Source organism: Aethalodelphis obliquidens, unplaced genomic scaffold, assembly GCF_003676395.1.
Source record: "Aethalodelphis obliquidens isolate GAN/ISIS:26980383/991018 unplaced genomic scaffold, ASM367639v1 scaffold20, whole genome shotgun sequence".
Lineage (NCBI taxonomy): Eukaryota > Metazoa > Chordata > Mammalia > Artiodactyla > Delphinidae > Aethalodelphis > Aethalodelphis obliquidens.
Genome location: NW_020837964.1, coordinates 1,765,061 through 1,891,888, shown reverse-complemented (window position 1 = coordinate 1,891,888; position 126,828 = coordinate 1,765,061). Strand labels below are relative to the sequence as shown.

The 126,828-nt window shown below is 53.5% G+C and overlaps 3 protein-coding genes, 1 long non-coding RNA gene and 1 other non-coding gene across 24 annotated transcripts; 3 read left to right on the top strand and 2 right to left on the bottom strand.

Annotated features, from left to right (window-relative positions):
- The first annotated feature begins 23,015 nt into the window (after window positions 1-23,015).
- On the top strand, window positions 23,016-25,037 carry LOC113627362 (junctophilin-3-like). Its single transcript, XM_027119901.1, has 3 exons — window positions 23,016-23,390; window positions 24,513-24,883; window positions 24,999-25,037. Exons 1-3 carry the CDS (start codon window positions 23,231-23,233, stop codon window positions 25,035-25,037), a joined length of 570 nt encoding a protein of 189 aa, XP_026975702.1. The 5' UTR covers window positions 23,016-23,230.
- On the top strand, window positions 24,818-28,468 carry LOC113626975 (junctophilin-3-like). The gene is made up of 2 exons (XM_027119036.1): window positions 24,818-25,366; window positions 27,036-28,468. Exons 1-2 carry the CDS (start codon window positions 25,049-25,051, stop codon window positions 27,114-27,116), a joined length of 399 nt encoding a protein of 132 aa, XP_026974837.1. The 5' UTR covers window positions 24,818-25,048; the 3' UTR covers window positions 27,117-28,468.
- Window positions 26,973-33,736, bottom strand: LOC113626976 (uncharacterized). 7 transcript variants are annotated; one of them, XR_003435375.1, is made up of 4 exons: window positions 33,652-33,736; window positions 32,059-33,322; window positions 31,087-31,183; window positions 26,973-30,563 (listed from the first exon to the last, which is right to left on the bottom strand). It is a non-coding gene; the product is annotated as an uncharacterized LOC113626976 (long non-coding RNA). The 7 variants fall into 7 exon arrangements; XR_003435372.1 differs by having other exon boundaries at window positions 26,973-28,782; window positions 30,232-33,322; XR_003435373.1 differs by having other exon boundaries at window positions 31,087-33,322.
- A 1,772-nt stretch (window positions 33,737-35,508) lies between these two features.
- Window positions 35,509-100,257, bottom strand: KLHDC4 (kelch domain containing 4). 14 transcript variants are annotated; one of them, XM_027119024.1, is made up of 14 exons: window positions 100,146-100,257; window positions 94,094-94,136; window positions 87,266-87,357; window positions 87,044-87,091; window positions 84,519-84,597; window positions 83,846-83,944; window positions 78,261-78,397; window positions 53,907-53,999; window positions 42,700-42,859; window positions 40,169-40,244; window positions 38,097-38,305; window positions 37,182-37,587; window positions 36,425-36,538; window positions 35,509-36,079 (listed from the first exon to the last, which is right to left on the bottom strand). In XM_027119024.1, the coding sequence occupies exons 1-14, from the start codon at window positions 100,148-100,150 to the stop codon at window positions 36,015-36,017; spliced, it is 1,626 nt and encodes a 541-aa protein (XP_026974825.1). In that variant the 5' UTR covers window positions 100,151-100,257; the 3' UTR covers window positions 35,509-36,014. The 14 variants fall into 14 exon arrangements, with proteins under 14 accessions (XP_026974825.1, XP_026974826.1, XP_026974822.1 ...); XM_027119025.1 differs by lacking the exons at window positions 53,907-53,999; window positions 100,146-100,257 and adding an exon at window positions 94,469-94,981; XM_027119021.1 differs by lacking the exons at window positions 94,094-94,136; window positions 100,146-100,257 and adding an exon at window positions 91,134-92,900.
- A 7,872-nt stretch (window positions 100,258-108,129) lies between these two features.
- Window positions 108,130-108,293, top strand: LOC113627414 (U1 spliceosomal RNA). Its single transcript, XR_003435535.1, has one exon. It is a non-coding gene; the product is annotated as a U1 spliceosomal RNA (small nuclear RNA).
- The last annotated feature ends 18,535 nt before the right edge of the window (window positions 108,294-126,828 follow it).

Below are 126,828 nucleotides of genomic sequence, written 5' to 3'. Positions count from 1 at the left end.
CCTCCCCCTCCCCCAGCCCCTCCTCCTCCCTTTCCCCCAGCCCCTCCTCCTCCCCAAGCCCCTCCTCCCTGGGTCCCATCTGGTCCCAAAGGTGGCAGCCCCATCCAGCTCTCCAAGGTCTCTTCTCTTGACACCTCTTTCCCCACGCTGCAGCCACACTGGCCCCTGCAGCCAGACTCTCGGGTTCTGTGCGTCTATCTGCAGGGCCCCTGCCTGCTGTCCTTTACCTGAGCCCCAGCGCCCCTTCTCCAGAGCCTTCTGAACCCTCTCCAGGCCAAATGAGGTGCCCCCTCTCAGAGTCGCCACTGCCCGTCCGTCCTGGTGTGTGAATGGCCTTGGGTGGGGGTCAAGTCTTGGGGTCTTGGGTAGGACAGGGTCCCCCATACTTCACGCTATAGGGGGTCAGCCAGGCTGGCCTGGTGAGAGGTCACAGGTGTGCCGTGGCCCCTGTGGAGGAGAGGCCTTCCCGAGACCCCCAGGGGTGTGTGGGCGCCCAGGCCCCAGTCCTGCACTCACTGCTCTGAGACACGGGGCAAGCGCCCGCACATCTCTGAGCCTCGGTTCCCCGTCTGTGAAGTGAAGCTGCCGCAGGACCCATAGAGAGGCAGTGGTAGGGACCGAGGGGGCGGTGCCACATGGCTAGTCGAGCCCTCAGCTCCCAGGAGGCGGGGGCTGAGTTGTTAGTGTTTCCCGGGAGAGCTTTCTAGACCAGCGAGTTCCCTCCTAGAAGGGCTCTCCCTGGAGCCTGATTCGGGCGACTGAGCCTTTCCCCAGAGCAGACCTGGGTGCCTTCTCCGGTGGATGGAGGTCTTCAGGGTCTGTAGTTAAGGGGCCCCGGGAGTCGTTCCCAGGACTCTGCTCTGGAGGTGGCTGGATGACTGTCCACTCACCCGCCCCCGTGCTCCCTGCAGAACTGGCCCCTCGGCCCTGCACTTGTCCTCCTGTTTCCCTGCAGCCCTCAGTCTCCCTGGGTCCTGGAGGGGAGACCACCAGCTCCCAGGAGGGTCTCCATGCCCCCTGCAGTCACCTCTTCCTGGATACACCCATGATCACGTCAGGTCACCTCTCTGAGCCTCTCTGTCCTTGCCCACAAGATGGGACGGCGGGACCCCCCCATGGGGCGTCCTGGGCACTCAGTGGCGAGTGCTCATAAAGCTGGAGGGAGACATCTGGTCTGGAGTCGCCCGGCTGGGTGTCAGCTTTGGGGGAATCCCACGTCCTCCTTGGACAGACCCGATGGATCTCCTGGAACTCACCGTAGTTTTTCTGAGCTTAGTTTTCCCATCTGTCGAATGGGATAATAATAGTACCTGCCTTTCAGAGCTTAGAACAGTGCCGGGCACGGAGCGGACTGACAAAAATGCTGTCTCATCCCCCCGGCCCCCATCAGCACAACGGCTCAGAGTGCGGTGGGATGGCGACAGTTACATCTGCGTCGCGCTGGCTTCTAGAGGAGATGCGCGTTTCCCCATTTCCCCATGTGTGAACGTAGGCTTTTGGCCCCCGAGGCGGCGGAGCCCGGGCTTTGCTGCCAGGGGAGCCTCAGATGGTTCATCATGTGTGGAGGTTTCAGATGCCTAAATTCTGGTGGTTTTAGGCCTTGATCTGTCACGTGCTCATCAAAGAGCCGGCAGGACGTGTGACTGTCACAAACGTAACACAAATGACTTTACACCACAGAACAATCGGTTTCTTCGTAACATCACGTCTTTAATTTTGTGTGTTTAAAACCATCCTGAAACAGGCCGTGGGCTTCCCCTGCCCAGCGCTGGCCCAGAGGAGTTGCAGACAGCTACGCCGTGTCACTGGGAGGTGCCTGGCCTTGAGGTGCTCCGTCCACCTTCGAGGACCCCGGGGGCCAGTGGGTTTTGTTGGCAGTGGACTCTGCATCCCCGTGAAACAGAAACCATGGGAAGAGTTAGATTTTTGCCCCACTGCCTGATTTTGCCAGGCTCGCGTCTGATTTCTGGTACCGTCGGCTAACAGGCCTGGGTTAATTTTACGGCTGTTGGTGGTGGAATTGGGCGCTGGCGTCTTTGGGGGCTCCTGTGGGGTGGGTACAGCAGGAGGCTCAGGGGCCTCAGACCCTCCTTTGCCGACCCCCCAGCGGCCTCTCTGTGGTCCACCTGGGGCTGGCCCAGGGTGCGCCGAGCCCACTGAGGGTTGCGCCGTGCACAGCTGTCTCCGGGGTCAAGGTCGGCTAGTGGGTGAAGAGTATTTGTACATTCAGCCCTGCCCCCAGCGTTTGCAATGAAAACATGAATTTGCTTAACATGATTGATACAGTAGGGAACAGTCTGAACATAAGACAGATCACCTGTTTTCTCACAGTTTCATCCACTAGAAGCCCTGGTGAATGCGGACATCCCGCTGAACCGAGCCACGAGGGAATGCAAACACGTAGACACGCCAAGCCCACCGTGTCGGTGCCCCCGGCCCCGCCTCGGGCACGCCCATCCCACCCACGCCCCGTCCACACTCCCGCGTTTGTCGAGTGCAGAGGCCCTGTAGTGGGTATGTGTTGCCCACCGAAGGTGGGAGACGGTGCCGTGCGTACTGCTCCCATCTTCACGTGCTCCCTCAGCCGGTCTGGCAGAAGCCCCTCCTCCGTCCTCGCTCCGTGGCCCCGGCGTCTGGGTATAATTGCCTCGGTCTCACCGAGCCTGGCTGTGTCCCAGGGCCTCGTGTGGGTGACTCACCTACCCGGTAACCGTCCCACTTCACAGATGGGAGGATGGTGGGCGGTGCTCCGTGGCTGAAGCCGAGCCTGAGTCTCCTTCACCGTCTGTCCCCAGGTGTCTGGCTCGGTGCCTCCACCTGAAGACACAACGAGATGGACCAGCAGGTCCTTCCTGAGGGCCCCGGGTGGGGCTGGAGACAGGTCACTGGAGCCGCTGGTTCAGAGCTGCAGGTGCAGCAGGGTGAGACTGTCGCCTCTGGGGCCGCCTAGTGGACAGACGGCCGTCACTGAATAAGTGACCTCGGCGGAGGCTGGTGGCAGGCGGAGAGGGAACGCCAGACTCAAACCCCCTAAGCGAGGGCCGCCCGCCCTTGCTGTCCTCACGATGCCTTGGTGACAGGGGTATCATGGGCCGTGCTTCACACGTGGGGAGACTGAGGCCCCGGGGGCCCTGTGATTGGTCCAGGGTCCCACCTAGTAGGCAGCATAGCTCTGTGAGGCCCAGGTCATGGCAGGGTCAGCCTTGCCCCCTGCCCGGCTCGGATGTCTGTCCCCAAGCCTCCACTGCTCAGAATTTGAGCATCTCGTGAGCGGGAACCGTCCCATCTCTGCTCGCCTAGCTCCCTCCTGCAAACAGTCAGCATGCAGTGGTCGTTTCTTGCAAGATAAACCTGGGAGCTGTCACCCCAAGCTCATCCCTTTGACGTGTGGGTGCGTGAGGAACCGACAGGAAGTAACGGGCTCATTGCAAGTGGCTGGACTGGAACCTCCTTCCCTGGGGAGCGCTCAGGGACCCCCGCCCCGGACCCTGGGCCAGCGCTGCCTGGGACCTCCTGTCTCATCTTGGGAGCTGGTCCCGCAGGCCAGGGCCGGCAGGGGCTCTGGTGTCTCCCACTGGGGTCCGTGTGGAGACACCGTTCTTCCTGCAGGCTGTGGGAATGGTGTCCCGTGAGCCCGTGGTGTGGAGCCTTCACCACGCCTTCCCTTGTGGCTCTGAGGCCTGGACCCCGCCCACGGGCTGGTGGCGGCGGGGGCAGGAAGCTGGGGGCGGAGGGGAGGGGCGGGACTCGGGGCCCCCGCAGCTCGCTGACCTCTAAAACTGTCCCCTGCCCGAGTCCAGCTTGTGCCCATGTCCCGCCCAGCCCAGCTGGCACCTGCCCACCACGTCCACGTTCCTCCCTTTGATGAGGCCATTTAGACAAAGCGCCTCGTCTGTTCTCCAGAATGTTCCGTCCCCAGTTGGCACGTTGGTCATCATTGGCTCCGTCCTAGGCTTTGAAGTCGGATCTAACGGTTGACCCTGACCCCAGGCAGCCTGTGCAGCACCAGTGTCCCGACACCTGCTTGGAGAATCGGGTCCTAGTGCTTGGTGGTGACAGCTGAGGATCTAGGACAAGGTACCCCCATCTCAGAGCCTCGGAGATAAAGGGGTGAGACTTTGACCCACAAAGTTCCCCTAGATCAGTGTCATCACGCCTTTCCTGTAAAGAGCAAGTATCCTGTAAAGACAGCAAGTATCTTGGGCTCTGCCGGCCCTGTGGTCTCTGTCATAGAATCTTCTCTTTTTTGTAAAATCCTTAAAAATGCAAAACCCACTCTCAGCTCCAGGTGTCGGCCACATTTGGCGGTGGGCTGTAGGTGGCAGCCCCCTGCCCTAGGCCAGCCCCCTGCCTCTGTCTGTAGGCGGCGTGCTGGACTCCAGCTCGACAGGCACTGGGCCACAGGTGGGGTTTTCGGGCTCCATCCGTCCTGCTTTGGGGGTTTCTTTTCTTTGGCTGTGCATCAGCGAGCAGAGCATGCCGGCCCCCCGTTTCCTCCGACGTTGGTTCCTTGTCCTTCCTCCGTCTGCTCCGGGCCCCTCTGCCTTCAGCGGCACCTCCTCCAGGAAGTCCTCCTGATCTCCGTCCCAGCCTCAGCACATTTGCTGCCTGAACACTTGAGAGCTTGGCCTCCGGTGGAGCTGCCCTGGCACTTGCTCTGCAGTGTGGCGTTCTCCGGTGTGGAACTGACCTGGACTTGCGGCTCCACCGAGGCCCGTCTCTCATACAAGCACTTGAAGGCGGGTCCCACGCTCACACACGTTTCAGGAACACCCTTTCCGGTTCTTCTCAAATGGTGGGTGAGCACGGTTGAGCCTTAATCCCACTCGGATCCACAGAGGAGGCGATACCGTCTCCCGTCTGTCGTGCGAGGGTCGGGGGAGCTTGACTCCGTGCAGAGCGGCCCATCAGGCTGGCCCTGCCCGGTGTCCAGGGACAGTCAGAGGAGCGGATCAAGGCGAGTGAGGCTCCAGACAGGACGGGTCCCGGCCCCTCCCTCCCTGGCATGATGGCTGCTCAGTCTCTACAGAGGTCCTTGCGTGGCTGGCGCTGAGCCCCTCGTGCCCTCAACATTACTGACCAAGCACCTGGACTCCAGTACCGCCACCTGGCCCTCCTCCACGGGGAGCGCCGACTGGGACCGGGACCTCTTCGCCGCCAGCCGGCTCCTTGCACCCGCCCAGATCTGGCCTCCAGGGAGCTCCAAACACCTTACAAACATCTCATTAATCCTCTCTGAGGTCCCGTGAGGTTAAGCTCATGCAGCCCTGCCTTCGGAGAACTGAAGGAAATTAGTAAGGACATCTCTCCCAGCCTCTCCAGCTGGACGCAGGAGTGTTGAGACGCTGCTGGCCTCTGCCATCATGTGCCAGATGGGACAAGGGATATCTGTAGTCGGGGGAGGTCTGCTCTGGGCCCTCCCAGGAGTGCCATCGTCTGCAGCAGGGGGTGCGGGAAGCAGGAGGTGCAGGGGTGGAGTCGGCTGAAAGCCCCTGGTCTCCCCTCCGCACCTGCGGGAAACCTGGTCAGGTCAGTGGGTAGAGGATTCCTGATCCAGGAGGCCCCCCTGCAGAGTGGGGCTCAGCGCCCAGAGCGGGTGTCTCACCTCCCCAACACCTGACTCGGGAGAGGCTGAGAAAAGGAGAGACTGGTTACCTGAAGGCTAAAGCTTGCGCCCAGACTGGTGCCGTATCCGCGTGGGAAGGCGGGCACCTGAGCTGGACCGGCAGGATCTCTTCCTCCCGCCCAGCTGCTTGTGTGTCACCTGAGGCAGGTTGTTGAACCTCCCCTGTGTCTCGGCGTCCTCTTCTGTAAAGTGGGTCCTCCTAGCGCCAGGTGCTGGGATGGGGAAGTGCAGGGCGTCGGGCTGCTGGTACCAGTAGGCAGGATGTGCGGGAGCCAGCAGCCCGGGTGGAGGGGGAGCCCAGCTGGATCAGGCAGAGGGAGAGGAGCAGCAAGGGACGTGGCAACAGGAGCCGCTAGTCCAGGGCACGGCTCTGGGGCCTGGCCCTGCGGAGGCCTGCGTGTGCTCATCTCTGGATCAGGACCTTACGTGTAGGGCTCTGGGGCTCGGACAGGCTGGAGCCACGTGCCGGCGTCCCACAGCAAGGGTCCGGCTGCATGCGGAACCCAGCCCCGTGTCCGGGAGGCCATGGGAGTTGTTCCTTTAGCCCATCTCAGCCCTTCCGGGGTGGAGGTGTGGAGCCTTTCTGCAGCAGGTCAGGGATGGAGCGAGGCCCCTCCCACGGCCGGCAGCTGGTTCCCAGGAGCCCGAGGCCCGAGCGAGCTCGCTGTCACCCTGCAGGGGCAGAAGGGACAACAGGACAGGGTTGTGAGGAGGGGTTTGGACGGGCACGGGTGGGTGGCGGCTGCACCCACGGCTGCGCAGCTGCAGGGCGGCGGCCTCAGGGGGTCTGCCAGGAAGGTGGCACTGCCTCTGAGTGGCCTTTGTCTCCACTGCTCCTGTCACTGAGACCCTGGCAGAAGCGAGCCCGCGTGTAGCGTCCGCGGGGTGTCGGCAGTGCAGGGCCCTCCCCGCAGGCCTGGGGGCACGGAGCACGGCCCGTGCCGCTGTCCAAGACCCCCCAGGGCCCGGCCTGGCCTGATGTTGTTTATTCCATCAATCAGCGCCTGTTGCTTCTGCTGTGGGAACAGCCAGGTGCTGGGATCCGCGGGCGGACCCCGGGTGAGGGTCCGTCCCTCCCCCACGGCGCCCTCCCCCGGCCCCCCCCCCCCCCCCCCCCCCGCCCCCGACTCCTCCTGTGGCTTGCGCCGGTCTGTCCTCCTTTCCATCCGCTCATTCATCAGGCGAGTGTCTCCTGAGCAGCCTCTGCGCCCTGGGCACCGGGACGGTCGCAGCACATTCTCAAGGGACTGGGATGGGGTGGGGGCAGATGGGCGTTCCCGGAGAGCCCCAGAAATACACTGATTTGTCCATTCACCGGTTGCCTCTATGGGGCCCATCCTGCCCCCTGCCGCTGTCCTTGGTACTTGGGAGGAAGATGCTGCTTGGGGGCTTACGCTCTAAGGCGGGAACAGGAACTGGGATGACTGTCCCGGGGTTCTGAGCGTTGAGGGGGAAGGGCAGACTGAGGGCACAGGAAGGACTTCCCGGAGAAGTGACCTCGGTCAGAGATCCAGGGGCCAGCAGGAATGGGTCCTGGAGTCTAGGGGCAGCGTTGTCATCACCAGAAGGCACAGTGGGGGTGGGCAGGACGCTGGGTGGGCTGCGGCAAAGGGGTTGCCCTCGTCCCCTGCCCCAAGGGGCCCTGATACTCGGTGTCACCATCTTGAAATGCCTGACCCTTTGCATCTGTGTCGAGGGAGGTGCAGTGGGGCAGCGAGCAGGGCCTTGGCCTTGACCACAAGGGGTGGGTTTGCAGCCGCCGGCCCCTGACCTCTCCTGGCCCCCGCACGCCCCCCACCTGCAGCGTGGCCGGTCTCGTCAGTGAGGGCACCCTCGTCCCACCACTGCCCTCTGCTCCGTGGGGCCTGGTGCATCAGGCCGGGTGCACAGGGCTGTCCTGAGCCGGCCGGGTCACGGCAGTTTGGTGGGAGGTGGGGGGCAGGCCACCTCGAGGTTCCTGGAGAGCCTAGGAGGCCGGCAGTCCTGGGCCCAGTCCACACGTCGTGGACAGACTGGTGCCTTATTAAACTGAATACAGCTGAGTTATTTCAAAGTCCAGGTTTCAAGCAGGGCATTATGTAGGCAAACCAGAGGACAGGGACGCACTTCCAGCTGGCTTCTAAGTAACAGGGACTCGATGGGGAGGGGCCTTACATGCTGGAGAGAGACAGTGCCCACCCCTGCCCCGGCCCCTCCCGACACCCACCCTGTCTGGGCGCACAGACAACCCGGGGAAACGCGGTGCTGGGATCGGCCGTCTCCCACTCGCTCAGTGGGTATATAGGCTACTCGCGGGGCGGCAGCTCGCCTGCTATTCCTGGTGTGCGGGGGCTCGGGGTGTGGGGTGAGGGGGGGCGCTGGGTCTAAACATAGACCACAGCGGGGGGAGGCGGCGGGAGGGAGGGAGGAGTGATGTTGGAAAGTCAACCCTTTAAGAGACTTGGGTTTCTAATGAGCGGGAGCCTGTGGGTTGCCTTGGCAACTGGGGTGTGCCTCCCCCCACGCCCATGCCCACGCCCACCCCCCCGATCACAGGCCCTTCTCTGTGGGCTTGCCCGGCTCCGACTGTGGCTGGGCTTCTGGCTGGAGGTGGTCAACGCACCAGCCGTGCCCCCGGCAGGGCCCTGCCTGCAGAGGCCTCAGTGTTCTCACCTGCGAAATGGGGTGGGGGGTGGCTGTGGCGGCCTCAGAGTTTCTTTAGGAGCAGTGCTACAGATCAACAAGGAGACCCACTCCCAAAGTGCAAATTAAAACTACAAGGATATATATACATTTTTAAAATATTTTCTTCTTAATAAGTGTATTTATTTATTTGTTTATGGCTGCGTTGGGTCTTCGTTGCTGCACCCAGGCTTTCTCTAGTTGCGGCGAGCGGGGGCTACTCTTCGTTGCGGTGCGTGGGCTTCTCATTGCGGTGGCTTCTCTTGTTGCAGAGCGGGGGCTCTAGGCTTGCGGGCTTCAGTAGTTGTGGCTCGTGGGCTCAGTAGTTGTGGTGCGCGGGCTTAGGAGTTGTGGGTCACGGGCTCTAGAGCGCAGACTCAGTAGTTGTGGTGCACGGGCTTCGTTGCTCCGCGGCATGTGGGATCTTCCCGGACCAGGGCTCGAACCTGTGTCCCCTGCATTGGCAGGCGGATTCCTAACCACTACGCCACCAGGGAAGTCCCAAAACTACAAGGATATTTAACGAAAGAGAGAGAAAACTACACGGATATAATACTGTTTCACCTGTCAGCTTGGAAAGGAACAAAAAATGGATTCCCGCTGAATTGGAGATGTGGGGAAACGGGCACCCACAGTCCTGGAAACGTGTCCTGAAGATGGATTTGTGTGTGAGATACCAAATGCACTAGGATGTCATTGGACCTTGATTTGTAAAAGCAGAAAATGGAGAAAAACCTACATGTCTGTCAGCAGGGCAGGCTTAATGTGTTTTGGCACAAAATCCATTAAAAAGAACAAGAAAGGCCTGTTTGCTGGTGTGGAACAACCTCCAAGGTACAGTGTTAGGTGAAAACAACAGAGAAGGCAAGAGGTAGAGCCAACTGGGGTGAGCTGACAGCCGCGTCCAGACTCTCTAGCGTGTGAGTGTGTGAGGGCCAGTGTCGTACACGCAGTGCAGGTTCATGCCGGCATCGGAAACAGTATGGAAAACAGTGGGGAAGTCATAAGCAGAGGTGTTCAGGACATATTAAAGGCAAAAACGAGTCACAGGAAGAAGTATGTAGAGTATGACCCCGTTCGTACTTCAGAAATCAGATGAGCGTGCGTGTCAGTACAAGCCTGCCCGGCTACCCGAAAGCAGAGCGCTTCTGTGAAACTTCTCCTGCGCCGGAATGGCATAAGGTGGAGAAGCAATGACCTCAGGACACATCTGGCTGTCGGATGCCCAAGAAAGTCCAGACGCAGCACAGATGCTGACACACTTCACAGCTCTGGCGGCCTGATGCTGAGATGCTGAACGTGGTCCCCCGGGAAGGAGCTTGACAGGGGCCCTCTTGCTGCAAAACAAACACCGAACACTGTTTTCGATTTTCTCTTCTCATAAGCACGAAAATCTTCTTTCAGTTATGGGAAGCAGGGATGAGTGTAGGTCTTCTGTAAAAGCAAAGTGGCGTAAAGTGAACTTTTGAGAAGCAAGGGATTCCCGTATGTAGAAAAAGAGCTGGAAGGGCATCAACCAGAATTAAGAGTAGCTACTGTGGGGTGTTGAGTAGATGAGGGAAAGCTTGGAAGGGGAATTTACATTCATTCTCCACAGTTTTTATTTAAACCTTTTTTTTAAAAAAATTAATTAATTTATTTATTTTTGGCTGCGTTGGGTCTTCATTGCTGCGCACGGGCTTTCTCTAGTTGCAGCGAGCGGGGGCTACTCTTCGTTGCGGTGCGTGGGCTTCTCATTGTGGTGGCTTCTTGTCGCGGAGCATGGGCTCTAGGCATGCGGGCTCAGTAGTTGTGGCTCGTGGGCTCTAGAGCGCAGGCTCAGTAGTTGTGGCTCGCGGGCTCTAGAGTGCAGGCTCAGTAGTTGTGGCGCACAGGTTTAGTTGCTCCACGGCATGTGGGATCTTCCCGGAACAGGGCTCAAACCCATGTCCTCTGCATTCGAAGGCAGATTCTGAACCACTGGACCACCAGGGAAGTCCCCATCATATCTATTTTTAATGGTCTGTTTAGCTGGGTATATATCTCTCTCTTTCCTTCCTCCCTTCCTCTCTCTTTCTTAATGGCTGTGTTGGGTCTTCGTTGCTGCGCGCGGGCTTTCTCTAGTTGCAGCAAGCTGGGGCTACTCTTCATTGCGGTGCACGAGCTTCTCATTGCAGTGGCTTCTCTTGTTGGGAGCACAGGCTCTAGGCGCATGGGCTTCGGTAGTTGTGGCACATGGGCTCAGTAGTTGTGGTTCGTGGGCTCTAGAGTACAGGCTTAGTAGTTGTGGTGCACAGTCTTAGTTGCTCCGCGGCATGTGGGATCTTCCTGGAACAGGGCTCAAACCTGTGTCTCCTGCATTGGCAGGCAGATTCTCAACCACTGCGCCACTGGAGAAGCCCCTAAACCTTTTTTTTTTAAATTTATTTATTTTTGAACCTTTTTTTAAAGAACACACGTGTACACACACACAACACTCGTGTGTGTGTGTGTGTATATATATATATATATATATTTTTTTTAAAAGCCACACTAGCCGGAAAGTGGAAGGTTTCAAGCCCCCCTCTTCAGGGTCGTCCCCACCGCCGCCCCAGGGCCCCTGCACGCCGCTCCCCCCTGCCCTGGGCCTTGGCGCTCGCTGCCTCTTCACCCCAGGGCTCGTGGCGGGCCAGCCCCTCCTCTCCTCTCCTCTCGGGCCTCAGGGAGGCCTGTGTCCCCTCCAGAGCGTGGCCAGTGCTCGCTGCTCCGTGGTCAGGTCCAGACCGGCCTCCTCATCAGGACTTCCGCCCGGTTGGGGCAGGACCTGCCCCTGTGCGCTGGGTCCGTGGTGTCCCCACATGTCCAGCGCATGGTCACACCAGGTCAGGACACCAGGAGCAAGTGGACAGGTGAGCCCAACAGACCTGCTCTCCCAGCGGGTGTCGGTGGTGACTGAGCCCTGCTGCGGGAAGGCGTTTCCGTGTCTGGGTTGTTTTCTACCCTCCTCTCTGTCGTTTTCTGTTTTGTTCCAGGAGGGTGGTTTTCTAGACTTTTATGTATTTTCATGGCAAAGGGTTTCTTTTAACTCGGAAAAGAACAGCACGACAAAGGAAGTTCAGAGATGGCCAGGGCAGCGCGGAGAGCAGGGAGGGGGCTGCGGTGCTGGCCTGCCCCCAGGTCACCTGTCCCACCTTTCCCAGCACCACCCCTGCTGCACCCGATTCAAATGCAGCTGCCTCTCCCCTGCCAGCCCTTGGCCCTTAATTCCTCCCTGAGAGAAATACTTCCATCAGAACAGCAAGGAAACAGAAAGCAGGCTGGCAGCGGGCTGCTGGGGAACAGGGAGGGAGTGACGCGGATGGACATGAGGTGTCTTAAAGGTGACGAGAACGTAGAACGAGAGTCATGCAGCCACTGCCACAACCTAAATCTACTAAATGCCACCAGCTCCCTTAACCAGGAGGATGTGCTGGTGTGTGGCTTCTACCTCGGTGAGGCTGCTTGTTAGAAAGCCTCCTCTACAGGGCGTCCACTAATATGGAAAACTGGGCTGTGTGCCGTCTGTGCCTCATCTCAGGAATCTTTACCAAGATCCCACGAGGATCCTTGTACTGTAGCTTCTTCAGTTGAGGAGTCTAAGGCCCAAAGGGGCATGAGCTGCCCCAGACGGAGCAGCCAGTGATCAAGAGGCTGGACTCACCCCTTCACCCCCATCACCCTTCCTGGGCAGTGACACTGGTCCTGGGAAGCCCGGAAGGCTCCTGGGGGTGGGAGGGGCTCAGGACTGCTTCCTGAGCGTGATATTTGGCCTGGGATCAAAGGTCCCAAAGAAATGGAGCATTAATACCCCATAGTAGGTTAAATGGTGGACCCCAAAAGATCTGTCCAGCTGGAACCTCAGACTATGCTCTTATTTGGAGTAAGAGTCTTTGCAGATGTAATTAAAGCTCTTGACATGAGATCATCCTGGATCAGGGTGCTCTAAATGCAGTGATGAGTGTCCTTATAAGAGACAGAAGAGGAAGAGCGAAGAGACACAGGGAGAGGCCACAGGAAGACGGCGGCAGAGGCTGGCTGCAGCCCCACAAGGAACGCCAAGGACTGCCAGCCCCACCGGAGCTGGGAGGCAGGCCCGGGACAGAGTCTCCCCTGGGCCTTCGGGGCGGGGGGAGGGTTGGACTTCCCACCTCCAGAGCTGGGAGCGAATAAGTTTCTCTTTTAAGCCCCCAGTTTGCGGTCGTTCGTTGCGGCAGCCCCAGGACCCTTCTGCAGATCCGAGGCTGCTCCCGGGCGGGGTCTCGGTGTCGGGCACAGGTGCCTCCTGGCCGCAGATCGTGCCCCACGCCCCCGGCAGCCGGGGCCTTGCTCATCTCCAGCTGGTGGGCAGAGCACTGGAGGCTGCGCGTCCCTCTGTGACAGCCTTTGACCCCCGTCTGTTTCTGTGCTGTGAGTCAGCCTCGCTGGACCCGCCGGTACACTGGACACCATTTCCTTCTTTACTTTGAGTTTTTCTTCCTCTGTCTTTGAAGATGTTTTAGTAGGAAAAGAAAAGGGGGGAGGAGGTGGGGGAGGCCTGGCAGGAGGCTGGCTGTCGTGGTTTGATCCAGAATGTTCTCCGGCTCTCTGGGCTGCTCCAGTCTTTGATGTTCAAACTGGGTCTGACCAGATGAAATACCCTTTTCAGGGACTCAGGTGGGGTTCAGGCACTACAGACCCCTTCCCCCCGACCCCGAGTTTCCTGGCTCCGGTAGGAAACCCCATTGAAATGGTTGCAACAAGGGACTTGTTTTGTATTCTGCTGTTGTTTTTTGACTTTAATCATTTTGGAAGATGTTGCCAGTCGCCTGCCTTACTTGTGTGGATGGGCTGAGGCAGTGGACGGGCGCGCGGACAACAGATGTGTTTCCTCCCAGCCCTGGAGGCTGGATGGCTGACATCAAGGTGTCGCCAGGTTGGTTTCAGAGACTCTCTCACCCGGCACATAGACGGCTCTGTCCTCCCCGTGTCCTCACGTGGTCTCCCCGCTGTGTGTCTGTGTCCTGGTCTGTCTTCTTCCGAGGTCACTGGTCACAGTGGATCAGGGCCCACCCAATGACCTCATTTTAACTTGATTACCTCCATAAAGAGACTCTACTTCCAAATAAGGTCATGTTCGGGGGTACCGGGGTTAGAACTCCAACATGTGTATTTGGGGGAACCCAAATCAGCCTGTAACATACATGTATTTTTGGTGATGCTTAAAGATCTTCCCAGAATTGAGAAAGGAAAAAACCACACTTTTCAGGAGGGAGAAGAGTCCACCTGCCCTTGGGGGCCGGAAGCCCCGCGTTCCCTGGGGCGATGCTGGGTCTGTCCCTTCGTCCTTGGGCCTTGGTTCTCTCACCTGTGAATTGGACCATGTGGAGAGTTGACACACCCACCCCGGCTCTGGTGCTCACCGCAGCCCCCTCCGGTCCTGCGTCATCAACGTCCCCGTCGGTCAGCGGGCTCTGGTCGGCGCCTCTCCTGATGAAAAGGCCTCGATTCCACAGCTGCCCGTTTCCTGCCCCATCTCTGCTCTCCTCCGCGGCCCGAAGGTGTGGACAGGGAGAGATGACATGGCGGTGGGGCGGGGGGTGGGGGGGGACGACAGGAGGTCCTGAACAGGGAACCCAGGGAGCAGCTGACAGGGCCACACGAGGCCCTGGGAGGCAGCTCCTGTTCGGTGGTGTCAGGAGGCTGTGTCCTCTCCCCGGACCTGCCCCAAGAGCCCCGGGCTCTGCCACCACCTCCCAGGGCCCCGGGCAAGTCGCTCCACCCCTTGGGCCCCAAGTTGTCTTGTCTGCAAGATGGGGGCCTTGTCCACCTCGTGGGGCCCTGGGGCTGAAGGGAGGGTGCCCGTGAGGCCGATCTCCGGTGGCCACAGCGCGCGGTGGCTTGAAGTGGAGTCTTAGTTCCCTGATCGGGGACTGAACCCAGGCTACTGCGGTGAGAGCACCAAATCCTACTCGCTAGACGGCCAGGGGCTAGGGGCTGCAAGTGGGACACCGGTTCTTGTCTTCTTTGAAGAAAGAAGTCAGCAAACAGACAGAAAATTTGTGAAACAGAATGTTTATTAGAAGCAAAGTACACGCAGAAATACACAAGGGTGGGCTCGGAGAGAGAGCCGCGTGCTTTGGGGGCGGTGCACATCGCTCACGTGGGGGCAGCCTTCCGGGTTTTCTCTGGCCAATCATCTTGCTTTGTCTGGCTTTGTGTCCATATTTGGTCTGACCAAGGGCCCTGCCACGTGTGCACCCATGTTTTACCCACGACGGGTTCCAGCGTGAGGGTTTCTGGGAGGTTGGCAGGACGTGTTATGGTGGCACCCGCTCCCTCCTCTGACCCCTGAGGAATGTCTCCGCGCATGTGTAGTGTGGGAGGTCTCCTTGACCCTAAGCATGAGCCCAGCTCCTCCCTCCTGCATGCCTTGCCACTATCGTGCAGTGTCAACAGGAGACAGAGCCCAGCTGCTCACCTGGGGCCCAACTCTCTCCTGTCTCAAGGCGAGACAGCGCAGGGGTCCCACTCTGCCACTCCCGCCCACGTGAGGGGCTCGGGGCTGACCGGGTTGCCTACAGCCTTGTCATCTTGGGGGAGCTGCCGTGACCAGGACCGTGCTCTCACTCACTCACTCGGTGGTCTCACGCATTTCCGTTTATGCACCGTTTATTGGGACGCAGGCTCCTCGGCCCCATAGCGAGGATCTAACGATGTGAAAGCAAAGGGCTAACGCACGAGCCCTGCCTGTGAAAGGAAGGCTTGTGTGCTATTCCCGCCTCTGTTTCCCCTCAGTCCTGGCTCTGATCCCTCAGCTTCTCTTAAGGGAAGTACAGCTCTCGAGTCTGCCCTAGAGACGCCTGCCCTTCACAAGCCCCGTGCGGGGTCCGGGACAGTAACAGGTCTGGCGCTGGCTTCGAGGCAGCCTTGCAAACAAGTTAGAATGAAAGGACCCTTCAGCAGGGGTGGGCGGGGCGGGGCTGCCCCTCAGCCCAAACAGTGCCAGCCTCCATCCCCCCTCAAGTGGGCTGAACAGTACCCCCTAGAAGACACGTCCACCCGGAAACTGAGAGCAGCCCTCCTGGGAAGACGGTCTTTGCAGATGGAAGTGAATGAAGGATCTGGAGATGCAGTCGTCCTGGATGAGGGTGGCCCTGAGTCCAACAACTGGCGCCCTTACAGAGGTAGGGGACCACTGTACCAGAGAAGATGGCCACGTGAAGATGGGGTCTTAGAACAGTGTGGATCATCCTCAATTAAGCTGTTATAAAAACAGAGGGAACAGGGGGTGGTTGTGAGGTCCAGACACCATATCTCCAGCATGACCTGACAGGAAGACAGCATGAGCTCCGGAGGACAGGGCCGGTGTCCCCTTCGTCCAGGGGCTGTGGGGACGAGAGATGGACGTGGAGCCGGGTCACGGCCTTGGGCAGCAGGGGCAGGGCTGCGGGCTGTCGGGCAGACTGGGCCTCGTCCCTCCTTCCTTGGGGCCCCAAGAACCTCTGGGCCTGTCGAGGAGACCTGGGCGTGAAGCCCAGCCTGAGGGCCCCAGCTGGAACCACATGTGGGGTTCCTGGGGCTGCTGCGGGACCCTGCAGGGCCGTCGGGAGGCGGAACAGGGCAGGTGGGACCCCACAACACCTGCCTTCCGTTTGGAGCCTTTCCCCCTACATGTGTCCAAGGCACATCTGCACCTCTGAAGGACGGCCGTTCACGCGGCCAGAGAAATGTGTGAACCTGTCCCACCCTCAGCCCCAGCCCTGGCCCTACAGCGCCACCCAGGCAGGTGTGCAAAACCGCTGCTTCCCGAGCAGAGGAAACCTCCCCAGCTGTGCCTGTACCTCCCGCTCCCTGGGAGCCCCGTCCCTTCCCCGCAGCGCAAGCACTACCCCTTGCTGCCTGTGGTAGTGACCTGGGGCTGCTGCAACTAACAGCCGTAAGCCGGGGGCCCGCAGTCTGGAGGTTAGGAGTCTGAGGCCCGCGTGTGGGCGGGGCCGTGCTCCCTGCAGAGGCCCCGGGGGAGGGTCCCTCCTGCCTCTTCCAGCTCCTGGGCGCCCCGGCGTATCCCCCGCAATCTCTGCCTCTGCCTTCATATGGCCTCTTCCCCATGGAAGGACGTGTGTCGTTGGATTCAGGGCCACTCTTATCCAGCGTGACCCCATCTTAACTAACTGCATCTGCACAGACCCTATTTCCAGATGAGGCCACGTTCGCAGGCTCTGGGTGGGCGTGAGTTTGCTGGGAATGCTATTCACCCCAGTACAGGCCCTTCCCAGGCAGATGCTCACGACAGCCTGTGTCACTCACCCTCTGGATCGATCACTTCTTGTGGACTCGGGGCACCTTTTCGAGCTGGAAGAGAACTTGGATCCTCGATGGGGCCGAACCAGCGAAGGGACGTGGATGCTCAGACCCTGTGCCTCGGTTTCCTCACTTGTCAGCGAGAAGCGGTCCCCATGCCGACCTCAGGGTCATCATGGACGTGGAAACGAGCTGGACTGCTGGCCGCCAGCAGGTGTCACGACACAGCACGTGACAACTCCTAACCCCGGGCGTCCCCGCGTGCACACAGCAGGCACTCAGAAAGTGGTGAACTGAATCTGGACGTGAATGGGCGGGAAGGGGGCCTCTCTGCGGAGATCCCAGGGACTGTTTCAGCCCCTTGGTGACCAGCACTGGTGACAGCTGCCTGGAGGCTGCGTCCCCTGAAAACCGGGATGGGGTATCACAGACCCGGCTGGAGGCATGGGCTCAGGCTGGAGGAGAAACAAGGAACGGGGTGAGCGGAGAAAGTCAAGTGTGGATTGGGTCAGGGAAGGTGGCGGCCACGAGTGGGACGGCACGCCTCGACTGGGGCAGAGGAGAGCTGGAGGGCCCGGGGCGGCACTGGGGGCGGGCACACCTCGATCCGGGGGCAGGAGCGCGTTGAGTGGGTTCACCGCGTGTCGGCAGAGTGCAGAGGACTGGCTGCAGACGTGCAGTAGCTGCTGGGCGGGAGCGGTCAGGAAAGACCTAGGCTCCCACTTTCCTGCAGTGGTTCTCTGAGTGGGGCCCCCAGACCACCAGCAGCTTCACGCAGGGGTGCTAGGAATGCAGGTTCCCGGGCCCCGCCCCAGACCTGCCGAGTCAGACACTTGGAGGGGCCAGGCCATCTAGGGTTTTATCACACCCGTTGCCAAATAAGGTCACATTCCCAGGTTCCCAGATGGACAAAGTTTGGGAGGGACACAGGCAGGTCACCGCACAGCCCACCCGTCCGCCCATCTGACACGCCTGTGGCTTTGTCTCGTGCAGCCCTGTGGTTGGCTGTCCGTCCCCTGCGCCGTCTGTGGGAGATGGTGTCTCACGTTGGAGGGGGCCCTGCCCGCCTTGCCCCCTGGTCGGCAGGAACGCAGGGCCCTCCTCTCGGGGAGCCGGGGGTGCAGGCACTGCCGGGCACGCGGGTGGAGCTGCTGTCAGGAGGTGGGGGCCGGGGGCTCGCAGGCCGGCTCACAACGCTGGCCCGACCCTCCTCGGTGTCCCCGGAGGGACCGGTGCCCAGGGGAGCCGTCACCTGGCTGCTGGCCGAGTCCTGCGAGTCTCACTTCAGGGGAGCGTCCGCGAAGCCTCGGGAGGTTTCTTCTCTATTAAATGCAGTCGCCTTGATTTAATTTTATTTCAGGGTTGCTGCAGCATATTCTTTTTATATACGTGTGAACGTATATGTGTAAATATACGTATGATGTTGGGGAATTAACGTCCGTGTGTTTTTACTAAGCAAAGCTGCGGGAACCAGATCGTGGCCCCTTCGATCCCTCTGGCTGTGTGTGTGTGTGTGTGTGCGCGTGTGTGCGCGTGTGTGTATGAGGGGGCGTCCCGAGCAGGCGGGCGCAGTGGGCCCTCGTCTCCGGGAGCCGAAAGTCGACCAAATGGGGACCAGATCTGGGGGTTGGGGCTCGGCCATACCCACCACGCTGGCTTTGAGGACCGGGCCCAAGTCAGGCGTCCACGCAGCCATCTGAGGGCGGCGACCCGGCTCTCACTGTCCAGCAGGGCCTCCCTAGGAGCAGACCAGCCCCGTCCAGGGCAGTCAGCTGGGCAGGAGGCGCCTTTGTTTTTACTTCCGAGGGTTCGGGACAACCAGGGAAGCACGTGCTGTGAAAGCTGGGCCTCTGTCGGCCTTTTGGACGAACCCCTCCCTGGAGAGACTGCTGTGTCTGAGCCACGTGTCCATCAGGGCCAGAGGGGACGGCACACGTGTTTACATGCGTGCCATTGGGACGTGTGTGCAGAAATGCGCTGGAACGATGCCTGTTAGCCTGACCTTTGAAGGGATTTAAGCCGGGTTCTTCGAGATGGGCGCTTATTTAGGGAATGTTCATGTCATTCCTCTGAGCGAGGAGCCATCAAACCCACTACTTCAAAACACACAGACCCTCGCTCACGTCCCCGTCCCCGTCACTCCGTCCAGCGCGCTGCACTTGGCCAGTCGCTCTGAAGGCTCTGACTACCCGCCGGCCCCCCAGCGTCCCTGCAGTCCGGCCCCGCCTCTGCCGGTCGCGTTCCTGCCACCCCATCCCTCTGGGGGGGTCGGTCCTTCCTACCTCTTGGTCCAGAGCCCCATCTGGGCTCCACAACCATCAGCACTTGCGCTTTCGGAACAGTAACAGGTGTGGGGACCTGCTGTTAGCAGGCACCAGGGAACGCTCCCGGGGGTGTGGGGGGCGGGAAGGGGTGTCGGCCCCAAGCCACCCAACCTACATGGAGCCGCGCTGGCCCCTCCCAGGCCCACAGTGCTGCGCTCTGGGTCGTTCCAGCATTTGGCGCTGAACTCACCCTGCAGGGCCCCACGTCCTGCACTGGGGGTCTTTACGGGAAGCCCCCCCCCGGCCCCCGAAACCTTGAGGCCCAGAAAGTTCCTCCAGGCCCACAGCCCGGCCCGGCCACCTCTCTCCTGAGCCAAGGGTTTGATGTTGTCTGGCAAGTGCCCTGAATGGCATCAACACCGTTCCGTGCTTGCCTTGGCCCCTGGGGAGCTCAGAGCCCTCCTGGTGCCCTGGGCCCTCCAGCACCCAGTCTGTATTCACCCCTGGCTTCCATCCTCCCGTCTGACCTTAAGATACTCCACTGTCAGTGCACGCGTCGGCCTGCTCTTGAGACCGCGAGGTGGCGTTTTGGAGGGGGCTCTGAGCAGCTCGCTTTTTATGTCTCAGGGCAGAAGGAATTCAGCGAGAGGCAAAGCGATAGATAGGAAGTGATTTATTAGAATAAGACACTTGTGAGGCTTACAGGCGGGCGGGCAGGAGGGTGCTGTACCCAGAACTCAGTGGGCTAGTTTTATAATCAAAGGAAAAGTGAGGGAGGCGGCAGGGAGGGTGAAGACCACCTTCTTCCTCATTCTTGATGTCCCAGTCCCATCCTCTCCCACGTCCGGCAGGGGAGTTTCCTCATCTCTACATGGTCAAGCCGGGACTGTCACGGCACAATGAAAATGAGCGAAAAGGTGGTAACGTATATGCTAAAAATGGTAAATCATCTCGGGTGTTAGTATAATGTCACCTTTTCCTTGTATGTGTTTTTAGTGCACACGGAGGAGTGTGTCCTAGGAATCATTAACTTACTGAGCTCACTGGGCAGGATGTGGGTCTCGCGGCGCCACTGTATTACTGTTTGGGGGCATGTCTCGTGCTCCTGTTGCATAGTTTTGTTGCCAAGCAAACCTGCTTTCTTGAGTGATCATTAACTCACAGGGGTCTCCCATACTTTTTTCTTTACTTATAATCCCCTAGTGGGATTAACTATTTAATCACCTACTTCGTCCCTTTACTCTGTTCCGTGCCACTCTTAGGGCTACGAGACAACTGCTCTGATGACGGGTGTGCTGGGAACGCGACAGCCCTGTCCCCCTCAGCCTCCCCGGACCTCCCGTCCTCACAGCCTCCTCACTCGGGGTGCCTCCACCGCTAGATGCATGGCCCTGACACGTTTACTTCTCCGGGTTCCGTTGTCTGTGAGGGAAGCACACTGCATCCCGAGGGCTGGGCCCGTCCCAGACACGGTCTCCGAGGGCCTGCTGGAGGCTCAGGGTGGATGTCACCAGCTTTGGGGACGCCCCGTCTGGTCAGCCGTGATGCTCGTCTGCCAGCCGACGACCCCGGGTCCTCGGGATCGGACAGCACAGCGAGGCGGGGCACTCGGCTCAGACCCCAGGAGCAGCCCCAGGACGGGCCCCGCCACGTGGCTGGGAAGCGGGGTGGGCGCCGTCTCCGTGCAGCAATGGGAGGGGCTTTGTCAGCGCTGAACTGTGGCTCAGACCCCTGGTGCTGGGGGTGCAGGAGGGAGTGACTGCCCTGGGGATGGGGCTCTTTCTGGGGTGGTGGGAAGTGTGAGAACTAGACAGAGGTGGTGGCTGCATGGCGTGTGGACGTGGATGCCTCTGACCCGGGACCTCCCAGGTGGTGCACCTTGTGATGTGTATTTCACCCCAGTCAACTCAGTCGTGCATGAAATGTCCACAACAGGCAGCTCTACTGATTGCCTAGGGCTGGTGGGGAGGCTTTGGGGGAAATGGGGTCCTTTGGGGGTGATGGAAAGTTCTAAAATCGGCTAGGGTGATGGCTGTACAGCTCCGCGAACAGACTAAAAACCCCTGAATTGTACGCTTGAGAGGGGTGAGCTGTATGCTCTGTGAGTTATATCTCAATAAGCTGTTACCACCAAAGCCAAACCCATGGCACGTTCCGGAGAAGCCACGTCATCCAGCAGAGGCGAGCTCGGGCCCACGAGCTGGTTCTGGGCTGAGCTGGGGCCGTGCCGTGACAGAGCGCCTCTCGGCTGCGGAAGCCGCCCTGCGGGAAGGGAACCAGGTCGACCCGTCCGGGACTGGCCACGTCCAGACCAGCGTGTTTAGGCTTTGGGGCCTCATGGGATCTGATGAAAGCCGTGGACCCCCTGCTTGCGGGGGAAGGAGAAAAGCACGCAGAGCACCTTGGGTACAATTTCAGGGGGTGCCCTGGGTCTCTGAGTCAGGGTGTCTGTGCTGGGGCTGCTCACCGGGGTCCCAGCCCAGCAGGTGGGGCAGGAGTGGGAGAAGGGGCGGGGAGTAGGGTCACCCAGTGGGACCCCCGCGCAGCCGGACACCCTGCCATCTGTCCTTTCCTCTCTGTCCCCAATGTTCTGACCCCCAGATGGGCCTTGGATGACCGTGGCCTCACACTGGCCGTCACCAGGTCTGACCTGCACCCTCATTGCTGACATGACACTGCCAGTTCCTGAGATACGTACGTGCCTCTACCAGCCTCCAACTCAGGGCTGGACAGGAAAGCCCGTCTGTGCCGTTAGGAACGTAGCAGAATGCACCGGCCACACGGGGGGGGCACCGCGTGGGAGCCTGCGGGCCGCAGCCGTGGTTTATCAACCGATGTGATGGCAACTGATAAACTAAGTAGTCATAATCTGTGTTTTATTCCTGGCTTTGCCCCCCTTCCGCTGGAATTATAACCGCGGAGTTCCCAAGGAATCTTCTACAAGGCGGTGCTTCCCAGCTTTCACTCCGAGGGGCATGGGACGCAGCTACAATGAGTGACAGTTCTCTTTCCCTATTTCTAAGAAACCACGCAAAGGATAGAATTTTCTCAATGCTGCGCTTTTGCACATAGGTTTCTTCCGTCTGTTCCCTGCTCCCAGGTGACGCAGCAGGTGGCGGGTGGCAGAAGCCCGGAGGCTACTCGCTGCTCCGCGTCCTGGACCCAGGTTCACGTGATGACGTACATGTTGTACGTGTGTGTACGTCGTACGTTGGTTTTCTTCTTGTAAACTCTTCTTGGTTAGCACAGTGGCATTTTGAAAAAACAGAACCCAGTGGCGCACAAGGGGTGAGGGGTCTCCAGGTTAAGCCCGTGGAGTGCGTAACGGGGGCAGGCTGCCCTCGTCTTGGGGGATCAGTCGTTGTTGCCTTGGCTTCCCCGGTGGGAAGCAGGGCCTCTGGAGCCAGGACACCAGGCAGGAAGAAATGGAAACCGCAGGCAGGGGAGACCCTCAGGAGCTGGGTGCTGTCCTGCTTCGGGCACCCAGTCCTGCCCCCGAAGGGCCTCACACGGACTCCGCTGGGGAGGGGCAGCTGAGCGCCGGGCGGGAGGTTGTGCTGCTGGAAGCGTCAGGGCGGTGTCATCGGCTCATTTGGATTCGCGGCCCCGTGTCCACCCTGGGGTGTGCCCCGCCCGAGGGCAGTGCCACCACCGGCTCTGTCCATCGCGCCCCCAGCTGCTAAGCGGCGTCGGGCCTCATCCCGGGCCACAGACTTGCCTTCTCTCGGCACCTGCAGACCAGGGCTCAGGCTTCACCGCGCACACCGGACTGGTGACACCAGCTTCCAGGGGACAGGGTTTGGGCTGAAGAACTGCTTGGCCGGGGGCCCAGGTGCAGGGCGCTGGGACGAGTGAGGCCCCTTCACACAGGACGGGGGGAGGCTGGGCAGGCCAGGGCGGGCCGTGCGCGCCGTACTCCTCGTGCCCTGTGCCCTCTTCTGAGGGCGAGCTGGTCCTGCTGTCGAGCCCTCCCCTTCCTGCCCGAAGCTGGCCAGTTGCTCACCCTGGAGGGTGGCCCGCTCTGCCCACAGTGGGGCGGGGGGGGCACAGCCGCCCCCAGACGGTCATCTCTGGTCGGGTCCACACGGAGTACCTGCCCGCCCCCGGCGGTTCAGAGATGAGTCAGTCACGGGTTGCGGTCTCTAGCCTGTAGCCGGGCTAGGGGACGTAGGGAGCCTCCTGGCGGCAGGACCTGGGCTTACCCCGGATGAAGACAGCCCAGGCTAGGCAGGTCCTGCTCTCGCTCTGGTGCGGTCTGCTCCATGCTCAGAACAGCTGGCGGGCACCCTGGCCTGGGCGGTGCCGGGCACCCTGGCCTGGGCGGTGCCCGGGGACGTTTGCCGAGTGAGTGAGGTCTCGGGCATCCTGTCCCGGCCCCTCTGCTGCAGCCACCCCCCACCCCATGCCTTCACCGCCCTCCCTGTCTCTCCTGCCCAGGACCTCCCACTCCCGGGCCAAGGCCGAGGCGGCCCTCACCGCGGCTCAGAAGGCCCAGGAGGAAGCGCGCATCGCCAGGATCACTGCCAAAGAGTTCTCCCCTTCCTTCCAGCACAGGGAAAACGGTGAGTCCCGGTGCCGCTGGGGGCAGGGCAGCCGGGGGGGGGGGGGTGTCCCAAGGCACATCCGACGGTTCTGCCCCGCAGCCGCCATCAGCCCACTGCCTCCCTCCGTCTGCTTCTCCCCCGAGACTGTGTGTGCACTCCTCCCCCTAGGGTTATGCTAGAACCTGTGTGACTGCTCTGTCTGACGAGACTGCTGCCCGCCAGGCCAGGACTGCGGCCACGGGTCTGCATCCATCCTTAGCTTCACCTCATCTCACCTGATCCATCAGCAGCCACGCGTGACTAGCAGTGGCCAAGTTGGTCAGCACAGCTCTGGGACGCTGGGGGGCGGGCCTCCCGCCTGTCCAAGGGGTGGGGCTGGAAGGAGCTAGAAGCCACTGAGAGTCAGCCAGACCCGAGGCCCTCGTCCCCCCTTGGGGGACGGGCCTGAGGGAGGCAGGGAGGCTGCAGCAGGGACGTCATTGATCGGAGAGGCCCGCTGGGGCCGCGATCCTCCCAGCCCGACGCGTCGCCCCACCTGGGTCAGGCTTCCCAGAGCGAGTGGAAGCCTCGCGAGGTTTGGGGTGGTGTGTGTCCCGGGACCACGCCCTGAGCTCTCCTCCCAGAGCCTGCAGTTCTTGGCCCCGCTGGTAGGATCCCTGGGCTTTGGCGCAGCCTTGAGAACCACAGGACCCAAGATAGGGAACAGAAGCATTGGAATTCAGCCACAAACACTCCATGTCCTGCCTTGTAGAAGGTCACCTAGCACGAGATGTTTTTTTTATTGTCAGGAGGGGTCCGCGGGCGTGGGACCTCAGAATCCCCGAGCAGCCCAGGCCAACACGCTCTCGGGCCTTGGGTCACCCCTGCAGCCGGGGGCACGGACCAGAACGACTGTCCACCCTGCCCGTCCCACCCTGGTCATCCTTGCCCACAGAGGGGAATTGGAGGGTCTATTAGGGGCTTTGGGAACACTGCCCTCCCACTTCCTTCGCCCCATAGCCCGCGGGTGGGCAGCGAGGGCCCTGGCTGCCTGCCACCATAGCCCGGTCCTGGTCCCCTGCCATCCTCAGGTGAGACTGGGCCTCCACACGGAACATCCAAGAAACCCCCCTCTGTGCTCCCATCTCGCCCCCGATCCAGGGCTCGAGTACCAGCGGCCGAAGCGGCAGCGTTCCAGTGACGACATCGAGGTCATCTCCGCCGGGACACCCTTACAGCAGGAGAGCCCAGAGCTGTACCGCAAGGGCACCACCCCCGACGACAGCCCCCTGCAGAGCTTCCCCGCCAGCCCCACGGCCACCCCTCCACCGGCCCCCGCCTCGAGGAACAAGGTGGCCCACTTCTCCCGGCAGGTCTCGGTGGACGAGGAGCGGGGTGGGGACATCCAGATGCTCCTGGAGGGCCGGGGAGGGGACTGCGCCCGGAACAGCTGGGGAGAGGAGAAGGCCGGGGGCTCCAGGGGCGTCCGCAGCGGCGCCCTCCGCAGTGGCCAGCCCGCGGAAGCCTTCCGGGCCCGGGGCCCAGGCCACAGGCAGCCCAGCAACCCCAAGCCCCGGGAGCGGCGGACGGGGTCCCCCACCACATTCTCCTGGACTTCCCACCACCGGGCTGGCAACCCCGGCCCAGGGAGCACCAAGCTGCTGGAGCTGGACGAGGAGAAGCTGAGCAACTACGAGATGGAGATGAAGCCCCTGCTGAGGATGGACTCTTACACGCAGGAGGTGCACCCCCCGAAAAGACGCTACAGCAAGGGGGGCACTGATGACCGGGGCTTCGGGGCCCAGAGACTGCGGTCCAAGTCCCAGAACAAGGAGCATGCCAGGCCGGCCTCGTGCGCGGAGCCCGCGGTTCAGAGGCTGGAGAGCCTGCGGCTGGGGGACCGGGCGGAGCCCCGGCTGCTGCGCTGGGACTTGACCTTCTCTCCGCCCCAGAGGTCCTCACCGGTGGCGCTGGAATCGGACGAGGAGAACGGGGATGAGCTCAAGGCCAGCACGGTGAGTGGACGCTAGCGGTCCGGGGCCTGAGAGCCTGGCCCCCTGGGTCTTCCCCGACCCTCCTCTGTAGGAAGCCCACACGGGTGCGGGCTGCACTGCCTTGGACGGGTCCCTGTGAGGGCTACTCCCAGGCGCCATCCTTTCAGCAAGGGCACTTGGGTGGTTTTGGAAGCTCTCCAAGAGACACGGGGCAGCATGGGACCCCACCCTTGCCCCCAGACCTCCTGCTGATCAGGACGGTCCTCACCTTGGAGGAACGTCCTGCGTCCTGGAGGGAAACACGGAGGCCAGAGCAGGCAGGACACACACGGGTCTGGCTCCCATGTGGGTGAGAGGGACAGAGTCCCCCAGGCCTGTGGGATCAGACGCGCGGGGTGGGGCCGTGACTCGGGTTCCTCAGGCCCCGTGGTGGGCGCTGGGTCTCGCTCACGGGTGAGGACCACGCCTCGTGGGTGAGACCTGCCCTTGGCGCACTCCTCCCATGGAGGGCGGGTGGTGTTGAGGAAAGAACAGAGATCCTGGGCCAGGCCGAGGGCTGGGGCTCTTGCACCCAGGGGACACCTCCTGACCCCTGGCCTACCAGCTCCCACCCGTAAGCACTCCCCGCTCCCTGGACCGAATGACAGTGGGAATGGCCCGTGAAATGCTTTCTCAGCCCCCCGGCGCAGTGCTGACGCCCTGTGCTAACGGCCATCAGGCCCCTCACCCGCTGGTGGGGCACAGCGTGCTCGGCCCCATTTGAACACGAGGAAACCAGAGGGCCTGCCTTGCGGGGCATCCCCACGGGGCCCTCTGGGACTCAGCACCTGCCAGGCGGACCCCGGGGCCGAGCAGCTTTCTGTTGGAAGGTGGCCCTCGAGGCCACTGTGAGCATCCGTCTGGGCGGTGGGCTAGCTCCTGTGACGCGCCTGCCCTCTCTGAACCCAGGTGCTCCCGCCGGGACCTAGATACCAGCTCTATTCCAGAAACACGTGTGGTGTGTGCGCGCATGTGGGTATTTTAGGAAGCTGAATGATGGGCAGGGTGGGAGACGCAGGAAGGGGTTCTATATTTAGCCCACTGAACCGTGTTGTGGCTTTAAGACCTCTTCAAGCGCGCCTTGGGTGCTTTAAAACAACGCTGCTTCAGGCAGTGGCACGAGCACGTGGCCACCTCCAGCCGGGCATGTACTCACCCCTGAGTGGTTCCACGGGAAGGGGCTTCCAGCAGAGGCCCAGGGTGGTCGGGGCAGCTGGTGCCCCTCATCCTTGTCCAGCACCGTGGCCTCGGCACCGCAGAGGCTCAAGGATGGCGGGTTCGGGGTGGGGGAGAGGCTGTGGTCCAAGGGCCAGGTGGGCTCGTGACCCAGGAGAGCGAGGGGCTCCCGGCGGCTGTGCAGCTCCTGGGCAGTTGTTCACTGAACCGAGACGGCTCTCCCGTCGCCAGGTCTGGGGCCACGCTGGGTGGGCTGCACCTGGCGTCCCAGGTGTGCAGAGCTCGGGTGGTTATGCTGGGACCCAGGCATGCAGGTCTGAAGGGGTCGAAGCCTCAAGGACTCCACACACAAGCTCGTGGGAGCCTCTGACCACTGCCTGAGCCTTGCATCCCCCCGACCCTCTGGAAGCCCTAGTTTCGCTCAGGAGGAGGGGGTGTGGCCTGGGGCTCACCTCCTCTTCCGCTTCCGTTCCAGGGCTCGGCGCCTATCCTGGTGGCCATGGTGATCTTGCTGAACATCGGAGTCGCCATTTTGTTTATTAACTTTTTCATCTGAGGAGACTGTCGCATTAGCAAAAGCAGCTGGTGTACACACGGGGGACGTTAAAAGCAGAACGACAGAAGGGAAGGCTCGTAGCTCGGACACCCAACGACAACTTCCTGGTCTTCTCACAGAACCACGTGATTGGGTATTACTCACAGTTTGCCTTTTTTTCTGGGTCATGTTTTTTGGATTTTAGCCAAAATTCTTTGCTTGTATAACACTCTGCTGTGTGGCATGGCAGAAGGAGGCCAGCACGCCGACCCTCCAGCTTGACGTGGAAAGAGAAGGGATCCCGGCAAATCAATGGCAAAAAAATACAGTCACCACCGTCATCACACCCCCGTCTGGGACGTGGAAAAGGAGGCAACCAGAGGCAGAGCCCCTGGAGCGTCCGGCGGCTAGCGGGTGGCAAGCCCTGGCGTGAGGCACGGGGGAGGGCGCCCGCTCCAGCTGGTAGTGGCCTGGGCCTTTTTCTGTTTTAAATCTGTGCTGCACACTTACTTAGGGAAGCAGAGACCTGCTTTCTCTTCTGCCCATGAAACGACCACAACCCGGCCCTCCTGCAGCCCCGACACTGAGTCTTAAGGCAAAGTCCTTCTTTTCCCCACTGTCTCCCCCACCCCAACCCCAGACCCCAGGGCTGCTGTGCTGTGGGCATCCAGGGGGCTGGCACCAGGGCCAGGGAGCACTGCGGGCATGGGGAGGGCCTCACTTGGACAGCCTGCCGTTGGGCCTGGGCTCAGAGCACGTGGCGTTTCTGCACTGAGGATGCAGGCTGTGCGTCCAGGCTGTCAGATGTCCGCGGCCCCGACGGCCCTCACACGATGTCGTCCTCTCAGTGTGTCACTGAGCCCACGGGTTTGCACATTCTTGTCCTGTGCCTGCCTCGACTTCCCTCACAGATATGCATATTCTTCCAGATGCCTCGCCCACACTCGGGAGCTGGTCGGGTCCCAGGACAGGAATGTGTTTGAAACCCGGTGGCTTGACAATTCCTGAGAAATCATGGCATATCCAACTCCAAAATATGCAACATACCTTGTTTCAATCCAACAAAAGCAGGTTCCTGGTGTGTCTGCCCTTCCTGCCAGCGTTGTCCCACCATCCAAACAACAGAATAAGGTCCCGGACTGTCTGGATGCCCCGTGGTCCCAGCCATGGAGCAGCCCCGGCCACGTGCATGGCTGTGTCTGTGGGGCCCCTGCGCCCACGCCTGGGGAGGCCCCGGGCGCGGCCGTCCGTGGACCCTGCCTTGCTTTGCTTACGTTCAGCTGTTTCTCTGCTGCCTTTCGAGCAGATTTCTTTACTACACTGCACTGGATTGCTATATTTTTAACCAGAAATAAACTAAAGATTAGAGCATGTTCCCGTTAAATTCAGTTTTTTTTCTGTTACATACTCACCCCCCGTCCCTTCTCACAGTTTGGTTGCGTTTGGGGGTCTTCTTTCAGGGAGTGGGGACACAGGAGAGGGAGGGAGGATCCACAGGAAATCCGTTTCTGATCATGATACTTTCTAAAGGGGTATTTCACGTTTTTGTACATCTTACTTCCCGTTCCTTTTTTACAACTGCGTGGTTGCCGCAGCCCTGGAGTGAACCAAATAAACATGCCTGCTCCTCGCAGCTCTCTGCGTCGTCCGTGCTGGGTGTGTGGCTTGTGATTCTGTCTGCAACGCGCTGTGAAGATTAGAAAGACTTCTGTGCATGCCAGTAACTGCAACACAAAATGGTACCTACACAGGCAGGTTGCATCCTCCCATGTGAGCGCACACCGTGACGTAACGTAGCTACGCAGAAAAGCAACAGCACAGATGCCCATCGTGCGAGGCAAGCAGTGGTTTCGGGGCTGGGGGCTCACGGGGGGGCTGGCCAGCGTCCCACCACTTGTCTGGCTGCCAGTAACACAACTGAAACCCAGAGCAGCACCCACGTTACTGCCACTTCCCTACACCCAGTGAATTCCGAGTGGATTCCACCGAGACCACGATGCACTGGGTCTGAGAGGCCCTGAAAGCTAGTTTTTACCTGGTTTCCAGAGCAGGCTGCCCTGCACACAGGCCTAACGCTTTCGCTCAGCCTGGCCAGTCTTTCCTACCTGCCGGAGGCCGGGGTTACCGGCAGGCGCGCCCGTGAGCCCCTCTGGGCCAGGCTGGCTGACCCCGCTTCTGCCGGGCGCCTTCCTGGTGGACACGCGGGACGGGGCAAGAACAGATGCTGTCGCAAGGCCCTAGTGGCGCGGAGCGCTGACAGGTTTTAATTAATCCCAGAGCAACCTCGTGAGAGTCATCTTCTCTCCTAACAGCTGCTCCCATGCTTGAGATGTGAAAACCAGAGGCAGAGAAACTGAGTTACCTGAGCTGAGCCGGGGAGCGGGGGCACAGGCCACCCCCTGCTGCCCAGCCATCCCCCACCCCCAGGCTGGGAAGCTGCACCCGCATCTCACCTGCGAGAGCGGGAGAGGACGCTGCACAGGGTATGCGACACCTGCACCCAAACGACTGACGAGGAAGACGGTGCCCATGCAGAAAAGCTCAGCACGGCCACGAGAACACAACGCCCGCGGCTGAGGCCACTCCAGGGGAGGGCGGAGAGGGCTCCAAACACAAGGACTTCCCACACCCCGTCTAACAGCCATAAGCCCATTTCTCTGTTAGACGCCCTCTGGGTGGGGCGTGGGAGGATGACAGGCGCTCTCCTACACGCACGAAGCCCACGGCTCCCCCGGGCTGCACGGAGAACGCGGTGCGGGTCCCACAGACTCCCGCCGGGCCCGGCAAACATCCAATGCCCAGCCTGGCCATCAGAGTGCTCCCTTTCATCTCAAGAGCCCCACTTTGGACAGGAAGTTACACAGCCGCCCCACATAAAAACCGAAGGGCGTTCCCGAGCCCAGGGGAGAGACCCAGGCAACAAGCCCAAGACGCTCTGGACCGCTGGAGCAGACGAACGTTCGGGAAAGTGAATGAAATGAACTGTTTCCGGTTTTCACCCTTTTCTGAGCTCGGGTACCATCCCCCTGGGTCCTCCAGGCGTCCTGGGTGGAGGCCCACCCACTCTGGACCGAGCTCAGCTCAGCCTTACAGGTCTTGTCTCCAACGCTCCATGCCTTTCGTCTCAGAAACTTACCGTGAAGGGGCCTCCCAGGCGTCACGACCTCTCTCCTCACTGCCACGCGGGCCGCCCACCCACCGACGGCATCCAGCTTGTCCCGTCGTGACATCGAGTCAGCACCACGACAGAGTCACTGTTGATCTTTCCAGGGACGAGGATTTGCTGCTGGTCAGCGAAGGAGGAGGATCGAGAGTCCAGATGAGGGTGCAGGAGTGAGGGGGGGCCGGGCTCAGGGCCTGGTCAGTCTCGCTCTCCTGCCCAGGGCTGTCCAGGTGTCAGGAAACGGGCAGGAAGCAAACAGTGAAAAACCACCGGCCCCAAGTGCCGACTAGTGTCACTAACGCAGCCTTAAAAGAAGAAAAAGTGCAGCTGCCTTCGTGTAAGACCAGAGAACGAAGCCGCTCCTGTACAGCACGCCCACGAGCCCGGACAACATGACCTCAAGGACGTGGACCACCCTCCAGGGTGGGTACGAGGCGCCAGGCACCGAGATGCCGGGGCCCGTCCTCCAGCAGGGGCCGCCAGGCGCCCAGGGGACCAGCAGGAAGGAGGCAGCCGCAAGGGGGGGGCCCAAAGCAGGCGGACACCCGAGGGCGACGGAAGCAATGCCTAACGCTCCCCAGACACGGCGCGTGTGTTAGCACAGACGGAGCTTCTGGAGTCCGCTTCCACCCCAACGTGGAAGAGCCTGGGATGCAAACGGGCAACACATTTTGTTCCAGATCGCCCCCCACCTCAGGGAAGCAGGCACCCCCGGGGGTGGATCACAGTGTGGACGCGGCCAGCCCCGGGCGAGCCTGGGTGAGCAGGCCCGGGCTGGATCTGGGGTAGCACCCCTCTCGCGCCCACCTCGCTGCCCCCAACACACACCTCTCACAGTACGCTGGGGCTCACACGGCTATCACATGTGCACACCCTTCCCGTCCTGTCACAGGTGGATGCAGGTCTCCAGCTGTGCAGCTGCTGCCTGGCAACACGGTGACAGCACAACCCTAGCCCTGGAGGCCCCAAGGAGTGGCCGAGATGGGCCTCGGCTGGACCCTGCCCTCCACCCCCTGGCGGTTCCTCGTTCAGCCCATTTCAGTAGCTCACTCCACGCCTGCCAGGACGCTCAGACAGGCACCAGGCTCCTCCTGAGAGGGCAGCGCTTGACACACCCAAGGCAGGCGTGAGAATTCCTGGTCCCTTCAGAGCAGAGCACACTGGTATCCCAGGGCCTCCTGCGTGTGGACCACAGAACAGACCGAGGGTTTTCCGGCAGGTATTGTGTTCAGCCGTGACCAAGAGACGGGCCTGGCCCAAGGGTGCCCCGCTCTGAGCGCCATCAACAGGACCATCAGGCAGCCAACTGCCACTCAGTGGGTGACTCCCACCCCACACCAAGCCCGCAGAGGGCAGAGACGGGGCAGGAGGGGCCGCGCTCCACCGCCCTAGCAAGGGCTTCCCAACGCTGGGAGCTGGTACGGCGAGGAGACGGGCATGAATGCAGGGGAGCAGGGTACAGCCTCCCCCCGTGCTGCTCCTGCACCCCTGGGACCCCCAGCTCTTCCCACTGGGCCTCTCGGGGAGCCCAGCTCCAGTGACAGCAATGTGGCCTGCGCTCACCGCCGGGCCTGCCGCGTGGCAGTCCGCCCCGCGCTGCAGGGCTGTGGCTCACGTGTGGGCAGATGAGCCCCTGATGCTGACCTGGTGCTTCCCTGACAACGTCCTCCAGCGGGACCCTGCTTATGGGTACCACGCACCACCTCCAAAGAAATGCCACCCGACGCAGCCTGACTGAAGTAAACCCACACGGTCCGTTCCGTGCGGGTGAGCCCTCACTCAAGTGGTGAAGCCACTAACCTGACACAGATGCCCTCCTGTGGATTCTCTCACACATCAGTCTCAACCTGCACTTTCTTTTCTCCCTCCTTATGTCCTGGTGCGTGTAAACTGTTAATACAGGCAATCGTTTTGCACATTGACAAAAAGGCAATGTCGACTGCGTTGATTTTTCTCATTGATGAAGCGGTGAAAACGTTACCCTTTGCCTTTCTTCTCTTCTTTTAGCTGGAAAAATGGCTTAGTTACTTACCAAATGAAAATAACTTTCCTTAACGAATGTAACTGTTTAAATCGTACTGCTACTACGTTCTTCACTACCTGCAAGTGAGGGACGCTGTCGAGATTAAAGAAAACTTTCCCTCCTTTTGGTAATAAACGCCACCATCTGAAAGCTCGGTAACTTGCATCATCTCGGTGTAAGTCAGCGTCTTCACTGCAGATCCCTTCTATTGCCCACGCTTTGAGATGCACACACACAAACTCCTTCGCACGGAACCAGGTGTATGTTACCTGACGGCGTCCGTCTATCGTGTTTGGAGGGTCTCAGGACCCTGAGCAGCACAGCTCTGAGAGCAGGGATCTGAAATGCGCCCCTTCCCTCGCCAGCGCTGCCCCACTGGGCGCCAGCCCCTCACCGACCCGGGAGCCCACCTCGCGCCCGCTCCCCTCCGCCAGCCAACGGAGGACACAGAGGCAGCTGGCAGAGGCACGCTCTGCTGAGGGACCGCCCAGCAGCGTTGCTCCAAACCTACCTCAACTTTCTGAAACTTCGACAGCCTTGTGTCTCTTGGGGCGGTTACTGCTTCCTTCCGACTGGAGTCTCTCTGACCTCCACACCCTCCCCGCACCCCCATCCCTGCCCCAAGGCCGGGAGGAAACCGCCTCTCCTGCGTTCTCGGCTCAGGGCCCTGCGCTCCACGAGCTGCCCTGGTCCCGGTCCTGACCCAGGTCCAGGATCACAGAGAGCCCCCGCTCTGCCCCCGCACAGCCTGCCGACCAGGCCTGGCCCTGGCTGCACTGCGCGGTTCCTCGGCCCCAGACGGCACACATCCAGGGGGCTCCGAGGTGAATGGCTGGGCTGGCCAGAGCCTAGATCACCTCGGCCCTGGCCCCGTGGCCACCAGCTGCGCCCGTCGGTGCCTCAGCTTCCACTGGAGGCTGTGTTCAGAGCCCTGATGACCAGGCCTGGCCTCGGACGGATCTTCCACAGAAGCGCAAGTGACCGTGGTCTAAGCTCTGGACCAACAGCTTCCACGCAGCTTTGCTTTCTGACCTAAGACACCTGGGAAGACAGCAGCGAGCAGAGGCATCGCACGCCCACCCGAGCTGCAGCCACCGCGCTCCTCCAGGCAGGACCTACTGCCCCTCCCTGGCCACACTCCTCCAGTGGAAGCTCCAGGCACACTGTCACATTCTCATCCCCACACACGGTGGGGGGGGGGGGTCCCTAAGCACACGTCTCTCTCATGTCACGTGGCCAGTGCCTGAGCGAGGCCTCAGGAGGGCCTCCTCTACCCAGCGTGGACAGCAAAGCAGCCGTTTCCCCGGCAGCCCCGCCCAGCGTGTGGTCCCCCAGCACGTTTCTACTGTCACGGAGCACTGACTTCCTACCTGCACCGACTTGGTACAAAAACCGGATGTCACGCTGCAATAAACACCGCTGTCACATGCTAACAAACATGCCACAGACGACTCTGTGAACGACAAGGATCTCCGAGCTCGCTGCGTGTTTCCCTTGATTTCTGCTCAATTCAGTCCAACCCCAAGGAATCCACCGCCTTAGACCAACCCTCTCAAATTATCTAAGCCCGACGCCGTCAGCCAGCTGAGCTGCTCCTGGGAAGCGGGGAGAAAGCAGCACAGCTATTCACACTCAAACCCCACAAAGCCCTCCAGGGGCTCTGGTGTGGTGTCCGCAGGAGTGACGGGGCCAGCTGGTGGGCACCAGCGACAGACAGAGGCAGAACCTGTCCAAAGCGGGGGCAGTGAGGGGGTCTTACCAACAGGTCAGCAAACCCAGGAGCAGGCAAGACAAATGTCCACTCAGGGCCCTCGCTGACCCTGAATACAGCTGTCACCATGCTGTTTTGGCTCCAGCAATGCAGGGAACAGAGGCCTAGGGCTCTGTGCTGGCCGTCCAGGCGCCAGAAGCATTCGGTTCGGCAAACCAGCTGCCGGCAGGCAGAAGGGGGAACGGTGAGCTGGCCGCTGCCCTCCCTGGGGACCCCGCAGTCCTGCACCGTACACCCACCTCTCCCTGCAACTGCCCCACCGAAGGGACGCTCTGATCACGGGGGTGACACAGCAGAGGCAGCTCCCCGTGTGGAGCATGTGCTTGTCTTCCTGTCCCTCAAACGGCGTCCTCAGCAATAACCCCGTGGACAGGACAGCAGAGCCAAGAGCAAAAGAGAAGTTTCTTCCGGGGGCTGTCATCTTTTTCTACTTCTTTGATTCCAAACTACCTTCCCTGGAGTCTCACCCGCTTGCAGGCTCCTTCCTCTGTAACAACAACAGCCCCGGGAACAGAAGCCTGCGCTGGGGCCGACGCTCTCCCAGCCACCTCCTCCCAAGGCAGCAGCCCAGAGAGCGGGAGCTGTACGCCTGGGCCTCGCACCGCGAGCACACAAGGCAGGTACCGGGAGGGCCTCTGCGGCCCCCGCGGGCCTGCCGTGGCATCCAGCCTGGCTTTGAGCCCTGCCCGCCTGCCCCGGCACCCACGGGGAGCCGCAAGCAAGACGCCGAAGCCGGAGCGCCTGCCCCAGCCCTGTGACCGGGACCCCCGTGGGCTCTGCCAGGCCCCGTACCAGAGGGAGGCTCTGGTGGGCAGAGGCGAGGAGAGCGCTTCCTACTCCTGATCCGCGTGCAGTCAGGCGGGAGAAGTCTGACGAGTGAGGTCACACGGCCGGAGGTGCGGGGGCCGAGCACGGCGAGAAGATAAGTGCTGCTTGGGGTGAGGGGCTGCTTCTGGGCAAGCTGGCCTCGACCTTCCACGGAAGCCTGCCCGGGCCCGGGCCCGCTCTGCTGGGTGGGTGCGCCCACTCTCCACTTCTAACTTCCAGGTCATGAGCAGGATGGCCCGTTCAAGGTAACGATGGGTTGTTCGGCCGTCACTGAAAACTAAGAACCCTGCTTTCTCGTTACTGATGATACTTTAGATGAAGATGAATTCACCTGGTGTGAATTCAAAGCCCAAGCTCTGCCCCAATTACATAAACGAAGAGCAGCCTCCTGCCATTAACCCTGGAGCAGGCACCAGTGAGAGTGCCCGGTAGGGGACGGCGAGGCCGTGTGGGGACAGTGGGGCCCGCCCTCCGGTTTCCTGCCCTCTTCTGCTGCTGTGCGAAGGACGACCTTGAGCCCGAAGGGGAGAGGGCAGAGCACAGCTCCACCACCTCCTCCCCAAAGGTGGGGAGCAGCCAGAGGAGCTGGGCACACGGCACTCCAAGAGACCCCAGGCACAGCCACGTGGCAGAGCGAGCAGACCAGCCCACAACAGGCTTTATTCTCCAGAGAACCGAGAAAACGCGTACAGGAGGCGGTGGGCGGCCACCGATCATTTTTAAAAAGGAAGGAGTCGGCTGAACGTGCAGGCGGGCAGAACCCATCTCCTAGTTTTGCAGAGGGGAACCCCGCAAAGCCCGCAGCGTTCCACTTCATGATCAAGGTGCCGCCTGCCGTGTAGGCGGCTCCCCCTCACCATCAGCTCGGCCCGACCCAGCCCGAGGCCCCGCCAGAACCACCGGGGCCCGGAGGCTGCACGAAAGACCACCCTCGCGGCAGCAGCCCCCTGCCAAGTCCAGTTTATTTTAAACCGCACGCAGCGCGCTGAGGGCAGGGAACCCCACCCCCTCAGTCTAGGCTCTGGCGGGTGTGCGGCTGCGGCTGAGTCATCAGAGAAAGCCACGGCCACGGCCCGGGCGGCTCTCAGCGCTCTCCTCTCCGGGGCCCGGCGTCGTCTGCGCCAGCTTCGCCCACTACTGCTCGGTCCTGGGCAGGGAGTCTGCGAATGGCTCACTGGGCGCCGCCGAGGGGCGTTGCTCTTTCGTGGGGAAAGGGGAATAAGAAAGAAACGGGTTCAGTCGGGGAAGGAGCGAACGTGCTGCGAGCACCGGATTTACACGGAGGACGTCACGAGGCCGTCACGACCCTGCTTAGACAGCGAGTGCTCAAACGTACTCCAGACACAATTAGAAAAACCACTTCAGCTGACCTCAGGAGCGCACCTACACAGCAAAGTCAAATTTTAACAGAAACTTGGTAAAATTTTACGTACGCTTGTCAGCGACACAAATGAGGGCTCCGGCAGAGAAGTGACCTGAGCAGTGAGCCCTGGGGCCCCTCCTCAGCACCGGCTGTGGCCGCGCGGCCCCCGTGGCACACTCACCCCTGGCCTCCTCGCCGCTGTCCTCGTCCTCTTCACTCTCCCCGCCGCCCTCGGCGCCCTTGACCTCGTCGCTGTCCTCCTCCGAGTCCGTCTCCTCCAGCCACTCCTGAGATTCTTTAAGCAAAAGCAAAAACCACAGTGTCAACACGACCAGGGCACCGGGGAAACTGCAGGCGAGCCGCGGCCGCCCCCAGGAGCCCACCTTCTGCCTGGACACGCGGATGTGAGTGCGGGGGCCCCGACCCCAGCACATCTGGAGCTCACGGCAAACATCACATCCCCACATGTCGAGGCAGAGACAGGCAGAGTGAGAAGCTGCACTCCAAGACAGCAGCCGTCTCGCACAGCCGCTTAGGGCCTCTGCCCAGACGTGTGGATTGTAAGGGATTTCAGCCTCAGACCCAAGGACCGAGCAGTGACCGAGTCCAGAGCAGCCTGTGGTGCAACACGGCAGTGGAGACGGGTGGGCCGCTAGTCTGCTCCCGGGCACACACACGCACCGCGGGGAAAACACGCGTCCAGTCCGCTCTGCCGGGGCAGGTCCGAGGCTTCCGAGTGGCGTCGGGGTGAGCCCGCGCCCTCCCCCAGGGCCCCTGCAGGGATGGCCGTGCACAGACATGCCCCTGGGCAACAGGGCCCTCCCCCCGGGGCTGAGGGCACGGGGGCAAGAGGGGGCAGAGGCGTGCAGCACTCTGCGGGTGCAGGGCAGACAAGCTGGGGGGCTCCCGAGGCAACTCCAGAGGTGCTACCCCCTCACCTGGATCCATCTCCACCAGGACGGTCCACTCCTCCATCTTGTGGAGGTCGAGGCAGTACAGGTCGCTGAGGGTGACCTGGCGGTCGCCAGCCTCAAACATGCCCCCATAGAGGTAGAGGCGCCCGTGCTTCACGGCCAGCATGGCGCTGGAGCGGGCGCTCGGCTCCACCGCAGGGACCCCCGCCTCGCTGGGGCCATCGTCGCTGTCGTCAGACTCAGGCTGTCCCGCCGGGCCCCGGGCAGCGAGCCCCTGCTGGATGGTGGCTGCGGTCCCGTCCTCTGCCACCAGCTCTCTGGCCACCTGCAGGGGCTCCTGGGCCGGGGTCCCCTTCAGTTCCTGCTTGCTGGAACCCCCGGGCTCCCCTTTTCTGCCCCGCCTGCGCCTCCTCTTCTCCACCTTGGACCCCTGGTGATAAAGAGCAAAGGCACCGCGACTCAGGACGGGGGTCAGCGAGCACCCGACAGCCAGAGGAGCCCCGTCCACTTGCTGCCCCCCCCCGGGGAGCACACCACCCCTGCCTGGTGTGCCCTCTGAGGGGAACGGGCGGCAGATACCAGCCCTCACACGCTGCCCGACTCCCCTCAGAGGCGCCCAGGCACTTCAACCGGAGCCAGCCTTTGCCACACAGTGGACCATCCGCCCTCCTTCGGCCACAGGGCCCTGCTTCTGAGGCCCCTGACCTGATGAAGCCCCCAGGGATGTCATTCCCGGGAGAGCAGCCACTGTGCCGCGTCTCTCAGGCTGGTGCTGGCAGGAGGGGCAGAGGCGACCCGGTCCCTGCTTAGGTGACAGTAAAGATGGTGGCAGCTCCACAGAGCCTCACAGACAGAGGGACCGGGGAGGCCCTGGGCATCACTGACAGAGGTGACAGCCGGGCAGGCCCTGCGCTGGCTGCAGGTCTGGGGCCCAGGTACCTTCAGCTGCCCCGCGAACCAGCGGTTCCTGACGGGGTCGTAGAAGTGCAGGTCGCTGAGAAAGTGGCCCTCCAGGCTCTCGTCCTCCTCGTCGTCACACACACCCCCAAACAGCAGCGTCTGATGGTTCGGGGCCACAGCCACCGAGAAGCCGGACCTTGGCGTGGGCTTGGCTCCGGAAGGGTTGACCCGCGTCCAGGCCCATCTGCCTGATGAGGAGAGGAAATAAGGACGGGGGGCCTGCAGAATGCCATGGCCGTCGTTCTGTGCCTGTGGGTCCGGCACACCCTGGAGGCCATGCCTCCTCCTCGAGGGTCAGTCTGCGCTGAGGTAGGGAACCTGTCCACACACCCTCCCAACACTTGCCCAGGGGCGCCGTGTGGCTGTGATGTGAAGGGTGAGGGAGAGGCGGGCGCACCAGCTCCGGGGGACCCCGTACACTGTGCCCTCGGGCGGGGCCCTCCAACCTCAGACACCCCCAGAACCTCCCGTGGGCCACGCACTGTGGTCCTTCCTTCTAGGCGGGCGCCGTGTTTATGCAGCAACCCTCAAGATGTGGCCTGGCACAAAACATGTGGGAGTCTTCCCAACACGTCCAGAAAAAGGAACTGGGATGTTTTTTCTTTAATGAACATTTAAAAGAAGTGAGAGAAGCAGCCAACAGCAAGTCCCCCCGGAGGCGCAGCCCTAGCGGCACTAGTGGGCCACAAGGTCACTCACAACAACCAGCATCTAACGCTTAAAGAGAAGAGGAGAAGCATCAGCGTGCCCTGCACGTGGCTGCAGGAGTTGCTTTCCCAGCTGTGCCGGATGCGTCTCAGGACACGCCATGTACTTTTCACTGGGGGCCAAGGGCCTGACGGCCAGATGCGGGGGCTGAACACAAGGGCTGGGGTCCCACTGCCTAGAACACAGTCTACTTTCAAGTTCAAGTGCGCTGACATGTAAAAGGGGCTCTAAACCTTGGCTCCCACGTCCCCATCAGTCACCGCAATCCGGCGTGGTTGGGACCTGAGAAACGCCTTGTATGTGACGTTTCTGCAGCCTCTGCTTGAAGAACGTCACAGCAGGAAAGAGGAAACGTTCCTGCCCAGCAGGCCTCTTGTCTTACGGAGACGGGTCTCACAGGGGCCAAGGGGCAGCCAGGACCACACGGGCCCCATCCGCTCAGGCCCCTCTCCCATCACGTGCACCATGCAAACTAACCACCTCCCGACTTCTGAGCTTGAAAAATGAGCACTGGGAAGCCACCCTGGTGTCCATCAACAGAGGAACGGATATAGAAGATGTGTGTGTGTACACACACACACACACACACACACACACACACACTGGAATATCACTCAGCCATGAAAAAGAATGAAACAATGCCATTTGCAGCAACCTGGAAGGACCTAGAGATGATCATACTAACTGAAGTCAGACCGAGAAAGACAAATACCATATGAGATCACTTATATGTGGAATCTAAAAAGATGATACAAATGAACTTATTTACAGGAGAAACAGACTCACAGACAAAGAAAACAAACTTATGCTTACCAAAGCAGAAAAGCAGGGAGGGATAAATTAGGAGTATGGGATTAACAGGTACACACTACTATATATAAAATAATTAACAAAAGACCTCCTCTATAGTACAGGAAACTCTACTCAATATTTTATAATAACCTATAAGGGAAAAGAATCTGAAAAACATATACACATATGTATGACTGAATCATTTTGCTGTACACCTAAAACTAACACAACATTGTACATTAACTATACTTCAAATAAAAAAACCAAACAAACAGTGGGCATTTCAACCCCACAAGATGCCTTCCAAAAGTCTACGTCCTAACATTAAGCAAGAACAAATGAGAGATGACACAGATGTCGTGGCCCCGCCCCCAAGAAGGGAGCTGTGGATGGACTGACATCACCTGTGTTTCTAACTCAGTGCGTCAACGCCCCAGAGAGGACACGGGGGCTGTTCATGGAGTGCCCCACCAGCCCCGCGACCCTCTGCCCGCTTCCGCCAGCGACACACTGACCACCCGCGTGGTCTGTCACCTGCACGGCGCACGTACCTTCTCTTCCCTCCTCAGCCTTCAGCAGGAACATGTCGGAGTGCTGGGTACCTCTGTCCACATCTTTCCTGACTCTCTGCAAAAGGAAAAGGGAGCCGTGACAAATGCCACATGCTGTGCCAAGCCACGCAAGGCCCCCCAGGCTTGTGGCCCCGTCTCCCGTGGAGGTGACTCGCTAGCCTTCAGACCAGCCTCAAAATCTGAAACACAACAGGTTCCATCCAGACCGCCTCTGAACGGACAGAATACATGACCCCAGGCTGGGGACACCCCAGAGCTCTCCCCTCAGAGCTTCCTGTGGCTCCGGGCCGAGCCCTGCTCTGGATGGGCGGGGTCGCCGCAGGGACCCTCCTATCATTACACAGCCACCCTCCATCTCCAACCCCTGTGCCCTCGATTCCCATCGCCTTCCCAATAATGGGATTCAAGCTTCGGTGCGAGGATCAAACGCTCTGTGCAGAAGCCGGCACAGCCATTCAAAGAGCTTTCCTGAGCTGTAGACACCAGAGCCCACCTCCACCCGGGCCTGCTGCTTCACACCAGGCTTACGGCGCTGGGCAGACCACACACTTCACTCTCCCGGCAGCTGCACTGAGATGGCATATTCCTCTCTTCCAGCAGGCTAGCAGGGGAAGCGGCTGCCACTCCCATGCCCACCCTTCCAGGCCAAAAGCCCAGCACTCTCAGGAACTAAATCCACACGAGGGGCTTCCCTGGTGGCGCAGTGGTTAAGAATCCGCCTGCCAATCCAGGGGACACGGGTTCGAGCCCTGGTCCGGGAAAATCCCACATGTCGCGGAGCAACTAAGCGCATGCGCCACAACTACTGAGCCTGCGCTCTAGAGCTCGCGTGCTGCAACTACTGAGCCTGCATGCCACAACTACTGAAGCCCACGCACCTAGAGCCTGTGCTCCACAACAAGAGAAGCCACCACAATGAGATGCCCATGCACCACAACGAAGAGTAGCCCCCGCTCACCGCAACCAGAGAAAACCCACACGCAGCAACGAAGACCCAACACAGCCAAAAATAAATAAATTAAATAAATTAAAAAAAATAAATCCACACAAGGCCTTGCCCACTGGCCGCACACTGCAGGAATGCAGTGCCGTCTGCTTGTGTCGCAAACTTGACCACAGCCGGGCTCCAGCCCTTCCCTCTCAGTCCCTTGCCCTCCTGCACCTGCGGGCATCCACGGCACTGCTCCGCCGACAGCAACCTTCCTTCCTTAGAACCAACGAGCTGAGGGGAACTTTCATGCTGTCACATTTCAATACACCCCCCGAGGCCTGTACGCCAGAGCCCTCCCTGAGAACGCCGTTCTGCCCGCCCGGGGCCACGGCTTCCACACAGTGGCCGGCGTGGCAGAGCCCGGGGCTGGGGAGGCAAGGAGGCTGCTCCCCATGAAGCATGTAACTCCCACTCCATCTCCCCTTCCTGACAGGGGTGATGAGAGGCCCGTGCGCTAGTCCCTCACCCAGTGGCCTGCGCCGTCCTTCCAGTAACGTGAATCACACTGGCCGGACGCTCACTCTCCTCACTGGACTAGAGGAGGACGCAGAATGTGCGTGAAGCTCTGGAGCTGTCAAACTTCCCCCAGGGCGTGCAAGGCTCCGCACGGGGTCTCAGCTCGTCCCCAAGGGGGAGTGGACGCTAACGCCACGGAGCAGTGACTTGGGCGTGCACCTGACAGAGCATTCCTTCCGCTGCTCGCAAATCTCTGTCTCGTACAGTATTAACGGAGCCCAAAGACATCTGAGAGAGCCGTGTACCAAGGGTCACGACACTACGCTGCTCCTGTGGAGGGCGTTCCCACCCAGAACCCCAGTGTCACACCCACGCCTTTACCACCAACCCTGGTAAATCCCCCGTGAGCGCCAACAGAGCAGCTTCTCACTGCCATCAAATGCCGAAGGCCTGGCGTGAGTGGCCCCTGGCTCAAAGGGACTCGGATCACCCCCCAGCTGTCCGCGTGGCTGCGGAAAAGCCGCATTTGGGAGTCAGGCGCTGCTCTGATTGAAGTGGCATCAGCTTGACGAGGGCTTGCTGTTCATCACCCGGTTTTGCTGAGGAGCATCTACTGCGATAAAGCATCAGTTCTGGGCACTGCACACAGCTTCTGGCGACAGCCGCCCGTTTCGCAGGGCCCTCCCAGCTGTCACGCGTCTAGCCACACCCCAGGCAGGTCACAACCACAAATCCCAAGTCAGTTTTCCTTTCCAGAACAAGGGCTGGCCGCTGGCTGAGTGGGGGTGTGGCAGGGTGGACGGAGGTGGCCGGGGCACCCCCCTGCCACAGCCATCACTTACGCTGCGTGTTTTGGGGGCACGTGGGTAAGAACGCAACGTGACCGTAAAGAACCTTAGTGTGTTCACACAGGAGCACATCAACACCACCGCTGTCCACTTCTCATTCCACAGAAAGGAATGTTCATATTAATCTAATGAACTATTATTTGAAGTTTTCATCGCTGGTGAAACTGAAAAGGCAGCAGACAGAAGTCACTCTGCATCCCACACACGCGTCTTACCTGCTTCGAGTAGCCCCCGTAGATGACGATGCTGCCCTGGGCGGTGACGGTCATCTGGCAGCCTGACCTGGGTGTGGGCCCAGTCCCGGACGGGGACAGCCTGCTCCACGTGAAAGCGTCCAGGTTGAAGGCATACAGGTCATTGTAATAGATGTAATCTCTGTTATAATATAGGAACACAAACAAAAAGGCGGTGACGTGAAAAAGTGAACTTGATCTAAAATAAAGGTAAGTTTGCTACCGTATGTACTAAGTTATTGGTTTAATTAAAGTTTAAATTCATAGGAAAGGACAGCAAGCCTATGTGGGTTTGCACTTGAAGCCAGAAATAACGCTGGCCCAGAGAAGCACTATAACATGCCTGGATCCGAAAGTCTTTTCCTTCTGAAAGTTACATGATACATCCTTACACAGCTTATACAATCACAGTCTTGCGAAACAACTCCATTAGTTTTCTGTGTGTGTAACCTTAAGCGGGACAATGAACTATGCACCAATACCCGGCATCCTCGGAAGGGAGATATTACAGCTTGGCAAGCGCTGTGGAGACCCCGGGCTGGGCAGAGATGGGGCAAAGCGTTCCTGGAACCGAGAGAGAACTCCTGGAGCCCACAAGCCCGAGCCAAAGCCCAGAGGCCGTGGCTGAGGCATCCAAGAGGCGCAGCGGCCTTGCCCTGCTCAACGCTCCTGGGGCTTCAGTGGCAAAGGACTCAAAACACACATGGGGCCTTGAGGAGGGAGCACGTGTGTGAGGAAAGCAGCAGTTCTGCCAGAGACACAGAGGCAACCGTGTGTCCTGACGGGAATTTCACAGGTGGCCACGGGCAAAGCCAAGGGGCCTCGGGTCAGAATTACACGGAAGAATGGGAGATGCTCCCCAGCTACTCCACATGGAGAGCTGGGCCCGATGTTCGCAGGAAGAAAGCATGGATGCACGGAAGGACTGAGCAGCCCCACCGGTCAGACGTGATTCCTGACTCCCCTGCTGCACTCAGGTCACCCACGTCTGGCGCCCTGCGGCCAACGTGCAGGTCACTGAGCTCCCCGGAGTGCTGTCCAGAGCTGGGCCCTGGGAACAGGGTGAGCCACGTGGCCGCTCCGCCGAACACAGCCTTCCGCGGGAGGAGGGCTTCACGTAGATGAAGTGAGGAACCAGGGGCACAGTTTTTAAAAGACTTCACCACATTCCACAGTTTTCTCAGATTTCACGTTGCAAATTTCCGGGAAAAAAAATATTCTATTCTGCACGTAGGGTAAACAACAACTGTCATTGGGTTTTAAAGGTCAAACTGTACTTTGTTTAATGTGGATGGTGACCACACAGACATCTGTTTGAGGAACTTCAACTTTTCTATATGTTTGAAATACTTCATAAAAAATAATTTTAAACAAAGTAACAGATAATAGCTTTTGAAAAACATTCTGAGTTTGAAATGGTTCCAAGTTACAACCACTGTAACACCTGACTCATTTTGTAACCTGTGAGTTTCAGGAGAAGGGCCTGCGTAGACCCCACTCACTGTCCCGCACACGACAGGTGCTGAATTAACACACTGATGTCGCATGAACCCCCGTGTCTGCGATGGCAAACGATTATTTGCTTTGTTCAGGGTTTTAAATGTAAACAACAGTCCTTTAAATAAGAATTTTAAAAAACAGAGCAGGCTCTCTTCTCCAAAATGGCAAGAAACCAAACACGTGCAGGTCAGGAAACAGACCATGGGCAGGAGATGGACCAGGACAGGGCAGGGAGCCGGGGTGGAGGCAGGAGACGGACCAGGGGTAGGAGATTAACCAGGACAGAAAACCAGGGTGTAGGCAAGAGACACACCAGGAGCAGGAGACGTTACCAGGGGCAGGGAGCCGAGGGGTGCAGCGCGACAGGATATGGGAGTAACTGAACATCTGCAATCTTTGGTCAAGGACAAGTTCTACTACCTAACAGTTACCTTGGTTTCCTCATCTTTAACTTGAGATAATATAACCTACTCTCCCTATAGCTTGGTTTTTAAGTGAATTCTGTAAAAACCACTTGGTGAACTTTGTGACGAGACATAAAACTTAAGCACTATTATACCCAGATTACGCCTTTAAGATACACAATCATTCCTTGTTTTATGTGAATTCGACTTTAAAAATCTCCTCCCAAAGCACTTAAGAATTATACCCTGGGAGACCTTCAAGATGGCAGAAGAGTAAGACACGGAGATCACCTTCCTCCCCACAGATACACCAGAAATACATCTACACGTGGAACAACTCCTACAGAACACCTACTGAACGCTGGCAGAAGACCTCAGACCTCCCAAAAGGCAAGAAACTCCCCACGTACCTGGGTAGGGAAAAAGAAACAAGAAAAAACAGAGACAGAAGAATAGGAATGGGACCTGCACCACTGGGAGGGAGCTGTGAAGGAGGAAAGGTTTCCACACACTAGAAGCCCCTTCACTGGCGGAGACGGGGCGGGCGGGGGGGGATGGCGGGGGGAAGCTTCGGAGCCACGGAGGAGAGCGCAGCAACAATGGTGCGGAGGGCAAAGCAGAGAGATTCCCGCACAGAGGATCAGGGCCGACCAGCACTCACCAGCCCGAGAGGCTTGTCTGCTCACCCGCCGGGGCGGGCGGGGCTGGGGGCTGAGGCTCGGGCTTCGGAGGTCAGATCCCAGGGAGAGGACGGGGGTTGGCGGCGTGAACACAGCCTGAAGGGGGCTAGTGTGCCACAGCTAGCCAGGACGGAGTCCGGGGAAATGTCTGGAACTGCCTAGGAGGCAAGAGACCATTGTTTCAAGGTGCACGAAGAGAGGGGGTTCAGAGCGCCGCCTAAACAAGCTCCAGAGACGGGCGCAAGCCACAGCTATCAGCACAGACCCCAGAGACGGGCATGAGACGCTAAGGCTGCTGCTGCCGCCACCAAGAAGCCTGTGTGCGAGCACAGGTCACTCTCCACACCCCTTCTGGGGAGCCTGTGCAGCCCGCCACTGCCAGGGTCCCGGGATCCACGGACAACTTCCCCGGGAGAACGCACGGCGCGCCTCAGGCAGCTGCAACGTCACGCTGGCCTCTGCTGCCGCCGGCCCCCCCCGGCCTGAGTGAGCCAGAGCCCCCTAATCAGCGGCTCTTTTAACCCCGTCCTGCCTGAGCCAAGAACAGACGCCCTCCGGCGACCTACAGGCAGAGGCGGGGCCAAATCCAAAGCTGAGCCCCTGGGAGCTGTGAGAACAAAGAAGAGAAAGGGAAATCTCTCCCAGCAGCCTCAGGAGCAGCGGATTAAAGCTCCACAGTCAACTTGATGTACCTGCATCTGTGGAACACATGAATGGACAACGAATCATCCCAAAATTGAGGCGGTGCACTTTGGGAGCAACGATATTTGTATTTTTTTCCTTTTTCTCTTTTGCGGGTGTGTATGTGTATGCTTCTGTGTGTGATTTTCTCTGTATAGCTTTGCTTTTACCATTTATCCTAGGGTTTTGTCTGTCAGGGGTTTTTTTGGTTTGTTTAGTATAGATTTTAGTGCTTGTTATCAGTGGTGGATTTGTTTTTTGGTTCGGTTGCCCTCTTCTTTCTTTTTTTAAATTACTTTTTAATTTTAAATAATTATTTTTTTATTTTAATTATTTTATTTTATTTTTCTTTCTTTCCTTCTTGTTTTCTCCCCTTTATTCTCAGCCATGTGGATGATAGGGTCTTGGTGCTCCAGCCGGGTGTCACGGTTGTGCCTCTGAGGTGGGAGAGCCTAGGTCAGGACATTGGTCCACCAGAGACCTCCCAACTCCACGTAATATCAAACAGCAAAAATCTCCCAGAGATCTCCATCTCAATGCTAAGACCCAGCTCCACTCAACAACCAGCAAGCTACAGTGCTGCACACCCTATGCCAAACAACTAGCAAGACAGGAACACAACCCCACCCATTAGCAGAGAGGCTGCCTAAAATCATAAGGTCACAGACACCCCAAAACACACCACCGGACGCAGACCTGCCCGAGAGAAAGACAAGGTCCAGCCTCATCCACCAGAACACAGGCACTAGTCCCCTCCACCCGGAAGCCTACACAACTCACTGAACCAACCTTAGCCACTAGGGGCAGACAGCAAAAACAACAGGAACTACGAACCTGCAGCCTGCGAAAAGGAGACCCCAAACACAGTAAGTGAAGCAAAATGAGAAGACAGAGAAACACACAGCAGATGAAGGAGCAAGGTAAAAACCCACCAGACCTAACAAATGAAGAGGAAACTGGCAGTCTACCTGAAAAAGAATTCAGAGTAACGACAGTAAAGATGATCCAAACTCTTGGAAATAGAATGGAGAAAATACAATAAACGTTTAACAAGGAACTAGAAGAACTAAAGAGCAAGCAAACAATGAACAACACAATAAATGAAATTAAAAATTCTCTAGAAGGAATCAATAGCAGAATAACTGAGGCAGAAGAACAGATAAGTGACCTGGAAGATAAAATAGTGGAAATAACTGCTGCAGAGCAGAATAAAGAAAAAAGAATGAAAAGAATTGAGGACAGAGGCTTCCCTGGTGGCACAGTGGTTAAGAATCTGCCTGCCAGTGCGGGAGACATGGGTTCAAGCCCTGGTCTGGGAAGATCCCACATGCCGTGGAGCAACTAAGCCCATGCACCACAACTACTGAGACTGCGCCCTAGAGCCACCGAGCCACAACTACTGAGCCCGTGTACCACAAGTGCTGAAGGCCGTGCACCTAGAGCCCATGCTCCCAACAAGAGAAGCCACCACAATGAGAAGCCTGCACACTGCAACAAAGAGTAGCCCCCACGTGCAACAACTAGAGAAAGCCCACGCACAGCAACGAGGACCCAACGCAGCCAAAAATAAAAATAAATAAAATAAAATAAATTTATATATAAAAAAAAGAATTGAGGACAGTCTCAGAGACCTCTGGAACAACATTAAATGCACCAACGCACCAACATTCGAATAACCCCACCAACATTAGGGGTCCCAAAAGAAGAGGAGAAAAAGAAAGGGACTGAGAAAATATCTGAAGAGATTATAGCTGAAAACTTCCCTAATATGGGAAAGGAAATAGTTAATCAAGTCCAGGAAGCACAGAGAGTCCCATACAGGATAAATCCAAGGAGAAAAACACCAAAACACATATTAATCAAACTAACAAAAATTAAATACAAAGAAAAAATATTAAAAGCAGCAAGGGAAAAACAACAAATAACATGCGAGGGAATCCCCATAAGGTTAACAGCTGATCTTTCAGCAGAAACTCTGCAAGCCAGAAGGGAGTGGCAGGACGTATTTAAAGTGATGAAAGGGAAGAACCTACAACCAAGATTACTCTACCCAGCAAGGATCTCACTCAGATTTGACAGAGAAATTAAAACCTTTACAGACAAGCAAAAGCTAAGAGAATTCAGCACCATCAAACCAGCTTTACAACAAATGCTAAAGGAACTTGTCTAGGCAGGAAACACAAGACAAGGTAGAGACCTACGATAACAAACCCAAAACAACTAAGAAAATGGTAATAGGAACATACATATCGATAATTACCTTAAATATAAATGCATTAAATACTCCAACCAAAAGACACAGACTGGCTGAATGGATACAAAAACAAGACCCATATATATGCTGTCTGTAAGAGACCCACTTCAGACCTAGGGACACATACAGACTGAAAGTGAGGGGATGGAAAAAGATATTCCATGCAAATGGAAATCAAAAGAAAGCTGGAGTACCAATACTCATATAAGACAAAATAGACTTTAAAATAAAGTCTAGGGCTACCCTGGTGGCGCAGTGGTTGAGAGTCCGCCTGCCGATGCAGGGGACACAGGTTTGTGCCCCGGTCCGGGAAGATCCCACATGCTGCGGAGCGGCTGGGCCCGTGAGCCATGGTCGCTGTGCATCCAGAGCCTGTGCCCCACAACGGGAGGGGCCACAGCAGTGAGAGGCCCGCATACCGCCAAAACAAAAACAAAAAAAATAAAATAAAGTCTATTTTATTTTAGATGTTACATAATGATCGAGGGATCAATCCAAGAAGAAGATATAACAACTGTAAACATTTATGCACCCAACATAGGAGCACCTCAATAAATAAGGCAAACGCTAACAGCCGTAAAAAGGGAAAGCGACAGTAACACAATCACAGTAGGGGACTTTAACACCCCACTTTCACCAATGGACAGATCATCCAAAATGAAAATAAATAAGGAAACACAAGCTTTAAATGATACATTAAACAAGACGGACTTAATTGATATTTATAGGACATTCCATCCAAAAACAACAGAATACACTTTCTTCTCAAGCGCTCATGGAACATTCTCTAAGACAGATCATATCCTGGGTCACAAATCAAGCCCTGGTAAATTTAAGAAAACTGAAATCGTATCAAGTATCTTTTCCGATGACAACACTATGAGACTAGATATCAATTACAGGAAAAAATCTGTAAAAAATACAAACACATGGAGGCTAAACAATACACTACTTAATAACCAAGAGATCACTGAGGAAATCAAAAAATACCTAGAAACAAATGACAATGAAAACACGACGACCCAAAACCTATGGGATGCAGCAAAAGTAGTTCTAAGAGGGAAGTTTAGAGCAATACAATGCTACCTTAAGAAACAAGAAACATCTCAAATAAACCACCCAACCTTACACCTAAAGCAATTAGAGAAAGAAGAACAAAGAAACCCCAAAGATAGCAGAAGGAAAAAAATCATAAAGATCAGATCAGAAATAAATGAAAAAGAAATGAAGGAAACAATAGCAAAGATCAATAAAACTAAAAGCTCGTTCTTTGAGAAGATAAACAAAATTGATAAACCACTAGCCAGACTCAGCAAGAAAAAAAGGGAGAAAACTCAAATCAATAGAATTAGAAATGAAAAAGGAGAAGTAACAACTGACACTGCAGAAATACAAAGGATCATGAGAGATTACTACAAGCAACTGTATGCCAATAAAATGGACAACCTGGAAGAAATGGACAAATTCTTAGAAAAGCACAACCTTCCGAGACTAAACCAGGAAGAAATAGAAAATATAAACAGACCAACGCCAAGCAGTGATATTGAAACTGTGATTAAAAACCTTCCAACAAACAAAAGCCCAGGACCAGATAGATTACAGGCGAATTCTATCAAACATTTAGAGAAGAGCAACACCTATCCTTCTCAAACTCTTCCAAAATATAGCAGAGGGAGGAACACTCCCAAACTCATTCTACGAGGCCACCATCACCCTGATACCGAAACCAGACAAAGATGTCACAAAGAAAGAAAACTACAGGCCAATATCACTGAGGAACACAGGTGCAAAAATCCTCAACAAAATACCAGCAAACAGAATCCAACAGCACATTAAAAGGATCATACACCATGATCAAGTGGGGTTAATTCCAGGAATGCAAGGATTCTTCAATATTCGCAAATCAATCAATGTGATACACCATATTAACAAATTGAAGGATAAAAACCACATGATCATCTCAATAGATGCTGAAAAGGCTTTTGAAAAAATTCAACACCCATTTATGATAAAAAACCCTCCAAAAAGTAGGCATAGAGGGAACTTATCTCAACATAATAAAGGCCATATATGACAAACCCACAGCCAACATCGTTCTCAATGTGAAAAACTGAAACCATTTCCACTAAGATCAGGAACAAAAAAGGTTGCCCACTCTCACCACTATTATTCAACATTGTTTTGGAAGTTTTAGCCACAGCAATCAGAGAAGAAAAAGAAATAAAAGGAATCCAAATCAGAAAAGAAGTAAAGCTGTCACTGTTTGCAGATAACATGATACTATAAATAGAGAATCCTAAAGACTCTACCAGAAAACTAGTAGAGCTAATCAATGAATTTGGTAAAGTAGCAGGAGACAAAATTAATGCACAGAAATCTCTGGCATTCCTATACACTAATTTTGAAAACTCTGAAAGAGAAATTAAGGAAACACTCCCATTTACCACTGCAACAAAGAGAATAAAATACCTAGGAATAAACGTACCTAAGGAGACAAAAGACCTGTATGCAGAAAACTATAAGACACTGATGAAAGAAATTAAAGATGATACAAACAGATGGAGAGACATACCGTGTTCTTGGATTGGAAGAATCAACATTGTGAAAATGACTATACTACCTAAAACAATCTACAGATTCAGTGCAATCCCTGTCAAACTACCAGTAGCATTTTTCACAGAACTAGAACAAAAAATTTCACAATTTGTATGGAAACACAAAAGACCCCGAATAGCCAAAGCAATCTTGAGAAAGAAAAACAGACCTGGAGGAACCAGGCTCCCTGACTCTGGACTACACTACAAAGCTACAGTAATCAAGACAGTCCGGTACTGGCACAAAACCAGAAATATACATCAACAGAAAGCCCAGAGATCAACCCACACACATATGGTCACCTTATTTTTGATAAAGGAGGCAAGAATATACAATGGAGAAAAGACAGTCTTTAAGTGGTTCTGGGAAAACTGGACAGCTACATGTAAAAGAATGAAATTAGAACACTCCCTAATAACATACACAAAAATAAGCTCAAAATGGATTAAAGACCTAAATGTAAGGCCAGAAACTATCAAACTCTTAAGAGGAAAACATAGGCAGAACACTCTATGACATAAATCACAGCAAGAGGCTTTTTGACCCACCTCCTAGAGAAATGGAAATAAAAACAAAAATAAACAAATGGGACCTAATGAAACTTAAAAGCTTTTGCACAGCAAAGGAAACCATAAATAAGACGAAAAGACAACCCTCAGGAGTGGGAGAAAATATGTGCAAATGAAGCAACTGACAAAGGATTAATCTCCAAAATTTATAAGCAGCTCATGCAGCTCAATATCAAAAAAATAACCCAATCCAAAAATGGGCAGAAGACCTAAATAGACATTTCTCCAAAGAAGATATACAGATTGCCAACAAACACATGAAAGAATGCTCAACATCATTCATCACTAGAGAAATGCAAATCAAAACTACAAATGAGGTATCACCTCACACCAGTCAGAATGGCCATCATCAAAAAATCTACAAACAATAAATGCTGGAGAGGGTGTGGAGAAGAGGGAACCCTTTTGCACTGTTGGTGGGAATGTAAATTGATACAGCCACTATGGAGAACAGTATGGAGGTTCCTTAAAAAACTAAAAAGAGAATTACGATATGACCCAGCAATCCCAGTACTGGGCATATACCCTGAGAAAACCATAATTCAAAAAGAGACATGTACCACAATGTTCACTGCAGCACTATTTACAATCACCAGGACATGGAAGCAACCTAAGTGTCCATCAACAGATGAAAGGATAAAGAAGATGTGTCACATATATACAATGGAATATTACTCAGCCATAAAAATAAACGAAACTGAGTTATCTGTAGTGAGGTGGATGTACCTAGAGTCTGTCACTCAAGAGTGCAGTAAGTCAGAAAGAGAAAAACAAATACTGTATGCTAACACATATATATCGAATCTAAAAAAAAAAAGTTATGAAGAACCTAGGGGCAGGACAGGAATAAAGATGCAGACATAGAGAATGGACTTGAGGACATGGGGAGGGGGAAGGGTAAGCTGGAATGAAGTGAGAGAGTGGCATGGACATATATACACTACCAAATGTAAAACAGATAGCTAGTGGGAATCAGTCGCATAGCACAGGGAGATCAGCTCGGTGCTTTGTGACCACCTAGAGGGGTGGGATAGGGAGGGTGGGAGGGAGACGCAAGAGGAAGGAGATATGGGGATATATGTATAGCTGATTCACTTTGTTATACAGCAGAAACTAACACACCATTGTAAAGCAATTAAACTCCAATAAAGATGTTAAAAAAGAATTAAAAGAAAAAAGAATTATATCCCCTTTTCTCAACTAATGAAAATATTTTTTGTTCGTGAAAAAAACCTGAAACCTTAACTGAGCCAGATCGACACCAGGATGCCTCAGCTCGGGTAGGGAACAGTGAACACAGAAACGCTCGCTCCCGTTAACGTACGGAGCGCCACTCTCTCCACATATACGTGCAAGGACTTATTTTCACGAGCCAGTGAGTATCATAAAAAATGTGTGCCAGGGGCTTCCCTGGTGGCGCAGTGGTTGAGAGTCCGCCTGCCGATGCAGGGGACGCGGGTTCGTGCCCCGGTCCGGGAAGATCCCACATGCCGCGGAGCGGCTGGGCCCGTGAGCCATGGCCGCTGAGCCTGCGCGTCCGGAGCCTGTGCTCCGCAACGGGAGAGGCCACAACAGTGAGAGGCCCACGTACCGCAAAAAAAAAACAAAAAAAGTGTGCCAATGGAGTCACACTGAAAAAAGTGTGTGTGCTGCCACCACAACGAGTTGACGAGTATGTTATTTTTTAAAGGAGTAGGGAACAAAGGAGCTTGTGAAACGAGGCACCAGGGAGAAAGCCATCCACCCACCTTGTCTGACACGGCCCGAGGTCAGAGGAAACGCACCACCTGCGGGGCCTGCACCAGGCATCAGAGCGGTCTGGATGTCTCACCCAGAGCCTTAGCGTTTTACGACAGTGGCAGGAACTAACCTGTTCACCAAGTGTCTTCTTTTTCTGGACTGAACTAATAAGGACATTCAAGAAAGTATCAGTATAGATGATGGGCTAAGAACCCCCGGAGAGCATGCCGCCAGGCTAGGCACATAAGCACTGTGGCGACACAACCAGGCACAGCAGAGCTGGATGTCCCCTCAGGTCCCTCTGCAGGATGCAAGCTGCCACATGCTCCCCATCGGGCGGAGTTTCAAGTTATTTTAGCCTCGTGCTTCTCAAAGTGGGGTTCCCTGGCCAGCAGCATCACCTGGAGGCTGAAGAAATGCAGATTCTCAGCCCAATGGAGTCACAGATCAGTCTGAACAAGCCTTTCAGAGGATTCTCAATAGGCTGAAGTTTGAGAGCCCATCTTAGATAGGATCGGCCACATTACTTGCAGGCCTTGGTGCAAAATAAAACTGTGGGAACCTCTGTTCAGTAATTATGAAGAATCCCACGACAGTGACAACAGAGCATTAAACCAAGCCCAGGGCCCTCCTCTGCAGCTGCCCAGGCCGCTGGCCCTGGTTTAAGGGATGGGCAGCATTTTCCACGTGTATTCAGAACGGTTCTTCACATAAGGAGCCCACTCCTTACAGCTCCAGGAGACATGGTCCCCCTGTTTGTACTGACCTTGTACTCTCATGGAAGCCACCAAAAAGGATTAACTGTCTCTTCCAGGCCACCATCCGATGTCCACTCCGTCCTGAAGGACCGCCTGGTGATCTAAAATTGAACAACAAAAAAAGAGGAGCTTGGCAGACGGCGGAAGAGTAGGACGTGGAGCTCACCTCCTCCCACAAACACCAAAATACATGTACAAGGGGAACGACTTGCACAGAACATCTACGGAACGCTGGCACAAGACCTCAGACCCCCGAAAGCACAAGAAAACCTCCACATGACTGGGTAGAACAAAAGGAAAAAGAAAAAAAAGTGAAAGGAGTTGGGACGGGACCTACACCCCAGAGAGGGAGCTGTGAAGGAGGAAAGGTTGCTGCACCGTGGGAAGTCCACTCATCATCAGGGAGATCAGCCTGGACAGACGGGGAGCTCTGAAGCCTGAGGGGAGCTAACAGCCAGTTCGCGGAAGGCAACACGGAGAGTGCCCTGCACAGACCGTCGGTACAGCTGCCCTGCACCCCCCAGCCTGAGACACTCATCCACAGGCACGGGGGGCGGCTGGGTGCTGAAGCTTGGGCTTCGGAGGTCAGACCCAGGGAGAGGACCAGAGCTGGCACACGGAGACAGCCTGAAGAGGCTGCACTGTGGCAACTGGGGGTGTGCTCGGAAGAAGCCTGGGCCTGTCAGAGAGGCAAGGCGCCATTGCTGGGGGGCATGTAAGGAGAGAAGCCGGACCACCATAAAAGCTTCCTTCCTTGTACACGTGCTCTCAGTCAACGGGATACCACCTACACGAGCTCTGAGCTGGGTGTTAGCCGCCACCACCATCATGGGCTCTAGAGGCGGGCATGGGCCATCGCCACTGCTAAGACACACACAAGCAGACCCGAAGCGCTGCCCCCTGCTGTCCTGGAAGTGCACAGGCCACGACCACGAAGCCCGCGAGCAGGCCCCAAGCGCTGCCCCTGCTGCCCCAGGAGTGCACGGGCTGCCGCTGCCACCACAAGACCCACGAAGAGGTGCCAAGTGCTGCCTGCACTGTCTCCGGAGGGCATGGGCCACCACCACCAAGAGACCCGCCAGCAGGCGCCAGTCACTGTGCCCTCGTGGGAGCATGCGGGCTGCCACCGCCACTACGAGAACTGGGAGCAGGGGCCAATCGCTGCCCCCACTGCCCAAAAGGCTCAGGGGCCACGGCCACTGCAGGGAGACCAAGAGGGGCTGATCGCCGTCCCCGCCACAGCAGAAGCGCACGGGCCCCCGCACCTGCACACCCCGTATCAAGGGGATAACGTCCAGCACACACTGAGGAAGGAGGCAGCAAGCATCCAGACTGAAAGCAACCCCTCAAAGCCAGACAAGATGGCAGAGTAGAGGGTCGCGCTCACCTCCTCTCAAGAAAACTCCAAAATCACAGCTAACTGCTAAACAACTATCAACAAAAAAGACTGGAGGGCTTCCCTGGTAGTGCAGTGGTTAAGAATCCACCTGCCAATGCAGGGGACACGGGTTCGGGCCCTGGTCTGGCAAGATCCCACATGCCGTGGAGCAACTAAGCCCGTGTGCCACAACTACTGAGCCTGCGCTCTAGAGCCCGCGAGCCACAACTACTGAGCCCTCGTGCCACAACTACTGAAGCCCACAAGCCACGACTACTAAAGCCCGTGAACCACAACTACTGAAGCCCGCACACCTAGAGCCCATGCTCCGCTACAAGAGAAACCACCACAATGACAAGCCCACACACTGCAATGAAGAGTGGCCCCCACTCACCACAACTGGAGAAAGCCTGTGCGCAGCAACAAAGACCCAACTCAGCCATAAGTAAACAAACAAACAAGCAAGCAAATTTTTTTTAAAAAGACCGGAACCTACGAAAAAAGATATTTTACACCCAAAGACAAAGAAGAAGCCACAACGAGATGGCAGGAGGGGCACTTTCACAATATAATCAAATTCCATACCCGCCAGGTGGGTGACCAACAAACTGGAAAATAATTATATGGTAGAGGTCCTCCCACAGGAGTGAGAATTCTGAGCCCCACGTCAGGCTCCCCAGCCTGAGGGTCTGGCCTCAGGAGGAAGAGCCCCCAGAGCTCTTGGCTTTCCAGGCCAGCAGGGCTTGAGTGCAGGAGCTCCACAGGACTGGGGGAAACAAGAGACTCCACTCCTGGAGGGCACACACAAGATTTCGTGGGCAACGGGACCCAGCACAAAGCAGTGACTCCACAGGAGCCTGGGACAGACATATCTGCGGGTCTTGGACGGTCTCCTGGGGAGGCAGGGATCAGCGGTGGCTCACTGTGGGGGCAAGGACACTGGTGACAGAGGCCCCAGGGAATATGATCAACGTGAGCTCTCCTGCAGGTCACCATCTTGGCACCAAGACCTGGCCCCACCCAACAGCCAGCAGGCTCTAGTGCTGGGATGCCTCAGGCCAAACAACCAGCAGGGGAAACACAGCCCCACCCATCAGCAGACAGGCTGCCTAAAGTTGTAATGAGCTCACAGTTACCTCTAAGCACACCCCCTGACATGGGTCTGTCCACCAGAGGGACAAGACCCAGCTCCACCCACCAGAGGGCTGGCTCCAGTCCCTCCCACCAGGAAGCCAGCACAAGCCCAGCACCAACCTCACCTACCAAGGGCAGACACCAAAAACAAGAGGAACTACAATCCTGCAGCCTGCAGAAAGGAGACCACAAACACAGAAAGTTAGACAAAAAGAGATGACAAAGAAATATGTGCCAGATGAAGGAACAAGATAAAAACCCAGAAGAACTAAATGAAGTGGAGATAGGCAAGCTACCTGAAAAAGAATTCAAAGTAATTATAGTAAAGATGACCCAAGATCTCAGAAAAAGAATGGAGGCACAGACCGAGAAGACACAAGAAATGTTTAATAAAGAGCTAGAAGATTTAAAGAACAAACAGACGAACAACACAATAACTGAAATGAAAACTACATTGAAAAGAATCGACAGCAGAATAAATGAGGCAGAAGAATGAATAAATGAGCTGGACAACAGAGTGGTGGAAATTATTGCCACAGACCAGAATAAAGAAAAAAGAATGAAAAGAAATAAGGACAGCCTCACAGACCTTTGAGACAACATGAAACACATCAACATTCACAATATAGAACTCCTAGAAGAAGAGAGAGAGAAAGGGTCCAAGAAAATAGTTGAAGATATTATAGCCGAAAACTTCCCTAACATGGGAAAGGAAACACTCACTCAAGTCCAGTAAGTGCAGAGAGTCCCATACAGGATAAACCCAAGGAGGAACATGCCAAGACACATATTAACGAAACTGACAAAAATTAAAGACAAAGAGAAAATATTAAAAGCAACAAGGGAAAAGCAACAAGTATCATACAAGGGAATCCCCATAAGGTTTTTTCAGCAGAAACTCTGCAGGCCAGAAGTGAGTGGCACGATACACTTAAAGTAATGAAAGGGAAAAGCTACAACCAAGAATACTCTACCCAGCAAGGCTCTCGTTCAGATTCGAAAGAGAAATCGGAAGTTTTACAGACAAGCAAAAGCTAAGATAATTCAGCACCACCAAACCAGCTTTACAACAAATGCTAAAGGAACTTCTCTAGGTGGAAAAGGCCACAACTAGAAACAAGAAAATTATGAATGGGAAAGCTCACCAGTAAAGGCAAACACACAGAAAACGTAGGAAATGACCCACACACAAATATGATATCAAAACCAGCCATCGTGAGAAGAGGAAAGTACAGATGCAGGATATAGGAAGTGTGTTTGAACTTAAGAGACCAGCAACTTAAAACAATCTTGTATATATTCAATATACAGACTGCTTTACCAAAACCTCATGGGAACCGCAAACCAAAAATCTACAATAGATACAACAGACACACACACACAAAGCAATCCAAACACAAGACTAAGATAGTCATCAAATCACAAGAGAACAAAAGAAGAAGGGAAGAAAAAAGACCTACAAAAACAAATCCAAAACAATTAACAAAATGGCAATAAGAACATACATATCGAGAATTACCTTATGTGGAAATGGTTTAAAAGCTCCAAACAAAAGACAAAGACTGCCTGAATGGATACAAAAACAAGACCCATATATACGCTGTCTACAAGAGACCCACTTCAGATCTAGGGACACATACAGTTTGAAAGTGAGGGGATGGAAAAAGGTATCCCATGCAAATAGAAATCAAAAGAAAGCTGGAGTAGCAATACTCATATCAGACAAAATAGACTTTAAAATAAAGACTGTTACAAGAAACAAAGAAGGACACTACCTAATGATCAAGGGGTAAATCCAAGAGGAAAATATAACAATTGTAAACATATATATACACCCAACACAGGAGCACCTCAACATGTAAGGCAAATGCAAACAGCCATAAAAGGAGAAATTGACAGTAACACAGTAATAGTAGGGGGCTTTAACATCCCACTTACATCAATGACAGATCATCCAGACAGAAAATCAGTAAGAAAACCCAGGCCATAAGTAACACGCTAGACCATCCAAAAGCAGCAGAATACACATTCTTCTCAAGTGCACATGGAACATTCTCCAGGACAGGTCACATGCTGGGCCACAAAGCAAGTCTTGGTGGATTTAAGAAAATTGGAATCATATCAAGCATCTTTTCCGACCACAACACTATGAGATTAGAAATCAATAACAGAAAGAACTTTAAAAAAATAACAATACAAACACATGGAGGCTAAACAACATGTTATTAAACAACCAATGGATCACTGAATAAATCAAAGAGTGAATAAATAAATAACTAGAGATAAAAGACAATGAAAACACGGGAATCCAAAACCTATAGGATGTGGCAAAAGCAGCTCTAAGAAGGAAATTTACAGCAATACAATCTTACCTCAGGAAACAAGAAAAATCTCAAACAACCTAACTTACACCTAAAACAACTAGAGAAAGAAGAAGGAAACACTAAGTTAGTAGAAAAAAAAAATCATGAAGGTCTGAGCAGAAATAAATAAAACAGAGACAGAAAACAATCGCAAAGATCAATGAAACTAAAAGCTGGTTCTTTGAAAAGATAAAATTGATAAACCTTTAGCCAGACTCATCAAGAAAAAAAGGGAGACGGGTCAAATCAATAAAATGAGAAATGAAAAAGGAGAAGTCACTACTGACACCACAAAAAATACAAAGGATCATAAGAGACTACTACAAGCAACTATATGCCAATGAAATAGACAACCTAGAAGAAATGGACAAATTCTGAGAAAGGTACAACCTTCCAAGATGGAATCAGGAAGAAACAGAAAATATGAACAGACCAATCACGAGTACTGAAATTGAAACTGTGAGTAAAAAACTTCTGACAAACCAAAGTCCAAGACCACATGGCTTCACAGAGGAATTCTATCAAACATTTAAAGAAGAGTTAACACCTATCCTTCTGAAACTCTTCCCCAAAACTGCACAGGAATAAACATTCCCAAACTCATTCTATGAGTCCACCATCACCCTGATACCAAAACCAGACAAAAATACCACAAAAAAAGAAAATTACAGGCCAATATCACTGATGAATATAGATGCAAAAATTCTCAACAGAATACTAGCAAACCAAATACAACAATACATTAAAAGGATCATACAGCACGATCCAGTGGCATTTATCCCAGGGATGCAAAAATTCTTCAATATACGCAAATCAGCCAGTATGATACACATTAACAAAGTGAAAAATAAAAACCGTATGATCATCTCAATAGATGCAGAAAAAGCTTCTGACAAAGTTCAACACCCAGTAATGATAAAAACTCTCCAGAAAATGGGCAAAGAGGGAACGTACCTCAACATAATAAAGGCCATAGGCCATAGATGACCAACCCACAGCTAACATCATTCTCAATGGTGAAAAGCTCAAAGTATTTCCTCTAAGATCAGGAACAAGACAAAGATGTCCACTCTCACCACTTTTATTCAACATAGTTTTGGAAGTCCTAGCCATGGCAATCAGAGAAGAAAAAGAAATAAAAGGAATTCAAATTGGAAAAGAAGAAGTAAAACTGTCACTGTTTGCAGATGACGTGATACTATACATAGAAAATCCTAAAGATGCTACCAGAAAACTACTAGAGCTCATCAATGAATTCGGAAAAGTTCCAGGACACAAAATTAATGCACAGAAATCTCTTGCATTCCTATACACTAACAATGAAAGAACAGAAAGAGAAATTAAGAAAACAATCCCATTTACCACCGCATGAAAAAGAACAAAATACCTAGGAATAAACCTACCTAAGGAGGAAAAAAGACCCATACCCTGAAAACTATAAGACACTGATGAAAAAATCGAAGATGACACAAACAGATGGAAAGATATACCATGTTCTTGGATTGGAAGAATCAACACTGTCAAAATGACTATACTACCCAAAGCAATCTACAGATTCAGGGTAATCCCTATCAAATTACCAATGGTATTTTTCACAGAACTAGAAAAAACATTTTTTTAATTTCTATGGAAACACAAAAGACCCCAAATAGCCAAAGCAATCCTGCGAAAGAAAAACGGAGCTGGAGGAATCAGACTCCCTGACTTCCCACTATGCTACAAAGCTATAGTAATCAAAACAGTATGGTACTGGCACAAAAACAGAAATATAGATCAATGGGACAGGATAGAAAGCCCAAAAATAAACCCATACACCTACGATCAATTAATCTATGACAAAGGAGGCAAGAATATACAATGGAGAAAAGACATTCTCTTCAATAAGTGGTGCTAGGAAAACTAGGCAACTACATGTAAAAGAATGAAATGAGAACATTCTCTAACACCATACACAAAAATAAACTCAAAATGGATTAAAGATCTACTGTAAGGCTGGATATGATAAAACTCTTAGAGGAAAACATAGGCAGAACACTCTGACATAAATCACAGCAATATTTTTTTTGGATCCACCTCCTAGAGAGTAATGAAAATAAAAACAAAAATAAACAAAGAAACAAATGGGACCTAATGAAACTTAAAAGCTTTTGCACAGCAAAGGAAACCATAGAAAACAAAAAGACAACCCACAGAATGGGAGAAAATATTTGCAAATGAAGTGACTGACAAGGGATTAATCTCCAAAATATATACACAGCTCATGCAGCTCAATATCAAAAAAAAAACAAACAACCCAATCAAAAAATGGGCAGAAGGGGCTTCCCTGGTGGCGCAGTGGTTGAGAGTCCACCTGCCGATGCAGGGGACAGGGGTTTGCCCCGGTCCGGAAGATCCCACATGCTGCGGAGCGGCTGGGCCCGTGAGCCATGGCCGCTAAGCCTGCGCGTCCAGAGCCTGTGCTCCGCAACGGGAGAGGCCATAACAGTGAGAGGGCCACGTACTGCAAAAAAAAAAAAAAAAAATGGGCAGAAGACCTAAACAGACATTTCTCCAAAGAAGACAAACAGATGGCCAAAAAGCACATGAAAAGATGCTCAACATCATTAATTACTAGAGAAATGAAAATCAAAACTAAAATGAGGTACACCTCACACCTGCCAGATAGCCATCCTCAAAATATCTACAAAGAATGAATGCTGGAGAGGGTGTGGGGAAAAAGGAACCCTCCTATACTGTTGGTGGGAATGTAAATTGGTGCAGCCACTATGGAGAACAGTATGGAAGTTCCTCAAATAACTAAAAATAGAGCTACATATGACCCAGCAATCCCACTCCTGGGCATATATCCAGAGAAAACAATAATTCAAAAAGATACATGCACCCCAGCGTTCACTGCAGCTCTATTTACAATACCCAAGACATGGAAGCAACCTAAAAATCCACTGACAGAGAAATAGATAAAGAAGATGTGGTATGTATACACAATGGAATATTACTCAGTCATAAAAAAGAATAAAATAATGTCAGTTGCAGCAACATGGATGGACCTAGAAATTATCATACTAAGTGAAGTAAGTCAGACAAGGACAAATATCATATGATACCACTTATATGTGGAATCTAAAAATATAATAATAATACAAATGAACTTATCTACAAAGCAGAAACAGACTCACAGACTTCAAAAAAAAGTGATGGTTACAAAGGGGAAACGTGGAGGGGGGAGGGATAAATTAGGAGTTTGCAATTAACATATACACACTACTGTATGTAAAATACATAATCAACAAGGACCTACTGTATAGCACAGGAAACTCTACTCAATATTCTGTAATAACCTATACAGGAAAAGAATCTGAAAAAGAATGGATATATGTATATGTATAACTGAATCACTTAGCTGGACACCTGAAACTAACACAGCACTGTAAATCAACTATACTCCACTATAAAAGAAAAATTAAAAATAAAAAAGAACCACTTTTTACACCAATTTATTCTGTAAGCACTTACTGGGTACCATCAAATTTGACCACAAGCTACCAAAACCATCCTGAGTATAACTAACTATTATAAACTCTAGAATAAAACAGGAGAAAATCTCTATGACCTTGGCATAGATATAGATAGAAGCTAACAAACTGGACTCCATCCAAATAAAAATCTTCAGCTCTTCAAAATAAACCATTAAAAAATAAAAAGGCAAGTGATGGACTGGGAGAAGTATCTGCAAATATATATCTGCAAGTGACCTGTATCCAGAATACATAAAGAACCCTTACTACCTTATCAGTAAGATAAACAACCCAATAAAAACACAGGCAAGGGCTTCCCTGGTGGTGCAGTGGTTGGGGGTCCGCCTGCCGATGCAGGGAACACGGGTTCGTGCCCCGGTCCGGGGGGATCCCGCATGCCGCAGAGCGGCTGGGCCCGTGGGCCAAGGCCGCTGGGCCTGTGCGTCCGGAGCCTGTGCTCCGCGGCGGGAGAGGCCGCGGCGGTGAGAGGCCTGCGTACCGCATAAAAAAAAAAAAAAAAACACCACAGACAGAAGATCTGAACAGAAAGTTCACAAAAGATATGAAAACAAAATTCACAAAAGATAGAAAAATCATGTATAGACATACAGACGACTAACAAAAATATGAAATGTGGTCAAGGCCATTAGATGTCAGCTGTTTAATACCAGAAGTGAGCTCCTCCCTGCAGGGGGGCCTGAGACAAGAGAGGGCACCCAGAGCTGTGAGGCCAGGCAGCGCTGGAGCTGTGGGGAGGGTGAAAACGGGACAACAGCTTCTCACAACTGCCACACACAGACTCAGCACACAACCTAGCAATGTGACACCAGACATTTACTCAAGAGAAATGAGAACACAGGTTCACACCGACAGCTCCACGTGTTCAGAGAAGTTTTACTAACGGCTGTCCAAAGCTGGAAGCGGTGGAAAGTGCTCCGAGTACACAGATACACAAGGTGTGGTGTGTTCATCAGACAGAACACGCGTCTGCCATGGAAAGGAGCCACCTATTGACACACACCACGACATGGACGGTCTCAAATACACCACAGACGAGGGAAGCAGGGAGATGGAGGAGCGTGGACTGGGTGATTCCACTTGTATGAGATTATAAAAAGGCAAAATGAATCCCTGGTGACAGCAGCTGCCTGGGGCCCAAGCTTAGGAGGGAAGTGACTGCAAAGGGGCAGAAAGGAACTTTGCAGGGTGATGGAATGTTCTGTTTCGGGTATGGGGGTGGCTACACAGGTATATACAGTTGCTGAAATTCACCTAACTGTACACATAAAAGGTATACATTTTATAGAAGGCAACTGTATCTCAATAAAACGGATATAAAAACACAGCAATAAAAAAAACAAACAAAAAACACACAGCAATAAAAAAAACAAAACACACAGCAATAAAAAAAACAAAACACAGCAATAAAAAAAACAAACAAAAAACACACAGCAATAAAAAAACAAAACACACAGCAATAAAAAAACAAAACACAGCAATAAAAAAAACAAAACACACAGCAATAAAAAAAACAAAACACACAGCAATAAAAAAAACAAAACACAGCAATAAAAAAAACAAAACACAGCAATAAAAAAAACAAAACACACAGCAATAAAAACCAGGAAGAGGGACGCCCCAGCTTCTGGTTCAGCATACAAGGAGCCTGGAAGTTGCTACTCTGTCCTATAAAAAGCTAAACAGACTGAAAAATCCACAGTTCTTGATCTGTAAGAGAGGTGAGGACACAGGGAACACTGCTGCCCACAGACTGGAGAGACGGGCAGTGACACAGAGTTGTGCTCGGGGCAGGGGGGACACACACAAGCAGAAACCCCGGAAGGAACCAGTGCTGGGGTAGAAACCCTAGCTCAGCTGGAGGCCCAGTGCAGACAACTCTGAGACTGGGAAGCCCCAGGTGGACCTCATCACCAGGGCACCCACAATATTGTAAGATTTACCGCCAGGGGCTCGAACAAAGTCCCACAGTAAATATCAGAGAAAACCCCCCTCCTGCCTCTGGCAGGGGGAGAGGAAAAGGAACCACTCTGAGAGACAACAGAGCCCTGTTCTTAACGAGGCCGGCCCTCGAGGGAAACTAGTTAACCACAATCTAAGCTGCTGTGTATTATCAGGGCCAAAATGACCTGGAGGAAGAGAAATACCCAACTCCAGCCCACTCCAGGCAGCCTGTCTCACCTAAAGGGATGGAAAAAACTGAGAAACACTGGAGAAGTTCATGGTCCAGAGGCACAGGCTTCACTAGAAGACCTAAACCCAATCAAAGGACTAGCGAATGCTTCCAGTCCCCCCCCATCACCAGCGACCTATTTACAGCAGTTCCTTTAACAGATACATCATGTCCGGCAGTCGAGAAAAAATTACAAGGCATACTAAAAGCAACAACCACAATTTGAAGAGACAAGTGTCAGAACCAGACATGGCAGGAATGCTGGAATTCTCAGACCAGAAATTTGAAACTAAGTTTAATATGCTAAGGGTTCAAATGGACAAAGCAGACAGCATGCGGGGACAGATGGGCAATGTAAGCGGAGATGGAAGTCCTAAGGAAGAACCCAAAAGAAAGCCTAGACATGAAAACCACAGTGACAGAAATGAAGAATGCCTTTGATGGGCTTGTAGTGAGACTGGACACAGCTGAGGAAAGAATCACCGAGCTAGAGGATATCTCAATAGAATTCCTGAAAACCAAAAAGCAAGGAGAAAGAGGCGGGGGGGGGGGAGGGGAACAGAGTATCCAAGGACTGTGGGACAACAACACAAGGTAATGTACATGTAATGGGACTATTAAAAGGAGAAGAGAGCAAGGAACAGAAGAAATATTTGAAATAACACTTATTGAGAATTTCCCCAAGTTAAATTCAGACACCAAACTACAGACCCAGGAAGCTCAGAGGATGCCAAGCAGGATAAATGCCAAAAACTACACCTTGGTATATATCATTTTTAAATTATAGAAAATCAAAGATAAAGAAAGTATCCTGAAAGAAACCAAGGGAAAAAACACCTCACCTACAGAGGAACACAGATAACAATTACATCCAGCTACTCCCCAGAATCCACGCAAGCAGGAAGAGACTGGAAATATTTAAAGTGCTGAGAGAAAAGACCCCATCACCTAGAATTCTGTACTCTGTGAAAGTATCCGTCAAAAGTGAAGGAGAAATAAAGCCTTTATGAGGCAAATAAAAATGGAGAGAATTTGTTGCCAGTAGACCTGCCTTACAAGAAATGTTTAAGGAAGTTTTTCAGAGAAAAGGAAAACAATATAGGTCAGAAACTTAACTGATCATACAGGTAACAGTTTGTTTAAAATAATAATGGCAACAATGTATTCAGTTATGTTTGCTTTTGTGCCTGTGTGCGTGAGTGTGTGTGTATACATGTATATGCCTCTAAGGAATATATATTTGTGTGTGTATATATACTCACATATGTGTACATATAAGTGAAATGAAGGACACAATGATACAAGGGATGGGAAAAAGAAATTAGGATTAACTTGTTCTTACAAGGTACTCACACCACCTGTGAAGTGGTATAGTGTTATTTGAAAGTGGACTTGGATTAGTTTTAAATGTATACTGCAAACTATAGGGCAACCACTTAAAAAAGTAAAAAAAGAAGTATAACTGATATGCTAAGAAAGGAGAAAAAAATGGAATTATAAAATGTTCTATTAAAACCATAAAAGGCAAAAAAAAGTGGAGGATAAAAACAGGAACAAATAACAAGGGCAACAAACGGAAAACTATAACAAACATGGTAGATACTATATCAGTAATCACTTTGAATGTCAATGGTTTAAATGCACCAATTAAAACACAGAGTATCGGAGTGGATCAAAACACAAGACCCAATTACGTGTTATCTACAAGAAACACACTTTAACTATAAAGACATATATGGATTAAAAGTAAATGGAATGGGGACTTCCCTGGTGGCGCAGTGGTAAAGAGTCCACCTGCCAATGCAGGGGACACAGGTTCAAGCCCTGGTCTGGGAAGATCCCACATGCTGCAGAGCAGCTAAGCCCGTGAGCCACAGCGACTGAGCAACCCCCACTTGCCACAACTAGAGGAAGCCTGCACACAGCAACAAAAACCCAATGCAGCCAAAAATAAATAAATTAAAATAAATAATTTTTTTAAAAAAGGAAATGGATGAAGAAAGATATACCATGCTAACAATGATCAAAGGAAAGTAGCAGTAGCTATATTAATTTCAGATGGGGCCAACTTCAAAGCAAGGAAAGTTGTCAGGGATAAAAGGGGCATCACATAACGATAAAGGAGTCAATTCTCTAAGAACACATAACAATTTTTAACAGGTATGCACCTAAGAACAGAATGTCAAACTACGTGAGGCAAAAACTAACCGAAGTGCAAGGAAAAACAGATGAATCCATTATCATTGCTAGAGAATTCAATGCCGCCCTCTCAAAAATGGACAGATAAGATACAGCAAGCAGAAATCAATAAGGATATGCCTGAACTCAACAACCATCAATCAAGCGGATAAAATTGACATCTACAGACTACTTCGCCCAGCAACAGCAGAACACACATTTCTCTCAAGCTCACAAAGATCATTCACCAAGTCAGACTCCATTCTGGGCCATAAAACACATTGTAACAACATTAAAAGTATAGGAATCATATAATGTCTACTCTTAGACCATGACAGAATTAAACTAGGAATCAGTAACAAAAAAAATAACTGGAAAATCCCAAAAAAGGTAGAAATTAAACAACACACTTCTAAGTAACACATGAGCCAAAGAATAATTATCAAGGGAAATTATTAAATATTTTAAGTCAGATGGAAATGAAAAGACAACTTACCAAAATTTGTGGGATGCTGTGATAGCAGTGCTTAAGGGAAACTTATAGGGTTGAATGCACATATAAGAAGATCTAAAATCAATAATCTAAGTTTCCACCTTAGGAAACTAGAGAAAGAAGAGGAAATTAAACCCAAAGTAAGCAGAAGAAGAAAAAAAAAGAAATTAAAAAAAAGAAATTAATGAAATTGAAAACAGGAAATGAATAGAGAAACAACGAACAAAACGAAAAGCTGGTTCTTTGAAAAGATGGATAAAATCAGTAAATCCCTAGCCAAGTTAAGAAAAAAAGGGACAGGATACAAAGCACTAATATCAGAAATGAGGGCTTCCCTGGTGGCGCAGTGGTTATGAATCCGCCTGCCCAGGCAGGGGACATGGGTTCGAGCCCTGGTCCAGGAAGATTCTACATGCCACGGAGCAACTAAGCCCGTGTGCCACAACTACTGAGCCTGTGCTCTACAGCCCATGAGCCACAACTACTGAGCCCATATGCCACAACTACTGAAGCCCATGTGCCTAGAGCCCGTGCTCCACAACAAGAGAAGCCACCACAATGAGAAGCCCACGCACGGCCACTTGCTGCAACTAGAGAAAGCATGCGCGCAACAATGAAGACCCAACACTGCCAAAAAATAAATAAATTTAATAAATTTAAAAAAAAGGCTTCCCTGGTGGCGCAGTGGTTGAGAGTCCGCCTGCCGATGCAGGGGACGCGGGTTCGTGCCCCGGTCTGGGAAGATCCCACGTGTCGCGGAGCGGCTGGGCCCGTGAGCCATGGCCGTGGAGCCTGTGCGTCCGGAGCCTGTGCCTCACAACGGGAGAGGCCACAACAGTGAGAGGCCCCCGTACCAAAAAAAAAACCCAAAAACAAAGACCCAACGCAACCATAAATTAATTAATTAATTTAGAAATTTAGAAAAAAAAGAAATGGAAGAGGGGACATCACTATAGATCACATGGAAATTAAAATGAAAATAAAGGAATACTGTGAACAATTCTATGCCCACAAATTTGATAGCCTGTATGAAATGGGCCTACTTCAAACAATTGGATCTCCTTCAAACAATTGTGTGTCAAAACCCACACAAGAAATAACAATAACAATCTGAATAGACCTATATCTATTAAGTAAAAGTAATCAATAATTAATAACCTTCCAAAACAGAAAGCCACAAGGCCCAGAAGGGTTCACTGGTGAAATCTACCAAACATTTAAGGAAGAAATTATACCAATCCTCTACAATCTCTCTGAGGAGAGCTTCTATCCTCTATCCAGCATTACCCTAATGACAAAACCAGACAGACATTATAAGAAAACTATAGGCCAATATCTCTTGTGAACATAAATGCAAAAATCCTCGACAAAATATTAGCAAACTGAATCCAAACAATACAAAAAGAAGTATACACTATGGCCATGTGGAATTTATCCCGGGTATGCAGGGCTGGTTCAAGGTTTGAAAATCAGTATAAGCCATCACATTTGACAGACTACAAATGAAACATCACATGCTCACATCAACAGCTGAAAAAAAGCATTTGACAAAATCTAATATCCATTCATGATAAAAACTCTCAGTAAACTTGGAATAAAGGAGAACTTTTCCAACTTGATAAAGATCTACCAAAAAAACTACAGCTAAAGTCATACTTAATGATGAGAAACTTGAGGCTTTCCCACTAACAGCAGGTACATGGTAAGGATATTCTCTCTCACCACTCCTTTTCAACTTCGTACTGAAAAGTTCTTGCTAACACAGTACGGCAAGAAATGGAAATAAAATGTATACACGTTGGGAACATAAAAACTCTCTTTGTTCACAAACGACATGATCATCTACATGGAAAATACTTAAGAATTGACAGGAAAACTTCTGGAACTAGTAAGCATTTATAGCAAGGTTGTAGGCAACAAAGTTAATATGCAAAAGTCAATTGCTTTCCTATAAACCAGCAATGAACAAGTGAAATTTGAAATTAAAAGCAGTATTGTTTACATTAGCACTACAACATGAAATACTTAGGTACGAACCTAACAAAATATATATAAAATCTATATGGGGAAAACTGCAAAATTCTGATGAAGAAAACCAAAGAAGAACTAAGTAAATGGAGGGACATTCCACGTTCATGGATAAGAAGACTCAGTATTGTCAAGGTGTCAGTACTTCCCAACTTGATCTATAGATTCAACAGTCCCAATCAAAATCCCAGTAAATTATTTCATGGATATCAACACACGAATTCTAAAGTTTATATGGAAAGCCAAAAGACACAGAATAGTCAACACGATCTTGAAGGAGAAGAACAAAGTTGGAGGACTGATGTTACCTGACTTCAAGACTTACTATAAAGCTACAGTAATCTGACAGTGTGGTGTTGAACGAGTGAACAGGGAGATCAATGGAAGAGAACAGACAGCCCAGAAACAGAGTTCCATAAATATAGTCAACTGATCTCTGACAAAAGAGCAAAGGCAATACAACGGAGCAAAGACAGTCTCTTCAACAAATGGCGTCGCGACAACTGAACATCCACGTGCAAAAGAATGAACCTGACCACAGACCTTTTGCAAAACATACTCAAAATGGATCACAGGCCTACGTGTAAAGTAACTGATAGATAAGCTGGACCTATAAATGTAAAACTTCTGCTCTGCAGAAGTTAGTGTCAAGAGAATTAAAAGTCACAGTCTGGGAGAAAATATTTGCAAAAAACACATCTGATAAAGGACTATTATCCAACATACACAAACAACTCTTAAAACTCAACAGTAAGGAAACAACCTGATGTAAAAAGAGCTGACGTGGTCACCTGGGCACACTCCCCAGGTACCTCTGCCCACCTTGTTTTGCGCTGGTGCTGTCTCAATCTGGCTCTCCCACCTACACAATCCAACCATGACGTCAAGGCTGCAGAAGATGGTTACAACCTCAGCTGCCCAGTCCAGTACTTCTCTATACAAGGCATTATTCTCCATTTATTTCCACAAAGCTTTCCCCCAAACCAGGTGCCCTAAAAGAAATACAACACAAAGACTCTCAAAATGAAAGAGAGGCCTGAGCTGCCCAACCCAGCGTCTCCCCACTAGCAAATCTCAGATGAACATCTCATCACACACTGCTGTGAGGACCTCCAGGATCTTCCCTTATTCCAACCTAGAAAAAAATTCCATTCTTCTCACCTTTCTTGAAATGCTTAAACATCCTAGTCTCTCTCCCTTAATGCCCTCAGCTTATTAACTTCCCTTTTAATGTGTCATTCAAACCAACCATGGTACTCATCCATGGAAAGTCAACCAAAAATCACCAGTTCCTATTCCTGAAGACTACATCCTGCTAATCTCATCTTTAAGCATCAGTCTTGGAGTAGCCTCACCATATGTAGATGACTACCGGCGTTTCAACTTACTAAATACTTCTCTTCTACTAGCAAGGGCAGCTTCTTTAAATGCTACATTTATATGCAACCTACAAGGAAAACTTACCCCACTTCAATTTCATCTTGTGGATCTGCTCCACAAAGAGAATTTTGGATGCTGAACTGCCAACCAATTTATTTGCTTTTCTTCCTAGTTTTTTTTTTTTTTTTTATTTATTTATTATTTATTTTAAAAATTTTTTTGGCTGCCTTGGGTCTTCATTGCTGCGCGCAGGCTTTCTCTAGTTGCGGTGAGCGGGGGCTACTCTTCCTTGTGGGACACGTGCTTCTCATTGCGGTGGCTTCTCTTGTTGCAGAGCACGGGCTCTAGGCGCACGGGCTCTAGGCACACGGACTTCAGTAGCTGTGGCACACGGGCTTAGTTGCTCCACAGCATGTGGGATCTTCCCAGACCAGGGATCGAACCCGCGTCCCCTGCATTGGCAGGTGGATTCTTAACCACTGTGCCACCGGGAAGTCCTTTCCTAGCTGTTTATCACCCACAAATCTAGTAAGCATGTTTTCTTTTCCGAATTCATGATAAAAATCCCAGACGGACAAGGTTCAGGAGGGTCTGCACCGCGCCACGACATCACCACCACAGGTTCACGCCGTCACTGGGCACTGACCCTGCCTGTGCACTCTGCACGGAGAGAGCAGCGCTCTCCTCGGAGCTGGCCGCACTCCACAGGCTAAAGCGGCTGGCACGACTTTTCCATGTCCCGGGACTGGGTGCCGAGGAGACAAGCCACAGTGTACAGCTGCACAACAGAGAAGGGGAATGAGAAGACCACCACCGTGCCGGGCAAGCAACAAACCCCCTTCTGAGAAACTGTCTGTTGCAGTACTTTACAAGTACAACCTGGGAAACAGGTTTTCTTTCAAAAACTAATAGGTTTGCTTCCAATTCTACTTCAAAAAAGGTACACAGGAGAGCCCAAAACGCTCCCAATGTTACTCCAGTAACCGTGAATGGAATGGCCCAGTGACCTATGGAAACAGCACCAGCGAGCCAAGTGATCTCTAGATGACTCCCCAGAGCCGAGATGGCCAGGTTAGGGCCTCCTGCAGCCTCTGGCCACAAATCTGATGGGTGTTCTGTCCTTTGGTGAGCCAGGCATTAAGGACTCAATTAACTTTCTGTGGCAGCAGCCAAGTACCACTGTGTTTTGTAACCAAAAAGGGAAATGTTTTCTAAAAAAAGACTCCATATACCCCTTTAGAAAATAAAGCCACCCAAAAAAGCCTGTTTATATTTGAATCTCCAACAGGCACTTTTCAACTGCCGTCACTCCTAAATATGGAGTCTTAAAAAATTAACATGTCCTACTCAGCCAGCTCTATAAGCAGCGCAAAAATACATGTGTACTGCCGTGGGAGTGAGTGCTTCCAGCACGTCTGAGCTGCGTGCAGAGCAGCGCTGCGGCAGGGCACACTGCCACTCAGCATCACCCAGGCCCCTTCCAGCCAGCTGCTGTGGTGACATTTACAGAAGACGCACACGCGTCTAATAGCTCCGTGGGCTTCGGGTACAAACAGAGTGTTAAGCACTCAGTACGCAAATGCTTCCCTGAGTTATCTGAAAGTTTACACCTTACAAAAGATACACCATAGTACCATGCTGTTCCCGAGATATTTACTGAGCAAAGGAAAAATTCCTCTCACCATCCCAGAGATTCAGGGCCACACAGGCCGACCTGATGGGGCACTCAGTCTAGTGGCCCATCCTCAGAAAAGGAAAGGGCCCTCCTCCAAGAATGGTTCCGACGTGGAGAGCAGGAAATGCAGGCAAGAGCACCTCTCCCTTCATCAAACAGGGCACCTTCAGAATTCAGCGCCACTTTTCCAAGTACCACCAAACAACAAATTTGGGACTTAGTATTTACTCACATTGCACAGAACAACTAGTAGCAGTCTCTAGAATCCAGGCAGCCCATCAAACTGTGCCCTTCTACTTTAACTATTACTATTAGTAACGAAACCATTTATGCAGTGTTTTTATAATAATAACCCTACCACAGCGGAGTCTGCGCTGTGAGAGACTGAGCAGGCAGGCAAATGCTGAGTCCTGCCTTTGGTGTCGAACTGCCCTCAGACTCACACAGGTGCACATACACCGAAACACAGCCCACTCTCCTCCCCGACCTCCTGGAGGAGATGCAGCGGGGAACGGGGGGAGAGGCTGTGTATGGTATAAAAACACGATTAGTACACAGAATCTGTGTTACCAAATCAGGCCTTTGTTTTTTTTTTTTTAATCACGTCAGTTGTGCAGGCACGTCCCACCGAAGACAGACACTGCAGGGAATCTCAAAACATCTGTTAAAGTTGGTCACGCTCGTCCAATGTAAACCAGGAGGCTGTGCTGACATTTAAGCTCTGGTCTTCTTGACGTTAGTAACACTACGATCTTTCCTCTCATTTTCAAACTGTTATGATGTCAATTAAATGTTGCAAGAATGGAGAACGTGCATAAAGGAAGACAACACAGACTCCTAAGGGTCTGCTGGTTGTAAATGCGCTACAGATGAAACCCGAGAAGGGCAAAATTGAAAGACAAAGCGGATGCCTGGGAATCAATCACCCTGCCCTCCCACGAGAAAAACCTGCTTAAAAGCCCACAAAGGGACTACATAAACCACATACTGATTTAACTCTGCCTCTGCCGGCCTTTACTGTTATATAACCTTTTCTTGGTCTCAGTCTCCCCAAACGTAAAACTACCCCCACGGGAGTGAAGAATGTTTCCTAAAAAATGAATGCACAGAATTCCCTGGTTAGGACTCGGTGCTCTCACTGCCAAGGGTGAGGGCTCAAAACCTGGCCAGGGAGCCAAGATCCCGCAAGCCGTGCAGCATGGCAAAAAGAATGCAGAGTGCCGGGCCAAGTCCTGGAGACTGAATAAATTCGGTTCACAGTGACCTCTTCCTGCACTTTTCCCATGATCTGAGCTCACACCGTGTGGATTCCCCCAGACTCAGTGATCTTCCCCAGAAATAGCAAAATCAGCCTTCATTTTGGCTGAAGCGCCTTCCCTTTTCTTTTAGGTAAGAAAAAATTACAGAGGAGACAGCAGCCATTGTGTCTGCCTATTAATAACCAAGCCCAGTTCCGAGTGCCGGCAGCTCCAAGGCAAAACCCCACGTGCTGTAACCCAGCCCCCGGGATCGACAGACCAACTTCAGTAATTAGTCGGCCTGCTTCCGCCGCTACACCGGGCCTCCTCAACTGAGCATGCACAGCCCTGCCAAACAACAGTGGGACGACGCTTTCATTGTGGAATGAGTAGTAAATTACAAAAGCAATACCCACACCGTTTTTCATTGTTAAGGATCTAAGAGGCATTTTACATGAGTCTCTTACTTCTGAAAAGGCAGCCGACGTTCTCACATTAGTGAACAGTGCTCAAAATATGCATGAGATGCGCCAGTAGGCCAGGCCTCCAGCTGTGATCCAGGGCCGCCTGGATCAAGATCACTAAGGGGGTGGGGAGGGGTTACTGTCAAATGCAGACTCCCGAGCCCCATTTTAAAGCGGCTCTGAATCAGACCTGATGTTTAGGGGGACGAGGACAGGAACACGCATTTTCAGAGCTGCCTAGGTGCTGATCGGTGCACGGAAGACCAAGAATCACCCAGAGAGGTACCCTCTCAGCTCTGAGCCATCTCCCCAGGCTGACAAGTCGCCCAGCCACTCCACCACCGACTCCTGCTGTGAAACCTTGGAAGTTCTTTAAGACACCCCCTCCAAAGTGCAGACAGGCAGCCACCCCGCGGACTAAGCATGTGCTACACTGTGAAGCCAGGGTGGTCCCTGAGAACAAGAAAGAACTGCCCCAGACAAAACACCCGTGTACTGCAGACAGCTATGCCCACAGGGCCTGGGGAGAAAGTCAGACCCGGGGACAAGGCTCCAGGAACACATGCCCTCTGACTTTGAAACTCTACCTCTGGGCCGGTTTAAATGTTTCTGGAGGATAAAAAATAAACCTAACTGAGACTCCTAAGAGGAGAGAAGTGAAATGTTCCCGACTGGGAAGGCTAAGGATTAGACAGATGTCAATTCTCCCTAGGTGAAATCGACAAACTATGATCCAATCGAAATCCCATTGGAACGTTTATAAAACAGAACTTGAACATTCTGAAGCTCTTAGGAAAAAAAATGAGTGGGGCTTCCCTGGTGGCACAGTGGTTAAGAACCCACCTGCAAATGCAGGGGACACAGGTTCCAGCCCTGGTCCAGGAAGATCCCACATGCCGTGGAGCAACTAAGCCCAACTACTGAGCCTGCGCTCTAGAGCCCGTGAGCTGCAACTACTGAGCCCACGAGCCACAACGACTGAGGCTGCGCACCACAACTACTGAAGCCCGCACACCTAGAGCCCATGCTCCACAACAAGAGAAACCACCACAATGAGAAGCCCATGCACCTCAACGAAGAGTAGCCCCCGCTCGCCACAACTAGAGAAAGCACGCACGCAGCAACAAAGACCCAATGCAACCAAATATTAAAAATATTTAAAAATTTTAAAAAAATTGAGTGCATGACAAAGAAATGTTTTAAGTAAATGAGAAAAACCTTCCTGCTATCCAAATAAACCACAGAGCTATAGCGATTAAAATGGAGCAATACTAGAATAGGTGGGAAGAGAAGATCAAGGAATCAGAAGAAAACCCGGAAACATCCAGACCCTTCTGGACTGCGTGTGTGCACGCATGTGTGCCTGCACCGGCTGTCTGGCCCAGTCTGCAGGCACACGTGCATGCACACACACTCAGGCACGTGCTGCTCTGCATCTTAGGTTTCTGTACAAGCTTTTTTGTACAACATGAGAGGGAACATTTCTTTAGGGTATATTCCTAACAGTGCACATGGGGTCGAGGGGCAGGCACAAGCAACAGGACGCCGGAACCACAGGTGCTGCCGGCGACACTTCAGCCAGCGGGAGGGACCTCTGCTTGCCCAGCCCTCGCCGCCTGGCAGTCCGGCCTTCCGTGTGAGCCACTCGTGCTGCCTTCTCACGTCCGGCCGCTTGCTGCTCACTACTCTACACAAAGTCTCTACTCTGAACGTGAGCTCGCTTCACGCTGTAAACCTGTCACCACTCCCACACTTTCCTGGTGGCATCATTCCTGATACAAAAACCTTAACATTTCCCATGGTCACACAGTCACCCTCTTGTGGCTTCCAGTGTGTGACTCACTCAGGGAACCTTCCCTGAGACGTGCTTGCTCCCCACAAACGGTGGCTGCAGACACTGTAACAGCAAGGAACGGGCCACACAGGGCACACCTTCCTCGCTGGTCTCACAGAACACGCTGGGGCAGGGCGGGGGAAGGGCTGTGGCTGTGCGCACTCCCAGGCACCGAGCCCAGCGCCCACGATGACAAACGGGAACGGAGGTCGTCACCCCACAGTATCTCTCGCACACCGCTTCCGATTTCTTGCATCCCACCAGGGGCCTTAAAAACAGAGCCAGCCTCGAACACAACGCACCTGGGAACCGTAGGCACGTGAAGCAGCAGTAAGTGAACTGGGCTGAGCAGCAGAAACACAGAAATTGAGCTGGTCGTTTAAAATCTCCCGGCAAACAGGGTAAGAGAAGAAGCCAGGGACAGACCCTCCATCCCCCAACTTTCAGCCCCGCAGGGACCACGGGCTCTGGTGAAATGCACCGCCGCACCCTGGCCACTGAAGAGAACAGCTCAGCGCAGCTCTGCCCGGCTGCCCATCTCCCCACCGAGAACCAGAGATGACGGCCCAGAAGGTAGGCTCAAAAAAAAGATGCTGTAGACAAAACAGACAAAAAATAAAGCGCCTAACCCTTTCCCTGCCACACCACTCTATCCAGGCTAGAGCAGGGGTGCCGAGAGAGGCAGCTCAGTTCTGTCTCTGCACCTTCACATTAGCATTTCGCAGGCTCCCCAGTATACCTTTAGGAATTCTCCCACTTTAATTACAATCAGCAAAAAAGTAATGAGAGACCTGCTCATCAGGAACGACTTCTGACTTAGGACAGCGGCCTTGCGTGCCGAGCAGGCGCAACCAGGCCGACGACGCCGGGACGCAGCTCAAGGCGCGCAGTGAGGCGGGGCTCGGGACAGCAGGCCCGGCGAGCTCTGCAAAGGGCACTGACTGCACGGCACTAGGGCGCCCCTGCTTCCCTGGAGCGAACACCTGCACTACCTGTCACAGAAGCGGAAAGGTCCGGAGGCCACGAGAAAGCACGCGCCACAGCACAGCCCGGCAGGGCACTGCGGGACAGCCCACAACATGCCGCCACCACCAACACCAGGCCCCACGGGTGCCGCAGGCCCCACGGGGCCGTTCACCGCCCCTCACCCACACGCTACAGGCAAAAGCTACCAAAGCTGACAAAAATGCAACGAAAACATCAAGAACCGATTCGCCAGAAGTGAACAAAGACATAACAACTGGATTTTAAAAAGAATAACTGAAGCAAAGCAAGAAAGACAAAAAAGGGCACGTGCTCCGGGCCTGAACACTCTTTAAATTATGGGGAAAATGAAAATGACTAGGTCTCAACATATACACAATGAAATCAATTTTTAACATGAAAAGTTCTCAGTTGCCACGTCTTTCCCAAAGCAAGTAAGACAAGCAGATGCAGGCGGCGCTCGGGAGAGCGCACCAGGCTCACCCTGGGTCCAACCTTACTAGCACTGCTCTCCAGGGCTTCCCCGGCAGCTGAGCGGGCTTGGGAATCTCCGAGCACCTTCCAGTCACTCTCACGGTCAACTCTTTACACGTTAGTCCAACACTCCAGGCTGGAAGCCGATCTGAGCAGGCCACAGCCGGGTGTTCACGGGCTCCTAAAAGGCCCCTCAGGGGACCACGGAGCACACCCTCCAGAGACCTCCCTCGGATGCAAGTCCCGGGACCTCACAGCAGCCCTGCACCCCCCCCCCCAAATTCCGCTCCGCTGAGGCGAGGAGCCTGAACTAATACCCCAGAGCCACGCGTGCGCCCCACGAGGGCAAAGCCACTGACTCCACTTGCAGTCCGTCATGCTACTAGGCTTCTTCTTGTACATAATTTATACGCAGACACACCGTCCGTCTCTCTACAGAGTCAGGTGTGTGGCTCTGGCCACGGAGACTGCAGGGGTGAACGTGACAACCACACGTCAATGTCACCGCCAGAAGCAGGAATCAGGCACCAACGATGGCCGAGCCTGCTTTATTCAACAGTGACATAAAGGCTTCCCTGTCCTTCCTCTTATACGCTCCACTATTCCTATGTCAAGCGGACCTAGCCGGATACTTCCTCTCAGTGACACGGCACTCCACGGGCAGCAAGATGAAACCCAGAGCTGCCTCTGGGGCGATAAACGGACAGGAGAACTGCAGGAAAACATGATCAGTGTTGACGCTGACGAGGGGAGGGAGGACCAGGAAAACGAGCCCAGATGCGGCGCTGGTCCCAGAGACCCTGGCAATGCCTTCCACGAAGTCAGATGTCAGGCAGCCGGCACCGGGCCAGGCCGCTCCGCGAAGGGGAAGCTCCTCCCTCCCTTTGGTCACCAGCCAGACTGGTCTCCCAGGTGGGGCAACCGCGCTCCTCGGAGGCCTGGAATTATCCTACGAGAGCCGACCCCGTCACTGTGAACCCCAGACGCCGGCACAGGGCAGGGGCGGGCCCAGGGGTCACGCTCCTCACCTTACCTGACTTGCTCCCACGTCCTGGTGGCCAAATGCAGGACCCAGAGGTCCCTGTAGTGGTAGAAGTGCTCTCCATCGGGAGAGGCAAACTCCCCGCCAAAGATCCACAGCTGTCCGCCGCCCTGGGGCACCACCACCGCCTGTTGAGAGAATGGCGACAGGTCAGGGCACAGCCATACAGCTCTCGGGGAAAACCGGAGCCCCTCCCCCAGAACACCCGGTGCCAAGCCCTGACCTCGTCTTCAAATGCCTGCCCCGTCAGGTCCTTCTCGCATCCTGCCCTGCTGTGGTTCTGCTGAAGGCCCAGGACTCACAGGCCACGTGGGAACCAGGCGGGACCGCCTGGGCTGACAGAGCCACACAAGCCATTGGTGGGCCAGCCCGCCCCGAGAGTCCCCAGCCCTGGGCCCAGACAGCGAAGGAGGCAACTGGGCCTGTCCTTCACACCAAGGGGGTGCGGGACGGGAACCCGTCGAGGGGCCGTCTGGCCAGGGGCTCACATGCAGTGCCAACGGCAGCAGGCACAGTGTGGCCGGGGCAGGGGAACTGGATCGGGGGCAGCTGGACGCCAGGTGCTCCAAAGCAGCCCGTGTGAATGCCTCCTGCCCTCGCAAACCGCCACGGGCAAGCACACAGTGGGCGGTCAGATGGTGGTTCCCAGAAGGCCCGCCCTGGGCACCCTCCGAGCACCCTGGGGCTTGCACTGCAGTGTGGTCCTTCGCTTAATTAAGCTTAACGCTGCAGAACTGCAGCTCCATCACCGATGCTGCTCCTGTCCTGGACTAACTGGAGGGTCCTGGTGACACACTTAGGGTGATGTGCCCCCCCCACCATTTTCACTCAGTCTTGTGCATCCTCTCAGGACTGACCTATCGAGACAAGCCAGCTTCCTAGGACTCTAGAACCCCAATAATTATAAAGCAAGAAACTGACCACTTCAAATCTGTAAACCAGACATGAGGATTGGCTCAGGCCCAAACCTAGCACGTTTTTTTGAGCTTAATGAAGTTTAGGTAGTACTTTCACGCTACGCAATACAATGTAGTTTTGAAATATCTTATCATAGAAGCTACTGAACGTCCCAGGATAACACCACAAATAATGCATTAACTGGGAAGAACAGTACAGGGAGAATATATGTATATATACGTACACATGCATATATGTGCACACACACGTATACACACATATGTACGTGTACAGTCCAACTAAGATGAAATGCATAGAAATATGAATCACAGGTGCAGAGAAAAGATGCAGAAAATATAAATTAGGAGTTCTGGAAGAATGGACAATGGACTTACTCTGCTTTCATTATCTTCATTTTTTTTTTCCACAATGAATATTTATTACTTACATAATCAGTTTTCAGAACCATTCTTAAAAAATGAAGTCAAACTCCAGGCAAGAAAAAAGACTGTGACCAGAGTGTGTCTCCCACGTCCCATCACAGGCAGAACTCTGGGGACGACACGAAGGTGGATTATGGGCAGTGATCTGAAGGCTCTGTATTAACCTCCTCCTCAAAGACCATAAACACCAAGAAAGAGCTAACATACCACTCAAGAGAAGATGCAAACTATAGGGCCAGGCATACAACTTCCACTTCTGCCCAGGCTCAGCAATCAGCACCATGCCAGCCCTCCCACTGTAAACAAGGAGGAAACTGGACAAAACCCATGAAGCACGACAGCCAGACAGCACGACGTGCAGGACCGTGACCCTGAGACACGGTAAACGGGCAAGGTCAGCCCTCCGACCCCACAGGCAGTTTCACACCCTCGTGGCCCTGCTGAGCTGAGGAAACAGAAGCCAGAGCTCCAGGATGCGGAGGCAGCTGGAATTTGCAGGGCCGAGCACCTGACGTCTGGCTGGGTTCCCCGGGAGCCCATAGACACTAAGCTGCACGTGTGCAGACTGAGACCACCCGAGGCCGGGCACACGGTGGGGACCATCACTGTGAGGCTGAAAACTTGAAAACGACCTGAGCTCACAGGGGGCTCGGAGACAGACAAGTTCCAACCAGAGGGATAGGTGCCACTGAATACCCAGGGCGTTCGCTAGAGATCCCAGCAAGGCCACGCCATAGAGCTACCATTCTTCAGAGAGCCTCCAAAGGCTCATGGTGATCTGCACGAGGCTGAGCCACCTACCAGAACGAAACTCATCACCTGTTGATGAATGAAAACAAACGCAGACAGTCAACCCTCCAGCGGCCCTTTGCTGAATGGCGTCATGCTCACGGCAGGAGGGATCTCGGCGTCCCAGACACCACCCACTTTACTAGCGTGACACAGACTGAGGACGCTGTCTCCTTGTGGGCCAGGCTGAAGCTGCAGAAGGCATCACAACCACTGTTGACAGAGAAGGAGTATGAAGACCCCAGTGGAATGCTGTGAATACGAAGACATGTGAGAATCTGAGAAGACAAGAACTGCCCTAGTGCTCAGGGATGTACCTCAGCTTTGGGGCTTGCCCAGGCTTCCCTAAGATCTGCTTCTGCATCCACAAAGTCTATCACCTAACCACACAGTTCCAGCAGAAAGACGTGACCCACATCAACAAGGCTGGTCGATACAAAGAGACCCAGAAATGATACAGATGAGAGAATCAGCAGACAAACACTTGAAAAGTTATAAATATGTCCAAAGACTCAGAAGAAAACATGAACATAATAAACAAACATGTAAACAACCAACATTCCCTGGATCTAACAGAGGCAAAGCACCGCCCAGAGACCAAAGTAGGACGGCACTGCTCCCCATACCAGGCAGGGCTGTCCTAGCCAGCATCTACTTTGCTACTTGTCCCACGAGGCTGTATGCTTCCCAGGTGTTTGGGTTTCTGTATTGTTGTCTTAACTGGAATAAAAATCATGTCTAGAAAACCTTAACTTCACAACTCTCTCTCCAAAGATCAAAAAAAAAAGGCACAATGGAGTCCAAACAACATACAGACTCTGAATGGATTCTGACATCAGCCACATAGGTCAGCTTTGTGAAAGCCAAGTCCTAAAAGCGTGCCAGGCCATCAGGACCAAAGGAAACACAAACTATGGGGCATCACCAAGAACGGCAAACGTGTCTTTTTTGTCGCTGTATCCCAGCCCTACAAGACTGCCTTGCGTGTTAAAGATGCTCAGACTTTCCCAAGGTACAAGTCTGCAACACCTTCTCGGACGGACGGCAACGAAGCTGTGACTGAGCTGGAGGAAAACACTCTCTGCAGCTCATGTGGGCACTGTCAGTGCAATTCTGCTCGCTCAGGAACAGGCACTTTGTAAACACTAACTCTTCTACATAAACGGCTTACTGCTCATGCTTGCACCAAGGCCGATGAGAACAGAGGTGACTTTTTTTTAACCATACGGAACCTTCTGTTCTACTGTATGAGAGAATGCATTTTGTTTCAAGTGAGTTTAGTCAGTCATTGCTTGGGGAGAAACAAACCATCAGGCAAGTAACAAAATGTGAACTCCGTCTGTGCCCGCACCTCCCACTCCCCCACCCCTCAATCCTCAACAGTCCCGTCAGCCCATCCGGGCAGGAGCGTCTGGACACTCTCCCCAAGGGAGGGTGCCGGGAGGGGAGCACCTGCCAAGGCCTGACAGGTGAGGCTGACAGGTCGTCGTCAGGCACACCTTCAACGGGCCTCGTGACCCTTTCCCTTCTCCCACTGGCTGTATTCATTTCAGAAAAGGCCACTGGACTCTCAAATTACATGCTAAAATAACTTAACCACTGGACCGCCCGGGAAGTCCCGGGTTAAGACTCCACGCTCCCAATGCAGGGAGCACGGGTTCAATCCCTGGTTGGGGAACTAAAATCCCACAAGCCACACAGCACAGCTAAATGAATGAATGAATGAACAAAATAAAATAAAACAAAATAAAATAACCCCCAATATCTAGAGGGAAAAGACAGAACGGAGGGTCCCCGTATACGCTTTCTCCTTCTACTCGTTTTACCCCTAACTGATGCAAGATAAAGAACGTGGCTTCTATCGTCACATTCATAACCTAGTCCATCATGAGGAAAAAACTTTTAAAATATTTATTTATCTATTTATTTGGCTGCACCGGGTCTCAGCTGCAGCACGTGGGATCTAGTTCCCTAACCAGGGATCAAACCCGGGCCCCCTGTGTTGGGAGCACGGAGTCTTAACCACTGGACCACCAGGGAAGTCCCATGAGGAAATTTTTAAGTCTCAGAACTTAACATAGTGGAATCTGAACTGTAATGACCTTTAGGCAAAAGACTTCATAAGCAATTATCTGTTTTCCACAGCCCCGATTTGTTGTGAAATTCACAGAGTAAACAGCAAGCCAACCTTATCTACAGGGATAACATTAAATAAGCCTCAGACTCATAAAGTACTCACAAGATGTACATCCAAACCGGAGCCTGCCGAAGTAACTTACTTAAAACTCTCAGAGACTTTTCTCAGAAATCTCAATGACACTAATTCTTCAGGGACAGAGTTAATAACTGATTAAAACGGATAAGAAAACGAATATCAAAGAAGCACCTCAGCCTGCGTTCCTGGGGCCCAGGAACTGGAGAGGCGTTGAGTGGGGAGCGCTCCCCACCGGATGGGCCGGGATGGGACAGGACAGGACTAAGTGCTTGGCCTGGAGGCCTGGGGTGGATGCATTCTCAGAACTGGAGAGGGCTCCGGCGAATGCACTAGAACTTATCAAGATCCATTTATTAGCCTTACTAAGGTGTAGTTTTTATATCAGAAAGCAGTGCATGCCTCTCTTCCAGAAGATGAACCAGTCCAAATGCCTGCAAGCCTGGCTATGCATGAGACGTCCATGCAGTTCAGGCAGTCAGCTCCCCTTCACAGACCCCATTTCAATCGGGAGGCTATTCTGAGCACAGGATTAGAAAAAAGAGAACCACACACTGTGGAGGGATGTTTCAGTCGTGCCGCAGTAGGCTGACACTGGCGAGGCATCACTCTTTCAGATTATCTGTTGAGCCCCAACACTGTCCCGGGTACAATAATGAACAAGAAAGACCAATGCCTGTCCTCGTGGAGCGTACGACTGTGGAACCATGAAACCGGGACTCCTTCCCTGGTAAGTCATCGGCTCTGACGGAGCTCGCTGGGGTGAGCGGAAACGAGCTGAAAGCATGCCGACCTGGCGCTGCTCCCTCAGCGTCCCTGGGCACGGCTCACTTCACTCTGCAGTAGCTACTTCCTGCAGCCACTGGCGCCTCCCGCTCCGTCTTCTTGTTTCCATCTCTCTGGCCACCAGACCTCGGGCCCGCGGGGGCCTCTCTCACGCAAATGCAGGAGCCTCTTTCTGACGGCTCCGCGCCAGGCGCACGCCGGTATTTTTACCTAGCTTCATACCACCTGCAGGAGCAGGAGCTCATCTCCAGCCTCACAGGTGAGGGCTGAGGGTGAAGCAGCTCGGAAACAAGGCCAAGCTGGAGGCGGCAGAGTGAGGACCAGGGGCGAGGTCCAGCGTCTCCATACCAGGCTGCCCGCCGTTACCAGCTCTAAAGGTCTGTCGTGGAATCCTGAGCCAGAGCCCCAGCGAGAGAGGAGGGGAGGCTGATGGCCATGCGGACACGTACCTGGTGAGCACAACGCCTCGGAGGTGGGTTGGGGATTTCGACTTTAGTCCAGGCGTCCTTCCTAATGTTGTAGACGTAGAGTTCATTATATACAAAAGTCTGCAGAAAGGAAGAGGTACTTTAGCATCACGAATGGTGCTTCCACACAAGCGACAGCAAGTGGAAGGTAGGATCTCAATCACTAGCTCTCCCCAGGAAACGTGTTTTCTAAGGCTGGTCCCTGGACCCTTCAGGGTGATGACACAATGACAAAGACCATCTCTGGACCGCCACACAGGGAAGGCGAACTCAGGATTTTGGAACTGTTTCATCTATAGCTCTGAAACCCAGGGCTTTCTGGTCTGCTCAAAACTAAAAATTACAGGTTTTACAATTTATCAATTGCTCTGCAATTTATCAGCACTTTCCCTATTCAAACACCTCTGGAAACCCATCATGAGGAAGAACAGCAGGGTACTGGCCCACCTCACGCAGGCGGTAAGAGGCGTGACCCTAAAGGTCCCTAAAGGACCCTGGTGGCTTGTCAAGGACCATGGCCCAGGCCAGTCCTGACATGCAGACACACAGGAGGGGAGTTCAAGGACCATGAATATCTGATATCAGCCTAAAATGAAGTTTCCTCTAAATGAGACCCATGAAAACTTGGAGGGAAAGAAGAAAATATATACGTAACTTTTTGGCCATTGAAATATTCACCTCCGAAAAGGATTAATTCTTCTTTCTCAGGATGAGCAGAGAGCGAGGCATTTAACCTGCAAGAGACACAAGCAGCAGCTCAACACAAAATCAAACCACGTGATGCCCAAACTGAGAGCTGTTCTCCTTTCCAGCAGAGGGCTTCACCACCAGGGACATGCCTGTCCTAAACTTCTGTGAAAGAGAAGCCTGGCACTGAGGACAGAAGCTGAGGCACCGCCCTTAAAAGCAGCCTCAGCGTCAAGACACTAACACCCCAGCTCAGTCTCCTACGAGGGCAGGGGCTACTCACACAGCGTTTGGCTGAAAATCAGCAGCAGCGGGAAGTCCAGGGGCTCCTATTCATGTGCCAATTTTCCAGACCTGTTCTGTTTTAAAGGTCTATCCTCTTAAATCACAATCTAAACTGTTCTAAGAAGTCCAGTATTGAAGCATTTCAATATACAACCCAGATCCCTTCCATCTAGAAAATGCAAATACTTTTCTACTTACTTCACACACGAGGACAAGGGAATAGCCATAAGGGAATTATAAGTAGGTCCTGACCATTGCAGCAGGAAGTAATGAAGAGTATGGTGACTGAGAGGGAAAATACCCTTCTTGCAGAAACCCTTAGAGCGGCATTCCCCAAGGTGCCCTCCACCACGTTAATCCCACAGGACGCTTCTCAAAGGGCAAAGGGTTTCAAGGTCAGGGAAGTCTGGGAAATCTGAAAACTGTTTTTCTCCTGGGGATTTAATGTAGACAGAGACGTTCTATAGGCTGAGAAACTCTGCAGTCAAACCCTCATGTCAAGATAGTGCACCCCTGGGCTCTGGTACAACCAAGCACCTCATCCTCACGTCCCCATTAAACTACCTCTGAGCCAAGACATGGGGACGTACACACTTAAACTTGGTAACTTTCCTGGGTTTTCCCCTGTAATGCGATAGAGAGGTGGAGGTGAGAAGGTACTAAGGTTACCACCGAAACGTCTGCATCCCAGTAGATCTCAGCTCCAACTGCTCCCTTCTGCCAGGAAGCTTCCCAGCTGACCCATGGAACTGCCGATGTCTCACATCATATTGTGACATTACACCTGGCCTTTTTGGGCAGCATACTTTAGGAAAAATGTCATCCAAAAAAAGTCAACCCACATTCTAAGTGAATTGCCTCAGGGGTGCTGCACAGATAAAGCCTCAAAAGTCTCAAGGACTCATCTGCTTCAACAATTCAGATGAAAACGTCCGCCTACCGTGTGTGACTCTTATGCTTGGCCTCAACGATAACATGATAAATACAAGGAAAACGATAGCAGATTCCTAACGGAATTTAAGAGCCAAAGAATAAGAAGGATGTGCAACTTTGGGAGCAGTTGCAAAGTTGCTTGTGTCTGCTCAGGGGTAAGCACACTGCTCCCAACCCTGAACAGGTAATGATCGCATGTCGGGGGCGAAGTTGTGGGATTCGGGGCCATGCCCTGCACCCACCGAAGCAGAGGGGGCACTCTTACCACCTCCCTGCCTGACGTGCTAGACCAAGGCCTCCACTCAGGCCTGAGGGAAACAAAGCAAATCATTTCTCGACTGATCAAGACAGCCCCGGATGCTCGTGCAGTTAAGGCGTTCCCCCTTCTCCAAAGGACACGGCATCTCCTTATCAGGGTCGCTCAGCCTCCCTGGGCTCCTGGCTTGATGCACTCCGTGTCCAGCCTCTGCTCTGCCAGGAGCAAGTGTAAGAACTATTGAGCCTGAATCCCTGGATCAAATGAGAGAACTGGCATTCCGGAGCCAAGGGGACGAGAAGAAAGGAGCAAGAAGCCAGTGAAAACCACAGCCTGGGGCTTCCCTGGTAGTGCAGTTGTTAAGAATCCACCTGCCAATGCAGGGGACACAGGTTCGAGACCTGGTCCGGGAAGATCCCACATGCTACAGAGCAACTAAACCCGTGCGCCACAACTACTCAGCCTGCACTCTAGAGTCCGCGAGCCACAACTACTGAGCCCGCGAGGTGCAACTACTGGAGCCCACGCGCCTAGAGCCTGTGTTCGGCAACAAGAGAAGCCACCTTAATGAGAGGACTGCACACCGCAATGAAGAGTAGCCTCCACTCTCTGCAACTAGAGAAAGCCCGCGCATAGCAACGAAAACCCAATGCAGCCTAAAATTAATTAATTATTTTTTTAAAAAACAAAAGAAACCCCACAGCCTGCTCCTTCCACAGGGTCTCAAATCCTACAAAAGATGCTGGAGCTCCTCACATAAACTACAAACCCACCTAAAATGGCTAACAGACAGTTTACGCTTAATGGTCACACTTTTCACACGAGAATTTGAAAGCATTATGAACGAACACAGCAAAAAACTATCATGATTTTAAGTTTCGCACCGTGATGGGCCTTTAGAAACCTAAGAAGCAAGGAGAAGCTCACGGACTGCCCACAGACTGTCACCGGGTGGCGAGCAACCCAGCCCACACAACCTCCCTGACTGGCAGAGCAGCTGAGCCAGGAGACCTCCTCACCGGGTTTCTCCACGACAATGAAGCTGAGCTGCCTCGCTCCCATTCTTCCTAAGCGGAAGTGAAAAAAAGGTTTTGTGGGAGCTGACCTGGCGGGTTTTCATGATGAAACTGTCCCAAGTGCCCGGTTACTTATGAAAACACAGTGCCTACTTCAAGCACTTTTCTAACCTATACCAGAAGACTTCAGGTCAGAAGCTACACTGGAGAGTCCGTGCTGCTTACCTTGGAGAAGGTGGGGAGCAGGGTGTCTCCACGATCCGAGTCTTTCTGGCATCGAGAGCCTGGAAGTGGGCTATGAGGGCTTCGAGGTCCTCCTGTAGACAGACAAGCCACCACATGTGAGACGTTTGCTTAAACCCCATCACGTGGCCAGATGCCTGGGCCAGCTTTCCCCAGCCCTCTGACCTGACCGGGGTCCAGTCACATCCGTGAATTACAACTTGTTTCTCCCATTTCAAACACACAGAACCTGACACATGCGCAAATGCTCAGGGCCTGACCTGCCCGCGCACGGCATGTGCATCATCTCCTTCCAAACTCTCACCCCGTCCCCCAAGGCCTTCCTCTCAGACAAGCGCACCCAACTTCACGCCAACACCTTCAGCCAGCCCTGGAAACCCAGGCCTGGGGTACCGCACCAGCCTGCTTTGCTGTCTGCAGAGCGGGGTCTGATGTTTCCTTGTTCACTTATTTATTTTGTTGCCACCTCCCTCCCACCAACATAACAAAACATAAGCTCCAAAGGAACCAGACGTGTCGGTCTGCTTAGAACGGCGCCTGCGCGGTGGGCGCCCGACCTCTATCAGCTGCAGCCAATCCGTGTACGAAGGCCTCCACCTTCGCAGAAGGACCGCAGAAACCAATTTAGATGTTAAGGCGCCAATTTCCGTGCACAGCTGGGTAGCATTGGCACTCAGTCTTCCCGCCCTCAGTCCCTGCATTTACAGTAGTGCCGCCCACCCCGCAGTGATGCGTGATGTCTGTCACGGGAAAGTCTCCCATCCTTCTCTTCAATGCTCGGCCCAGCACTTTGCTCATGCTGACACCTGGCATCTGTCCCCCCCATCCTTCCTCCCATCCCACCCCACCCCACCTCACACTACCCCGGCTCTCCTTCCCAGGTTCCACATTCTGCAGGGCCTGAAAGCAGGTCTTCCAGACCCTTCTCCCTCCCTCGCCTGCCTCACGTCCCACCCCACCTCCTCACTCTCCCAGCCGCACTGGCTTCCTCTCAGCTCCTTTCCTCAGAGCATCGTACCCCCGGGCCTGAACAGCCACCTGCAACCCCGCCCCCACCGTGTGTACCCCCTTCACCTTCCCGAAGGCAGCCACTCTCTGGAACGGAGGGCTCGTTACTCTCACACCATCTCTCTATACTTTTACTACACGTTATGTATCCCTAAACTACGTACGTTGTTGTTTTAGGTTTTTCAATTCCATGTAAATGTTATCGTACTGAACATTCCCCTGCAACTTGCTTTTCTGCTTAACACTGCTGAAAGCAAGCTCTGATGCCCTGAACCCGTTCGTCATCATGGTGGCGGAGCTACATGGCTTCTGCACCATCCAGCTGCTGCTGAACATCTGGGTCAACTCCAAAATGTTCTTTTTTACAAGAAATACTACCTCGGCCGTTCTAGTACCTGTCTTTGTGTAGCTGGGGGTAATTTTTCCAAAGTAGACTTTTAGGTGGGTAACTGCTAGGCTGTAGCTTCCACTTTTCTAGATATTGACAAATTAGAACCCAACTGGCTCTACCAATTTTCACCTTCGCAGGAGTCCACAAAAACACCCATCATCCTGCTACTCCTACGTGTAATTAGGTACTCAAGATAAGTTCTGAACCGCTGCACCCTTACAGGAAGACGTGCGTGGAGAAGTGACTGCTGGGGCCTCAGTAAGCTCAGAGCTTCCAGTCCACTGTCACTCACCCGAGAAATTGTCTTCCTTAAAGGGAGAAGGGAAGACGGGAACAAGGTGGGAGGAAGGCGTGGCTGCGACGAGCAGCGGCAGGCCTGGAGGGAGAGCTGCTGTATCAGTCCTGGGGCGAGTGGCACTGACACCCACCTGGCTAGGCCGGCAGGAAGCATCAAACCCCGTCACGCAAGGGCAGGCACGAGCACGGTGTCTCTGGTTGGGAGCAGGCCTCGTCGACCCCTTAGTTAGCAGCACAGGCTCTGCCGTCGTGTAACTGAGCAGGACCCTATGAAGCCTTCCGGGAACAAGAAACCGCCCCCCTCCCCCCGCCGCCCCCCCCCTCCCCCGCCAACATGTCCTCTGCCTGCCTCTTGTCTGTAGAAAAACTTTAGCCTCCTAGGCCTTCCCGAGTTCCAAAGAATAAATTTAATCAGAGAAGGGAGAAAATGCATAAAGAAGAAAAAGAGTCAAGGAGGACAAAATAATAATAGTTTGATCTTAAAGTCAAGGACCTTTAGTCCCTCCTCAACAGCTGCATTTGATACTCTGCGCCATGTCCTGTGAGCTGTTCCGCAAATATGGAAACCCTCACCAGGTGGAAGAAGTTAACTGCGTGCTGCCACCGGAATGCAGACCCCAGACGGGCTGGAAACAGGTTAATGATGTTGACGCCCGATGACCTCACCACCAACCAACAAGAAGAATGTCCACAAGCTGATCACACAGCCCACAGCACCCCCTCCCTGACCCTGTCTTTAAAAATCTTCCCTAAAAGCCTTCAGGGAGGTTGGGTCTTTTGAGCACCAGCTGCCTGGACTCCTTACTGGGCACCTGCAATAAACCCCCCAGTTTCCCTCACCACAACCCAGGGTCTGTAGGTTGGCTTTGCTGCGTGCAGGCAAGGGGACCCAACTTTGGTTCGGTGGCTGTCGGGTGACTCGCTTCAACCCCCACCTCCTCCACATCTCGCCAGTTAATCCAGCAGCCGCTCCCCATGCCCGCACGTTGAACAAATCTCACCAGGTTAAAACAAGGTCCAGAAGCCAGGTAAGCTTCCCTCCTACCACTCTAAGGCAGCACTTCTCAAGCGGCTGAGCATCACAATCACGGGGCGGAGGGGCTGGGACAGGGCAGGTCTGGTAGCACAGGCAGCCTAGTCTGGGAAAGCCTCTGCAAGGTGACAGCAAGCTGAAAGATGAAAAGGAACCAGTGTAGAAGAATGTATTTGGGGTTGAGGTGCAGAAAGAAGGTGGCATATCTGAGACACAGCACAGAGTTGTGTGGCTGGAGGGAAGTGAGCCCAGGTGATGTAGGTCTCCCCAGCAGGGTGAAGAGATGGAGCTTCAATAGGACAGTTTAGAAGGGGAGGAATCTGCGCGACAGCCACTTGCAGGTGTCAACCAGCTATCTGAGACATGAGTTCTGCACTGGGCAGAACTCCAAGTTGTCCCCCAAGACCACTCGCTTAGTCCCCCTGCCAAAAAATGATAGGAGACAGGGAGAGAAAAAGCTCAACCCCATTATTTGACAGATGAGGAAATGGAGCCACGAATGCCTTAGGAAGAAAAGGGACAAGGGTATGTGGTTAAGAGCTCTGGATCAGGGACACCCGGTCAAATTCCAGCTCCAAGCCACCTCACAGCTGTGTGACCCTGAGCTGCGTGTAACCTGTTAGCTTCTGACTTCCTGTCAGATGGGGACGCCAAAGTTACCTAACTCAATTGGTTGTAAGAATTAAAGCCCAGAGAGCACAATGCCTGGCACGCAGCAAACACTCATTAACCACTATAAACCGCCCCGGGTTAGGGAGCCCGTGAACAACAGTCAATTAAGAGCAGAGAGCTCGCCTCTAAGCTCAGCACATGTGTACACACTTCTAAAGATAGAAAGAGGGGGAGAGAGTAAGAGGGCGAGGGAGGGAGAAGGAGAGACAGAGACGGAGAGAGACACAGAGAACTGTTTTGGAACGCCCCACAGTTCCACTTACTTATTCCACTGACGCTCACTGCTCAGGGCTGCCGTGAGGATCACGTACCCTCTTTTAAAGCCGAGGGCTGAGGCTTGCAGAGGCGCGCCCGCTCAGCCCGGCCCCTCCCAGCGCCCAGCACAGGGGGCCCGGCTACGCACGAGACCCGGGACGAAGGAGGCCAGCCCGCCTTCCGGCCCCGCTCACCTCCTCCTTCCGCGAGCGCTTGGACACCTTCTTCTCCACCTTGGCGGCCGTCTTCTCCGCCCCGCGGCCCTTCTTCTCTTTCTTGCCCTTTTTGCCCATCGCGCCCGGTCAGAGGAGATGCCGGGACGCCTGCAAGTCTCGAGCGGCGCGCAGCGCGCAAAAAATACGTGCTAGGCGGCGCGCGGAAAGCGCGTCACTTCCGGTCCTCCCCCCCACAGCGCGCTTCCGAGAGCGTGGGCGGGGCGGGCGGGCCTTGGCCCGGGGATGGATGTTTTACTGGTTGTCTGTGCTCCGCCTTTGGAAACGGGTTTGAGGGCCTCGGGCTCTGGGTGGCGTCCGCCTGGAAGCAGTGGGGCCCCGTCCCCGTGCCGTCCGCCCTCAGCTCGGAGACCTCCTCCCGGGGACTCGACACCTGCTGTTTCCGCCGCCACCGGGCCCGGGCCTGAAGGCTGGCTTCAGTTTCTGCGGTGTTTACGCATATTGCTTAGTGCGTGCACATTGCACAGTGACCCAGTTGGGTGACTTGGTAAATGAGCCGCGTTTTGTCAGCGCAAACCCTTGTACGAGTCAAATGATTGCTGTGCCTTCGTTCCCCATAGAGACGCTTATGCACTTAAAGGATTCGCAGACCCTGAGCACCAGATATTGTTAGGGGCTGAGGGTACTGTGCTCAGCAAGAAAAACAGCCCTGCCAGTCCGCCTTCTAGGTGACTCCTTAAGTGTCCTGTGTGAGGCGACTTGTTTCTCCATGATCGAGCAGGGCTGATGACACCCCCTCCAAGAGCAGTCAGTGTTCCAAGTCTGGGAAGCCAAACCGCCCGCTAGCATTTGACTCAAACGACTTAGTAAATGGGAAAAACCACAGGTAGAACGTGGAATGCTATGGTTTGGACAGAGCAGAGTGAAAACGCTTCTCATTGCTTAGAAGATGTCATCTTTGGACTTGTGATCAAGGAAACAGGACAAATTAAGGACAAGCACAAGCAAACATTTGGCAAAGGGAAAGCATAAATCAGGAAATAATCTCCTTTCCTACTTTGTGGGTGAACCGCCACAGGCTCAGCCTTAAAGAAATTGAGACAGGCTGAGACCTGGGACCTTTTGGTGCAGTGCTTGCACCTGGACAAATCTCGTCCAAACAAAATACAAAGAAACTAAGGGATTAAAAATAACTGCATGAAAAACAACAACAACAAAAAACTGCATGCATGTGGCAGTTGGGGCAAACTATGAACAAGATACAAAAAGACCAAAGACCCAACTGCCACTTCTGAGGAGTCAGGAAGCAAAGCACAGGTACTGCAAATGATCCCTCTACTCAGCACCACCAAGTTGGCGGGGGGGGGCAGACCACCCAAGCCACTGTTGGGGACCAACCCGTGGGCCCGCCTCTGCCCTCACCCCATGTAAGGTACAAGCTCGCCCCCCCACCCCCATCCCCCGTCAGGGGGCGAGCAAAGGATCCTGCTACTTGGTTTCGCACCCTCGTGCTGCAGCACAAGTCCCAATAAAGCCTTGCCTGAATTTCTTCTCTGGCCTCTTATCAATTTCTATTGATTAAGGAGTCCAAGAATCCTAATCGGTAACAAAATCAACTTAGATCCAATCAACTTACTAATCTCTGAGCAGCCAGGGAGGAATGCTTTTTCAGCCAACTCCAAGCCTTGTCCATTAACCTAGTCTTTCAGAAGAAAAATAGGGCTTCCCTGGTGGCGCAGTAGATAAGAATCCTCCTGCCGATGAAGTGGACATGGGTTTGAGCCCTGGTCCGGGAAGATCCCACATGCAGCGGAGAAACTAAGCCCGTGCGCCACAACTACTGAGCCTGCGCTTTAGAGCCCTTGAGCCACAACTACTGAAGCCCGTGCGCCTAGAGCCCGTGCTCTGCAACAAGAGAAGCCACCACAAGGAGAAGCCCACACACCACAGCAAAGAGTAGCCCCGCCCGCCACAAGTAGAGAAAGCCCACGCACAGCAAGGAAGACCCAACGCAGCTAAAAATAAATTTAAAAATTAAATCTTTAGGGTTTCCCTGGTGGCGCAGTGGTTGAGAGTCCGCCTGCCGATGCAGGGGACGTGGGTTTGTGTCCCGGTCCGGGAGGATCCCACGTGCCGCGGAGCGGCTGGGCCCGTGAGCCATGGCCGCTGAGCCTGTGCGTGCGGAGCCTGTGAGAGGCCCCAACAGTGAGAGGCCCGCGTACAGGAAAAAAAATAAATAAATCTTTAAAAAAAAAGAAGAAAAATAAAATTTGGGGAACTACGGGGGGTGGGGAGGATGGGGAGGTGGAATAGGATTCAGGCTGCCGCCGTCCCCAGCACCGATTGTAGGAGAATGTGAGAACACGTGAGATGATAGAGAAAAGAACCAGCTAGAAGCCAATTGGAAGGGAGCAGCAGAATTTCACAGTACCCTGGCCCCTGAACCTGCAGACAAAATCGCCTTCAACAATGAGCTACAAATGGCGAAAGCCTCACTAGTGCTCCTCAGAAACCGTTACTTTCCCTCTAGTGCAATATGACTAAGAGCATGCCTAATCCTTTTACACTTTTCTGAGAATACTGGGTAACCTGGAGGCAACACACTTGAAGTAAGATGGCCCTTCAGTCACAGCGCATCTGTCTGCAACACATTACACTGGTCGCCTCTTAAGAGCTACGGAAGGGGGAGCCTATGCCCTGCTGAAGATTTGGAAGGATCTGATAGATGGAGGATTTTGTACTTTTATTATCTGAAAGAATCTTGAAGCTCAGTTGGAAGGCTCTTGGAATTAATAGTGTCATGGTGATTTACGTGAGGTTGAAACTCTCATTACCAAGAAAGAATAGAACACTTAAAATGAGATCAGAATCCTAAAATAGTAGAAAGATGAAGTACACGGTCCTATTTTAGTGAAATTCACGTTTTTGAAACTTTAATGAATAATCTTAAATCTAACATATCATTAACATTTAGAGTGTACCTTTTGTGTGGTCAGGCGCCCTCTGCTGTCTTCAAGTTGAAATCTAGAAGAGAAAAAAATATTAACAATGCACCTAACATCTAATTACCCTCACCACAAATAATCAGTGTAATTGGAGAGATCTCCCAAGTATGCTATAGATGCAGTGGGTCTTTGTACTTTCCCACCTGGAAAGTGATCATATTAAACCCGCCCACCTACTACACAGAACCCTTGAAAGAATCAAGTGAAATTTAAAAAGCTTAGAAAACTAAAAAGCAAAATACAAATTTAAGAGATTCTCTGTGCTGCAAAGTGGGGTCGCGGTTTTGAACTGGCTGACGATCATTTCATTTAACAACATGAATTGGTTACCACAACGCGGGGATGTTGTACCGGGACACATGAGACAGAAAACAGAAGACCCAGCCACCAGCTTCAAGGAGGTTTTCTTCTAATGAGATTAACATGATGACATTCCTCAAATGCTCTGTGAAATGAAGCAGGGAATAAGTACAGAAGGAGAGGATGTGGGGAGAAAGGGAAGAGGGAAGGCAAGGGAGGGAGTGACATCAAAACGTTTGTTTCATGTATTTTGTCCAGTTTAATAGACATCTGAGGGGAAAGGGGGAAACCCAGTCTCTCTGCTCCATCGTGGCTGAAAGCAAAACTTTCTCCTCTTTGGGGTCAAAGTGTGCCGTTTAATTTCCAAACACTTGGAGATCTTTCTGTTATTTATTTCTAATCCAATTCATTGATTTGAGGGATCTCAGAATTCAGTGCTCTCCATGTCCCTTTAATTCTGCTTCAGCTGCATCCTACAAATTTTAATATGTTATTTTGATTTTCATTCAGTTCAAGACACTTCCTGATTCCCTTTTTGATTTCTTCTTTGACCCTTGGGCTACTTAGAAGTGTGTTATTTCGTTTCCAGATATTTGGAGATTTTCTAAAGATCTTTCTGGAGAGTAATATTTTTTTCTGCACCTGCTTTTGCGGGTTTTTCCTTCATCTTAGTTTCACTAAGATACGTTTAGATATTTATTTCTTTGTATTCACTTTGCTTGGGAATTGCTGGTCCTCGTGAGGCTGTGTGTGGTGGCCTTACAGGTCTGGGATTTCTCTGTCATCCTCTCTTCAGAGGACGCTGTTGCCCCCTCGTCTCTCTCTTCTGGGTCACTTAACCTCTCTTCTCCATTTTCCCTCTGTTTGTCCCTCTATGCTGCATTCTAGATAATTCCTCCTGGTTTATCTGCTGGTTCATGGATTCTTTGCTCAGCCCCATCACATCTGTCTCACTTGTCCATATAATTTTTTATTATGATGAGTAATTTTCAGAGGTTCAATTTTTCTCAAATCTGCTGGATCACTTTTATAGCTTTCAGTTCCCTGAAGATGTTTTCAAGCTGGTCTTGTCCTTAAATAATGTATGTTCATCAGTCTGTGCTGCAGTGACGCTGCTCGTATCCTTGAAGAACTGCTTGTGAATAACCTTTGAAAGATTTCAGCGAAAGCATCTTTTCCCCAAGGGTAATTGCTTTTGCTTCTGCCAGACAGCCTCGGACACTGCCAGCTCATGACATCCTGAGTCCAGTTTAGTGTCTTAAGTTTCTTTTGGACAACCCAGGTGATGTAAATTGAGGCTGAGAATCCAAGGAAAGCCTGGATGTGGTTACAGTATCTCAGGGACCTTGCCTTCCCACATACCCCGCTCGGCACTGGGGTGACTTTCTCTGTTCCCGACGTTCTGGGCAGCAGGCTTACTTCTGCTGCACCCTCTTCCTCAGGCACAGCTCTGGCACCTCAGCTTCATCTGCAGGGAATGGCCCTGTAGCCCCCACCTGGGACAGCCGTGGATTTGCTGAGCTTTCTCCTCGCCCTTCGAGGCTGTCAAACCCAAGTCAAACATGGCAACTTGCCCATGCCGGAAGCAGAAGCCGTCTCGGAGCCCAGCCTCTACTCAGTTTTCTTTCTGTATGTACCTCCCGTTAGGTTCGATTTGGTGATTCCTTACTCCTTGTGACCCTTCTGATGCCTTTAAGAAGACTCATTTCAACATTTATCCATCCTTTTCTAGTTTGAATGGGAGGACTGGTCCAGATAGCTTAGTCTACCATATTACAGCACTGCTTCAGTTTTTACATGGTATTTTTCAGCGTGTCATTAATACACTAACTTTTAAAATTCGGAAAATACAGGCACAGCCTGTCTTTCTTCGCTCCCACGCACATCCACGCTTAGCATGGGGGGGAGTTTCCTGCTGACTGATTTTAAGCAAAGATCTGTGTTGTAGTTTCACTCATCTGCTTGGCTCACACGTGCAGGGTTTCTTCATCCTTGCCGTCACCCCATCTTCTTTATCACCCATCTCGGAGCCAACACGTGAGGATCAGGGACATTCTGTAAGTCATCAGAGGCCAAAACTGGGGAGGGGGAAACGCCAAAACCTAGATAATAGTGCAGGAAATGCAACAAAAGACAGAGCCATGCTGGGTATGTTAACTGCAAACTCGAAACGGACCCGTAACATCACAGCGAGTCAGGGAACAGGTTGCGATGAAGCCAACGACCTTGCGTGCCGCCCTGTGAGCCTGCAACTGCTCAGTTTCCCGGCCACTGTGTCCCCTAACCTACCCAAACGCAGCCCAAAGCCAGCTCTCCTGCGCGCAGATTCCGAGGCGCCAGCCTAGAGAACACGCAGCATGCGAAACTACAAATCTGTCCCCAAGGTTAAATTTGTTTTTAAAAAGGTAAAACTCCTTGCCCAAATAGTTGGAGATATTGGTGATTCTTTAAGTTGATTTTTTTTTTTTTTTTTATGGTACACGGGCCTCTCACTGTTGTGGCCTCTCCCGTTGCGGAGCACAGGCTCCGGACACGCAGGCTCAGCGGCCATGGCTTACGGGCCCAGCCGCTCCGCGGCATGTGGGATCTTCCCGGACCGGGGCACGAACCCCGGCATCGGCAGGCGGACTCTCAACCACTGCGCCACCAGGGAAGCCCTAAGTTGGGTTTTTAAATCCCCATTATATCACTCTTTTGAGCATCTGGCCCTTTAATCCTGCCTGACCCAGGAACCAGCTCGGTTTTCAAGCCTGATCATCTCACAGTCAACAACTTATGCTCAGGGTTCACAGCCATAGCCCCTTAAATTCCAGCTGCCTGGCTTTGAAAATAGATCGCACGGCACTAAACGTTCTAATTCTCCAGAAGGGCTGTTCTCTCGCCTCTTCCAGAGAGGCTCTGACCTCAGGCCATCTGGAGGGGGCCAGGTGTTAACCCTTCACGGAAACGCAGTTCTGAAACCTAGGTTCTGGGCAGAGACCTAACCACATCCTCCTATCCTTGGCCATTAACTGCGTCATTCATGAATGATGCAATTAATCTAAAACATGTGAAATGCAACACAGGCTTCTCATCAAAACCTGAGAGTTCTACGTTGTTACAAGGCACTCAAAGACCGAACTGGAGAATTGGTTAAGTGGTGCCCAGTATTTCAAAGGCATGCCAGGAATAATGTTCATGTTATCTGATTTCCAAGTAAGTCAAGATTTTCCCATGAACGCATTTCCTGGAACCGTCCCCAGGATACGCTAGGAGCTTACCGCTTTATAGTTATCCCTGTGCTGTGTCTCTCCTCCGCTAGGTGTCAGTCTCCCTCAGGCTGTATCTTATTCACCTTTGTATCCCCAGGACAAAAATGTTGCACTATTTGCTAAATGTTAATAAATTATGAATAAACAGTGAATGAATCAAAGCCCCCACATGACACCACGACTTGACGCAGAGAAGGTCTGTCCAGCATGGTCAGAGGAGGGGAATGTTTGAGCTGCTCAAACATTTCACAGCAATGTCCTGTATGTGGATCATTCATCCCCAAAGACTAAGAACCACACACGTGGGAAATCAAAACTCAAGGGAGATAAAAATGAAGATCTAGAAAGATCTATTAGAGGAACACAGGACCAGTGAATAAATGCACAGTTGACACATTTTGAATAAGATGCCTGTCCTATCTTCCCTGTGAAGCAGCTTTGATTGCAGGTTTGATCCTCTCATAGCAAACTGTTCAACTCTAAGGGGTTTGGGGTAGGCTCTCACCCCGATTCCTGTCTCACACTTGCTGTTTTTCCTTCCTCCCTTCTCTTGACTGAAAGGAAAAGGCACAGCGTAAAAGTTGTCAGTTAAGTTGATTCGGGGACCTTCCTGAGGACTATATACCCCTCTCAGAAGAGGTAAGGGAGAAGCCAGGATATATAGGAATTCGTGTGATCAAGCATGAAAAGATTACTGCTAATCACAAAGAACGGACATCTCAAGTTAATGATTTTAGTGTGCTTTTCTAGGTGTGGAAAGATGCAAGAATCCGGGGTCATTGAAACTTTTCCTTAGATGTGTAACTTCACTATCTAAGGGGTCTGTATCTAAGGCACAGAGTGCTTCCTGGTTTTTTTCCATCCTGAATTCCCCTCACTGTTGGTGGGCGACTGCAGGGGCCGAAGACTCGATACTTGTAGCCGTGGAGTGGCGGGCAACTTCTTTTCCTTACTCTCCCTTCCTCCCTTCTTTCTCTCTTTCTCTTTCTTTCTCTCTCCATCCCCCGCCCCCCTTCCTTTCTTAGTGTTTCTCCTTCTGGCCTGAGAAGGAAGGCCTGGGGTGGACAGAGCGGAATTCTGCCCCGATGGGCCCCAGAAACACTGTCAATGTTGAGAGTAAAAACAAAAAGTAGGTTATTCCGGGGAATGGGTGGAAGCTGATCAAAGGCAAAATCGTGACGCCGGTGAAATTGCTCTGACGCTGTGCAAGGCCCTCATGCTGTGCTGCCACCCGGACCCTCCCAGGCGGGGCTCCACTCCGACGCCTTAACACCCCATCCAAATGTCTTACCTCCCGGTCTCTCAGATAACCTCTCTCGAGGATGACAGCATTAACTAGTGATTTTATAAGTAACGCAAATGCTCCACATCACACGTCATCAGGGAATTGCAAGTTAAAACAGCCAGGAGACGCCTCCACACACCCATCAGAACGCCCGAAACCCAGAACGCTGACAACACCAAATGCTGGTGAGGACCTGGGGCATATGTTTACACGAGTCATGTCGGGGAAGACTTTTCCTCTACCTTCTAGGTTCTTCTGCCTGGTCTATGAAGTAGATTGGCATGGGACAGATTAACGGGAGAAAAATCAAAGATTAATAACACGTGTACATGGGAGAGATCCAGAAAAGAAGCTGAGTAACTCACCAAAATGGCCGAAACCCTCGCCCTAAATACCATTTGCAGCTAAACACAAACGAGGATGGTGAGTGCAGTGGTTTGGGACTTCAAAGGGGAGGAAGGTCATTCACGTGGAGATATTTGGTAAATATCTGTTTGCTGGGCTGGGCAGAGACAATGGGTCGCTGAGTGGACTCTGATCTCCACGCCTGGCCCATATTCTTTGCAGACATATCGGGTGATAGCTCTATTCTGGGAACAAGCCCTCTGTCTAAATCCTTCGGGCAGTTGGAGGAAGGTCAAAGTTTCTTCCCAAAGTCTTTTGGTGTCTTGATTGTTCTCAGCTTGAAATAATTTGCAGGCCAGAGACATTTTGGGTGTCTCTGGCCTGCAAATTTTGTTCCCCTACAGTAATGTATTTAATGTTACCCTCGATTCATCCAAAAAACGTAGCAAGCCTGTAAGAGCAGTGCTACAGCAGGTGGGGTCTCGGGAGCCGATGCCCACCTCCCAGAAAGTAGGTTTAGGGGGTGCTCTCTCTGGGACACGGATATGAAACTGCAGGCTCTCGAGTGGGTGGCATGCAAGGCTCATGGTGTCACTACAACCTGCTCACCGACCCATTGCTGTGCATTTGACGTTAATGGTTGCTTCCTGGCTGGCAGAAGACCCCGTCTTCCTGGGATACCTCTGAGATACCCCAATAAAGATGAGGAAACATCTGTCACAGGCTGGGCCGCCTAGCAGGGGCTCTACCCACAGGCACATGGGAAATGTTCACATTAGTATATGTTTAATAATAATAATAAAAGAACAAGAAAAAGAGAGAGAGAAAACCCAGTCACCAGACTTACCTCATTAAAAATTACCAGGTACTGGGACTTCCCTGGCAGTCCAGTGGTTAAGACTCCACGCTTCCACCACAAGCGGCACAGGTTCGATCCCTGGTCGGGGAGCTAAGATCCCACGTGCCGCACCGTGGAAAATTACCAGGTACGATGTGAACTGGGCATCCTCCCCCTGCCCTGGCCCCTCCCCACTTCTGACCCTTGACACGGAGGAGGCATCGAAGGGTCTGCTGTCAGCATTACTTGGTGATAAAATAATGACTTGGTGACAATATTCTTAAAGGCAGAAAGGGGTGTCTCGTTTTGTCTTAGCATCAGGCCACTTTGGTCCGAGTGGCCAGGGCAGGGCAGGCTGAGTACCTTCTGGCTTTTGCTGAGACAGAGCCGACCGGACCCTCTCCTGGGCCGAGGACAGAAGGACGCAGACTGGGGGATCTGGGCTCAGCAAGGGCAGACGGAGCTCCCTTAGGGTTGAGGAGCAGCCCCATGGTCCTAGTGGACCACCAGAGCCCATAGCCGGGAGCCAGGCCCGGGGCCACGGGGCTGTGGACATAGTCCGCACAGGGAGAAAGGGGCCTGAGGGGTGAGCTCACCCTACCCCACACACCCTCGTGACCCCCAGCCAGGAAGGCGCCCGTGGGGTGGGGAGGGCCTGGGTCACCCCGGACGGGACGGACAAGCCTTGGTGTCCCCAGGCTCCCGTGGCGGGAATGCAGACAGCATAGAAGCCGGGAGAAGCACGGAGGCAGCAATATGAGAACTGGCCACCAGAGGTCAGCCTTTCCCCACAGACGGCCGCAGGCCATGTGACACTGACCTTGCATCATCCCCGCATGGCGTCCGGGAGGAGGGCCTGGGACTCACCACTGCCAGCGCTGAGCCCGCAGGAAAGCCCCCGGCACTGGAAGTAGGAGCAGCCACAGCTCTCCGTGGCACGGACTGTGCCCCCTGCGCCTGTCACACTGGAGGTTGGCTGGTCCCCAGGCAGGGAGCCAAGAGGGGCCGGGACGGGAGGCTGGGAAAAGTAGCTCTTCGAACTAACTTACCTCCCTGATGAATAACGTGTTAGGCGCTGCGTTGGTTTTCGGTTTTTCGAGGGTTTTTCTGGCCGCGCCGCGTGGTTTGCAGGATGTTAGTTCCCCGAACAGGGATCGAACCTGGACCCCCGGTATTGGCATTGGCAGCTCAGAGTCCTAACCATTGGACTGCCAGGGAAGTCCCAGAAGCTGCGTTTTTAAGAGCGGCTTCGGTGCAGGCTTTGTGATCGTTTTGTAGGATGAACCGAGGGAGGACCAGGCTTGCCAGCCTTCAGATAGGACACCGGGGCAGGCACAGCCGGAGCCCTGGGGCCCCAGAGGAGTCGGCCAGGCTTTCCGAATCCGGAAAGATGACGGGGGTGTGGGGGGGTGATGTCTGGGAAAAGGGTCGTTTGCAATCCCTGGCGGCACAGTCACCCAGTGTCTTCAGATGTCTATGGAAACCTGTAAATTACCGTTTGCTCAATTGTTGGGCACAGGAAGAATCCTCCCTCCTGCCTGCCAGGTGAGGACAGCGGTACCAAGGGCTCACGTGGAGGCCAACTGTTTGTTCTTAAAATCTCAACCTTCAACACTGTCATCTCCGATGATGATGATGACGTCATCTCCGTCATCAAAGTGTCGGAAAGAACTAGAGCCGACCCACCTCTGTGCTTCCTGCAGTCAGACCCACGCGGCTCTCTCCACCGGGTTTATAATGGGCTCTCCGGCCTCACCCTCTGCCCTCTGCCCCTGCACCTGCCCCCGCACCTGCCCTCTCCCCTCCCGCGCCTTACTATTGCTTTCACCTTTGGCTCCTTTTTTTTTAAAAAAAATCAGATACTTTTCCTTTGGAATACTTTTAGATTTGCAAAAAAGTTGCAAAGATAGTTCTGAGTTTTTGTGTGTTCATCTTCCAGGGCATGGTAAGTCGGTCAAAATGGAGAAACCAACACGGGAACATGACTGGTAGCTAAACTGCAGACGTTATTTGGACTTGGCTGGTGTCCTCACTGAGAAGTGGAGTATTTTCTGCCATATCAGTAAACAAAGGATGTCACAGTCGTCAGCGCTTGCAGCCACTGCCAGTGGTGAGCCGTTGAGGGAACTCTGGAAGGAGAAGAATACCTGCCACCTAGCAGCCATCGGACTGCAGCCACTCCCCACGGTGAGCCCTGGGGAAACTCAGGAGGTGAAAACTGCGGATACTGGCCCCAGAGGGCTGAGGTGCATATCAAAGGAATGAGTTCAGTGAGCCCAGACTCTTGCATCTTCCCATACATAGAAAAGCGCTAAATTCCTTTAACTTGAGATATCTGGTTTTCCTTTAATTAACAATAATCTTTGGACATTCAGACTACCTGCCTTTCGTTGCAAAACTTCGATATAATCTGGCTGTACCCGCCCTCGCCTCCTGGGAGCAGTTCTCTCAGGGTTACTTGCGATGCTGCCTTGAAGTCCTAAAAATTCCCGCCGAATAAAACATAACTCTCAACTTTTAGGTTGTGAATATTTTTTTAAGTCGACACCACTACTATCCTTTGTCTGGTCCCATTCAGGATCCCATGCACGTCACAATGTTGCATTTAGATGCAGATCACTTCTCAGAGTGCGGACTGCAAAGCACCCCTGCCCACCTGGTGTGGCTCCCACCCAGAAGGCCCCACCTGCTGCTCTTGGGAGAAACGCCCTGAGTGGAAGTGTCCGGCTGTCTCTGAAATGTCTTTGGGCTACAATGGAGACCTTCCTTTTTTTTTTTTTTTTTTTTGCGGTACGCAGGCCTCTCACTGTTGTGGCCTCTCCCGTTGCAGAGCACAGGCTCCGGACACGCAGGCTCAGCGGCCATGGCTCATGGGCCCAGCTGCTCCAGGTGCTCCCGGACCGGGGCACGAACCCGCGTCCCCTGCATCGGCAGGCGGACTCTCAACCACTGCGCCACCAGGGAAGCCCTGGAAGGCCTTCCTTTGGCCTCTCCCCAGCCAGCCTCCACAATGGCTGTCCTCTGTCCCTTTGGGGTACCCTCTGTCCTCACTGCTCCCGTCGCCTTGCTCTCGAGATTCTGAGTATCAGTCATTCACTACTTAGTATATACCCCGGGCTTTGCTCAGCACTGTTCACTGCTGAGCTGTGAAGATTCAGAGTTCTCTGGGGTGGGAATCATCTAGAATCTTGGGTGGCATTAGGGATTAAAGGTTTTTTTGAGAATCCCATTACTCAGAGAGTTCCCCTCACTCCTGTGACTGTGGCCCTTTCTGCCCCTTCCCCACCCATGCCTGGAATAGCACAGATCCTCGTGCTCTGTTTCACTGATGCCCACCCTGCCCCACAGAGTTTCCCCCGAACCCTATAGCTGAAGCACCGACACAGGACATCATTTAAGACTCACTTCCATGCAGCGAGATGAGGTCTTTACTCGAAAAAAAAGGAAGGGAATCTGTAAGAGAATCTTGCCCGAGGCCGGGCCCTCCTCCACCACTGGTCTCCCGGTAACCAGGTAACCAGGATACCTTCCTCCAGCTGCCCAAGGTCATGGAGTTCCACTCAGAAAACCAAAACAAACCCCTAGGTAAGGGACGCAAAGATCAAAATGTCCCCACCGTGCACCAAAGGGAACACTGAGTTACCTGTTCCTCCCGCTCAGGGGCCGCCGGCCACAGGGAGCCAGGAATGTTAGTGATTTCCTCCATGGGACGATCCTTATTTCATGCGATTGTCAAACGAGGCCAAAGCCAGGGGTCTGAGGAGCACTGGTTTTCTGAATCAGTGACCACAGTAAAAGCTGCAGTGACCTTGCGGGGCCGCATAACTGAGCAGCGTTCTGAGTCGCTCACCCGGAGCCGCTCGGCCCTTCAGGCCAGAACTGGAGAAGGTGGACAGTGTCTTACCCAGGTCCCGGTCTTTCTGCAGTGGCCGCTAAACAAGCTTGGGCTGGGAGAGCTCGTGGCCCCTGCACACCTGGGAGGGCGGAGCTTGGGGAGGCGGTTGAGGCTGAGGCGCTGAGTCCTGTGCCCCACACCGGGCAGTGGCTCCACCTGTGAGCTCCGTACCCATGGTTGTGCCCTCTCCCTGCTCCCCGCCAGGCCCGAGCTACAGTTCACTCCACATGCACTGCCCAAATTAGTCTTCCCCCTTCCCCCCGTGTTGGCCTTGCAGAATACCCCTGGGTTGATTCTGCAAATCTGGGAACATCCAGGAACAGCACAAAGAGAAGCCACTGGGGCCGCAGCCATGCAGCCAGGACCAGGGATCTGCTGCCCTCGTCCAGGCCCCGAGCCCCGGGCTACAGGGGCCTCTCGGCCCAGGAGCTTTCTGTACCTGGGACAGGCCGGGAGCACGGTGACACCCACTCCAGCCCCTCCGGCTCCCGTTGAGGTGTGCCCTGGCTCAGTGACCGTCCCTTTCCCTGGTTCCCCATGGCCACCCCACATCCACTTCCACCTCCATCTACTCAGGACAATGATACCAGAACAAACCCCCTCTTACCATGCAGCAGTGGCCTCAGATGTTACCCCCAACCTGGGACTTCCCTGGTGGCGCAGTGGTTAAGAATCCGCCTGCCGATGCAGGGGACACGGGTTCAAGTCCTGGTCCAGGAAGATCCCACATGCCGCGGAGCGACGAAGCCCGTGGGCCACAACTACTGAGCCTGCGCTCTAGAGCCCACAACTACTGCGCTCTAGAGCCACAACTACTGAGCCCACGCACTGTAACTACTGAAGCCCGCGTGCCTAGAGCTCGTGCTCCGCAACAAGAGAAGCCACCACAATGAGAAACTCATGCACCGCAACAAAGAGTAGCCCCCGTTTGTGGCAACTAGAGAAAGCCCGCGTGCAGCAACGAGGAACCAATGCAGCCAAAAATAAAAATAAATAAATTTATTTAAAAAAAAAAAAAAGAAGTCACCCCAACCTAGAGAGAGAATGAACCTGGGTGACTGTACCAGGTGCAGGACCGTGGTAGAGGAAGTCCATGCAGGGCAGGGTGAGCAGGGACTCTGGACCTGCTGCTTGATTTTGCTGTGAACCTATAACTGCTCCAAACAATAAAGGCTATTGTTTTAAAAAGCCAACACACTACTACATATAAAATAGATAACCAGCAAGAACCTACTGTATAGCACAGGGAACTCTACTCAATATTTTGTAATAACCTACAAGGGAAAAGAATCCGAAAGAATATATAGATATAAAGATATAGTTTAAAAAGCCAGCCTCTGGCTTGGCCAACCCCATTCCCTCCGTGAGCTCACTAGGGGATTAGGAGTCTCAAGGACACCTGGGATGATGGAATTAGAATATCCCTGAACTAATTTGTCCCACATTCTTTGTTTCCTTTTGAATTTTAAAACATTTCTCCTTCTCACCTTCTACTTCTCTTAAAGCATTATTTATGGTGTTTATTGACTCTTGTGTTTCTTCTAATTTAGTCTTCACTTAGGAAATGATTTTTTCTTCTTTTTTTTTTTGGCACGCAGGATCTTAATTCCCGACCAGGGATCAAACCACTGACTCCTGCAGTGGAAGCGTGGAATCTGAACCACTGGGCCGCCAGGGACATCCCTTTTCTTTTCTTTTTCTGTTTAATTTTTTTTTGGTGTATTTATTTGTTTATTTATTTATGGCTGCGTTGGGTCTTCGTTGCTGCACGTGGGCTTTCTCTAGTTGCGGCGAGCGGGGGCTACTCTTCGGTGCAGTGCACAGGCTTCTCATTGTGGTGGCTTCTCTTGTTGCGGAGCATGGGCTCTAGTCACGTGGGCTTCAGTAGTTGTGGCTCGCGGGCTCTAGAGCGCAGGCTCAGTAGTTGTGGCGCACGGGCTTAGTTGCTCCGCGACATGTGGGATCTTCCCGGACCAGGGATCGAACCGGTGTCCCCTGCATTGGCAGGTGGATTCTTAACCACTACGCCACCAGGGAAGCCCCCTTTTCTTTTATTTTTAATTCTTTTCTGGAGCCTGTCATTTCTGAGTTTTAAAAATCGACTTATAATGGTGTTTTTCTCATATTTTGTATCATCGTCCTAAATATTTTTAGCTTATTTTGAAACAGCATGTTTCAGTTCTTATCTTTTTTCAGCGCCTCCTTCTAAGTCTCCTCATTCTCTGTAGGAATGTCATTCTGCTGCTTATTCTCATTCTTCCTGTAGTAACTTTGTATGGGATTTGACCTTGATAGTTTTCTGTTGCTTTTTTTTTTTTTTAATGAATTTATTTATTTATTTTTGGCTGCGTTGGGTCTTCATTGTTGCACACGGGCTTCTTCTAGTTGCGGCGAGCGGGGGCTGCTCTTCGTTGTGGTGCGCGGGCTTCTCATGGCGGTGGCTTCTCTTGTTGCGGAGCACGGGCTCTAGGCGCGTGGGCTTCAGTAGTTGTGGCTTGCGGGCTCTAGAGCGCAGGCTCAGTAGTTGTGGCCCACGGGCTTAGCTGCTCCACGGCATGTGGGATCTTCCCGTGCCAGGGCTCGAACCGTGTCCCCTGCATTGGCAGGCGGACTCTTAACCACTGCGCCACCAGGGAAGCCCTTTCTGTTGCTTTTTATGTGAATGTAATGTTCATGAGCTTTTAGCAGGAGGCCTGGTTCAAAGGCTTTTCCTATTTCATAGACACACTTCTTCTGTTGGTCTCATGTGATTTTGACACACATGGCAGCAGCTCCCCTTTCATCCCCACCGTCTCCCTCATTTGTCCCCATACTCCCTGTCCTGCTTAACTCTGATCCCAGCCCTGCGGTTTTCCCCCCATGTAGGGCTCTGTCCTGGAAGGAGGCCCAGGTTGGCCATTTTGAGAGCTCACAGGGCCTGGACCATTCCAGCCCCTTCAGATACGACCAGGTTGCCCCGCACTCACCCCACTATCCCAGCAGCCACGCCTCTGCCAGCTTCACCTGCTGATGTCAACCTGGCCTGCTGCCGCGCTGTGCAGGGCGCACCTGTGGGCGTTCGGGGGCCCTACACTCAGCATGTAACTGCCCTCTGCTCTCTCCGCACAGACCCCGCACCCCACGGTCTGGGCCTACAGAGGCTCAACCCCACGCACTGAGGCTCCAGGCTGTGTGGGAACACCTTAGCTCCTTGTTTTGCTATAGATGTTGTCCATGGAATGTTTTTTATTTTAAAGATATATTTCTTCATTCACTTAAAATGGCAATAATAATCCTATTACATGTTAACATAAAAAACATTTTTTAATACAAAGTAACTATATCTCTGAAAACACAACATTTAGTAACAAAAGTGTCATTGTTTCATGTTCTTGCAAATGTCTTAATGTCTGGATTAATAGAAGACAGTTGAATTCTTGGGACTTCCCTGGCGGTCCAGTGATTAGGACTCTGAGCTTCCACTGCAGGGGGCGCAGGTTCGATCCCTGATAGGGGAAGTAAGATCCCGGAAGCCACGTGGTACAGCCAAAAAAGAAAAAACAAACAAAAAAGCCCAAATAAACAAAACCCACCCCTTTAACTAAAAGAAAAAAAGAAGACAGTTGGATTCTTACATCTGCTTGTGCATTTAAGCTGTTGGGCTGTAGCATGTCACGTGGCCTCTGGGAAACTCCACCACATACTCTCGGGAACTTTTCTTTTTCTATCTGGTGTCCTACCTGTTTTTAAGCGGGGCTCTTGGAATATCCAAAAACTATGTTACTACTTCAATCTTCCCAGAATCCTTCATAAGCTTTTTAATGGGGGGGAAGGGAGAAGAAATAGCTAAAGCTGTGACATCCTTTCTCACCCCATCCATTTAACACAGCCAGCGTAAAACAGCAGGAGAAGGAAATCAAAGGCATAAGCCTTGGGAAAGGAGAAAGGAAGTTCTCATTATTCAGACACGACATAATGTAGAGTTTACCAATCATCGATTAGAATTAACACTTAAATGTGGCTAGATTGCTGGATACAAGATTAACATACAAATTTCTTTTATATATATAGCAGCAACAAGCAAACAGAAAATTAAAATCTTCGAAAGTTACCATTTATATACTTAGCTGGAAGGGGAGATACCATGATCACAGAGGCGGCTTTCCCAGGGTGAAGCTCATCCACTGCACTCCGGGTGTGACGACTTCTGCGATTTCCCCAAGTGTGGGAAACGCGACTGCATAGTTTGTGGTAGTGGAAGACTGCATTCGTGCTTTCCCCTGGGGGGAAAAAAAAGTTACCATTTAGGGGCTTCCCTGGTGGCACAGTGGTTGAGAGTCCACCTGCCGATACGGGGGATGCGGGTTCGTGCCCCGGTCCGGGAAGATCCCACATGCCGTGGAGCAGCTGGGCCCGTGAGCCGTGGCCACTGAGCCTGCGCGTCCGGAGCCTGCGCTCCGCGACGGGAGAGGCCACAACAGTGAGAGGCCTGCATACCGAAAAAAAAAAAAAAAAAATTACCATTTATAAGAGCATCAAAAAATGTCAAATGCCAATGAATAAATGGAACAAAAGATGTGCAAGACCTCGACACTGAAGACCACAAAGCGTCACTGAGGGGAAATTTAAGGAGCCCTGAGTAGGTGGAGGCACAGATGTGAATAAGTGAGGGAAGACTCAACATCAGAAAGGTGTGCATTGGTCCCAAACTGACCTATAGATTCAGTGCCACCCAACAAAATCCCAGAGGGGGTCCTGTGCGCATGTGCGGGCCGTGCACATGCAAACTGACCAGCCGATTCTAAATTTAAATAGAAATGCAGAGGATGGAGATGACAGAGCAGCAGGGAGAGAGAAGGGGCTTAGCTTCCAGGTGTCATCAGAAAGGAGCAGCGCGCGTGCAAAGTAATGTGCGGGCAAGAGCTCGGACATGTTGTAACTTCTCAGAAAACCAACACTTCCCTTTAATCCCCAAAGAGATGGCTTCGGTACATTTTATGCCGCAGGAGGTGAAAGTAAGGAGGAAACCAGGACACGGCTTGCACTTTCACTGACTGCCTAACTGCTCAGGGCCTGTGGGAGCTCGGTCTGGGCATCTCGAGACCAGCTCCTGATCTCTCACATCAACTCTGACGTCTGGCATGCCCGGCCTCCCCTGCTGCCGGCTCCTTCTGGGGTCACCTCAGTTCTTTGGCAGGGTTTTGCCCAGTTACCAGGGGCCTCCAGTTCAAAAGGCAAAGCCAAACTAGTTATTGTTTGTCAATTTCATTTTAAAAAGACTGGCAGATCTTTGGACCAAAGGGCAGTGTCAGGAGCCACTCACGCTCTTTGCTTGTGTTCTACATGGCCCGCAAGTCTGCATTCAGCAGTTTCCCTTATTCCAACCCAGGACTCCTGCCTGGGAGGCAGGAGGAACCAAAGACCGGGAGGGGAGTCAAGTGGGAGGGAAGCAGCTTCTGAAACCTGTGCAATCGGATTGGGAGAGCCATTAATCCGCTGGAATGAGAGTCCGGCATTCCGGGGTCCCTCCGGCTGTTTCATTCCTTGGGAATTAACGCATAGGATCCTGCAGGTTTCAACAAACAAGGCCAGAAGAGGGGAGCGGGTCATGCCCTGAGCATCCGAGGCCGTGGTCCTGGGTGGCCCATGAGGCACCAGCTGATGTGCAGGGTCCCTCCGTCCATGAGATGGTCACGAGTCAGTTTCAACTGTCCATCCTGTGATACAAATGAGTCTTGACAAGGATGCAGAACTTCCCGTGTGAAATGTGTTTCACACGCCCACCCAAAGTGGTGGTGCAGGTGGGGGTCTTCTGATGGCAAACTCCTACAGCAGCCCCCGCCCCGCAGCCTCTTGGAGGCTCTGTGTGACCCTCTTGGGCACCGTGGACCCTCTCCCGTGTAAAGCAAGCCGGGTCCTTCTCATTGGGTGTTTGCGTTTGGCCTCTTTGCCGGGCTCCTCGGGGGTCTCCAGGACCCCAGAGGGCTCCTTCCTGGGGGAGCAAATAAAAATAAACGCACATTAGGGTTTCCATTTCTATTACCTCAGAGAAGACTTTTGCTTCCCTGGCCTTCCATCTACTTGGCTGGTGGACACATCTTTTCAGCCCTAGGCAAAATCATGCAACACTGCATTCTCCGGAGGTAATCCTATAACTCGCTATAATTAACAGCCACGCGAGACTGTGTGAAGGTCCCTGGGACGGAGGGCAGGAATGGCACACGTGCTGGGACCTGGCCGTGCGCGCCTCCCGGGCGCGGCTGCCATCTGTCTCTGAGCATCGCCGCCCTCCATGCTCCCCGAGGCTCTCCCACCCGGAGGAACCAGTCACACTCTACTGCCAAGGTGCAGGTGCCGTTTATCTCGTCGTTACAGAGCTCGGCTGAGCTGTGGCGCCCCACCAATAAATATTATTCTCTGCTGCCGGGAGCCAAGGCCAAGCTCAGATTTGGGGGTGGAGGTCAAACAAGCAAGGTTCCCAGACGATGGGGGCGGAGGGGGGACAGAGAGGAGCACAGCGTCTCCGCTCCTGGTGTCGCTTTGCTACAGTTGGAGGGAACCTCATTTGCTGAAGTGGCACAATGAACGCCCAGAGGCCGAGACTTGAGTCTCTACACAGGACACTGCCCCTTCTGTTCTTCCCCCGCCGAGGCCAAGAGCTCTTTGTGTGTCTGAATAACTGGCCGGGAACTGGACAATGCTCCGTGCCAAGACCGGCGATGGGCCGGCTTTAGCCCCTGCTGGAATTCCTCGTCGCTTTACAAGTATTTGGTGAGTGTGGTCGGCACGCTCTGGGCACACAGAGGCCTCGGCTCTCACGGAACTCACAGCTGGTCCTCGGAGGAGGACAGACAGGAACAGGTGAACGGAGCCACAGGTAGTTTGGGACAATGATAAATGGGGGAATGAATGAAACAGGGCAGCCTGGTAGGCAGGACGGGGCCTCCTTCAGGGCAGGGGCGGGGAGGCTCCTGAGGACGGGCCCTGCTGGAGTGACTTGGGTGTCAGGGGCCGCTGTGCTGTGACGAGGGGTCGGCGGGGGGACAGGACCACCTCCCACGGGCGGTGGGCATAGCGAGGGGTTTGCATTTTGTTCTGAGCACCAAGGGGAGCTGCAGGAGGAGGGTAAGCTGGGCTGTGACATGAAAGGGCCTGCCGTCTGGAGAAAGGGCTGGGGTGACAGCAGGCTGGGGAGGTGGGCAGGGTGACCACGACCTGACCCCAGGAGGAACCTGTGGATGTGCGGCCTCACGTGGCAAAAGGGGCTCTGCAGCTGGGATTAAGTGAAGGACCTTGAGGTGAGACAACCCTGGGCTGTCCGAGGGTCCCAATGTCCTCCCGAGGATCTGTCTCAGGGAGACAGGAGGTCAGAGTCAGAGAAGGAGAGGTGAGGACAGAAGCAGAGGTCGGAGCGGTGCGGGGCCACAAGCCAAGGCATGCGGCTCCTCTAGAAGCTGGAAGAGGCAGAGGATCCTCCCCTGGAGCCTCCAGAGGAACCAGCCCTGCGATCCCCTGATCATAGCCAGACTGAACGCCTGAGACCCAGACTGAACGCCTGACCTTCAGAACGGTGAGACAGTAAATGTGTGCGCGTTAAGACACGACACTGGTGGTAATTACACCAAAGGGAAACTAATACACATGGCAGGAGGCCACTGGTGTGGTCCAGATGACAAAGCTGAGTACCCAGGTGCCCAGGTTTGCTGACATGCTTGGCGTCACAGAGCACAGAGAAGAAGGAACAGCTGAGGGTCCCACGGCAGGCGGGCAGGAGGGGATGGGGTCTTGGCTGAACGGCAGCCGTTGGTCCCTGCGTTGACGGGGAAGCTCTGGGCCTGAGTCAGAGCCGTGGGGGGCGGCGAGTGGGCACGGGTGATGGTGAAGGCCCAGGAGGGTGGTCCTCCACGGCCTGTCTCTTCACCTTCACCCTTCTGCTGTCTAGCTGCCCCGAGACACCGCCGTCCATGTGCGTAAATAATCAGAAAAGATGATTCTAGTTCTTTTGGTCAAAAAGTCAGGTACTGGGACTTCCCTGGTGGCACAGTGGTTAAGAATCCGCCTGCCAACGCAGGGGACACGGGTTCGAGCCCTGGTCCGGGAAGATCCCACATGCCGCGGAGCAGCTGAGCCCGTGCGCCACAACTACTGAGCCTGCGCTCTAGAGCCCGTGAGCCACAACTACTGAGCCCGCATGCCACAACTACTGAAGCCCGTGCGCCTAGAGCCCATGCTCCACAAAAAGAGAAGCCACCGCAATGAGAAGCCCACGCACCACAATGAAAAGTAGCCCCCGCTCGCCACAACTAGAGAAAGCCCGCGTGCAGCAACAAAGACCCAACACAGCCAAACATAATAAATAAAATAAATAAAATTTTTTTTTAAAAGTCTGATACTTTCCTGGTAGCCTGATTTCACAATAAACCCAAGACAGAAATGAATGGCAAGGAAAACACAGAACGAACAAGGTCGGCATAGAGATTAAAGGGACCAGAAATATATTAGACATACATAAGATAGATAAGCAACAAGGAATTAGCGTAGAGCCCAGGGAACTATGTTCAACGTCTTGTAATAACCTATGATGGAAAATAATCTGAAAAAGAATATATATAAATCACTTTGCTGTACACCTGAAACACAATATTGTAAATCAACTATTCTACAATTAATAAAAGAAAGAAAAAGGAACATATTAGAAATAGGAACCAACAGGGTGTCTGAGTGTCCTGGGGCCGCCAGAACAAATTACCACAAACTGGGGGCCTTGAAAAAACAGAAGCTGATTCTCTCCCCGTCCTGGAGGCCAGAAGCCCAAAATCAAGGTGTCATCGGGGCTGTGCTGCCTCTAAAAGGTCTAGGAGAGGGTCCGTTCTTAACCCTTCCAGCCCTGGTGGCCGACAGTCCTCGGCATCTGGGCTTATACCTACATCCCTCCAATCTCTGTCCATCTTCACAAGGCCTCCTCCTCTCTGTGTCTTCACGTGTCTTTATATAAGGTCACCAGTGATTGGATCTAGGGCCCACCCTCACTGGGTTTAGTGTCCATAGGCCTAAGCCCTGGTACTTGGGGATGTGACCTTATTTGCAAACAGGGTCTTTGCAGATGTGATCAAGTTACAAAATCCAATGACTGGTGTCCTTAAAGAGGCAGAAGAGGGAAGTTGGAGATGCAGAGACACTGGATTTTCCAATGGCCACGTGAGGACAGAGGCAGACATTGGAGAGACGCGGCTACAGGCCAAGGAACACCAGGAGCCCCCAGGAGCCGGAAGAGGCAGGAAAGGTGTGAAGATTAATTTTATCCGTCACCTTGACTGGGCCCAGCAGTTTGGTCAACCATTACTCTAAGTGTTTCTCTGAGGGTGTTTTGGATGGAATTAATATGTAGATTGGTGGGGGCTTCCCTGGTGGTACAGTGGTTAAGAATCCGCCTGCCAATGCAGGGGACACGGGTTCGAGCCCTGGTCCAGGAAGATCCCACATGTTGCGGAACAACTAAGCCCATGCGCCACAACTACTGAGCCTGCGCTCTAGAGCCTGCGAGCCACAGCTACTGAAGCCCGCACGCCTAGAGCCTGTGCTCCGCAACGAGAGAAGCCACCACAATGAGAAACCTGCGCACTGCCACGAAGAGTAGCCCCCGTTCACCACAACTAGAGAAAGCCCGTGCGCAGCAATGAAGATCCAACACAGCCAAAAATAAATTAAAAAAAAAAATGTGGATTGGTGGACTGAGTAAGCAGATTGCCCTCCGTAATGTGGGTGGGCCTCGTCCAATCAGTTGAAGGCCTAAACAGAACAGAAAGGCCAACCCTCCACTGAGTAAGAGAGAATTCTTCCTACCTGATGGCCTTTGAACTGGGACAACAGTTTTCTCTTGCCTTTGGAACCCGAAGCATCAGTTCTTCCTGGGTCTAAAGCGTGCTGGCTTTTGGACCGGGACCACACGACAGCTCTCCTGGGTGTCCAGGGTGCCGATCTTGGGGCCTGTCAGCCTCCACACTCACATGAGCAATTCCTTGGAATAAATCTCTCTGTATATGGAGCCATCCTGTTGGCTGTTTCTCTGGAGAAACCTGACCAGTACAGAAGGCTCTACTCTGGAGCATTTGGGGGGAGCTCAGACCTGCTGACACCTGGACTTCACACTTCTGGCCCCCAGGACTGTGAGACAATCCATTCCTATTGTTTTAAACCACACGGTTTATGGTAATTCGTTACAGCAGCTCTCAAAAACCCAAACCAAACCAAACTCGAAAGAGAGGCAATACTGAGCTATTTAGGGAACTTGTCCCTAGAAGCCTCACTCTTGCTCTGAAATGCACAATTACCCATGTGCACACAAGACTCTGAGGGTGGAGGACGCTTTAATTTCACAGCTTCCCCCAGAAGAAGAGCCAGACTGCTGTCCTCCCCAGCCCTGAGAGGAGATGTTACCGGGAGAGAAGCCAGGTTTACCTCTGAGGACCCGACAGGGAGGAGGATGGAGGGGGAGGGAGGGAACTTCACCGCCGAGGACTTTGGGTTTCTGTAGTGTTTGCGTTTATAACAAACTTAAAGTTAACACGAGAGGAGCTGTAACCGTGGCTTTTAGATGAACAGTTCCCCTCTCTGGGCCTCTGTCTACTCTTCTTTCTAATAGAGCGCATTCGCCTAAGAAGACCTCCCAGGCTGCTTTTCCGACTCTGTGGCTTCTGTGACCAGCGGCTGGAGGGCAGGCCAAGTTGCCACAGGAGCCCCGATTAGAGGTGCCCGGTCAGGAAACAGCCGTGGCAAGCACGGCCGCCTGCTGCAGGTCCCCTGGAAGAGAAGCCTGAAGAAGGACCTCTGCTGATTCCACGGGTGTGACTCGGGCGCTCACCCCTTAGCAGGTTGTCAGGGTGTGGACCTCCCTCCCCCAGGCTCCGCATGGCCCTGTCGGAAAGTCCCCTAGACCAGCCGTGGACCAGGGCTACCCCCATCCAAGGGGCCAGTGCCTCCACACCCCGGCACCTCGGGGCGGCCCGGGGTGCCCGCCAGGAGGGCCGAACATGTCTACGTCCTCTCGGCCATTTCCTCCCAATCTGACAAGTTCCAGCACAACCTGGTGGGAGTGGTGGACAAGGTCACAAGCAGGGGTCCTTCCCCGGCCAGGGAACTGCTTGCTTTCTGGACCCCAGGGCTCTGGCCTCCCTGCTTCAGCCGGTGTTGGTCCTTCTTCCCAGCCTCCCTCCTTCTCCCTTGAGCCCCTCCCTGCTCCCACTGTCACAAGTTGAGTTCCGTGGGTTCCCGAGGCTCTGACCACCTCTGCCAGGAAGCCCCCTTCCCCACCGCTCTCACAGAGGCAGCTCCTAGCCCTGCCCTTCACACCTGGGAAGCTGTGAGGCTTGGTCCATCCCAGCTGATGGAACAGACGTGGAACCTAAACACAGGACAGAACTCCCCTCACATTTCAAGACCCCACCTTCCCACGCCCGCCAGGGGCCACCAGGCCCTGCACGGGACACCCTGTCCCGGCACAGCGACATCCCCTGTGATCCGGGCTGCCCCTCCAAGAACGCTCCTCTAGCTCCTCTAGCTCCTGACGAGGCTAGAGGCTTGTGAAAGGGGTGGGATTTTGCTCATTCTGAGGTCCCTTCAGGTTCTAGTATGGGGTCCTGCCTTGGGCTGCCACCCCAACGTGGCACAGGGTGGCTTTACATAGGCACACAAAGTCCGTAGGGCCTACAACTCCTCTCCTTGAATGTGGGTGCGCTCCGCGGCTGCTGGACGAGTAGAATCTGGAGGAAGTGATCTGTAAGAAGTCTGACCACCTTGAGACTGCCAGCCTCTGGAAGACCCCATGGAGAGGCCCGCCCAGCTCCCGCAAGTCCCGCCATGCCAGCCCAGGACCAAGAAGCTGGGAGAGGACACTAGATCCAGCTGCCCCATGGTTGCAGCTGTGTGAGACCCTGAGCAGGACCCACCCACTGAGCCCAACTGCCCAGAGCCAGGAGCCCTCATGATAAATTGTCTTAAGCCGGTAACCTTGGGGCTGCTATTAACATGGCCATAGCTGGAGCAGGTGGCTTGGCGAGAACTACAAAAGTCTTCCCCTTGGGGAGATCTGTTGTTAAAAAGACGCCCTCTGGGTGGGCACAGTCCCACAGGAGGCTTAGGTAGTGGACAGCATCTCTGTACAAAGACGCAGGTGCCCCGTCCTCTGATGAAGGAAGCCCAGGCCAGGGTGCCTTTGTGCAGTGTACAGTCTGTGCCGCTATACATGGCGGCCCTGAGCAGAAGCCGCACTGCAGACAGAAGGAGGGGGGAAGGGACTTGCCTGGCGGTCCAGTGGTTAAGACTACACCTTCCAATGCAGGGGGTGCGGGTTCGATCCCTGGTCGGGGAGCTGAGATCTCACATGCCTTGCTGCCAAAAAACCAAAACATGAAACAGAAGCAATATTGTAACAACAAATTCAATAAAGACTTAAACACGGTCCACATGAAAAAAATAATAATCTTAAAAAAAAAAAAAAAAAGGAGGTGGGAAGTGTCCGTTTCGGATGAGCACTCCGCCACTGTCCCCATCACACCTCCACCGCGTCTGTTGCTCAGTCATCACGGGGCCCCTTCCTCCTCCTGGCCCATTCCGGCTGCCAGGGAGCTCAGCCGAACAGGGAGCCGGAGGAACATGCCGGCAGAGGCAGGCCCGGGTGCCAGGAGAGCGTGGAGGAGGGTACCAGGGAGGCTGTCCGCCAGGCCCTGCGGCCCACGGGCCAGGACTTGACCCGACCTCCCGGGCACAGGTCTGTAGTCATTGCTTGTCCCGGCCTCGTCCAGCCCCAGGGGAGCCCTCTTTAAGTCTCCTGCTGGGGACGGGGCACAGGAGCCCCGACCTGGAACCCAGTAGCCACCCCGCCCCGCTAATCTTTGGCTGCATCTGCTGCAAGCGGGTGTGCCTCTCCCTACCCTCTTCCCAGGTCACCCCAGCTTCCCGGAGCCACCTGGCATCGTGATGCAGCCTGCTCTGCCTGGACCTGAAAGGCTGGGTGCTGCGTCTCCCCGCTCCCCTACCCACTGCAGGCACCTCGGGGTGTCCTCGCTCCTGCCCTTGCCCGCCCCCAGGGCCCTCAGCTCCAAGGGCGGTCCCTAGGCTGCCCTCCTTGGAGGCCGCCTGTCCCGCCAGGGCCCTGCTGGTGTGGAACTGAAGAGAGAGCACCAGCTTGTAGCACTGGTGAGAAAGGCCTCATCCTCATTCCGCCTCCCCGAAAGCCCCTGAGAGATGTCGAGTAAGGGGCCTGCACCCAGAAAAGGGTCGTCCACTGTATCCCACATCTTGGGGCCTGATGGCAGGCGAGTGCGGGGCAGAAAGAGGAAACCCGGCCTCCCGTCCCTCCCTCACCGGACGCCAACATTTCACGGGGACACGTCTGGGCCCAGCGTGGCCTTGCCGGCCTCATAGGCCTGCCCAGCTGCGGCGCTGGGGGCCTGCAGCCAGCGACCCGGGCTCCCCGAGTGCCACTTCTTCCCGAGTAGCGATGGTAACAGAGGAAACAGACGCCCTCCGCACTGCGACAGGGGCTCTCCCTGGACCAAACCCTAGTCGGGCGCCTCTGAGCACTTTTTCAACGAGGCCTCATCCTTGGGCATGTCCTCGAGAGCCCAGTTTTAGCCAGAAGCCTGCTCAGTGGGTTTAGCCAGAGTCGCCCACCTTTGACTTCTGACCACCCGACCTCCTCATCCCCACGCTCCCTGCTGATGTCTGACCCCCTGGGCTGCCTTCAGCAAGAACCCTGTTGGGTCTGGGTAGCCAGAGTCTCCCTCATCCATCCCTGATGCTTCCTACTATTAATGTTTCCATCCAGCGACCCCCACCTGGTCCTTGGCCGCAATACCCCACTTGCTGACGCTGTATTCAGACTTGAGCACTCTCCCCTCCTGCAAACGCCACTGCAGGGGCCCTACACCCACCGTGACGCGACGGCCCTGGGTCGGCCTGACCATCTTTAGCACGTGTGATGAGTCATGTTTTCCTTAACACCCGTGGTTCACTCAGGTGGGACGGAAGGGAAAGAGCGCCCGGAGCCCCCTGCACCATGCCTGCCGCGGGACAGAGGCCATAGCGTGTCTTCTCCGCTTTCTAGGGAAATCTGACTTTTGAGAGGGAGATGTCCATGTTCCAGACACCCAAGCAGGTGCTGGGGGCCTCTCAGGAGACCTCCGAGAGCACCGAGGGTCTGTATTCACATCAGGCGGCAGGGGCCAGCTTCCCCTCCTGTGGACGTCTGGCAGGAGCCTCCTCCCAGCAGCCCAGCCCCGAGGAGGGCAGCAGAACCCAGGCAGAGGGCGGCCAGGCTCCAGAGAGGCCAGGGCCAAGAAGCTCAAGGAACAGGGTGATGTGGACGTGGCGGGCTGAGGGGCTGGATGGGACATTCCACTGGGCAGAGGAGGAAAGGACAGCTCCCTGGGCTGTGCTCGGGGCCTCCAGGCTGGCACCCCCAGGACACTGGGCATTTCTGATTGTCAGTACTGGGGGGGATGGGCAGTGCCATGGCATCTAGGGGTGGAGACCGGGGTGCTGTTCGACCGCGTACGGTGCACAGGACGCGCCCCCGTCCCCCAGATGCATCCAGCCCAAATGTTCGTGTGGTGGGCGTGCACCCCTGTGACAAAGGGCACAGCCCCCGAACTCCTGCCATTGCCCGGTTGTCTTCTTTCAGGCAATGGTGACACGGAGGACAGCTAACCGGCGTCAGAGGCCCCGCCCAACACACAGCTAAGCAAAGGCGCGTGCCTGCCGTGCAGAGGCAGCAGCAAGGCCACCCGGCCCCTCTCTCTGCAGGCACGATGCTCCCACGTCTAGAAAGCCCCACTGCGTCCAGGATCTGAGCCTCGCCCACAGTCCCCGGGGCTGCTGAAGCAGGTGTTTCTGTCCCTCTTGAGGACGTCGCCCCTCCCCACCACCCCATCTCTGACGGTGTGCCTGGGGAGATGCACACGCGGTCACTCTGACTTCCCCTCCTCCCTTCTATGCCCACAGCGTTTGTAAGGGCTCCAGGAGGACGCAGGGCCCCTCCGTGGTCCCCCTCTTGTAGAATTCCAGCCATGCCCCTCCAACTCCCCGGCGAGCAGAGTGTCGGCAGCGCCACCCCCAGCCTGTGCTTTCTGTGTGCGCGCGACCGCGGCAGCAGCCCGTTCACTCGCACGTCCCACGTGAACTGCCGCTCTGGGGAAGGAAGCCACGCAATCCCGGAGCCTCTTGCATCAGCCGGCAGCCAGCCTCTGCGCGAGGGGGAGGGGACGAAGAGGCCGCCGGAGGCTTAACCTGGCTCCCCGGTTCACTGATGCGAGGAGATGAACGTGTGCCTGGGGGCTTCTTTCTCAACAGAACACGCTCCACCGTCTCTGCCCAGGCCGGCCCTCGTGTAAATGGAGACCGGCTGTAACAGGGCCAGCGCTCCTTGGAGCTGCTCTGACAGGTGCCCGCCCTTGCCTGTCTCCGAATCACTGCTCCACACTGAAGGGCAGGGCTGCAGAGCCAAGCGTGGGATCTGCACGTTGGTCTGATGCAGCGAGGTTCTGGAGGGAGTCACGGTGATCGAGCACGGATATGCAAACCAGGACCCGCGCACCCCACAGGACGGCAAAAGAGGCTTCACCTGGGCCAGCTCTAGTCGACGGGTCCTGTCTCAATCCCTGAATGGCATCTGCGGGGTGCCTGGAGATATTTTTGGTTGTCACAGCAGGGGGTGCGGGGCGCAGGTGCTCCTGGCATCTAGTGGGGCCGGGTCAGGGATGCTGCTCAGCTCCTACAGTGAATGCATAGGTCACCCTCCTCCCCACTCCAGCGACAGAGTGATTCAGCCCCAAATGTCGATAGCCAAGACTGGTAAACCCTGGCTCCAAGAGAAAGAGCGCTGTAATCCACTGCTTATGTCTGTCACTGGCACAGAAAAGGGAGGTGGTGATGCTCACACAGTTTAGTCTCCATCCCAGTCTCACCTGGTAAATAATCCTGGGTGAGAGCAATCAATACATTCCACCTTTCCCCGTTTCTATCTGGGGCCTTTACACCTATGGCCCCTTTGCACCGCCAGCTGCAGGCAGGCCCCAGGGAGGAGAGGTGTTTGGACCAGGGCACATGTCACCCTATTCCAGGGGTCCTGTGATGTGGTGGCTGTATGTGGGTTACTGCTTTCTCAGGGATGGTTTTTATATGGTCCAGGAGTTGAAATCTCACATGTCTCCAGGGGCCAGACCGGAAGAGAAATGAGTTGAGTGGGCAGGTAGAGGTGATGGTTAGATACCAGGGCAGCTGCTGTGTGCTCCAGCCACTTCAGTCCCTGGGGACAGACAGCCTGACATTGCTAGATCCTTGGGGGTTTTTTTGTTTTTTGTTTTGAGACCAAAAAAAAAAATAGAAATTTGGTCATTTTTTAAAGTGAAGTTTCCCGATCTTTGAATATTAATGCATATTATTTGAAAATAGTGTGTGTGGGGGGGAAAGGAGTCTGTGGGTCCCCATCAGCTGCCCCCGTGCTGGTCAGGCAGGTCCCAGCGCCCTAAGTGCCCGTGACTGCACCTGCTCAAATGATAGCAGTCCCCACGTGGTCCAGGCCAACAGGCTGTGATGGACTGTATCACCACCTGCTGGAGGATGCTCACTCCAGGGCCTGGGGCTGAGAGCACGGTGTGCATGTGAGGAGAGGGTGGGAGACGGTGAGACCCAGGGGCTAGTCCATGGTTGGGCTTGTGGATCCTGGCCCCAGACCAGCGTCTCCCAACTGGATCCCCACAGCACCCTCCAGGGACCCCTTATCCTAAGGACCTCTGGGCTGCACCCAAGATCTGCTGAGCCAGAATCTGTTTTTCAAGGCTTTTTAGTCATGTTCGGTATCTTGGTGTGGAGTTGGGTTACTCGGTGTACGTGTTTGTCCCAACTCATCCCGTGATGCACTGCGGACGGTGTACTTTGTGATGTGTAATTTTACAGAAGGAAGAAGGGGGCTTCCACGGTGGCACAGTGGTTATGAGTCCGCCTGCCGATGCAGGGGATATGGGTTCGTGCCCCGGTCCAGGAAGATCCCACATGCCGTGGAGCGGCTGGGCCCGTGAGCCATGGCCGCTGGGCCTGCGTGTCCGGAGCCTGTGCTCCACAACGGGAGAGGCCACAGCAATGAGAGGCCCGCGTACCGCAAAAAAAAAAAAAAAAGGAAGAAGGAACAGGGAATTCCCTGGTGGTCCAGTGGTTAGGACTCTGCGCTTTCACTACCAAGGGTGAGGGTTCAGCAAGCCTCACGGGGCGGCCAAAAAATAAATAAATAAAAAGAAGGAACAGAAGGAAGAGAAGAGGGAGTGTCGAGGAAGAAGAAACGTTCCTCTACCCTGTGAAAACGAGCAGGGCCCCGTGGGGCCCTCTGGGTACAAAAGCCCCTCTGTGTCCCCCGTTTCTTATTTGTAAAAAAGGCTTTAGTGTCCTGGGCCTTCCCTGAGTTCCAGAGAGCGGACTCAAACAGTTACTAATTAGGGAAGTGGGGGGACACAGGAACAAAGGAAAAGCCGTTAAGCAAGAAAAGGAGTGAGAGCCTAAACGACAAACAGAACCTAGCTCCTCCTCAAAGGATGTACATAATAATAGGACGCATGTCTTCAAGTTCTGCAGAAACTAAGAACCCCGTCCACGTGGAGGATGGTGACTACATGCTGAGACCCCCAGCCCTGTTGGAACCAGAAGGCCGATGACTGAGATTCCTGGGACACCACCCTGTTACCTCACCACCAACCCATCAGAGGCGAGTCCACAAGATGCAACCCTCACCCCAAATGTTGCCTTTAAATACCCTTTCCTGAAAGCCATCAGGGGTTTGGGTCTTATGAGCACGAGCTGCCCGTACTCCTTGCTTCATACTCTGCAAATAAACACTGTACTTTCCACCTGAAACTAACACAATACGGTAAATCAACTATATTTCAATAAAAATTATGAAAAATCAATCAATAAATAGACACTACACTTTCCTTCACCACAACCTGGTGTCAGCAGATTGGCTTTGCGGTACAGCGGGTGAGGGGACCCAATTTCAGTTCGGTAACACCTTCTAGGTTCTTCTGGCTGGTCTAAGAAGTAAACTGACATGAGACAGATTAAGAGGAAAAGAATCAGACAGAATTTCATAACATCACCCAGAAAAACTGCGTAACTCGCCAAAATGGCTGAAGCCCTCACCTTAAACACCACCTTCAGGTAAAGACAAATGAGGATGTTGGGGTCGTGGTTTGGAACCTCAAAGGGGAGAGAGGGAATTCACATGGAGATGGAAAAGCACATGTCTGGTAAACAAATGTTTGCTGAGCCTGCAGAGACAACGGGACACAGAGTGGACTGTAGTCTGAGCTTCCTCACCACACCTGGCCTCATTCCTTGTGGAAATCTCTGGTGACCATGCTATTCTGAAACAGGCCCTCTGTCTAAATTCTAATTCAGTAAGCTAAGACAGAAGATCAATGCCTCTTCCTGAGTCTTTTGGGCCTTATTGTTCTCAGCTGGGAATAATTCGCAGGCCAGAGACATTTGGGATGGCAAATTTTGTTCCCCTAGGAGAGAGAGCAGGAGAGAGAGGAGGGGGGGGGGAGAGGGGCAGAGAGGGGGGGAGGGGGGGAGAGAGAGAGAGAGAGAGAGAGAGGGAGGGAGGGAGGGGGGGGGGGTAAGGAGGGAGGGAAGGAGAGAGAGAGAGAGAGAGAGAGGGAGAGGGAGAGGGAGAGAGAGAGAGAGAGAGAGAGAGGGAGAACCGTAATGCAACATTTGAACACAAGTGGGCTGGTCTCCCACCTCCTGGTCCAATAGGACTGATTTCCTGGGGTTTCCCAGACCCCGGTCATCCCACAACTCAAGCAACCATCTCACTTTCTCCCCAGCCTCTTGTCCTCTCACGATGTTTCTTTAAATGGACTCCCTTTATTTACTTAAAGGGAAAACCAGCCGTAAACAGAAGATAACTGTAAAAAACAACGTAAACAAAACACCACCTTAGATGTGCAGCGGGACAGAATCTGCCACCCCCAGACGTGTCCTTGTGGAGTCCTACAATAAGCTGGTTATTTTCCAGGCAACACCAGACATGGTGAAAAACTCTGAAAGCCAAGTAAAAGTTACCCTTTTGCAAGAATCATTGACATCTGTAAGGGAAATCTCCGGCTGTAAGGGTGCCTCCTTCTCTGTATCCAGAAGGAAAGGACCACATCTCTGGAAACTCTCATCAGTGGGGAAGTCAATGACGTAAATCTCCGTCACGACCGCATCCTGGACCACCGGGCTTTTCCTCACTCCCCACACCTGACTCTCCCCTACACTCAACATCCTCTTTCGTGTTTAGCTGAAGATGATATTTAAGGTGAGGGTTTTGGCCATTCAACTTCTGTTTGATTTTTTCCCGTTAGTCAGTCTCATGTCAATTTAATTCTTAGACCAGCCAAAAGAACCTAGAAATTTCTTCCCCCACCACCGATTCTAGCAGGTTCGGCTGTTTTGCCAAAGGATGGGAACTGCGGGTCGGCCAAAAGGAAACTCACAAGAGTGGAGAGGCGTTCTAACTGGGACTTTCTGAATGCCACTGGAGGGGCTGCGACGGGGCGGGTGACGGCAGAGGCACCCGGCACGTTTTGGGAGGGATGCCTTGCACCTCGCTCCCTGGCGCAGCTGGCTGGCAAAGCATGGGAACAAGGCCCCCTTCCCCTCCAGGCTGGGCAGCTGGGAGCCTCAGGCAGGGAGGGATGAGAGCCGGCCCCAAACCACTGGTCAGAGCAAAGTCAGGCGACCAGAACCTGCACCCACAGGTGTGTGCCCCAAAGAAATGAAAACGGGCTTCCGAATGAGCATCGTTCGCTGTGGCAAAGTGGAAACAACCCAGACATCCATCCGCTGATGGCAGGAAGACAAACAGTAACACTCCAGCCAAACAATGGAGTCTCACTAGGCCATAGAAAGGAATGAACACTGACACAGCTACCACATGGGAGAACGCTGACAGCATCCCATGCTGAGTGAAGGAAGCCCATCACAGAAGACCACATATTGTATGATTCCATGTGTATGAAAAGCCCAGACGCAGCAAATGCATAGACACAGAGAGCACGTCAGTGGTTGCAGAGACTGGAGGAGAGAGGGACGGGGCATGACTACCGATGGCTACGGTGGTTCCTTTTGGGGTGACGAAAATATTCTGGGACTGGATTAGAGGTACCGGTTGTACAACATCGTGAATGTACTAAATGCCGCTGAACTGTGGACTTTAAGATGACTGACTTTATGTTTTGTGAATTACACCTCAATGGTTTTTTTTCGCTGTGCCGTGCAGCTTACAGGAACTTGGGCCACGGCAGTGAAAGTCTGGAATCCTAACCACTAGGCCACCAGGGAACTCCCTATACCTCAGTTTACAAGTCTTCTAAAAATAAATTTTTCAAAAAGGAAGACACTCTGGGGGCTTCCCTGGTGGCGCAGTGGTTGAGAGTCTGCCTGCCGATGCAGGGGACGTGGGTTCGTGCCCCGGTCCGGGAGCACCTGGAGCAGCTGGGCCCGTGAGCCATGGCCGCTGAGCCTGTGCGTCCGGAGCCTGTGTTCCGCAACGGGAGAGGCCACAACAGTGAGAGGCCCGCGTACCGCAAAAAAAAAAAAAAAAAAGGAAGACACTCTGGGAGAGAGGACAGAGATGGTTTACGACCTCTGCACAGCGTGCACCCCCCATCCCTCCGAGGGTGAGGGCCGTCTGTGCTCGGCCAGGTGTGCTGGCCCCAGGAGGACAGGCAGTAGACTCAACTAGGAAGGAAGGGACCTGAGACCCCGGCCCTGCGTTTGCTGGAGACCCTCTGCCCCTTCCCACTTGCAGCAGGCCCATCCCCCAGGCCCCGGGACATTTCTGTCGCTTCTCCCCTGTCCTCCCCTGACCAGCTCCTCGCCTGGCAATGTGGCTCCACGGTGGAGATACAAAGGGCGGCCAGTCTCCAGCCTGTCAGAGATGTCCTGAGGCCACCCTCTCTCTCCAGAGACTCACGGACACCCGCAAACACGCCTGACACCAGGGAGGTGACAGCCGTCGGCAGGCTCATCCGAATATAGGCGCCCATACAGTCCTCCTGCCAGATGGGAGAACGAGCCCCGTTGGAAAAACCCACCCACACGGAAGCGACGAGGTTGGGGTGCCGGTGGGGGGCTGCAGGGCTCGGACTGACCCGGGGCTCCCCAGGGAGCGGTCAGGACCACCTATGCCAGACACGCCAGGAGCTGCTAACACACACCCACCCCATTGTGGTGGAACAGTGACCCCCCCCTAAAATTCACCTCCACCTGGAAACACGGATGTGACCGGATTTGGAAATAGGGTCCTTGTAGATATAATTCGCTAAGTTTAGGTGGGGTGTGAACTGAGATTAGGGTGGCCCTATATCTAAGGAGTAGTGTCCTTATATTTCAGGTGCACACGGAGGGGACACCGCGTGAAGATGGAGCAGAGGCTGGAGGGATGAGGCCACAAGCCAGGGACGCCTGGAGCCCCCAGGAGCTGGAAGAGGCAGGAGGGACCCTTCCTCGGAGCCTCCGGAGGGCGCCCAGCCCTGCGACCCCTTGATTTCAGACTCCTGGCCTCCAGGCCTGGAGGGAATAGATTTCTGTTGTCTGAGCCCCCGGCTCCTGGTCATCTGAGCCCCAGGACACCGAGGCAGCACCGCCCACGCCCGCTCCTGGCCTGGTGGGTGCGTGGTCTCAGGGCCTGTGTCCCCCACAGGCCTCCAGGCTGATGCTGAGGGCTGCTGTGTCCTCTCACGGCCCCACGGGAGCAGCAGCTGCTGCGCCCCTCTCCCCGGGGCCACGGCCGGCGCCCACGTGGCTTCACCGCGTGGTGACTCACGGAGCTGCTGCCTCTGAGAAACACAGCCTCTCCCTTTGGTGCCACGGAGGCAGCCGTGTCCCCGCAGCCGCAACGACCGCTCAGAGCTTGGGGACGCGGAGGGCAGGCCCCTCCCGAGAGCAGCACCGCACAGGAGAGCAAGGGTACCTGTCGCTGCACGGCGCCCTCCAACCCAGGTGAAGTGGTAGCCGAGGGGGAGCTGAATGCGCAAACAGAGCCACAGGCTGGGAGCCCGGTGGCCGTGGAGGGAAGGCAGTGGCCACACCCGCTCTCACTAACCTCCTGCTGGAGCTGGAGGGGCCAACTCTCTCCTCCAGCGCCGGGTCCTCGAAGCAGCGGGGAGGCCGGCGATGCCCGCTGCAGTTCGGCTGCCTGGAGGGTCCCTGGAGGGTCTTATTCTCTGAGCCGGAGCCCACAGCTCCGCCTGGCCTGGCCAGGGCAAAGGCTCAGAGTTCCCTGACCTTCTGAGCCCTTTGAGAGGAAGCTGCCTGAAGGAGGTGGGGATTCTCCCCAGATGAGGGGCACCTGGGCCGGACAAACCAGGACAGACCAGGATGGAGCGGTGGGCGTGACCTGATGGGCTCCTCCTTCTCAGGGGCCAATCCCCAGCCTCAGAGCGGGGTTTGACTTCCTGTCACCGCGGAGCTCAGGCTGGAGAAAGCTGGGTCACTCGGTTCAGCATCTGTGGGCACAGTTTCAGCGCTGGGTTGTAAATTAGGAAACAGCAGAGAGATTCCTCCTTTTGTGGAACTCTGCATTCAGGTGCTTATTCCAGAGACAAAACTAGGAACATACCTGGACAAGAGCACTGGGCTCTGGGGTGAAAAGGTGGGTGTGACTCAGTGGGATTAGAACTCGGTCTGGGGGCTTCCCTGGTGGTGCAGTGGTTGAGAGTTCGCCTGCCGATGCAGGGGACACAGGTTCGAGCCCTGGTCCGGGAAGATCCCACATGCCGC

Coding starts and splice junctions, on each gene's coding strand:
- LOC113627362 (XM_027119901.1), top strand. CDS start 23,231: ATGCCTTCACCGCCCTCCCTGTCTCTCCTGCCCAGGACCTCCCACTCC. Junction 23,391..24,512: donor CTTCCAGCACAGGGAAAACG/GTGAGTCCCGGT, acceptor CCCCCGATCCAG/GGCTCGAGTACCAGCGGCCG. Junction 24,884..24,998: donor AGCCCGCGGAAGCCTTCCGG/GCCCGGGGCCCA, acceptor ACCCCGGCCCAG/GGAGCACCAAGCTGCTGGAG.
- LOC113626975 (XM_027119036.1), top strand. CDS start 25,049: ATGGAGATGAAGCCCCTGCTGAGGATGGACTCTTACACGCAGGAGGTG. Junction 25,367..27,035: donor ATGAGCTCAAGGCCAGCACG/GTGAGTGGACGC, acceptor CTTCCGTTCCAG/GGCTCGGCGCCTATCCTGGT.
- KLHDC4 (XM_027119021.1), bottom strand. CDS start 91,232: ATGGGCAAAAAGGGCAAGAAAGAGAAGAAGGGCCGCGGGGCGGAGAAG. Junction 37,588..38,096: donor GGTTCGCGGGGCAGCTGAAG/GTACCTGGGCCC, acceptor CTTTATCACCAG/GGGTCCAAGGTGGAGAAGAG. Junction 36,539..37,181: donor CCTGGTGGAGATGGATCCAG/GTGAGGGGGTAG, acceptor TTTTGCTTAAAG/AATCTCAGGAGTGGCTGGAG.